This window comes from Miscanthus floridulus, chromosome 1, assembly GCF_019320115.1.
Source record: "Miscanthus floridulus cultivar M001 chromosome 1, ASM1932011v1, whole genome shotgun sequence".
Lineage (NCBI taxonomy): Eukaryota > Viridiplantae > Streptophyta > Magnoliopsida > Poales > Poaceae > Miscanthus > Miscanthus floridulus.
This window is the reverse complement of record NC_089580.1, coordinates 31595673-31731997: the sequence shown is the minus strand read 5'-3', so window position 1 is coordinate 31731997 and position 136325 is coordinate 31595673. Positions and strand designations below refer to the sequence as shown.

At 48.3% G+C, this 136325-nt stretch overlaps 15 protein-coding genes, 2 long non-coding RNA genes, 4 other non-coding genes and 4 pseudogenes across 37 annotated transcripts; 16 read left to right on the top strand and 9 right to left on the bottom strand.

Moving 5' to 3' along the window:
• Positions 1–35393: 35393 nt before the first annotated feature.
• On the bottom strand, positions 35394–40709 carry LOC136473962 (uncharacterized). 11 transcript variants are annotated; one of them, XR_010762845.1, is made up of 9 exons: positions 40296–40709; positions 40179–40204; positions 40024–40079; positions 39633–39688; positions 38929–38990; positions 38671–38842; positions 36215–38214; positions 35855–35897; positions 35394–35758 (listed from the first exon to the last, which is right to left on the bottom strand). It is a non-coding gene; the product is annotated as an uncharacterized lncRNA (long non-coding RNA). The 11 variants fall into 11 exon arrangements; XR_010762867.1 differs by having other exon boundaries at positions 36215–36377; positions 36721–38214; positions 40024–40709; XR_010762884.1 differs by having other exon boundaries at positions 36215–36380; positions 36835–38214; positions 40024–40709.
• Positions 40710–44750: 4041 nt separating this feature from the next.
• On the bottom strand, positions 44751–50081 carry LOC136454051 (protein PELPK1-like). Its single transcript, XM_066454605.1, has 2 exons — positions 49730–50081; positions 44751–45259 (listed from the first exon to the last, which is right to left on the bottom strand). Exons 1-2 carry the CDS (start codon positions 49993–49995, stop codon positions 44752–44754), a joined length of 774 nt encoding a protein of 257 aa, XP_066310702.1. The 5' UTR covers positions 49996–50081; the 3' UTR covers position 44751.
• On the top strand, positions 47583–47655 carry TRNAA-AGC (transfer RNA alanine (anticodon AGC)). Its single transcript has one exon. It is a non-coding gene; the product is annotated as a tRNA-Ala (tRNA).
• A 6936-nt stretch (positions 50082–57017) lies between the features above and the next one.
• LOC136477704 (reticulon-like protein B8) lies at positions 57018–59442 on the top strand. Of its 2 annotated transcripts, none has more exons than XM_066475951.1 (4): positions 57018–57334; positions 58507–58648; positions 58799–58868; positions 59020–59442. In XM_066475951.1, exons 1-4 carry the CDS (start codon positions 57027–57029, stop codon positions 59187–59189), a joined length of 690 nt encoding a protein of 229 aa, XP_066332048.1. In that variant the 5' UTR covers positions 57018–57026; the 3' UTR covers positions 59190–59442. The 2 variants fall into 2 exon arrangements, with proteins under 2 accessions (XP_066332048.1, XP_066332052.1); XM_066475955.1 differs by lacking the exon at positions 57018–57334 and adding an exon at positions 57397–58386.
• A 707-nt stretch (positions 59443–60149) lies between these two features.
• Positions 60150–60873, top strand: LOC136477696 (uncharacterized). The gene has a single exon (XM_066475941.1). It carries the CDS (start codon positions 60172–60174, stop codon positions 60793–60795), a length of 624 nt encoding a protein of 207 aa, XP_066332038.1. The 5' UTR covers positions 60150–60171; the 3' UTR covers positions 60796–60873.
• A 539-nt stretch (positions 60874–61412) lies between these two features.
• Positions 61413–62739, top strand: LOC136477690 (uncharacterized). Its single transcript, XR_010764081.1, has 2 exons — positions 61413–61580; positions 62458–62739. It is a non-coding gene; the product is annotated as an uncharacterized lncRNA (long non-coding RNA).
• Positions 61745–61832, top strand: LOC136512476 (small nucleolar RNA SNOR75). The gene has a single exon (XR_010773097.1). It is a non-coding gene; the product is annotated as a small nucleolar RNA SNOR75 (small nucleolar RNA).
• Positions 61926–61993, top strand: LOC136512072 (small nucleolar RNA Z105). The gene has a single exon (XR_010772974.1). It is a non-coding gene; the product is annotated as a small nucleolar RNA Z105 (small nucleolar RNA).
• On the top strand, positions 62251–62325 carry LOC136512569 (small nucleolar RNA SNORD18). Its single transcript, XR_010773138.1, has one exon. It is a non-coding gene; the product is annotated as a small nucleolar RNA SNORD18 (small nucleolar RNA).
• A 371-nt stretch (positions 62740–63110) lies between the features above and the next one.
• On the top strand, positions 63111–65246 carry LOC136473783 (probable ribose-5-phosphate isomerase 4, chloroplastic; annotated as a pseudogene).
• A 6888-nt stretch (positions 65247–72134) lies between these two features.
• Positions 72135–75005, bottom strand: LOC136454044 (uncharacterized). Its single transcript, XM_066454596.1, has one exon. It carries the CDS (start codon positions 75003–75005, stop codon positions 72135–72137), a length of 2871 nt encoding a protein of 956 aa, XP_066310693.1.
• A 43-nt stretch (positions 75006–75048) lies between these two features.
• On the top strand, positions 75049–76196 carry LOC136454037 (phospholipase D alpha 1-like; annotated as a pseudogene).
• Positions 76185–76712, top strand: LOC136454026 (phospholipase D alpha 1-like; annotated as a pseudogene).
• Positions 76713–80006: 3294 nt separating this feature from the next.
• Positions 80007–81188, top strand: LOC136473867 (uncharacterized). The gene is made up of 2 exons (XM_066471533.1): positions 80007–80574; positions 80724–81188. The coding sequence occupies exons 1-2, from the start codon at positions 80413–80415 to the stop codon at positions 80895–80897; spliced, it is 336 nt and encodes a 111-aa protein (XP_066327630.1). The 5' UTR covers positions 80007–80412; the 3' UTR covers positions 80898–81188.
• LOC136473680 (pentatricopeptide repeat-containing protein At4g21300-like) lies at positions 80787–90074 on the bottom strand (annotated as a pseudogene).
• A 310-nt stretch (positions 90075–90384) lies between these two features.
• Positions 90385–91402, bottom strand: LOC136454016 (protein ELC-like). Its single transcript, XM_066454571.1, has 2 exons — positions 91048–91402; positions 90385–90470 (listed from the first exon to the last, which is right to left on the bottom strand). Exons 1-2 carry the CDS (start codon positions 91400–91402, stop codon positions 90385–90387), a joined length of 441 nt encoding a protein of 146 aa, XP_066310668.1.
• A 526-nt stretch (positions 91403–91928) lies between these two features.
• Positions 91929–97014, bottom strand: LOC136477679 (probable transcription factor At4g00390). Its single transcript, XM_066475925.1, has 2 exons — positions 96188–97014; positions 91929–91998 (listed from the first exon to the last, which is right to left on the bottom strand). The coding sequence occupies exon 1, from the start codon at positions 96968–96970 to the stop codon at positions 96191–96193; it is 780 nt and encodes a 259-aa protein (XP_066332022.1). The 5' UTR covers positions 96971–97014; the 3' UTR covers positions 91929–91998; positions 96188–96190.
• Positions 97015–98930: 1916 nt separating this feature from the next.
• LOC136477672 (uncharacterized) lies at positions 98931–102218 on the top strand. The gene is made up of 11 exons (XM_066475914.1): positions 98931–99247; positions 99706–99894; positions 100023–100076; positions 100468–100578; positions 100688–100750; positions 100812–101066; positions 101203–101349; positions 101429–101456; positions 101543–101613; positions 101785–101844; positions 101949–102218. The coding sequence occupies exons 1-11, from the start codon at positions 98999–99001 to the stop codon at positions 102015–102017; spliced, it is 1296 nt and encodes a 431-aa protein (XP_066332011.1). The 5' UTR covers positions 98931–98998; the 3' UTR covers positions 102018–102218.
• Positions 102219–103727: 1509 nt separating this feature from the next.
• Positions 103728–106514, top strand: LOC136477663 (alpha N-terminal protein methyltransferase 1-like). The gene is made up of 8 exons (XM_066475903.1): positions 103728–104032; positions 104147–104285; positions 104523–104581; positions 104797–104916; positions 105010–105111; positions 105712–105766; positions 105935–106032; positions 106114–106514. The coding sequence occupies exons 1-8, from the start codon at positions 103811–103813 to the stop codon at positions 106240–106242; spliced, it is 924 nt and encodes a 307-aa protein (XP_066332000.1). The 5' UTR covers positions 103728–103810; the 3' UTR covers positions 106243–106514.
• Positions 106515–107429: 915 nt separating this feature from the next.
• Positions 107430–109991, bottom strand: LOC136473474 (dihydroceramide fatty acyl 2-hydroxylase FAH1-like). 3 transcript variants are annotated; one of them, XM_066471146.1, is made up of 7 exons: positions 109837–109991; positions 109030–109109; positions 108573–108665; positions 108306–108502; positions 108115–108220; positions 107831–107977; positions 107430–107729 (listed from the first exon to the last, which is right to left on the bottom strand). In XM_066471146.1, the coding sequence occupies exons 2-7, from the start codon at positions 109078–109080 to the stop codon at positions 107610–107612; spliced, it is 714 nt and encodes a 237-aa protein (XP_066327243.1). In that variant the 5' UTR covers positions 109081–109109; positions 109837–109991; the 3' UTR covers positions 107430–107609. The 3 variants fall into 3 exon arrangements, with proteins under 3 accessions (XP_066327243.1, XP_066327364.1, XP_066327302.1); XM_066471267.1 differs by lacking the exon at positions 109837–109991 and adding an exon at positions 109187–109774; XM_066471205.1 differs by lacking the exon at positions 109837–109991 and having other exon boundaries at positions 109030–109774.
• Positions 109992–110868: 877 nt separating this feature from the next.
• LOC136473383 (tubulin beta-7 chain-like) lies at positions 110869–113987 on the bottom strand. Its single transcript, XM_066471062.1, has 3 exons — positions 113460–113987; positions 111965–112234; positions 110869–111847 (listed from the first exon to the last, which is right to left on the bottom strand). The coding sequence occupies exons 1-3, from the start codon at positions 113851–113853 to the stop codon at positions 111174–111176; spliced, it is 1338 nt and encodes a 445-aa protein (XP_066327159.1). The 5' UTR covers positions 113854–113987; the 3' UTR covers positions 110869–111173.
• A 1632-nt stretch (positions 113988–115619) lies between these two features.
• On the bottom strand, positions 115620–120435 carry LOC136477655 (inosine-5'-monophosphate dehydrogenase-like). Its single transcript, XM_066475892.1, has 4 exons — positions 119169–120435; positions 118220–118399; positions 116444–116701; positions 115620–115993 (listed from the first exon to the last, which is right to left on the bottom strand). The coding sequence occupies exons 1-4, from the start codon at positions 120162–120164 to the stop codon at positions 115922–115924; spliced, it is 1506 nt and encodes a 501-aa protein (XP_066331989.1). The 5' UTR covers positions 120165–120435; the 3' UTR covers positions 115620–115921.
• Positions 120436–123188: 2753 nt separating this feature from the next.
• LOC136473222 (actin-depolymerizing factor 2) lies at positions 123189–126070 on the top strand. 2 transcript variants are annotated; one of them, XM_066470931.1, is made up of 3 exons: positions 123189–123405; positions 124648–124913; positions 125516–126070. In XM_066470931.1, the coding sequence occupies exons 1-3, from the start codon at positions 123385–123387 to the stop codon at positions 125664–125666; spliced, it is 438 nt and encodes a 145-aa protein (XP_066327028.1). In that variant the 5' UTR covers positions 123189–123384; the 3' UTR covers positions 125667–126070. The 2 variants fall into 2 exon arrangements, with proteins under 2 accessions (XP_066327028.1, XP_066327078.1); XM_066470981.1 differs by lacking the exon at positions 123189–123405 and adding an exon at positions 123512–124517.
• Positions 126071–126554: 484 nt separating this feature from the next.
• Positions 126555–127295, top strand: LOC136454009 (formin-like protein 20). Its single transcript, XM_066454561.1, has one exon. It carries the CDS (start codon positions 126555–126557, stop codon positions 127293–127295), a length of 741 nt encoding a protein of 246 aa, XP_066310658.1.
• Positions 127296–129942: 2647 nt separating this feature from the next.
• LOC136477643 (uncharacterized) lies at positions 129943–131715 on the top strand. Of its 3 annotated transcripts, none has more exons than XR_010764077.1 (3): positions 129943–131303; positions 131385–131486; positions 131595–131715. XR_010764077.1 is itself a non-coding variant. In XM_066475875.1 (3 exons), the coding sequence occupies exons 1-3, from the start codon at positions 130862–130864 to the stop codon at positions 131660–131662; spliced, it is 411 nt and encodes a 136-aa protein (XP_066331972.1). In that variant the 5' UTR covers positions 129943–130861; the 3' UTR covers positions 131663–131681. The 3 variants fall into 3 exon arrangements, 1 of the variants encoding a protein (XP_066331972.1); XR_010764078.1 differs by having other exon boundaries at positions 131598–131681; XM_066475875.1 differs by lacking the exon at positions 131385–131486 and having other exon boundaries at positions 129943–131110; positions 131210–131303; positions 131595–131681.
• Positions 131716–136325: the final 4610 nt, after the last annotated feature.

The following is a 136325-nucleotide window of genomic DNA, read 5'->3' as shown; positions in this document are numbered from 1 at the left end:
AGACTTAGGGGGAGCTTAGTTTACTTAGTCTATCTATTATATTTGGTTTTCATGTGTGATACACTATTATGCATTCATCGTGTGTTGACTTGTATGCATTAAACTATTTTTGTGACAGTGATATCTACGTGATCGTGATATATGACATGTGTGCTCTCTATTTTGAATTAGTTATATGTCATATCACTTGTGCCATGCTCATTTGCTTTGCTTCCATGTTTCACTCTGATGCAAATGAGTTTCATTACTTGTACTCATGCTTATTTCATATCTTTTGAGTACATCATGTTGGCTTGGGTCATATAAGCTTGCCTAACACTTTTGTTCTTATTGCCAAAAGCTTACATGAACCAAGCATGTTAAAAACCTTATCTCTTTCACATACTCGAGGTGGTATTGTCATCAATCACCAAAAAGGGGGAGATTGAAAGCATCTAGGCCCCTAGTTGGGTTTCGGTGATTAATGACAATATGTGATTACTGTGACTAACGTGTGTTTTGCAGAGGCAATTAAGTTAGGTCACGGTAATGGAGATTGATTGGGCACTCATGGTGGTCATGCCCCTACGATGGAAATCATTTCGGTTTTCAAAGGATGGACGATAAGGTTAAGGATTGACTAGTTCTAAGTGTCGTTTAGAGTTGAAGAGACACTTAGAGTAGTTTAGGATTTTGTTTTTCCTTTAGCCATACTATTAAGGGGGGTATGGAAGGGTAGCTTGACCTAGGTGAGTCTAGTGAGTTAGGTGTGGTGCACACTTGCTAAATCTAGCACTTGGTAGCTCCAAAATAGCCCTTAGATCCAATGGAGCAAACTTCATTCACGTATGATCGAGAGTTGGAAGTGAATGGAGGGTCAAATACTGACCAGACGCTGGCTCCGGTGTGATCGAACGCTGGCTCTGGGTCCGATCAGTTCATTTGACCGAGGTATTTTCATCTGGTGCGACCAGATGCTGAGAGGTCAAGTGACCGAACGCTGAGAGCCAACGTCCGGTCGACTCCAGTAAGGTTCTAGAGAGGGAAAATCATGACCGGACACGTCTGATCAGTGCTGACCGAACGCTGGCCAGCGTCCAGTCACACTGTAAACACTGGAGTTTGGGGTGAACTGACCGGCGCATCCAGTCAACTTGACCGGAGTGTCTGGTCACCCCGCAGAGGCACATAACGGTTTGTTTTTCAGCCCATGTTATAAATACTTCCTCCTTTCATGTGTGGAGATACTTTTGCTCATTCCAACAGCTGAAGAACACCTTTGAGAGTGCCAAGAAGAGCAAGGTCCTAGTGAGATGATTGAGATTTGAGAATCCCAAAGAGAGCCCTCATTAGTGAGATCAAGAGTAGCAAAGTGTACATCCACCCTTCTCATTAGGCTTGTCGTGGTCAAGTGAGAGTTTGTGCTTATTACTCTTGGTGATCGCCATCACCTAGATGGCTTGGTGGTGACTGGAGAGCTTGGTGATCATCCGGCGGAGCTTGTGGATGACCCAACTTAAGTTGTGAGCGGTTGTGGGTGATTCACCGCGATGGAGTGTCGAAAAATCAACCCGTAGAGAGCACTTGATCCTTGCACGGATCAAGGGGGAGCTACACCCTTGCGCGGGTGCTCCAACAAAGACTAGTGGGGAGTGGCGACTCTCTGATACCTTAGCAAAACATCGCCGCGTTCCTCCTTCTCTCTTTACTTTGAGCATTTACTTTGAGCAATTCAATTTTTGTCATTTACATTCTTAGAATTGCCATGCTAGAGTAGGATTAGAACTTAGGGTGCTAAACTTTTGTACGTTAGATCAATAGAAACACTTTCTAGGCACAAGGGGTTAATTGGGCTAACTGTAGAGTTTAATTATTGCAAAGAAATTTAGAATTAGCCCAATTCACCCCCCTCTTTTGGGCATCTTGATCCTTTCAAGCTCCTTAGATAGGGCTGTGAGGGTCTGGTGTGGCTGACGTAGCCGCCCGGTGCCAGCGCCGCCGTGCCGGTGCGCGCACGGGTGTCGGGGGACGTGGCTACGGCGAAGAAGGAAAAGAGGAGGGTGGTAGATGCAAACCATGTGACTCGGTGAAATAGTGCTCGAGTAGGTTTCGTGAATTGGGTAGAGAACAGGGGCTCTTTTGCAAAAGAGAGAGGCCGCGCGCGGCCTTCGCCGTGGGCCGCGTCGCGCGTCGCTGCGTGGGCCATGTCGGTTGCTGCGCATGCACGTGGGCGAAACACCGGGGTGGGCCGAGCCATCGCGAGTTGGGCCGCACGGTAGAATATGTTTTCTAATTTTCCAGTGAATTACAAATGTTTATTCAATATAGTTTTTAGCTACACTTTGATAAATTGTAGTAAATCTTGTAGATGTCCAAAAATAGTGAAACTAAGTTTGTTAGGTTCACAAAATACCATCTATCTGTTAGTGTAGTTAGATTACAATTAGTTGTCATAGTGATGGGCTCATAAATTCAAACTAGAGAGCTTAGGATAATGTAGATTAATATTTGTAGGAATTTTTGTGGTAAATTGGTGATAGCTATAACTATGAAAATTTTATAGTAAGCTCACTAGATTATTAGGTACTTGCTATAAATTTTGTAGCCCTAGAGTAAGTTGATAAATAGAGTAACTATTATCCTTGTTTTATCATATATAGATTAAATCGGTATTAGGAGTAAGAATACCTTTAGTTGCTGTGATAATGGATGTCATGCTTCGTGCTTGTTAGGGGTAACAGTAGGTAACTTAGTACTTTAGCCGGTAGCACTAGCTAGTAGTTAGACAAATGTATTTTTATTTTAAGAATTGTTGTTGCCATATTATTAAGTATTGCATCATCATTTAATGCATGTAGATCACGAGTTGGTAGAGTTCATGCCCGTGGATGAATAGGAGTATGAGGAAGTCATTAAGAAGTACGAGGAGGAGATCCTCATATAGGAGAGAGCCCCGGAGCCTTTTGGTGCTGACCTTGCTGACCCATCACCTGCCCAAGGTAAGCCCCGATGCATAACCCCTATTTTATGATCACTGAATATATATATATATATATATATATATATATATATATATATATATATATATATATATATGATGTGCATTTAAGTTACATGCATTTTATGGAGACTACATGCATAAATATATCTACCTATGAGTCCTACTAGTATAGGTCAAGTAGCTGCTATGCTTAGGATATCGGTAGCATGAGTAACCTGCCGTTACTCGCAGATAGGTGATAAATATGATCACTCATGATAAAATGGTGGAAAGGAAAATTGTGACCGGGTAGGAATATGGTTTGGGTACTGGTGGGTGTAAGGGGTTGTGTCCTACGGCCAACAGGGCATAGCTCGGTTACACTTTTTCCCTATCTGTGTCGGTTAAGGATCGATCGTTGCAATAGACGCTAGGCAAGTCACAGATCTATTATCCCAAGCACATACCTAGGTATAGGCGTGGGAAAGACTCGTTGCTCTCTTGTCGTGGATCTGGCTCTTTTTGGACCAACTGATTGGAGGCGGGGACGGCAAAGGTCCTTGCACCGCACTAAGTTCAGGACTCATGAGTGGGGGCTTGGAGTCCAAGTTTGGATGGGGACCTGGACACCTAGGATAGGAGGGTGATGGGTTAGTCCTGCTTCTGCCTAGGGTACAAGCGGGGTGTGTGTTTTCAGGGTACCTAGCTGGGAACATTGATTCGTGAATCGCCGCCGAGTCGATACGGCTTGTCTTAACTCTAGGATCGTAGTAAGAACTGAAAGATGGAAGGTGATAAAATGGAACTGATTGCTCATCTCTTGCTTGAAAGTAGAACAGGTGCTTACATAGAATGGATAGCTAATAAATTAATACGGTTATTAATAATATCATAAGTAAGGACTCACTAATAGCATTGTTTTCTGCCAAAAAGAAAACCAGCAAACCATAAAGCTTATCATATTCCTTGGAGTCGGGAAATTATTCCCACTAGTCGGATTAGTCTTGTGAGTACATTGTGTACTCAGGGTTTATTTACCCCTATTGTAGGTAATGCATGAGAAGTACCATTGTGTGGAGGATTCTTCTGGTGGGCACAGATGGATCCTCATCCCTTATCGCTAGATGTTTACTTTTAAATTCCGTTGTTTATTATTCTGCACTCTGACATTTGGTAATTTAATAATGTAATTTTTAAGAACTTTTGATGTATGAAATAGACAAGTATTGTAACTCGTTCTCATCATTGGATCCTTGGGAAAAATGTGGATCTTTCAGGTTCTCCCCTAGGGTGTGACCGATGGATAATGCCCGCTGTAGCTTGCTTTCAGGGTGCTTAGTGTCTGGTGGAAGATGAACACCACCGTAAGAGTGTTATTTCGGGCGGTTCTACCATAGCTTGCTTGCCGACAAGCTAGTCCTCGTTGTGGTGATTCACTCACTTGGAGGTTCACGCACTAATTGGCATCACATGCCAAACCCTCGATAGGGTGCTGCACAACTAACACAAGATGAGGATCACACAAGCCACGAGCAATCCGCTAGAGTACCTTTTGGCTCTCCACTGGGGAAAGGTCAAGAACCCCTCACAATCACCATGATCAGAGTCGGAGACAATCACCAATCTCCACTCGATGATCCTCGTTGCTCCAAGCCATCTAGGTGGCGGCAACCACCAAGAGTAACAAGCGAATCCCGCAGCAAAACACGAACACCAAGTGCCTCTAGATGCAAACCCTCAAGCAATGCACTTGGATTCACTCCTAATCTCACAAAGATGATGAATCAATGATGGAGATAAGTGGGAGGGCTTTGGCTAAGCTCACAAGGTTGCTATGTTAATGCAAATGGCCAAGAGAGTGAGCTTGACCTAGCCATGGGGCTTAAATAGAAGCCCCCACGAAATAGAGTTGTTGGCTCTCTCTTCACTGAAAAATCAAAGCAACCGAACGCGTCGGTCAGATCGACCGAATGCAGGACCCATAGATGGCCAATGGGCTAGCTTGGCCTAGCACAGCATGGGCCCATGAAAGCATGGCCCGATGGGGGTTGGGCTAGCACGGCATGACGTGCCTCCTAGGCCATGCCTCACAAGGCCACAGGCCTAGCCTCTAGCCTAGGCACGGCACTATGGGCCAATTTTCATGTCGGGCTGGCCCAAGAAGCATGGCCAATTTCACAGGCCATGCCAGCCCAAGGCCCACTGGCTGCCAACAGATAGAGAGAGGGGAAGGGCAACGCTGCTGAGGAGATCAACACCAGATCTAGAGGAGTCCAGCGCGCTTGCCACCGAGGAGCTCGATGCGGATCTGTAGGAGTAGGAGGTGTGGAGCAGTGGAGGAGGCCAATAGATAGAGAGGGGAAGCACGAAGGGGAGCCCGAGAGGTGTAGAGGGTCAATGCCGCTCGCCACCAAGGAGATCGATGCCAGATTCGGAGGAGGCCAGCGCGCTCGCCACCGAGGAGCTCAACACGGATCCACAGGAGCAGGAGGCATGGAGCAGTGGAGGAGGCTAACGCCCTCAAAGCTAGCTCCGAAGGAGCCACTCGAGGCCAGCCACCACGCTCAACGCTGGTGCGCTCGATGTCGCCGTGCTCGAAGTCACTAGGAGCCAGCTGATGGTGCGGGGGCGTGGAGGAGGCTGCCACCGGCCAGTGGTGCAGGGGGGCATGGAGGAGGTGGCTACCGGTCGGAGGAGAGGAGAGGTCGTGCGAGGAGCCGATGATGCTGAGGAGAGGGAGGAGGCATCCCATGTCTGTGCTCGCCTCGCCCGACATGAGGGAAGGGAGGGGGCATCCACGGCGCTGGCATAGAGGTGAGGAGGAGGAGGAGCGAGTGCGGCAGCAGCACTATGGCGTGGGGAGGGGCTACATGGGGTGGCATGGGAGGGGAAGGGATAGGGTTCGAGCATTCGGCAGTGGGGGCTCTTAGCAGGCAGGGGTGGGGGCTAGCTAGGTCGGCTGGGGCTGTTAGTAGGCCAGCTAGCTGGGCCGCCAGTGGGCCTCTAGTTGAGGAGCATGCCATGCCATGCCAACCCACATGCCTGGGGTAAGGCCCAGGCATGGCCTACTCCTCTAGGCCATGCCAGCCTAGGCCCATTCACCGTCGGGCCAGGCTGGGCTAAAAAATGGGCCTTGGGCTAGGCCGATGGGCTCGGGCTACATGGCCATATATAGCAGGACCCTAGCATTCGGTCGCATGATGCATGACACGTGGCCCCTGCTTCAAATGTTGATCGCTCGATCTCAACGGTCATCAGTGCACTTAAGTTATGACCCGACGCTCTATAGTGTAGGACCGGACACAGGACCTCAGCATCCGGTCACTTCTAGTAATATTTCAGTCGCGACTGGAAGCGTCAGTTCGATCATGATTAGACATAGGAGGGGCAGCATCCAGTCGAGTCTAGAGAGCTCCTAGAGCTGCTCAACTGTGATCGGACGAGTCCGGTAGGTCATGATCGGACGCAGCAACAGCGTCCGGTCCTTCTCCTCTTCTCTACGCTGCCACATCAATAGGACCAGAAGCACCCACTCCACATCTGGTCATGAAGTGACCCAGTGTCCGGTCGAAGACCGACGCCAGCATCTTCACTGCTTCCATAGACCGAACGCGCTGGTCCAGTTGAGGCCAGCGTCCGGTCCACTTTGTGAAACCCTATCTTTTCTAGATAAGGCGTCGGTGGCACCGTCGGACTATCCGCACTCCACCGGTGAAGTTTCAAACCCTTGCTCCCAAGTGCTAAACACAATGTGTATCACTTTTGTGCATGTGGTTAGCACATTTTCACAAATATTTTCAAGGGTGTTAGCACTCCACTAGATCCTAAATGCATATGCAATGAGTTAGAGCATCTAGTGGCACTTTGATAACCGTATTTTGATATGAGTTTCACCCCTCTTAATAGTATGGATATCAAACCTAAATGTGATTACACTCGCTAAGTGTCTTGATCACTGAAACAAAATGGCTCCTATCATTTATACCTTTGCCTTGAGCCTTTTGTTCTTCTCTTTCTTCTTTTCAAGTCCAAGCACTTGATCATCATCATGGCATCACCATCATCATGTCATGATCTTCATTTGCTCCACAAACTTGGAATATGCCACCTATCTCATAATCACTTTGACAAACTAGGTTAGCACTTAGGGTTTCATCAATTCACCAAAACTAAACTAGAGCTTTCAAAACCAGAAAGATCTCTCCCTAACAAGCAAATCATATCATCATGCCCCCAAGCAAAGGGGCATCGGCCGTGGCATTGGCTGATGAGTCTACATGAACAATCTCAACTTTGTTATCCACCCACTGAATGAGGAACTAGTGCAAGCTAGAAGGCACACATCGATTGCCATGAATCCATTCGCGCCCAAGAATCAAACTGTAGCTCCCTTGCACCTCTGCAACAAAGAAGACGATGGCCAACATTTTGATCCTAATAGTAAGCTTCATCAAGGCAAATCTCTTGGCCAAAATAAAATTTCCTCCAACACCTTTGATCGTCCTCTTCGTCTTAATTGGCTCCACATCAGATCCACCAAGCTTCTTATAAAGTGAATATGGCATTAGATTTACCATGGTTCCATTATCCACCAACATGTTGTTGACCAGTTTGCCATTAATGAAGTCCTTCACATATAGTGGCTTGAGGTGATTCATGTAGTCTGCTGGCTTCTAGAAAATAGCTTGAATTCTAGAAAGCTCATCAACACCAGCAGGGACTAGATCAACAACAGCGGGAACCAAATAAACTGGAGATACCCTGGAGGCACCCAGGCCTAAGAAAGTCGGCTCAGTCGATTCTAAAGTTGGCTTAGCCAACTAGGGGTCAGCTAGGCCAGCAAGTATAGGGGGAGTTAGCTCAGCCAATTGGGAAGGTAGTTCGGCCGACTTTGAGTAGGCAGCTGGTTCTTTCTTGCTTGATTGAGGGACAATTGGATCCTTATTGAATATTTGTTTCCCCGCCTTTGTTAACCCTTCTTCCTTGAACTTCTTGCAACGAGCACGCTAGAGTTTGCGCTTTTGCATTCTTGACAAACCCGAAGGGCACCATATCGGTTGAAAATTCTTGGGAGCCGATATGCTACTTTGGGCATCATGATCATTGGCAGTAGTGCCCCTTGATACTTTCTCCACATCAGATGGTTCTAGATTATCAATGACAATCGGTCCCTCACTTTCTTTTATGGGAGCATCCTTTTGTTGGACCTGATTAGCAAGTTTATCCAAAACTGGCTTAATCGGCCCTGCCTTGCTGGAGCTCGATTGGTCGTAGCTCAATCGGCTCCGAGGGACACACCGTTGCTCGTTGTGAGCTAAACCAGCACACATCCTCCATCGGTGAGGATTTTGATGTATTAATGGTTAAGGAATCAATACTCCATCTTTATATGTGTGCTGCATTTTTTGTTTGCAACTAACTTGACCGATTGGGGAAATCGGTCTTGCTGATTTTTCTGTCCACTAACATTAAAATCAATTTAGCTGACTTTTAAAGTCGGCCTAATTGACCCTTTTTGAACAATAGTGTTATTGGCTAATTTTTGCTTGTCCATGGGAGTTTGGGCTTGCCCCCCGAGCCCAGAAGTTTTGATAGTGATCTTGAGACTCTCCCGATTATCATTGGACTTTGTAGCACCACCTCATGATCTAAGACTTTCTTTCCCTTCTTAGATTCTTTGGGCTCGCCGATTATCACATTTTTCCAATGGTGGAATCGGCTTGCTCCGGCCGAATCAAGATGGACAGATTATTGATCTCCAGAGTTTTAGCCATGGAAAGTGTCTTTTTGCAGGGCAAAGGATGTGCATCTCTATCATGCGTAGCTTGCATGTCCAACTTTGCCTCTTTTGATTTCCAAAACCGATTAATATTTTTTTGTGAGTCGGTTTGGGAGGCATCACATGAAGCCTCAGGCATTGGAACCATGCATGATAACTTTGGAGAGTTAGACAACACCGTAATATGAGGCAATGGAGCATGTGGTACTGTTGTCTTATCATCGGTTTGAAAAGTACAAACCAAATTGGGTGTGTATGCAGCAATAGGAAGAATAGTGCTAACACCTCCTGAATTGGTCCTATCGGTTTCAGGTGCCGTAGAGACCAATTCGGGTTTCTTCCTAAAAATGAGTTTGCCATTTTGATCAATATAACAGTAAGACAGCCTATTACCAGGAGGTATAGTGCTAGCTCCTCCTGAATTGGTCCTATCAGTTTCAGGCGCCAAAGAGACCAATTCGGGTTTCTTCCTAAAAATAAGCTTGCTGTTTTGATCAATATAACAGTAAGATGGCCTCTTACTAGGATGTATAGTGTTAGCCCCTCTTAAATTGGTCTTATTGGCTTTAGGCGCCGAAGAGACCAATTTGGGTCGCTTCCTAAAAATAAGCTTGCTATATTGATCAATATAACAATAAGACAACCTCTTGCCAGGAGGTATAGTGCAAGCCCCTCCTAAATTGGTCCTATCATTTTCAGGTGTCGAAGAGACTAATTTGGATTGACTCTTTGAAATCAACATGTCATGCTGATCAAAATAACACGGCCTAGGAAGTTTAGTGCTAACCCCTCCTAAATTGGCCCTATCGGTTTCAGGTGCCGAAGAGGCCAATTAGGATTGATTATCATAAACAAACCTACCATGTTGATCAAGATAATAGTGAAACGGCCTCTCATATTGAGGTTGACTAAAAGTCGGGGCCGATTCACAAATATATGCAGCATGAGGTGAAGTAGCAATAGGAGCACCAAACTTTCTTTCCTCTAACTCATCTAATCTGGACATAAGCTTAACCATAGTATGAAAATGAGGATAATCTTCATCTATTTCAAGTGCTTTTACCACAGCTAATGTTGTAGACTTGACGATGCTCTCCTGACCCATTGGATCGGTGAACTCGCCGTTGCGACCGTTGATCCACATCTTGAAAAGAGATCTAGACCAGATGTTATTGGCCTTTTGGGCCAGATGCAACGGTGATGATAAACACAAAAAAGGATAGATTGGAACTAACAAATTGGCTAGGTCAGAAAGATCGGCTATAAGAGATAGCCGAACCAATCGTTCCCCAGCAGAGTCATCAAAACGTGTGTTGACGCTTAATTAGGTCACACACTCGATAAGGAGCTAGATCGCTCGATGTAGGGCCTAGCCGATTTTTAGATCGTCCGACGCTTAGGGGATGTCCATACCTGGACCTTATGCCTCTAGCGATGAGCGCGATATGCAAGACACGTCATCGGAGGAGCCTTGCTGGGAGCGCGATACGCAAGACACGCCGATGAGGTCTCTTGAGACCCGAAACCCCCACACGCCCAGGAGGGACCCCGTTGGAGCGTGCAGCGGCTATGGGCTGCTCTAGCTGGCCTGACCGCTCTAGAGCTACGCCATCATCTATCCACCGTCCATGCACCGCCGATGAAGAACAAGGAGAAGTAGAGAGGAAGATAGGGTAAAAGAAAGATAGTAGATTGTTTTTTCGGTACGATTGTGTGTGTTGGGCACCTCAATCGGCCATAGACCTTATATTTATAAGGTGGGGTGGCCTTATCCCTCAAGGAGTCGAAACCCCTTCCAAATCACGTCAAAATGTGCTTAGATCCTTTCTGGACCTGATAAAGTCGGCTAGGCCGACTTCCATGGGCCCGAGGTGTTGTTTTTTGGCTGAAAACAGGGAGAGTCGGCTTAGCCGACTAGAGGACTCGGCTAAGCCGACTTTGCCCTGGGAAATTCGGGTCAAAAGCTTCCAAAATTCATAATTAATTCATCTAGACTCCAAACGAGGCGAACCATATATGTTTTTCGATCAGCTCGACGAGAGGAACGCAATGGTGAAGTCCATTCTTCAATTTAAGAAAGTTGGTTAAGTCGGCTTAGCCGCTGACTGGCTGGATCGGGCCCCGAAAAAGTTGTTTCCTTCGCCTAGGCTCCAAATACGATGATCCAAGTAACCTTTCTGGCCATCTTGACGATAGAAACATGATGGAGAAGTCCATTATGCACTTTGGATACTTTTGGGTATCAACAAGTATCTAATCCAGGGGCTGACACATAAAAATCAGTTTATCATGTTCCCTGTGTTTCTCTGATTGTTTAGCTGCAGAAAGGTGTTTTTGTTCACGGGTTCTTTCTCAAGCTGTATAAGCACACTCTGTGATGGAGCGGCTTGATACATGCACAACATTTTTTTCCTTCTTTTAATATAGAGATCCACGACTCTACTATGCACATTTCAATTAAAAAAAATACTACTCCCTCCATTCTAAATTAAGTTTTTTTAGTTTTCTAGATACAGAGACTTCACTATGTATCTAGGTATAATAGAAACTATGTACCAAAAAAGACCAAAACAACTTACAAATTGAAACAGACAGAGTATCTATACCTTTCTGTGTTACGTTAGTAGTATTTGTTTATACTGGTTCATCAATGTGTGTTCCGAAACAAGCTTTAAATTGTGAGAACGTATAAGTATTACAAGTTTGTGGAGAATACTAAGATACACAGCTAATAGTTGTTTCTTTTTGCTCTCTTTGTTTATTGTCAAAAGTAATAGACATATAAATACTCTGTAATTTATATTCGATGTGATAAGCAATCACTACCTCCCTCCGTCCTCAAAATGATTGCATAATTACTAACTCTACTGCAATTCCCCATGTTCCGAAATGGTTAGGTCAGTCTCGATACGGATTTCAAAGAAGTTTTATTCTCATTTAATGTTGGCCCTGTTTGGTTTGCTGAAACTTGACTGAAACTAGCTGGAAAACACCGTTCTGGCTGAATTGTTGTGAAAGAAAAATACTGTTCCGGCTGAAAATACAAGCTGAATAGTGTGTATTATAAGGTAAGCCGAACGGGCCGTTGTGATACATCAGCAAATTTGCAGAGTTGGCAAGTTGATTATAAAAGGAGATAGAAAGAGTTTCACATAGTTTCATCCAAATGAAACTCATTGCCAGTCATCAACCCAAAAGTTAATTGTTATTTTTTTTTAAATTCCCCAAAAGCTAATTGTTAACTGTGTCATAGAACTCACTATTGAGACTTACCTCCGTCCTTGCCTGAAAAGAAATGGAAAACAGAGCGGGCAGCCTTCTGTTCCAAATAAATGCAGGTACTTTATTTAACCAAGCAGACCTGAGAAACGTAAATGTTTGGGAAGTCGGGCTATTGGCCAAAGTGACGGCCCAGTCGGGCCAGGCCAACTAACCTAGAGGCTTGGGCGAGATCGTGAGAGAGAGAGAGCGCGAGGTAAGGAATATCATGGCTGTGTTTCGAGAAATTTTGGTAATTTGGTTACTGTAGCATTTTCATTTTTATTTGTCAATTAGTGTTTAATCATGGACTAATTAGGCTTAAAATGTTCGTCTCGTAATTTTCAACCAAACTGTGCAATTAATTTTTTTCGTCTACATTTAATGCTCCATGCACGTATCGCAAGATTCGATGTGATGACTACTGTAGCACTTTTTAGGAACTAAACAAGCACCAGGTTGAAAATGACTCTTCTGGTTAGTAATAAAAACATATACCCACCCCACCCGAGTTTTTATTTTTCTAATAAAAATGATAATGCTCCCACGCAGGCCTTCGTCCATCCGTCCGTCCGGATATCGCACGCCCCACTCCGCCTCGCTGCTGTCGCCTGCCCCCGTCGTGCGCCCCATCCCGCACCGCTCGCTCCTTGCTCCCACTCGGCGCACGCCCCATCCGCGCCTCCCGTCCCTCACTCCCGCCCGCCACGCACCCAACTCGCGTCACTCGCTCTCGCGCCGTCGCACGCGCCGCCCACCTCCGATCTCCCCCGTTCTCATCCTCCCCACCTCTCGGTCTCTCTCGCGTCTGCTAGTAGTAGAGCTGTCGGTGTTTTGGGTCTGGCGGGTCCTCAACCGACTAGTGAAAGTGTACTGTGTGTTTCTAATCCCGGATGGTGAGGCAAAGAGACACAAGGTTTATACTGGTTCGGGTAATAGGTGCCCGACGTCCAGCCTGAGAGAGCGATATTGTATTCCTTGCACCGAGGTGCTTGTAGTAGGGGCTTACAAGCTGAGCGAGAGAGGGAGCTAGTCCCAGGTCTCTGCGAGGAGTGGCATTGATTGCTTGATATGTTGATCTCTTGCAGTGAGGAAGCGTGTGTGTTACAGAGCGTTGTGCGTTGCTTGCATGTGTGTCCTTTTCTATCCTTGCCTAGAAGCGGCCCCGGTCACTCCCTTTTATAGTCGAAGGGAGGCACGGGGGCGGTACATGGATTTGCTACGTGGCGTTTTGTGAGCAGAGGCGGCATATCCGAGCCCTGTAGCTCGTCACTGTGGCGGTATGGTCGGTAGAGCGGCCTTGTCCTCGGTGCACTGGAGCAACGCTCCGGTCACGCCTGATCCTGTGCGACGTAGGAGCTCCTGTGGTGGCATGCGCGCCTTCTTCTGTTGGAGGCGTGCTGGTCACTGTACGTTTGACCGGCGCGGAGAGCCGAGGCTGGGTAGAGGTGACGGCGCGGGTGTGCTGACTCCGAGGATACAGGAGCTTGGCCATGTGCACGACGTGGGAGCTCCTGCGGCTTGACGCAGGGTATGGTGCGTACTGCGGACGACGTGTCGGTCGCTGTATGTTGACAACGTAGAGAGCCGAGGCCCAGTCGGTGCAGAGGCTGAACCATTGTGGGGGGCTCAGCGGGCGCGAGTCCCAAGGCTACAGGGGCTCAGAAGTGGATAGCCGAGGCTCAGAGGGAGCGGTTGATCTTGTACGTCGATTCCGAGGCTACAGGGACCCGGACTTGACTCTCCACGCCGCGCTATCCTTGGAGCAGGGGTTAAGCAGCACAGTGCAGCATGGGTGTCAGTCGTGGGCGTAGTGCCGAGCACAGCGGCCGGTAACCCCTACCCCGTCCTGTCCCGGATGGCATGGCATCGATGTGACTCCCATCTCGTCGGCCACTCCGCTGTATCGAGCCGTCGTTCGGCTGACGTCGCGGGGAGTGGTTGGACGCGTTGGTTGGATGTGACGTCCTATCAAAGAAGTCGGCCAAGGCGGAGGTGACGGGGTTGATGCCGAGCCGGCCTCGAGCGAGTCGGAGAATCGGTACCTCGCCTGAGGCCTCGTGGCGTGGGGCCTCGGGCGAGGCGGAGAATCGGTACCTCGTCCGAGGCCTTACGGGCGGGGCCTTGGGCGAGTTGGAGAATCGGTACCTCGTCCAAGGCATTACGCGTGGGGCCTTAGGTGAGTCGAAGAATCGGTACCTCGTCTGAGGCCTTACGGGCGGGGCCTCGGGCGAGTTGGAGAATTGGTACCTCGTCCGATGCCTTACGCGTGGGGCTTCAGGCGAGTCAGAGAATCGGTACCTCATCCGAGGCCTTGCGCACGGGGCCTCAGGTGAGTTGGAGAATCGGTACCTCGTCCGAGGGATTACGTAAGGGGCCTCGGGCAAGTCGGAGAATCGGTACCTCGTCCAAGGCCTCGTGGTTTCATTCTGGGTCGAGCCCGCTTCGGGTGAGCCCGGATATTATTCGAGGTAGGCCGGGCATTCCAGCCGAGCCTCGGATAAGGTGGGGGTTTGTCGGTGGTTGTCTCTTGGCTTCGATTTTTATAAGGTCTAAGCAATTTTTCGGTTCTTGCTTAGGGGACCCCTTTTCATGGTACCGATAGTAGCCCCCGAGCCTCGGGGAGAGTGTGAGCGCTCTCTCTGAGGTTTTGATGAGACTTGGCTCGTGACAAGCTCTCGGCAGGATGGTGTTTCATACTCGAGGCTTCGGTGGGTGCGCGCGAGCGCACTCGCCGGGTGTAGCCCCCGAGGCCCTAGAGGAGTAGATTTATTCCTCAAGGGGCTTTTCTCATGTTGAGTGGGGGGTTTATCGCTTTTACCGAGCCCCCGAGTGCGAGTTCGGGTTGCTGGGTCTCGGCTTGGTTGCAGGAAGAGCCCCCGAGCCTCTGCTTGGAGCAAGAGTGTGATTAGGAGTTTCCCTGTCTTTTTTGTGTGGCCCTCGCACATCCTTTTCATTCAGAAGGAGGGGTTTAATCGCGTTTGCTGAGCCCCCGAGTGTGAGTTCGGGTCGCTGGGTCTCGGCTTGGTTACAGGAAGAGCCCCCGAGCCTCTGCTCAGAGCGAGAGGGCGATCAATTGTTTCCATGTCTTTTTTGTGTGGCCCTCGCGCATCCTTTTCGTTCAGAAGGAGGGGTAGAGTATGCCAGGCTACCCTCGATGGGCGCGAGCAGTGACACCTCTAGTGAGCTGTTACCGGGTAAGTCCAAGTGGAGGCCCGTGCCCCATTCGATAGGGGTCGGCTAGCGGTCCAGAGATGCACTCCAAAAGTACCAGAGGACTTCTCTAGTGGGTCCCAGGGCTGTTCAATTGGCCCTAGAGGCTCGGTGCCTCCCTACGGTGGGATCCCATTCAGAGACCTCCCTACCGGTCTCGGACACGACTTAGGGCATCCTAAGCAATTGCTTGCTTGGGCCTCGGCCATGTACGGGCTCGCCCATAGTCAACCTTGACTCTGTTTGTCCTAGGGCGGCTGTCGAGACCATCAGGGGCCTAGCCTTTGAACCCCTAGACCGTAATGGGCTTGGTGCCCAGTTCCTTAGTCTAAAAGGAATCGGGTGGGGGATATTCCCTTCCCATTGGCTGGCGATGGCGGGTGCACCTTTTAAGGTGGTTCCTTGGGGAGATGGAATGGCGCCTGCTGTTATTGCGGTCGAATGCGACGCGACATCTGCGGATGGGACATTACCGTGCGCGCGAATAATAAGGAAAAGGTGGACGCGTGGGCGGTTTGGTCGGATCCGGATTATCTACGCTAGATCTAAGGGAAACTTCCCTGGTTTCATTGCCCGTCCATTTCGCCCTCTTTCCTCCCTCATAAATACGTGATGAGCCACGCCCCGCCCCTCCTTACCTTGCCTGCCTGCGTTCACCCTTTCTGCCCTTGAGCGGTTGCTAAGAACAGAGGAAGAGAGCGCTGGGAAGAAGAAGGGAGAAGGGGAAGGAAAGAAGAGAGGGGGAGACAGGGATAGCGAGAGCATGCCTTACCGCCATAGCCACATTCTCCACCGCACCCATGGCCGGCGGCGCTCTTGTCATCCAGACGGATCCTTGGGGTCCGTCCGATGTGTCCGCGGCGACGCTGCAGTCGCTCGTTGACGACGGTCTCCTCCGCCCGATCACCGACCTTGATAGACCAGAGTGGATTGCTCCGAGGGGCAAGCCAGAGCTGAGGTCACGTGATGGTTACATCGTGAGCTTCGTGGCCTTCCACGAGCGTGGCCTCAGCCTACCGGTGGACTGGTTCATGCGGGCGCTCCCGTATTACTACGACGTGGAGCTCCACAACTTCAACCCCAACTCCATCGCGTAGGCGGCCATCTTCATCGCCGTCTGCGAGGGGTACCGAGGCATCGCTCCCCACTAGGAGTTGTGGCTCCACTTCTTTTGGGCGGGGCTCAACACCAAGCCGGCGGGCACGGTGGGCACGCGGAAGGCGTTGAGGGCCGACGGCTGCACTCTCCAAGTGCGCCAAGATAGGTAGCCGTTCTACATCCTGGCCCAGCTCGCGTCGTCCAACCACCGCTAGTACAACAGCTGGTTCTACCTCCATAACGACGATGGCGGGCTTCCCCCTATACCGGGTGGGTTGTGGAGAGCCAGCCAGAGAGGTGGAGGTACGGCGTCCCGCTGGCTGATTAGCCCAAGCTATAGCCACTCCTGAAGGCACTAGAGAGGCTGCGTAGCCATGGCCTTACGGCGGTCGTGGTCATGGTGGCCTTCCACTATCGGAGGGTGATGCCGCTGATGGCTCGGCGGCAACGCCGGTTCGAGATGACACCGGGTGAGCCGATCGACGGCATCCGATTGTCCGCCGTCGCCCTTTTCGACAAGGAGGTTCTGCGTCAGGTGAGAGAGATGGTGGAGGGGCGGTAGAGGAGCGGTGATCTAACCCTGTTCTCGATGCGCCCATCGTGGGGGTACATCTCTCTAGTGAGTCATGCGTCACTATGGCCCCCGAGGCCTCCTTGCTCCTTATGTTTTCAACTTGTTCCCTTATTTGCATTCACCATTCCTGCAGGGGATGAGGGATGTGTGAGCCTCCCCACCGCCCGTTCCCAAGGACGTAGGGCGGCGAGCGGAGAATAGGGCATACGCCGAGGCATACAAGGAGCGGAAGGACACCGAGGAGGCAAGGCGCAAGATGAAGAGCCTCGAGCGCGATGAGCTAGAGAAATGTCACCGGCAACAGAGGCACAATGGTCTCCCAGTGGAGACGTCTCCGTCATCATCGTCGGTGGATTCTTCGAGCGACGACAACGAGAGCGAGGTGGGGCGGGGTCCCCTGGACCATCTCCCTGACATCAGGGAGACGGCGCCTGGGGCATCAGTGAGCGACCTAGCATCTCCAGGAGGAGGAGGAGAGGATGCCTCGGGGCTAGCGATCGCCCGCCCTAGGGCCGAGGCCGACACGCCCGAGACACGGGCATTAGGGAAACGTGGCGTCAGCCCGATGGGCTCGACGGTGGAGGTGGAGCGGGTGATGACGGGGGTGGCCCAACCATCTTTGTAGAGGGCCGAGGAGGCGTTGGGGTCCGGCGAGGGCGGGCCGGTACCGACGGACACGGGGGCCATGCCACCGCCATCGTAGAGGACAAGGGACGCGGTGCAGAAGCTATTGTGTCCCCGTTCGAGGTAAGTGTTTTGTCCGTGGAGTTTGTAGCATCTTCCACTCATTCTTTGGTCGTATGCTGACCAAGTAAGTGTTTTGTCTTTAGCCGAAAGCGATAGGTGGAAGTGCCCGCCCTGGCGCCATGTAAGGCGCTCAAGGTGAGCACTAGCTCCACCGCTCGATGGGTGGTGGAGGCATAGGCCGCCATACAGCGTGGCGTGGCATCGGCCAAGGTCGACCGGAAGGAGCCAGTCACCTAAGGAGAGGCTACCAAGGTGGCCATGAAGCCGGTGGGGGAGGAGGTGCCTACGCCCCATGAGGCCAGGGCCCTCAGGTCAGGTGAAGTCGAGGTGCCTTCAATCGCTGAGGCCATCGAGGGTGAGGTCGAGGCCCCTAGGACCTCCGAGGCTGAGGTGGCAGAGGCCAAGGCTTCCAGGGCTTCTAAAGCCGAGGTGGCAGATGCTGGGGCTCTGAGGACCACTGAAGCGGAGGTGGCAGAGGTTGGAGTTCCCAGGACCACCGAGGCTGAGGTGGCGGAGGCTGGCTTGGGCGCGGCGGAGCCGGCGGCCTAGGATGCGGAGATGGAGGTGGGGCAAGCTTCAGTACTGCCCCCGGTCCAAGACCCGCCACCATCACAGGAGAGCGCCCAGTAGATGGAGGTCCATTCGATCTCCTTTGACGATACTTCCTGGGGGAAGGAGGTGGCGGACGCCGAGGCGGCTAGCCCCGCGGAGTAGCCAGCTCCGACCTTTGGCGAGGGGAGCTCGGCCCTCGTCCGGGTACAACCCGAGCCCCATGGGTGGGATAGCCCATGTGTCTTGTGGTGAAGCTGGGACAACCCTAAGGGGGAGCCTCTGTTCGCCCTCGAGGACACGGTCGAGGGGGGGCATTGGGGCTCTTTCGAGCGATTCCACCATCTGGCGGAGCGATCGCTGCAAACAGCGCTGTCCATCATGGCTGACGACCTACCCGGTGTTGCCCAGGCACGCGCCTTCTTTTCTTGTGTTGTGTTGTCTTTTCCTGAGTTTTCTCGTAGCGCTTGACATTTATTCTGCCTATCCAGGAGCTCGAGGTCTGATCCCTCGGGAAGTCGATGTTCCTCCGATGGAAGAGGGACGTCTGGGACTGGCTTCGGTAGCAAAAGGACTTGCTCGCCAATGCCAATGAGCTTCTATCGGCATGGAGCGTGGAGGTGGAGGACCTCCGCCTTCGCTGTGCTGATATGAAGGCCGAGGCGGCCACGGCTCAGGAGCAGGCCACCCCTTTGGCGGCGTGGATCAAGGAGCTAGAGGAGGAGCTAACCCGGGTGGCCGGCGAGCGGGACACCTTTAGGTCCTGGGCCGAACAAGTGGCAGCCTCTGCCAAGGTCATCGCCGGGTAGCTGGGGGCAGAGCAGGGCGCGCACCTACTGACGAAAGGTGCCTTGGTGGAGGCTATCAAGGAGGCTGAGGCCTCCCAGGTTGAGGCCTTAACCTAGAAGGAAAAGGCCGAGGGTGAGTCCTGTTGAGCCACGCCCCTTGTTTTATTTGTTTTTCTTGTGTTCGACCCCTAACTCCCCGATGTGATGCAGAGCTGGAGAGGGAGGCTTCTAGGGCAGCCTAGGCCTCTTGGGTTGAGGTCCAAAACTGGAGGGAGAAAGCCGAGGGTAATTCTCGTAGGCTTGCGCCCCTGTTCAGCTTGTTTTCTTTCGTGCATAACCCCATCCCGCCTGTCTTGGCGTAGGGTTAGAGAAGGAGGTCACCCGGGTAGCTGAGGCCTCCATCATAGTGCAGGCGGTGCTCGAGGCCGAGATCTGGGAGCACAACGCACTGTAGAGCACCGCCCGTACCGCCTGTGAGGCCCTGGAGGTCGGAGGGGTCGAGTCAGGCAGCTCCCTCAAGAGCCGCTTGATCGCGTTGAGCGGCCGAGTGCATGAGCGGCTCTGGGGGCGCTGCACATGGGCATCAAGCACGCCCTGGCCGTCGTCTCCTCGCACTACGCCGGCATCGACCTCGAGGCCATCAGCGATGGTTATGTTGTGGCTAATGATGATGAGAAGGCCGAGGAGGAGGTCATGAAGCTGGTGGATGCGGCTGAGGCCCCTAGCATGGCACTGGTCGGGTTGTTCAAAGAGGAGGTGGTTCCTCCCACGCCGACTGCCGATGCTGGCGACCCTGAGTTTTGACCTAAGCCAAAGGGGCCATGTAAATAGATTAGGACTTACCATAACGCTTGTGGCCGTCGAGGCCTTTTAAAGTACTTGTGTGTATACGCTTTTTAATCGTTTTTTATTGTATTTCTGAGCCTCTACCCTCTGTCTCGTCTTTGAACATATCTCTTGCAAAAAACTTCCTCGGAGCCTAAGCTGCCCTTCGGGCAAAAGGTGGTGAGGGAGTTGTCGTAGCCCAGAGGCGTAGGCCATCTCACGGCTCGGCCAACCTTTTGGCCCTAGAACAGACTTTCGGTCCTTAGGTTTTTACAACCGATTTGTCAGAGTACACGAGAGAGTTTGGCGTAGATTTTTTTTTGAAAAACGACTAAAAACAGTGTCTGGGACTAAGGGGGTCCCCCCTTCTAGCCCTCAAGGGAGGCTCGGTTGTGCAGAGGCAGAGCTGAGTCTTGTTTGAGCCCCATGGTGGGCACCTCAGCAAAGGCAGAGCCGATCTCCCTTATAGCATTATCGTAACGTCGATCCCCCATCGATGGGCTCGGAGGGTTTCTCGAAAAATAAGAACAACTAAAGAACGCTTCTTTATTGTATTTCGAGAAACAATGTATACAATGCTTGGAAATTTAAGGGTAGAAGCGACGTAGCTATTCTATGTTCCCAACGTTGGTGAGGATTTCACCCTTCTCGTTGGCTAGCTTGTAGGTCTCGGGCTTTAGCACTTGGGCGACGATGTACGGCCCTTCCCATGGTGGGGTCAGCTTGTGGCGGCCCTTATTGCTCTGCCTCAGTCTCAGCACCAGGTCACCCACCTTCAGGTCTCGGCTTCGAATGCGCCAGGCTTGATAGCGTCGTAGGGCTTGCTGGTACTTGGCCGAGTGTAGCAGCACAATGTCTCGGGCTTCCTCTAGTTGGTCGAGGGCGTCCTCATGGGTAGTGCGGTTGCTTTGCTCGTTGTAGGCCTGTAGCCTCGGGGAACCGTACTCTAAGTCAGTGGAGAAGATGGCCTTGGCTCCATAGACCAGGAAGAACGGTGTGAACCCTATGGCTCGGCTCGAAGTGGTCCTTAGGCTCCAGATGACCGACGGGAGTTCAGCAAGCCATTTCTTGCCAAATTTCTTCAACCAGTTGTATATTCTTGGCTTGAGGCCTTGTAGGATTATGCCATTGGCATGTTCTACTTGGTCATTTGTCCTAGGGTGTCCTACGACCGACCAGGCCACACATATGTGGTGGTCGTCGTAGAACGTCAGGAACTTGTGGCTGGTGAATTGTGTCCCATTGTCAGTGATGATGGTGTTTGGAACCCCGAACCTGTGGACGATATCAGTGAAGAACAGCACCGCTTGCTTGGATTTGATTTCAGTGATCGGACAAGCCACGATCCACTTAGAGAACTTGTCGATCGCTACCAGCAAATGGGTATAGCCCCCGGGGGCCTTCTGTAGAGGCCCAACCATATCCAACCCCCACACAACAAATGGCCATGTAATGGGGATGGTTTGGAGGGCTCGGGCCGGGAGGCGCGTCTATCGTGTATAGTACTGGCATCCCTCGTAGGAGCGTACTAGCTTGGTGGCGATAGCAACCGCCGTTGGCCAGTAGAACCCTTGGCGGAAGGCTTTTCCGACGAGCGTCCGAGGCACTGCATGGTGCCCACAGGCTCCTGCGTGCAAGTCCCAAAGTAGGGCTTGGCCTGCCTTGGTGGTGATGCACCGTTGGAGGACGCCAGATGGGCTTCACCTATACAACTCACCGTTGCTGAGGACGTAAGTTTTGGCTCACCACGCAAGCCATTGGGCTTCGGTCCTGTCTGTAGGAAGCTCTCCTCGAACGAGGCAATCAAGGAATAGGACTCGCCAGTCCATGCCCTGGTCGACCTTGGGAGGCTCCACGTTGATTTCCATGGCCTCTTGTTCGGCCGCAGGGGTCTCGATGACAGAGGGGGCCTCGGGCCCTGTGGTGGGCTTGACCGATGGGCCCTCTTCCGCTGCCGAGGCATAGTCGATGGAAGGCTTGTGGAGGTCTCTAGCGAAGCTGATCAGGGGGACCGAGGCCTATGCCAATGCCATCTTTGCCAGTTCGTTTGCGGCCTTGTTGAATTTTCATGAAATGTGATTGAGTTCGAGGTCGTCGAACTTGTCTTCTAGGCGACGTACCAACCTACAGTACGCCTCCATTTTGGGGTCATGGCAGTTTGACTCCTTCATCACTTGATCGACGACGAGCTGCGAATCGCCCCGTATGTCGAGACGTCGTACTCCAAGTTCGATGGTGATCTGCAAGCCATTGACGAGGGCTTCGTACTCGGCTGCGTTGTTGGAGGCGGCGAAGTGGAGCCGAATCATGTAGCGCATGTGCACTACAAGGGGTGAGATGAAGAGCAGGCCCGCGCCTGCCCCATTCTTCATTAGGGACCCATCAAAGTACATGGTCCAGCATTCTGCCTGGACTTGAGCAGGTGGCAGTTGGGTGTCGGTCCACTCAGCCACAAAATCGGCCAAGACCTGGGATTTAATTGCTTTCTAAGGCGCAAAAGACAGGGCTTCCCCCATGAGTTTGATGGCCCACGTGGCTATCCTACCCGAGGCCTCCCGGTTCTAGATTATCTCTCCCAGAGGGAAAGACGACACCACGGTCACCGGGTGGGACTCGAAGTAGTGACATAGCTTGCATCGAGCCAAGACTATGGCATAGATCAGCTTCTGGATGTGGGGGTAGCGTGTCTTAGTCTTGGAAAGCACCTCACTGATGAAGTAAACAGGTCATTGGACGGGTAAAGCATGCCCCTCTTCCTGCCTCTCGGCCACTACGGCCGCGCTGACCACTTGGGTCATTGCGGCGACATAGAGTAAGAGGGCCTCGCCCTTAGTCGGTGGCACCAGGACAGGAGGATTGGTGAGTAGTGCCTTGAGCTTGGCGAGGGCTTCTTTGGCCTCGGGGGTCCAAGAAAAGCGTTCGGATTTTCTCAAGAGGCGGTACAGAGGCAAGCCTTTTTCACCAAGGCGTGAGATGAAATGGCTCAGGGCCACAAGGCATCCCACAACCCTCTGCACTCCCTTAAGGTCTCGGATTGGTCCCATGTTGGTCACGGCCGAGACCTTCTCTGGGTTGGCCTCGATGTCGCGCTCCGAGACTATGAATCCCAAGAGCATGCCTCGGGGGACCTCGAAGACGCACTTCTCGGGGTTGAGCTTGATGCCCTTCTCTCTAAGGCATTTGAAGGCTATCTCCAAGTCATCGATGAGATTGCTGGCCTTTCTAGACTTGACCACGATGTCGTCCACGTAGGCCTCGACGGTTCACCCGATGTGCTCGCCGAAGACCTAGGTCATGCACCGCTGGTATGTGGCTCCTGCATTTCTGAGGCCGAATGGCATAGTCACATAGCAGTACATGCCGAATGGGGTGATGAAAGAAGTCACGAGCTGGTTGGATTCTTTCATCCTGATTTGATGGTAATCGGAATACGCATCAAGGAAAGATAGGGTTTCGCATCCCGTGGTGGAGTCAATGATTGGTCAATTCGAGGTAATGGGAATGGGACTTTTGGACATGCTTTATTCAAACCGGTGTAGTCTACACACATCCTCCACTTCCCATTTTTCTTCTTAACTAACACGGGATTAGCTAACCACTCTAGGTGGGACACTTCCTTGATGAATCCGGCGGCCAAAAGCTTCTGCACCTCCTCGCCGATGGCCCTGCGCTTTTCTTCGTCGAATCGGTGCAGGCTCTGCTTCACCAGTCTAGAGCCGGCCTGGATGTCCAAGGCATGCTTGGCGACCTCCCTCGATATGCCCGGCATGGCCGAGGGACTCTACGTGAATACATCGGCATTCGTGTGGAGAAAGTCGACGAGCACGGCTTCCTATTTACTGTCGAGGGTGGCACTGATCCTCAGCGCCCGGTCATTGGAGCAGGTGGGGTTGACCGGGACGAGTTTGACGGCCTCCGTGGGCTCGAAAGTCCTGACGCGACACTTGGAGTCGGGCGCCTCACTACCAAGTCGGTCAAGGTTGACGATGAGGGTCTCGGCCTCCATGAGAGCCTCGGTGTACTTGATGCATTCGACGTCGTAGTCATATGCATGTTCGTACATGGACTCGACAGTGATGATGTCGTTGGGGCCCGGCATCTTGAGCTTGAGGTAGGTGTAGTTGGGGATCACCATGAACTTGGCGTAGCACGGGCGCCCTAGGATGGCATGATAGGTACCTTTGAACCCAACCACCTCGAAGGTGACGACCTCCTTGCGGTAGTTGGAGAGAGTGCCAAAGCAGACGGGCAAATCGATGCGCCCGAGGGGTCGCGTGCGTTTCCCTGGCACGATGCCGTGGAAGGGCGCGGCATCGCCTCGGAGCCATGACCGGTCGAGCTCTAGGAGCTCTAGGGTGTTGGCGTAGATGATGTTGAGACCGCTGCCTCCGTCCATCAACACCTTGGTGAGCCGGGTGTTGCCGATGATTGGGTCGACGACAAGTGGGTACTGCCCGGGGTTTGGGACATAATCGGGGTGGTTATTCTGATCAAAGGTGATCGCCTCCTGAGACCAGTTGAGGTACCGGGGAGTGGCCACCTTAACCGAGAAGACCTCTCGGCGCTCCTTCTTTCGCTGGCGCACCGTGAGGCACGCTAAAGGCCCGCCAAAGATCATGAAGGCATTGTGCACCTCGAGGAACTCGTCGTCCTTGTCGTCATCCCTATTGTCGACGCCCTTCTTCTTGGCATTGTCATTAGGGAGCTCGAGCTTGGCATAGTAACATCAGAGCATGGTGCACTCTTCGAGGGTGTGCTTCACCGGGCCCTGGTGGTAAGGGCAGGGCTTCTTAAGCATGTTGTCAAAGAGCCCGGGGCCTCTGGCGGGGCCTTGGGGATTCTTGCGATCTGCGGCCACGACTAGATTGGCCTCGAGGACCGCCTGCTTTCCCTGGCGACCATTTTTTTCTTGGGAAGGTGGGGGCTGAGGCCCCGGGGGCCTCGTCCCTCCGCTTCCCCTTGGCATCGTCCGTGGGGAAGATGGCCCCGATAGCCTCTTCCCCCGAGGCGAAGTTGGTGGTGATGTCGAGGAGCGCAGCCGCTGTGGTCGGTATGTTCTAGCCTAACTCTCGGACTAGGTCTCGGCAAGAGGTGACGGAGAGGAATGCCAGGAGAATTTCTGAGTTGCCGACATAGGGCAACTCGGTGCATTACTTGGAGAAGCGTCGGATGAAGTCTCGAAGAGACTCGTCCGGCCTCTGGCGACAACTCTTGAGGTCCCAGGAATTCCCGGGGCACACGTATGTGCCCTAAAATTCCCAACGAAGACCTTTACCAAGTCGCGTCAGTTGTTGATCTGCGAGGGAGGGAGGTGTTTGAGCCAGATAGGAACAAGGGGAGGTTGCGGATGATGAGCAGGTTATCGTCTATGCCGCCTAGCTGACAAGCCAGGCGGTAATTGGCCAACCACAGCTCGGGGTTGGTCTCGCCGCTGTACTTTGCGAGGTTGGCCGGTTGCCAAAACCGGGTCGGGAAGTGGGCGCCGCGGATGGCCTTGCTGAAGACTTGAGGGCCAGGTGGCCCAGGAGAAGGACTATGGTCCTCCCCACTGTCGTAGCGACCACCTCGGTGTAGATGGTAGCCTTGGGCAGGCCCATCGTTGTCGTGGCACCGTCGCTTGCTGACCACATCATGATCGCCTTGTGCCTCGCGTCGGTCGCCGAGGCGGTCATGCACCGAGAGGGCCTTATTGGCTGTCGGTGCCCGAGCAGGCTCAGGATGAACCGAGGCCTCTCTATCCTGCCGAGGTGGTGCCGTGGGTAGTTCCAAAGCGCCCCCACGCCATTGAGAGGCGGAACTTTTGGCCTGCTATACCGCGGTGGTCTCAAGGAGGTCTTGGAGCTCACCATGGACACGTCGCCCCTCCGAGGTAGAGGGCTCGGGCATCGTTCGGAGTAGCATCGCCGCTGCCGCGACGTTCTGGCTAGCGCGATTGAAGATAGGGGGTTGCTCGCCCCCTTCGTCGTTGTTGATGCGGTGGTTGACATCGCGAGCCCTCCGTCGGGCTGCTCCGCCATCACCGTGACCCCGCTGCCCTTGCTCGAGAGTGTCTCGGAGCTACTGCAGAAGGAGTTGGTCTTGTTCGACCTTGGCCTGAAGCTCATGGAGCTGCTCCAGGTCTAGGCGTCAAAGTTCCTCGGGGGCAAGGTTCTTGTCCTGCGCTGCCCGAGGCTCGACGTGTGGAGGTGCGGCGTCGCCTACCCCCTCATGGGGCGGGGAGCGATTGCCTGCCCCTTCATCCTCATCGCTCGTGCTTGGCATCCTGAGCTCGACGTTGAAGCACTCTCGAGTGAGATCGTAAGTGCCTCCATCATCAGAGTCAAAGTAGCCGAAGCAGTAGTCGCTCATGGCCATGAAGCGGCGCATGGCTTTAGGGTCGCGAAGCTCGGAGAAGTCCACTCTGGCCCATGCCTTGTCCTCCTCTGAGGAGTCAGCATGGGTGTGGGTCGGGGTTGTGGCGATGAGGTCAAGGGCAAAATGTTGGTAGGCGGCGGCGGCATTGCCCAACCCGAAGGGGTACGGGGACGATGTCGTCGCCGGGCTCCGCTCCACCGGAGCTGACTCCTCAAGAGGTGGCAGGGCAGAGCTTGATGACGGGGCATCGCTGCGCGCCACCGGCGTCTTTCCCTTGCCCAGGCTTAAGCTAGATAGGTCCCCAGCCAGGGACTCTGTACCAACAGCCGGGCATGGGATACTAGTGGAGCGCGGTGCGTTGCCCTGAGCTCGTGCGGTGTCGAGGTGGTCCTGCCCGCGTCGTGCCTGGCGAGCGCGATGAGACCGGCGGCCTAGGCACCGCCTACGCCTAGGTTGCTGGTGCGTGATGTCATCGTCGATCGATGGGGCTCTGGGTGGGAGGAGTACCATATCGTACTCAGATCCTAGAGACATAAACTCTAGGCTTCCAAACCAGATCACCGTGCCATGATGCAGTGGTCGCACGGGGTCTGCCATCCGAAACTTGTTGGGATGACTAAGCTGACATGCAGTAGTCCCCTACCTGGCGCGCCAACTATCGGTGTTTTGGGTCCGGCAGGTCCTCAACCGACTAGTGAAAGTGTACTGCGTGTTCCTAATCCTAGATGATGATGCAAAGAGACACAAGGTTTATACTGGTTCGGGCAATAGGTGCCCTACGTCCAATTTGAGAGAGCGATCTTGTATTTCTTGCACCGAGGTGCTTGTAGTAGGGGCTTACAAGCTGAGCGAGAGAGGGAGCTAGTCCCAGGTCTCTGCGAGGAGTGGCGTGGATTGCTTCAGATGTTGATCTCTTGCAGTGAGGAAGTGTATGTGTTACAGAGCGTTGTGCGTTGCTTACATGTGTGTCCTTTTGTGTCCTTGCCTAGAAGCAGCCCCGGTCACTCTCTTTTATAGTCGAAGGGAGGCACGGGGGCGGTACATGGATTTGCTATGTGGTGTTTTGTGAGCAGAGGCGGCATGTCCGAGCCCTATAGCTCGTCACTGTGGCGGTATGGTCGGTGGAGCGGCCTTGTCCTCGGTGCACTGGAGCGACGCGCCGGTCACACCTGATCCTGTGCGACATGGGAGCTCCTATGGTGGCATGCGCGCCTTCTTCTGTTTGAGGCGTGCTGGTCACTGTACGTTTGACCAGCGCGGAGAGCCGAGGCTGGGTAGAGGCGACGACGCGGGTGTGCTGACTCCGAGGATACAGGAGCTTAGCCCTGTGCATGACGTGGGAGCTCCTGTGGCTTGACGCAGGGTATGGTGCGTACTGCGGACGACGTGCCGGTCGCTGTATGTTGACAACGTAGAGAGCCGAGGCCCAGTCGGTGCAGAGGCTAAACCATTGTGGGGGACTCGACGGGCACGAGTCTCGAGGCTACAGGGGCCCAAAAGCGGATAGCCAAGGCTCGGAGGGAGCAGTTGGTCTTGTACGTCAATTCCGAGGCTACAGGGACCCGGACTTCACTCTCCACGCCGTGCTGTCCTTGGAGCAGGGGTTAAGCAGCACAGTGCAGCACGGGTGTCAGTCGTGGGCACAGTGCCGAGCACAGCGGCTGGTAACCCCTGCCCCGTCCTGTCCCGGACGGCATGGCATCGATGTGACTCCCATCTCGTCGGCCACTCCGCTATATCGAGCCGTCGTTTGGCTGACATTGCGGGAGTGGTTGGACGCATTGGTTGGATGTGACGTCCTATCAGAGAAGTCGGTCAAGGCGGAGGTGACGGGGTTGATGCCGAGCCGGCCTTGAGCGAGTCGGAGAATCGGTACCTCGTCGAGGCCTCAGGTGAGGCGGAGAATCGGTACCTCGTCCGAGGCCTTACGGGCAGGGCCTCGGGCGAGTCGGAGAATCGGTACCTCATCCGAGGCCTTACGCGCGGGGCCTCGGACGAGTCGGAGAATCAGTACCTCGTCCGAGGCCTTGCGCGCGGGGCCTTCGGTGAGTCGGAGAATCGGTACCTCGTCCGAGGCCTTACATGCGAGGTCTCGGACGAGGCGGAGAATCGGTACCTCGTCCGAGGCCTTACGTGCGGGGCCTCAGGCGAGTTGGAGAATCGGTACCTCGTCCGAGGCCTCGGGGTTTCATTCTGGGCCGAGCCTGCTTCGGATGAGCCCGGATATTGTTCGAGGTGGGCCGGGTGGTCCAGACGAGCCTCGGATAAGGTGGGAGTTTGCCGGTGGTTGTCTCTTGGCTTCAATTTTTACAAGATTTAAGTAATTTTTCGGTTCTTACTCAGGGGACCCTTTTGAAGACGACAAGAGCGCCTCCCGGCCTCTTCCTCAACAGCCTGAATCTCACTATCTGAGCCGTAGTGCATGTCAGCATGTTCATTGCACTCCAACGCAAAGTGGTAGCAGTAGCCTCCACTGGTCACTGGAGTACAGCTGCAGCCAGAAACGAAACTTTCACAGATAATGTTGATAGAACCGCCAACACTCAGCAGCTACTAGTAGGCAAGTAGCAGATAGCGCCTGGCGACTCGCACCCCGCAGCTAGCCCTCTCGGCCTCTCGCCATCCATACCTGCAGGCAGTAGCCGTGCGCGCCATGCTTCGTTCGCCGCCGCCGCCGCCCCGTACGCGGTCGAGGACTTTCCTGTGATCCGATATCACTTGCAGGAGCTGGACAAGGCATTCCCGTCCCTCCACCCTAATGTGGCCCTCTTCACCCTCAACAACGGCGGCGCCGCTCCCCTCCTCCAGGCCGAGGGCAGAGGCAGGGGACATTGGAGCCCCCCCCCCCCCCCCCCCCCCCCCTCCCCTCCCGTCCCCTAAAATAGTGAATTTTTTTAATATCCTTATTAATAATACAATACAAAGCATATGTAGCCTATTTTAACTCATATTTTATCATAATGTTGTGATTTTTTTTGTTATGAACACTAACTACATATGTAGAAGCATAAAAAATATGAGTTGAAATGTATATTTATGTATATATTTATCACACATACGATGTGTCATTATGTTTGTTCGGCCCCCTAATCAAAGTAATTGATTTTGCCGCTGGCCGTGGGCACCATCCCGATCTTTTGATGAGAGGTCCGGCCTCTGCCTCTCCCTGCTTTACAGCCGGCCGACCGGCCGGAAGAAGAATGCAGGTGGTAGATGATTAGCTCAAGGCATAATAAAACTACTACTCCCTCTATCCCAAATTGTAAGTCATTCCAAGAATCTTGGAGAGTCAAACTTTTTCAAGTTTGACTAAAATTATAGAGAGAAACACAAAAATTGATGACATCAAATAGGTATAATATGAAAATATAACTGATGAAGAATCTAATGATACTTACTTGGTATAATAAATATTATTATTTTGTTATATAAATTTGGTCAAACTTGAAAAACTTTGACTCTCCAAGATTCTTGGAATGACTTACAATTTGGGATGGAGGGAGTACTTACTACAGTACGCACGTGAGGTGGTGCCGGCAATCCGGCTGTACAAATAAAAAGGCTAATGGTCCTGTTACCTGTGCTCCACACACGTCTTAGTACTACTGACGTCCTGCCGCCGTGGTTTAATTTGGAGTTGCTTGTGACTTCAAAAGCTCCATCGACGGTCCATGGATGGAAATATAGAGTAGATGTGGAAAACTGTACAGTATAAACTTGCATGCATTATTGTTTTCGTTAGTGAATGAAAGCAACTTACGGCCATTGCACGACGATTGTACACTACTTCTGAACCGGGCGTGTGAAGCATCCATTCTCGGCTCGTTTTTTGGCTGGCGAACAGTACGCGTACTTGCCATGGACTCTCAAAAGACCACAAGTGCGTACGAGCGCCGGGAGTGGACCACACTCTTCTTTTTTGGCTGCCGAACAGTAGATCGTCCACATCACATCCACAGGGAGGTACAGTACCGCGGAGTTGGTGCCTGCTAGGCAGCGATTTTGATTAAGGGGCCGAACAAATATGACACTTCTAAGTACGATAAATATACATATTAGTGTATGTTTTAAGAACTTTTTAAGTGTTTTTACATGTGCAGTTAGTATTCAAAACGAAAAATCATAATCTTGTGATGAAAAATAGATGAATTGATGATTGTGTGTGCTATAAATTGAATTTTTTTAAGGGTATTAAAAACTTTTCTACAGTGTCCCGGGGGGGGGGGGGGGGGGCGCTCCGCCAGTGCTACCAGGCCAGGATGGGATCAGTAGTATGACAGTGACGAAGCAAGCATTAGCAACTATGATTTTTTAACACTTTTTAAAACTAATTTTAAATCTAACACTGTTTTTTTTCAAAACTAACACTTTTGGTTGCGCCTATTGCCATGGCGTGGCGAAACGCCTATGCCGCGTCATGCATGGTGGCGCGGCAGGAGGCTGACGTGGCGAAGACCGGGGTCGCTGACCGGTGACGCGGCAGGGTCTGCCGCGCCACCGATTTTGGCGCGGCAGTGACGCGCCACGGCACATGGCACGGCAGGATCAGATAAATATCGCCCGCGAGCCGCCCCTGTCCCCGAGCCGCCCGACCTGCCTCCTGCCTGCCGCCCCTGCCCGAAGCGCCGCCGCCGCCACGCCCGTAGCGCATGCACGCCGACCACCGCGCCTGCCCCGCCGCCCGCATGCCGCGCAGAGCCCCGCCGGCAGCCCGCCCGCGCCGCACGCGCCCGCCGCGCCCGCCCACTCCGGCCACGCCACGAACGCCGACGCGTCACGGCCGCCGGCCGTCCGCTCATATCAAGGTAGGCTCTCTCGATTTCATGTTATTATGACTGTTATTTTAGTTAGGGTTAGTGATTTAGGATAGATAGGTTAGTGAATTTGTTAAGATTTGTTAGTGATTTAGAATTTGTTAGGATAGTGATTTAGAATTTGTTAGTGATTTAGGATAGTTAAGGTTTGGTTAGGTAGTTAGGGTTTAGGTTACTGTTAGTTAGGATTTTGGGTTTAGGGATTGATTTTGGGTTTAGGTTAGGTAGTTTTGGTTATGTAGTTAGGGTTTAGGTTACTGTTAGTTAGGATTTTAGGTTTAGGGATTGATTGTCGGTACTTAGTAGTGCGTGATACGGCGATTTGGATGACTTGATGAAGTTTCGTCAAATGCTTATTTTTTTAGTGAAGTTGTTTAATATGTCTGTTAATGTTACTTTGAATATATACATGTGCTTTCAATTGTGTTCGTATTGCATAACAAGTAGTTCAAATTTTGCAATGCTACATAATGCTAATTTGAATATTGTTAATTTGAATACTCTAACCCTTTGTTTATCAATTTATAACAGGATGGCCCTTCCCACGCAGCACCTGTTGTATCCCATTCTTGAGGTGGAGTACGACGACTAGCACCGAGTACACATCTTGAGTGACACCGACGCACATGTGGTCTTGCCTACTTTGAGGCCCCGCACGCACACCAGGGCGCACCAATGGGACGAGTGTTACGCGCGGTATATATGGTGTGCCGGCTTCCTCGAGCTTATCCGTGTTGTTAACTACGGTCTTCCGCCCCTTGACCCAGCACTACTTGTTGTAGCTGTAGACAGGTGTGAGTGCCTTCTTTGTACGTAAACATTCTTATAACAAATTTGAGTCAACTAACAATCATTCTATTCTTATAATAGATGGAGGCCTGAGACCCACACGTTCCACCTACCTTGCGGCGAGATGACCTTAACCATGTAGGACGTGAAGGCTATCTTTGGCCTTTGGTTGGGAGGACTTCTAGTGACGGGTATAGTTGACAACGATCACTAGAGGGAGCTGGTGGCTCAGTTCACTGGCTTTTTTCCACCGGACGACGAGGTTTCAAAGAAAAATAAGTGAGCAATTCAAGCCTATTTAATACTTGCATTACTTTCCTATAGCCATCGGGTCTCATTTTCTTTGGTGAATTTTAGAAAAAGTTCCGGAGTTTTATCGTCCTGGATCACAGAGCGCTTTGATTACTTGGACCCACAGGCTAAGGAGGCTCAGATCGACAGGTTCACTAGAGTGTGGCTCTAGCACTTCCTTAGTGCTTTCCTCTTCCTAGACGCCTCGGGCAACACCATTAGTTGGATCTTCCTTGACATACTACGTCAGCCATGGGAGAACATAGCGGCGTACAGCTAGGGCAACACAGTCCTGGCATGGACGTATCGATAGCTATGCGTTGCCTGCCGTCGCACCTCAGAGTATGCGAACCTTGGGGGTTGCTCCTACCTACTCTAGGTTTGGTGTTGGGAACGATGGCCCGTTGGGAGGCCCCTTAATACTGGTTTACCGGTAAGTACTTTGGTTCACTATATTCTTCGAGGCAGTTACATATGATGAGATTATTAATGGCTAATTCATTATCGTGTTCAATACAGCAATGGAACGGAATGGATACACTCCCTACAGCTCTGTATATCTGGATGGAAGCAGAGTTAGTTAGAGGGAATGCGAGGCACAAGTACAGGGAGTACACGAACGGTCTCGACGTCTTGACACAGCACCAGATTACGCTCTCTTTACTATCATACATGTGTCTTGTTCGATGTACACTATATCACAACCTAACTCAATTACGAAATGTTCAGGTGCATTGGTGTCCTTGGGATGCTCTGGAGCTCCAGTACTATCTTAGTCCTGTCACTAGGGATGAGTTAGACGAGTATCGCTGCAATGTCCCCCTCATTTTCTTCCACGTGGTCGAGATTCACTTGCCCTTCAGGGTCTGCAGACAGTTTGGAAGAATGATAGGCTGCCCACCACCGCTTTACTCCACCAACCAAGGATTGCACGGGTGCGTTATCGATTAATAACAAAGCTACAATTCAGAGGTGTGTGTGGTACAACTAACATCGTTTTGTTGCAGGTATGACCGTAGGAAGAGGTACAAGACCAAGGATTGGTGCGTGACACACAACGCGCACATCAGTGAGAGACCAGGGAACGGCAGCCGGTCCATGCGGATCCTCCACACGACCAGCACACCTTCGACGAGTACCTGCGGTGGCTTCATAGGTTTACGAGGACACATATCAAGCCCCCATACACTGAGGAGGCGATTGACGAGGACTCGGAGGAAGATGTGATCGAAGATGTGTACGACGTTGCCACTAGGGAGGACACACAGCTACAGAGAGCCCCACTTCAAAGATACGTGGTAAGATACTTGAATGGTATAATTTGTTATCCTTTTGGTATTAAGTATGTGTACTAAAACTGTCCAACCGTGTTTCTGTACCCAGACGGCACAATTGTCAAGGATGTCTAACGAAGCAGTGTTCTGGCTTTACGAGTCTAGAGGGCAGGGGCTAGGCGTTCTCGAGGCTTTTGTGGAGGTAAACATAAACTTGTCCGTTCCAAAAATATTTCTTTAGTGTATATGTGTTTGGAAAATGCACTAACTTTAACGTCTATTTATGCAGAAGGTGAAGAAGAGCTGCAGGAAGCTAGCTCAGAAGCTGAGCTGCATGGACACTCCTTATGTGGAACCGCCACTCCCGGCGCGGTTGGGTGGCACGTCTTTAGCCTCCTTGAGGACACCAGCCAGCTCTTCTCAGTCGGTAACAGGTGTCACTTCCGCAGTGCGTACACCACCACATCATAGCGCTGGGAAGGACCCTGCAACCAAGGACAACGATGACGACGACGACGACCCCCCGGGCTTCCGCAGACAGCACGACTAGTGGGACGATTAGCCACAGGACGAGATCGGCATGTTTCAGCTAGGTGGTGCCCCGCTTGGTACCCAAGGAGCCTCACAGGTACTAACAAAGGTAGTTTCTTTAAATACGTAGGCTTCATGAACTAACGATCATAAAGATTATAAGTAATCGTGCATATCATATACTTGTAGGGTACGAGCCATACGCACCGGCGACGCTACCACACCGACATTGGCTACACTCCCAATGTGTTGCCAACAAATCCGAAGAGACAGAAACGTCCGAGGGATCCTTATACTCCTGGGTCTTAGTTTATTAGGTCAAACGAATATTGGCGTCCGAAACTTGCAGGCTTAGTTGGTTATGTTATGTCGAACTTATGTCAAACCAATGAAAATTTTATGTGGCAACTTATCAACTTACGCACGGACTGCATTTATTTGCTTCATATTCGTTTCAATGCGTCGCGGGAGCACTGCCGACGAGATTAAGTAGCAACTAGTTCGGGAACCGACAGTCCTGGCGTATCTCGACGCCAGTGGCCGGCGTCTTGCGCAAGGGGCCGAGGAAGCCAGGGTCCATGGTCGCGTCACTGCCGATCCTACAATATGGGGCCAAAAAGCCAAAAAAATAAGTGATTCGTTTTTAGCCCTTATAAAAAGAAAACGGATTCTTAAACCTCTTTCACGCTCATATCACGTCGAGGTACTGCACAAACAAGAACCGCAAAATCCGATCCAATTTTTCGTAATCGATTAGTTAACATGGTGGTTAACCGTATTATGAAAGACGGAAAAAAATCATTGGCTTATCAAATTCTATATCGAGCCGTGAAAAAGATTCAACAAAAGACAGAAACAAATCCACTATTGGTTTTACGTCAAGCAATACGTAGAGTAACTTTCACTATCGACGCGGAAAGTTCCGATTAAACCGTACAGGTACTGCCACGCCATGCGCCGTGGCACATCACTGCCGCGTCAAGATCGGTGACGCGGCAGACCCTACCACGTCACCGGTCAACGACCCCGGTCTTTGCCACGTCAGTCTCCTGCCGTGCCACCATGCATGACGCGGCACCGATGTTTCGCCGCGTCATGGCAATAGGCGCGGCCAAAAGTGTTAGTTTTGAAGAAAAAAATAGTGTTAGATTTAAAATTAATTTACAAAAAGTGTTAAAAAAATTGCTACTGTTGACTGCGTACAAGCCATCGGTGCAACGAGTGGTGGTTCTCACAATCTAAAAAGACTTGCAGGTTGGACGGTGGTAGAGCGCGCACGAGCGGGCTTACGGCATGTACAATCCACAAATAGGTTGCCGTCTGCAAGTTCACATAGAGACGACTAAACACTTATACTATGGTTGTCTATTTAAGTGTCTGCAAAGTATTTAATGCATACATGCAGCCATGATTAAATGAGAATAGGATCCTTGTATACCATTTTGTTGTTTCTTAATACAAAATAGATGAAGAATAAATAAGATAAACATAATTGCAAGATTGATATCAAGAAAGATAACAGAAACCATGCTGATAAAATAGCTCACACACGCACGGTTCAAAACTCATCCATACTGATAGTCTGACATACATGCAGCCATCAATTTAGTTCCAATTCACTTGCAGGAAAAAGAAGGATCCAATTCCTTGGTTCAGCTAGCACTAACATACATGCATCCATGTTCTCTGTTTGCAGTCAATCAAGGAAAAGCATGCACAAAATAGCCAAAAGCTTTGGCTGTTGGATAACACAAATGACAAGAAGACAGATGAAATCGGACCCAAAAATCGTTCTTGGAAACTTTCTCAAGATTCTAACTGAAACAACACGCTTGTAGCTGCCAAACATGATTGAAAATGGTAGCTGCAGAACTAACAGGATCAGACCGAACCGATAAGATCACGTTCACAGTAGCTGCAAAAATTTCAAAAAAAAAAACTGAGATTACTAACTGAGAATGTGCCATGAGTAGAGTATGAACTGTAGTTTCTAGAGCAGCTATTGTATTACCTTCAACATATCAGTAGCAGTAGCATTACCTTCTCTTGCTTCCCTGAAACACAGTACAACGGATTTAAGTTACTGAACACTACATCAGAGTATACTAGTACAAGGCGCGCGCCCTCGCGCGCGTCCAGAATTAGTTGATAAATGTGTGGACGAAATATATGTGTTTGATTTTTGCAGGAGGCTTAAAAATCCAGTCACCAGCACAGCAGGTACAATGAAGCAACTAACTTCTTTCTTAGCTTATGATACACACAATATCGAGCACTTCGTTTCGCAAACCATGCAATAAATATTTTACTTGCACTCAGAAAGCCAGAATGACTACTAAATGGCAAGAGTGCAGACTAATCATGTACTTACTCAAATGGATCTACAGATATATGTAGCACAAAAAATGCTATATTTTAATACATCTCCATTGGATCCTTCATCAAGTGAACTGAGAAGACAATGAGGTCATACCACCAGGGTTTGCTTAGCTTTCAACTGCTTGTCATTCAGGAATACCTGCTCTCCGTCAGACCTGCTAATCATGTTGGTCAGGAGAAATGTTCAGCAAACCTTATATGAAAGCTACATGTGCTATATTAATGACGACACAATGGCGAATCGGTGAAAGGGCGTTAGATTGGCAAGACATTTATACCACTTCATGGTGTTAGCGATAGCATTGCATGTAGTCAGAATTTAGAGATCTATAAATGCAACAAAATAAGCACGAGGCAAATCTAGCATGTTACAATGTTCCATAAGCGCTGAGTCTAAGATTACCGGGGAATAACCATTACTTAGGTGGCAATGGGTAATTAACCAAAACAAATCTAGCATGCAGTGAGTAAATGTAACATGTTCCAATGAAACCGAACATTTTAAAGTCGCATTCATAAATCATTTGCAAGAGTAACTGTAGAGAACTATCTTCAAAGTAGAATGCCATTGGAAGTAACATAGTAGAGCAATGATTCAGGAAGTCAGCAAACCATTTATGGTTTCCATAACACTTTTCCACAACTGGGAAGCCTGCAACATCAAAAAGGTAGTTTAGTCGGTGGCAAAGGCCCAAAAAATTTATCTGAAAAAATTGTAAGGAAATGCAGAAAAATTGAGGCTAAGTTAACCTAGTAGATGAGCACAACATAGATCTCATGATATATTTTATTTTACTGAGAGATGAAGAAGCAAACATATCTATACAGTACACTTTAGGAATGATAAAGGACCTCGCTAGAGAAGAATTAACTTTTGTATAGCCATGGAATGATAAATAATGAGCATGACTAATAACACAAATATACAACTATGACATGCTTATCATCTAGCATTTGGTAACTTGAAATGTAGGAAAATCTGTAGCAGGACATCACTGAGGTAGGTGATGGTCACTATATTACAAAAAGAATAATTTCATCAGGTGTAGCACATTATCATCCAACAATATAGTGACTAAGTTTAAGTATCACATGCGACTGAATTTTCATTGCATATAGTGAACATGAAAAGGCAGCACTGACTGGAGCAGGGAAATTAAGAAAGCGAAACCAAATTGTTTGAAGCAAAATAGCAGATCTTATATTATACCAAAGAAGGAAAAAGCTGACAGAGACGAAGAAATACAAATTAGGAGGCCTGTATATTTTGAGCAATTATCACAGCAGCAACTAATATATGTTCACTATCACGCAGCAACTAATACAGGCCCATTAGCACGTAGCAACTAATACATGCCCAATTTTTTAGCAGACAGCTGGAAAAAGATATCTTTGACATAGAAATTTTATATAGCATACAACAATATTATGCCATCGTTAGTTAGAGGCAGAAATAGAAACCATGTAGAGAAAATAGTATGAAGTCTAACCATTTTTCATGCTACTACAACTGGCACATGTTCACTCTGTAATGCACTATTTTTTGCACATGGCAATTCAAGCTGATATCAAGTGCAGCGCCACAGTGCTAAAAAGCAAATTGATCTGTGTAATACAGAAAACATTGTGGGAACAATAACAATAAGCAGCGGCTAGGTGCCTAAGTATTTGGGTGACAAAATACTAAAAAGAAAAATTGCTTGAAATGGTTAAGAAGCTATGTTCTTTCCTGGGCAGAATATGCAATCAGTTGAACACATGGCATATTCAATCCTGGAGTATTTAATTATTGATGATAAGGGAAATGGAAAACCGATAACTAATCACGTTGTGTAGTGTGGCGCAGGAAACGTACGCTATATACTGTAATATAAAGCAACTGAATATGCAGACAAAAAATAAACGCAAAGGAGATAGTATGCAATCAAACCTTTTTTAGAATTAGCTCCAACAAATTAGGTCTTACCTCAAACCTCAACAAAGAGCACTTGCCTGTCAATTTGGAAAAAATTCATAACAAAATTATAGATATGTGTAAAGTAAAAGACTCAGACACAAATTTGAAGGAAAGAAAGAAAACCATGTCATCTGCTCTAAGCATTGACCTATCTAAAATATCTTAACTTATTGAAAACATCATAATCAAAAGTCAAAACCTGATATTGGGGAACATATTGGGGAACATATTTGAATAATGGTTCTAGCAGGACATGGTGCGAACTCGTAATGCCTCGCGTTGTATGGAGCATTTTTCAGTTAGACATGTTATGGACAACTATAAAAATTTGTCAAACCTACAGGAGGTTGGTTTCAGAATATCACTGTGATTACCAAATCTTTGAAACCAACAGGAATCTTCGTATGGCGTACATGTGTTTCAAACTACACTTGTGAATTTGAAAGAGATATTCAAGGGAGGACTGGAAAATAAAAGGGCTGTGAACTTACCAATTATTAAGGAACATGATCAATTTTTTTATCTGAACCACGAAACCCTCAAATGGAAATTTGTAGAAACAAATCTTGTCATAGACAGGTCTGTGCTGCTAGTTGCTGCAGCCGGTGAAGGCAGCTGGGCTACGGAGCGGCAACACGCTGACATAGCGCAGAGCTTCTGTCACTGATGAGAATGTTGGGAAAAAAATTAATAACAACACTGATGAGGTAGCTGGCGTCTTCTCGAAAAAAATAGCACAGATGGCATACCAAAGGGGCCACAAAGATGTTGAGCAGCTTACAAAAAATCCAACTACATGTCACCTGAGGGCCTGAAGAGGAAAAGATACTGAACTAAGAAAAATGGGACTTGACATGGTAAAATTTAGTTGCCAAGCATGGAACAGCGGAGTGGCAATTGGAAAGGAACCTTTTTTTTTGCCTTAACAACTTGCAGGAATGGCAAGAATAGGTAAATATCCCACCGCAGACCAAAAAGGAAAAGAAGAATTGAACTGAAGAACTTGAATCAAAGAGTCACACAAAGTGAGGAAAATAATCGAAGAATGAATGCTAAGGGAGAACAACAGCCTGGCGTCTCTTTGTTGGTTGCAAGGTAACCTGCTAAGGAAAAAAAGCAAGGAAAAAGAACAACAAAACTGTTGCAAGCATCGCCAAGGAAGAAGGAATTGGAACTTGATCCATCCACCGACCAAGGTGATCAGCAATTTTTTTCGATCCTCCCCCAGCCTACATCTGGTTTGTTGGAGCAAAAAGATGCAGCCATAGGTTTAAAGTGTCAAATCAGATTAGTACCCTCCCCCCTTCACTGAACGTAGGATATTTAGACATGTAGGTACCAATATAAAGCAATGAGAGGTATATAAAAGGATGTAGATACACCAAGCAGGAGGTATCACAAATGAGATTGTTGCCATAATCAATCGTTATCACACAAATAAGATACTACGTACCTCAATAGTTAAGCTTTTTGGCATAGGTAGTTTGCACCCAAAATGTTGTTGGTTTCCTACATGGAAGAAGTGAATAGTTTTTTTATCCTAAAAAGTGAGAACTAAAAAGAGATTGCAATCATGAAGACTAAAAAAAGACTGTAATCAATTAAAACCTAGGAACTTTGGAAAAGTTCTATAGAACCATATGCTGATTTTAACCGATGCAAGGTATTAACTGTCGTGTTGTATATATCCTTTGACTGGAATTATCTATCGTTTGTACTTAAGGAGGTGCATCCAAACTAAACAAAAAAATTATTGTAGCACGTTGTAAATAATAATTTAGAGGCAATACTTTTTTACATTTGTAACTTAAAACATCTGAGTCAAAAATAGCTAAAATCATTACCTGTCGAGGTCGCATCTCAGAACACCCGATTGCAGCTCGGAATACCTGGCGAAGACCTAGATCAGTGCCAAACCCAGATTAGTGCCAATCTAAAAAAGATATCAAAAAAAAGGGAAAATGCCCACAATGTCCGCTTCCCAAACATCCGCACACACCTGAACACGGCACCACACGTGTTCCCCTTGCAACAAAAGGAAGGGATGTATTGATATGTTCATCAGTGCAAAATAGATAGAGATGGGGACGGAGATTAGGACTTTAGGAGGAAGCACCTGTCTTCTTGTACGAATGAAATTAATTCCTCAAACTACAGCGCAGATCAGAAGAGAAGGAGCAGTTCGTGGTGCAGCGGCGGGCGTCAAGCACATGGAGTTAGGGTTTCGTGGAGCACACGCAGACCGGCGGGAGCAGCCAGCGCCGTGGGGCAGCCACGACGGCGGGCACCGACGGTGGTTGCTGGCACCGCGCCGTGGCGGGGGACGGCCGCCGCCGGGGCCCACGCGGGCCGCCGCGCACCAAACCGGCGGCGCCGTCGCCTAGGCAGCGCACCGCGTGGTGAGGTGGCGGCGCCGCGGCTCGGGAGGCACGTTGCGACGCCGGGAGAGAGAGAGGGAGAGGGAGGGAGGAAGGGGCGGCGGCGGCGGGAGCGGCGCTAAGAAGCCAACGAAAAGCGCGAACATGGTGATTACGTGTGAGAGGCGAGCAGTTTTCACTAATAACATGTTATATTTATAATGGCAGAGGTGGATAATTAAGATATAAGTTGAGGGGGTTACTTTAATATATTTTCGTAATGGTTAAGATGGGTAATCTTTTAGGGGAAAAAAATCTGATGGCTATAATATAAAATATTAGCGGAGATCAAACTGATGGCCAGATCTTTCTTATTATTGTGAAAATTCCTTTGATTTTTTTTTTCTAGCATATCTAATAAGAATTAACGTGTAGACTCCATTGGCGTTGGGACTCTAATAGTAGGATTCCTATATCGAAGAAACAAACGTGTTTTTTTTTCAGGGAGCTGAGTGCCAGTGCAGCGCCAGCCAGGTGCGGCTGCGCCAATGGAGCCCGGATTTGGATTACATATGGGTACAGGACGGGCCCGGCCATTCTCATCCTCAACCTCAAACAAGATTGCTGTGATCTGCATGCGCTCAACACCAAGAGCCTGCCGACTGCAACGCCGCTGGCTGCTACAGCCTACAGCTCCAGAGCTCCTTAGGGGGTGTTTGGTTGAGCTTCTGGCTTTGGCTTTTGGCCCCAAAAGCCAAAAGCTCAACCAAAGGGGCTGCTTTTGGATGTTGCTTTTTCAGAAGCAGCTGCTTTTTCGTAGTTCATTTTTAAAAGCTGGTTTGATCCTGCTTTTGGCTTTTGGCTTTCTGCTTTTCTAAATTGGTGGAATAAAAAACTCTTCCATAGTTGTTTCAAGAGAGATAAAGATAGAAAATATATTTTATACTTGTTTAACCAAACAGCTTTCAGCTTTTCTACAGCTCACAGCCCACAGTAGCTTTCTCACAGCTCACAGCCCACAGCAGCTTTTTCCCACAGCCATAGCTCAACCAAACACCCCCTTAGGCTGTGTCTCCACTCTCCCCTCTCTTCGCTGCCTTGTGCATTGCAAACCCGTCTCCCAAGTCCCAAACGACGATCCATGTATGTATGTAGCAGTATCTAATCCAGGGGCTGATACATCAAAAATTCAACATCAGTTTATCGTGTTCCCTGTGTCTCTCTGATTGTTCAGCTGGAGAAAGGTGTTTTGTTCACGGGTTGTTTCTCAAGCTGTATAAGCACACTCTGTGTTGGAGCTGCTTGATACATGCACTACATTTTTTCGTTCTTTTAATATAGAGATCCACGACTCTAACTCTACTCTGCATATTTCGATAAGAATAATACATTACTCTCTCTATTTTAAATTATAAGTTTTTTTTTTGTTTTTTAGATACTTGTTCATCAACGTGTGTTCCCAAACAAGCTTTAAATTGCGAGAACACATGAGCATTACAAGTTTGCGAAGCATATTAAGATCCACAGCTAATATTTGTTGTATTTTTGCTCTCTTTGTTTATTGTCAATAGTAATAGACATATAAATACTCTGTAATTTGTATTCGGTGTGATAAACAATCACTACCCCGACCTCAAAATGATTGCAAAATTACTAACTCTACCGCGATTCTCCATATTCCAAAATGGTTAGGCCAGTCTAAAAGGGGTTTCAAAGAAATTTTATTCTCATTTAATGATGTGACACATTAGCAAATTTGCTAAATTGGCAAGTTAATTATAAAGAGAGGAATAGAGTTTGCTGTCATAGTTTTTTAACGAGCAATTTTGCCCGTTTGCGAAAAAACTATGAACAATTTGGTAACTGTGTTTAGGTTTTAAGGCTTAGAGTAAATCTCTGTTGAGACTAGCCTTACCAATCAACACCTTCGTCCTCGCCTGAAAAGAAACGGAGGTGCCAGCGTCCGGACGGACGCACGTGTCCAGACGCCTGCGCAGCCTGCCCCGGCCCGTCCGTTGATTTTTCTCGCCCCGCACGCGCATCCCGCCCTGTCGTAACGCCGCGTGTCTGGAGGACTCGCCTTGCACTCACAGCACGCCCTATCCGCCTCGATTCGAGGCCGTTCGCCACACACCGCGCTCGTACCCCCGCCCCCATCGCGCCCCGTCTGCCGACCCCCAACTCGTACCTCCTCTGAAACACATGCAACATGTGCAACATCCACCGATCTACTTTTGCAACATCCAAATAAAACAACTGCAACATACCTATGAAACATTAGAAACACTTGAAACATACGCTTGCAACATGCGCTTTCATCGCAACATCTCCTTGCTGAGGTCGTGCATCGCGGCAGCCAAGGCATCGACAGCGGCACGCCCTATCTGGTGGGGAACGGTGGTGTCGGCGACACCTCGATAGCACCCTAGCAGAACCCGTCACGCGCAGGGGACGGGGCACGGTGCGCAGCAGCAGGGGAGTAGCGCGCAGCGAGTTGGAGCGGGCGCGGCGGGGGATGGAACGCGACGTGGCGATGGAGGGGGCGCGACGCAGGATGGAGCGCAACGCTGGATGGGGGAGCCGCGCGGTGCGAGATGGGGCGCGTGGCGGTAAAGACGGCAGCAGCGAGCGCACGCGCAAAGCAGCACACGATGGGCGAGAGCGATAAGGAGATATTTTTTGAGAAAAGAGATGAAAGATGCAGAAAGTAAGCTGGCCTATTGGATCGGTACGCGTAGGCCCTCCTAAGCATTATCGGAAAAGAAATGGAAAAACAGAGCCGACAGCCTTCTGTTCCAAATAAATATAGGTACTTTATTTATGCAAACAAGCCTGAAAAAACGTAAATTGCTCTATTTATTTGGCTGATAAGCCATGACTGAAAGCACTGTTGATTGATTTGTTATGAGAGAAAAATATTATTCATTAACTAAAAAAATACGACTTATAAGCCAAACGAATAGGACGAATGTTCGGGAGGTTGGGCTATAGGCTCAAGTGACGACTCGGTCGGGCTTGGGCGAGATCGTGAGAGAGAGGATGGTAAGGAATTTTATGTTGAAAAAAAATCATAATACCAACACACCCACCAGAGTTTTTATTTTTCTAACAAAAAAATGCAATACAAGCTCATATGATTGTTACACGTACACACATTTAAGCCCTATTTGGAACTCAGGAACTTCACATGCTTACAAAAACTAGTTGGTTTTCATAGAAAAACACATAAAATAAAGAAAATTCCTCCAATCCAAAAGAGGCCTTACATGCTCTATAAATCCATGTGGATACAATATATTCCTTTAAGCACACTCAAAATACTGAGCTAATCGATCTTGAGAATGATAAAAATCAAAATATGGATTAAATCCTTGCCGATCATAACCAAATAGAGCCTTAGTAAGAACCAAACCTACTGAGGCCATGTTTAGTTCCGGCCGGATTCGGCGCCGCCGGAAACCCAGGGAATTGTAGCGGTACTGTAGCATACTGTAGCATTTCGTTCATATTCGGTAATAATTGTCCAATCGTTGACTAATTAGGCTCAAAATGTTCGTCTCGCAAAGTACAACCAAACTGTGCAATTAGTTTTTGATTTCGTCAACATTTAGTACTCCATGCATGTACCGTAAGTTTGATGTGACGAGAAATCTTCTTTTTGCATAGTGCCAAATTCAAAAAATTTGAGGAACTAAACATGGCCTGAGCTCCTTAGCTCCAAGTTTATCTTATTTAATCATATTTTTCAGAAAATAAAAAATAAATTTTGACCAAATGAAAAAAGGTCGATTTACTTGTGACCGATATATAAAAACTGATACACATGAATTCGGTAGGGTGCGTATATTTATAAGTTTGCATACAAATTGTTTATTTTAGAAAACAAGTGGATCAACTTTTTGTAGGCAAATAAAAAGAAATGTATGTGAGGTGCAGATAAATTTTAGACTACGCCAATTTTTCAAATATATAGTGGTTGTTTCGAAGTTCAGATTCGAACAGAAGAAGAAGAAAGGAGACTGTTGACCAGACATATACGGCGTGAATAAATGCGGTAGAAAATACAAAGGATATACATAGATACGTACAATGGTACAACGCTACGCACGAAAAGAGAGCACGTGCACTACACACGGTACAACAGCACGCACGCACGCACAATGACATGGTGGCCGGACACGGCGAACGCAAAACTGTTGGAGGCTTGGAGCGCATCTACGCCGACGGAGGCGGCGCCGCGATCGCCGTGGGCACGTTGACGGCCGGGACCGACGGCATCGGCGGCAAGCCCACCTTGGGGACGACGGACGGAACGACGGCGGGTATCGGTGGCAGGGTCAGCTTGGGCAGCACGGACGGGACGGCGGGCATTGGCGGCAGCGCCACCTGCGGCGGCACGGTCACCTTGGGAGCCGCCGGCATGGGCGGCAGCGTCACCTGCGGCACGGTGACCGCGGGCACGGCCGGCATGGGCGGCAGCGCCGCCACCTGTGGCACGTCGGGCAGTGGCTGCACCGTTGGCAAGGTCGGCACGGCGGGGAGGCCAGGGACGGCACCAGCAGGGGCCGCGGCCGCGGTGGTCGTGTCGGCCAAGTGGCGCGCCCCGTGGCAGGTGTTGCTGGCCAGGAGGAGTGCGCACGCCACGACCGTGGCCAGGAAGCTCGCAGCGGAAGCCATACTGCTAGGAGTAGCTAGGCCTAGGCCTGTCTCTGGAGACCGCTCGCTGCACTCTGGTTATGCTGCTGCAGGAGCAGGAGGCAGGATCGTTTGTTGCTGTGTTGCGAAGAGCAGGGGTCAAATGCGTCGCGATTTATAGCCTGGTGATTAGGGATAGGGAGGGTGCGATTAGATTGGTTGGTGGCCGGATCGGTGTGGCAGCGTAAGTTGATGATTGGCCCAAGTTGGTGATCACAATGGCAGGACAGGACAGGACAGGACAGGAAAAGAAAGATTAGTTGCAGGGATCGATCGATCGAGGCGGATTCTTGGTAGCCGTGTGCCTAGAATTTCTGCGTTTAGGTGAGCTGGGGATCGTGCGCTGCAGCTCCAATGCAGTATCAAATTCAAATCACAGAAGAGGAAAAGGCTGGAAAATTTGTCCACCACCTGGCGTCCAGATCGACCAGAGCACTCCTGAGTTGCCCCACTGGAGCCTTGGTCCTCCGTCCTCAAGATGGTCGTCCCATTTCCTGGCCATCAGAACCCGGGCTCCATCTCCGGCAACCCCTCGTTTTTGAGCTGAAGCTCCATAGCCTCCCACCAGAACCCAGAGATCTCTCCTGAGGCTCTTCCACTCCACGGCTTTGCTTTGTTGCCATTATGCAGGCTCAATCCACACGGACACACACACACTGACGCTGCCGCGTCGACTGGAGCACACCGAGCTGAGCGCCAGCAGGCAGCAGGGGTTGGCGTGGCGGTCGCGCGGCGCGGGAAGCATGGGCAGCCACAGTTCGTTGCCTCGGCTGGCCGACGTCGAAGGGACGGACACCATTTACTCGCTTAGAGTTGAGACCCGATCATACCAGATGTTTGACACCGTATATAGAGTATTAAATATAGACTAAAAATAATTAATTGCACAGATTACGACTAATTTACGAGACGAATTTTTTAAGCTTAATTAGTCCATAATTTAACAATGCGGTGCTACAGTAAAGATGTGCTACTGACGTATTAGTTAGGCTTTAATAAATTCGTCTCGCAGATTACTAAGCACTTCTATAATTTATTTTATTATTACAATTCAAACACTTACATATGACACTCTTATATGACACCTCTAAGTTTTAGCTCTGATATGACACCTCTAAGTCTGCATTTAGAGCATTGAGCAGAGCACATTTACGTCATTGCATTGAATTGCATTGCATGACAGAAGCAGCTACGACCTACTGTACGAGGCCTGCTGCTGCCTGCAGGAGGACCAGACCATCTCCATCCGCCTGAGAGGCCGAGACGTTGGTCGGGATCTTCTGGCTGGACGCACGGAGACTGTTGGGTGGTCGTGGACTCAACTGTGATTGCGGCTCATCTTGTCGCTGGATTATGCGTCCTGCGGCTCCTACCGCGCGCGCACTCGGTGGTCCAACAGCTTACCCAAACGGCGACTTAAACCTAAAATGGGGTATACACAGTGTTTTTACGGTAGAAAAAATGACTCCAACGGAACACTCAAACAGAGCATGCATTTTGGGTACGAAGTCAGCTGGAACGCTTATTTGCATCGTCCTTCACCGAGACGCAAAGTCTCCAGGCGGGACCGCGGCGGGGCGGGGGCGGCTCGGCTAGGCGTGCTCGCCGTGGGAGCACCTCCGGAGCCGCCGGCCTTGGTTGCCTCGCCGGATCTAGGACCGCTCCCTCGCCGTGGGAGCACCTCCGGAGCGCGACGAGGCGGGCCCGACGACGACGACGACGGCGAGGCGAGGAGGGAGGCAGGCGGAGCTCGGCGGGGAGGGAGGCCAGGGCGCTCGACCGGCATGGATTCGGCCGCCTGCTCGTCGATCTGGCCGCCTGATCGTTGGATCTGCTCGCCGCGCGGAGCTTGAGGTAGAGAGGAGAGAGGGCGCGCTGGATCCGCCGGAGGGAGAGTGGAGGGAGCGCCGGCCGGCCTCCTAGGGTTGCCGCGCCGCCGGGAACGTCGAGCGCGCGGGCCTGGGCATGCAATCGCAGAAGAGGAGGAGGAGCTCCATAGCGCTGGCTACCCGCCGCCGATGCATCCTACCGCCTACGGGGGAAGCGAGGGGATCCGCCCGTCAGTGCCGGATGCAGGGGGCCCTCGTTGGCTCCAGTACCGGAAGGTGGGGTGGGGGCAGAGCCGCTGGCGGCGTTGCAGTCGGGGAAGTCCGTAGCGTGAAGAATAGGTGCGGCCCTCAGCTGTTGGAGAAGGCTAAGTTTTGGGTCCGCGAGTCTTTTACTGTACGTGACTCAAATCGTGAATAGATATCGCGTTTGGGTTCCCGTTGCTGGAGACCGTCTTAGTCGCCTCAAATTGTTTGCTCCAGAAATTTAGTCAAATATGTAACAACTCACAAAAAATCCATCGAGGGGATGTAGCTCAGATGGTAGAGCGCTCGCTTAGCATGCGAGAGGTACGGGGATCGATACCCCGCATCTCCAAATTCTTATCATTTTTGTTACTTTTTTTTTATTGCTGCCAAACTGACTCATTTGTTGCTTATTAGACACATGTGCATGTGCTCTGCTGACGACAGACAAGAAGAGAAGTCCTCACGATATTGCACAATGCCAAACTTATTATTTCCTCCTTGTTCCTGTTTACAGCGAGTGAATATTATCAATTTCTTATGAGTAAATATTGTTTCTTGCTTGTTTCTGCTGATGTAATTAAGAAAAATCACTATGATTGAATACTTTTTATTTGATGATCCAACTTATATAATCCAATTATAGCCACACCAAGACCATGACAAAAAGCTGGTTAAGTGGATAACCAAAGTTGTTTTTGATAAGTCGACGGAAGGGGAGAGAATCCCCCACCTGGCCATTTCCATTCATTCATTGGCCTCCCAAGGCCTGATAAATCAAGGTACATTTGGTTTTGCGCAGGGTGCTTACAGACCCGAACAGATGGTTAAGTGGATAACCAAAGTTCAGCCATACAACACATAATAACAATACAAATGAGAAGAAACTATAGAGTTTGGGTCACCGGCAAATCGGCACAGAATGAAGGACGATTACTACATTTGGAGAGGGAACAACGAGAGGTTTAGGGCACAGCCCAAAGACCTACAAGGTGACCCAAACCAAACACTCGTGATTCGTGAATAGAGGTCCAATTAATGGTGTGGTTGAATCAATTAGCTAGGGACACTCCATCTCCATTTTGTTTTCCTATGTTGGAGTGCTTTAGTGCTGCAATTTTCAAGATTAAGGCCCCGTTCGCTTGTCTTAAATTTGGCTTGTTCGGCTTGTTTTTTCAGCCGGAACAGTATTTTTCTCTCACAACAATTCAGCCGGAACAGTGTTTTTCAGTCAGTTTCAGCCAAAATTCAGACCAGCGAACGGGGCCTAAGAAGAATCCGTAGCACATAGAGCGCTTGTTTATTAGTTTCCCAGTCTAGTCTGTCCAAGCAAGCTTGTTTGGCATATGCAACCATCCTTGGCATTCAATTTCGGATACCTAGGGGAAATCAGTTTTTTTTTCCCTCAAGGGCACGTGTGCACATCCAAATGGTGCGCATTGGGAGAGCATGTGCCCTCAAGGGCAAAATTTACTTTCTCATACCTAGGGCTAGGATGCATGCCCGGAAGGATTCCAAAATTAAAAATCCGTAGAACCTATGGCCTGTTTTGGTTTCTCACCGGGCAACCTTGCCTGCACATGTAGCAAGCCATCCCAAGTGTATGATTTTGGACACCTAGCCACCTAGAAGGGATACGATATATGCGTGGGATATGGAACTATGGAAGCTGTGCCTATGAGGTTTTCAAGCAAACAACCACCTCGTACAGTACACAACTAACTTACACCATCTTCGCTTGGCTTATAAGCCGTACTTTTTCAGCCAACATACAGTATTTTTCTCTCACAATAAATCAGTCCATAGTACTTTCAGCCATGCTTATCAGCCAAGCGAACAGAGCAAACACAAATAAGATGGAATATAAAGATGTCGTCTGTGCCCAACTGTAGGCCAGCAGTATGCTTATTAGGTTGGTGGTTAGCTAGTCTGCTGAACCTGATTGTACGTTCTTACAACATGTATCAGATAATTTGTGTTTAATAAGCTGCCGCAATGAGCATATTTATTTTCCCTGCAGGAGAAAATACAATGGTATATATAGTACAATAGACAAATACTCATCACATTCATTAATATCAGTAAATAATACGCATGCAACACGTTAACATCATCACATCCACTGGCACAGACTAGTGGCATATACATATACACCTAGCAGTGTAACACCGTGTACAAATACGTACCCTACAACATATATATTCACGGGCCCTTTTTTTAGATAATGATATTTGCGTGACCAATACGCTGTGTATGGATATGAAGGAATGTTAAGGCCTCTCGACGAATATAATGAGACACACACAAACATAAACACAGGTACATGACAGGGCGTCGGCCGTCGGCTGCATTTGCACGACGGTGGACGCGCGGCGGTGCTCGTCCACGCCGGGAACGGGACAGCATCAACGGGAGCGCGCGGCAGCTACGGCACCGCGGCGGACGGCAGCGGCACGCCGGGCACGCCCGGCAGTTGAGGCAGGTTCGGCACTTGGGGCATCGGCAGCTCGGGCACCGGCGGCACTGGAAGCTTCGGCACTTGAGGCATCGGCAGCTTCGGCACACCTGGCACTTGAGGCAGCGGCGGCAGTTCGTCGAGGCGGCGGGCCGCGTGGCACGTGTTGGCGCCGCCGAGCAGCACGGCGGCCATGACGAGCGCCACGGCCAGGAAGCGGCTCGAGGTGGAGGCCATGCCGGAGAGCGAGCTCTGCTGGTGGCTGCTGCGCTGCTGTAACCACAACACTCTAGCTAGCTTGTCTCTTCACTGAAGGCAGGAGGCAGTGCGAAAGGAGGGAGCTGTGCATGGCAATTTATAGCAGCACGCCGTGCCCGTGTGACGCGCCACGCACCACCCAGCACTAGCGTTGGTTGCTAGCCACCCGACGCCGGCATGGGCCGGGTTTGTCGTTACGGGATCCATGGACTGGTGAACGATAGACAGCCGCATGTACATGTACGGCGAGCTTTGCAGCCACTGCTCACCTTTTGTTCTCGCACTTTGTCCGCCGCCCGACTTTTCGGCTACGGCCCAGAGCTCAGAGGATCGGAGTCGGAGGGTATAGCCCGCAGTACATCCATCTGGGAGGGACGGACCGCCGGACAGGGGACGATGGGGTTTATTTGTGGCGGCCAGTGCCCTCTGTGGCTCTCTCTGTGTCTGTGAGTCCGGGTGGTCGTGCCCGTGGATGGAGATCGAATGTCCATTGCCCATATTGCATTTTGGCCTTCACCCTTCAGCCTTGTCCTCTGTGGCCGGATAGCCTCCGTGAAGAACTGAAGATTTCGTTGGGCCACGCGTCACAATGTGTTGGGTTGGCGTTGCATGCTGGTCCAGCGGTGTGGGTAGTATGAGCGTGCCCTTAGCACCCATGTTCCGACAGGGTAACGGAAATGGAAACTTCGGATGTTATTTTATAATAACATGGGAACGTAAAAGTTCTCGAATCAGGGGCGTGGACGTCCCGAAACGAGGAATGTGATCATGTTTCAGGTTTCCGGCTGCCAGGGACTAGCCTTCTATCCATATTCTAGCAATACAATTTTGGTCTTTTTGGTTGTCTGTTCTTAGCCCGTGACTAGACCTCTCACTAATGCAATGACCACCTCTTGACCTGGCTTTTTGAAAACGCTAGGCGAGCTCATTCTCCGCAAGCCTGGCTTGCCTAGAGCATGGTAAGCATTCGTGTCACCTCCCGGTGCTCCACTTGGTAGGCCGACGCTTTGAAGGAAGTAGACGGGAGCTGGTGCTCCAGTGGCTTGTTGGCGACAGCCGAGATCCACTCCACTAGACCTGATGAACTGATCAGGCCACCCCCGGCCTGGCATGGTCCATGTCATCCTCCACCCTTGTTGTCTCTACGTCTTCTCTCACTCACCTCCTCATCACAATGCGAGGAATCGATCAGGCCACCGCCCGACCTGTGCAAATCCGATCAAAAACACATCATCGCATCTCTAGGGATCATGGTGTGGGGGAGGCGGGTGCTCAGCCCCCAGCACCTCGCTCCCCCTCCTCCCACGACGTACCGCCACCATGCCTGCCGAGCCGTTGCTGCACCCATGCTACATGGTGTTCATGCTCATATGCTTCCTCCAGCTTTGGCCCAGACGCCGGCGTGGCGGAGAGGTGCCTGCCGGAAGGAAGCAGAGGAGCATGCTGGATGTTCAACATAATGTCTCAGAGGTAAACGTAATAATAGTATAAAGATGAGGTGTTCCTATACCTAGGCAAAGCAGGTAACCAAGCACATCATTTCTAACATAGATTTTAAACAGTCAATACAATCAAACAAGTGCGTATTGCATTGGCAGCATTGCACACAAATCAGACTTTGGCTGCCCATGTTTAATTGGCGCTAGCTAGGTCGGATTCAAACACGAACTAAACACACCTATTCGGCGCTGCGAGTGCATCAACTCGTGCCAATCCTTTGGCTGCGCGGGCACCCGTGCAGTATTTGTACAATTTTAAGAAATGTATCAAATATGTACAAAAAGGAACAAACCGATATGTAGGGGATGTAGCTCAGATGGTAGAGCGCTCGCTTAGCATGCGAGAGGTACGGGGATCGGTACCCGGCATCTCCAGTTAGTTCAGCCATGTGCATTCAAGCGCGTTAGAGCACCTCCAAAAGTTTGCTATCTCAACTTGGCATCCATATAATTTTGGTAAAACAAGAAAAAATAGCCTTCAACAGTTTGGCAAAACAACTTGGCATCAATAGCAACTTGGCAAATCTTCCCTCCGCGCGCGCAAATATACGCGCGCGTATACGGCTTGGCATCCGGAGCTCTTCGTTCGCTTAGCGGGCCTCTTCGTTTTGTTAACGGGTTTTTTTATTTTACCAAATCAAAAATGCCAAACTCTTGGAGATGGATTGTTTTTTTACTTGGCATATAATTTTGGGAGTTGACAAATCACAAGATTTGCCAAGTAAAATTTGACAAACTCTCGGAGATGCTCTTAGTTTTTGCATTTTTAAAACTCATCTTAGGGACCGTTTGGATTGGTCTGGGCCTGTTTGGAATACGAGATTTTTTTTCTATTCCTGCGTTTTTCCTGTGAAATTGAACTGGTTCTTGTGAAATTCATGTGTGATTCCTGTAAAATTCTTGCGTTCCAAACAGGCCCGAAGTATTTTCATAGGAACTTTGAAGGAAACCCGTTCCTCTTTTTGGACGACGTCAGGCAATGTTTGGAACGGAGAAACGCTCATTTCAGTTCCAAAGGAAAGGTTCGGTTTCCTTCACAAAACATAGGAAAAAATGCATCCAGTCTGAGCTTTGGTTTCGCATAAGACCGAGGCAAAAAGAGTGCAGAGGAGATAAACATAGCACTAGCTCATTTCTCGATACTGCTGTTGTCCAAATGCATGGGATCATTTGTCTAACGCCTACAATGTTGATTATTATAACATAAAAAATATTGTTAAAGTGGTATTAATTGTCTAACTGAAACTTTTGGTTCCTCCATTCCAAACACTCATTCCCATAAAATTTCTATGTTTTTCAATCCTCAGTTTTCAACCTCTACTCATTTTCTATTCCTGTGTTTTTTTTCATTCCTATGTTTTTGATTCCTGTGTTCCAAACATGGCCTTATTTTATCTGGTAAGCAGTGCTAGCCCAGTGCATTCAAGCGCTGAATCTTTGTGTGTGTTTTTCATTCCTATGTTTTTGATTCCTGTGTTTCAAACATGGCCTTATTTTATCTGGTAAACAGTGCTAGCCCAGTGCATTCAAGCGCTGAATCTTTGTGTCTTTTTACGAGCATGGACGTCTGCAGCGCTGCCACTTTGTCTAGTTTTAATTCAAAAGGCAGGTAGGCGCCGCAGACGTCCATGCTCGTAAAAAGGCACCTCAATGTGTCTTTTTCTTCTTTGATCATACTCTCTTCATTCTGAATCACAAGAGGTTTTGTTTTTTTGGATACATAATTTTTTTTTGCTACGTATTTAGATGTACACTATGTCAAGATACATAGTATAAAAAGCCAAACTGCATTTTATTTTTCATTTTAGCGCAGCAAAGAGAGAATAAATAAAATGTATACTAGTAGTCCTTGAAACGGCAGGCCGGGGAGAAAGAAACGGAAAAGGAGATTTTTAATTATGTAATAAAATCTGACAAAAAGGGTGTGACTTAGCGATCGCGAGCTACTCCCTCCGTCCTATGAAAAAACGCAATTCACGAGTTTAAAATTTTTCCCACAAAAAACGATAAAGTAGCCTACCAGCCTACTACACCAGACCTAGGGTGGGGGACCCACACCAACAGCGCCAACCAGCCGCATGCCATGTGAGAGAGAAGTACCCAGACTGCTGTCAGCTCACGCACGAGACTTCTCATCATTAAATAAAAAATAGAAAAATCCATCTCAAGTTCCCAACACGCTTTCACTCTCCACTCGTTTCGGCAGGAGGCCACCAACAGCAGCCGCATGCCCGCATCCTCCACTACTGCACAAGCCCTGCATCCGAAAAAAAAGAAAGAAATCGACCGCACCTTTACTCATCCTCAATATAGTTGGTCATGTAGCCCGAGGCATGACGGTACGGCACGAAGCTCATTTTTTTAGCCCGACACGAGCACGGCCCCGCCCGGTGACATGCGGGCCCGGGCTGGCCCGGCCCGAGGGAGCAGGCCGTGCCTGGGCCGCTGCTCAGGCCCGTGGGCTGGCACGGCACGGCCCGGCCTTCAACAGACGGCCCGGCAACGGCCCGGCCGGCCGCCCCCTCCCTTCCCCTCCAGACCGCCCTCCTCAGTCCTCACTCCACTTCCCCTCCCCGCGGCACTCACGCACTCCCCCACGCCGCACCCGCACCTTCCCCAAACCCCTCCTCTCCGGCTCTCCCCCACGCCGCACCCGCACCGCACGGTCCGCACCCCTCCTCAGTCCTCTCCCCCACCGCCCCACGCCGTCGCGCACTCACGCACCCGCACCCGCACCCCTCCTCTCCCTCTCGGTCTCTGAGATGCGGCGCCCGACCCTCTCGCTCTCGGGCCCTCTCCCTCTTCGTCTCCGAGATGTGGCACCCAGCCTTCACCCTCCAGCGGCGCGGTGGTCCCAGGAGCACGGCGGCGCTAGCCCCAGCCGACCCATGCGCGCCCTCTCTCTGCCTCTCTCCCTTCGGCGGCGTGCGCCCTTTCTCCTCCCTACGGTGCCAGAAAGGCGCGGGGACGCCAGATCCGGCGACGTCGCTGCGCGGGGAGGCCGGATCCAGGCATCCAGCTATGGCGGGCACGGGGAGGTCTCCGGCGGCGCCCTCTCTCCTCTCCTCCATCCGGCGGCGCCCGCACGAGACGACGGTGGAGACTGGCCAGATCCGACGAGGTGGCAGCCGGATCTGGCGAGCAACTACCGGATCCAGCGAGCGGGCGACCTCCTCCAGTGAGCGGTCCGTGGGACGCCGACCCCGAGCTCCGCCCTGCTCCCTTCTCCGCTCACCCCGACGGATCCGGCGTCAAGCGCCCTGGCTGCCTCCCCTCCGCCCGCGTAGCCCCCTCCCCACCAGGGCGAGCGCGCCGGCGGCGGCCGCCGCTCCCCGTGGCTGCCCTTGCCTCCTGCTCTCCCCTTCCCTCTCTCTGTGGGCCTCGGGCCAGCCTGGCACGCTTGGCAGGCCGTGCCTTCTCGGCCCGGCCCGGCCCGAAAAATGGCCCAGCAGGCCGTGCCTGGGCCCTTGGTCAGGCACGACGCCTGGCTGGGCACGGCCCGGGAGGCCCGCGTGCCGTGCCGGCCCGACATCCTCCGGGCCGTGCCTGGCACGGGCTCGTGCCGTGCTGAGCCGGGCCGGCCCGATGGCCAAGTATAATCCTCAAGCATAGGCGCCCTCTCCTCTTCCTTCTCTCTTCTGTGATTTCCGAGACAAAGCCCCAGAGGGGCAGCACAAGGCACTGGCTGGCACGCAGCCTCTGCCGCCGCTTCCGCCCTCTGCGTCGTAGACGTCCATACTCTCAGCGCCAGAGTCCGTGGCGTCTGAGGTCGGCGCCACAGATTTTGACGTCGACCTCGGCGCCATGTCGAGGTTCCGACCACGTCAATGTCAACTAGGATTTCGGCCAGGCATCTCGGAGCCAAGATCTGTGGCGCCGAGACGTGTTACCTCGACGCCATGAGTCCTGGTGTCGACCCCCAGCGTACAAAGATGAGTTTACTTCTCCGAGGGGCTAAACATAAATTTTCTTCAAAAAAAGGGCTAAATTATAAAAAATTAGGGATGGCATGTTGTGCTAGGCCAGGCACCTCGGAGCCAAGATCTATGGCGTCGAAACGTGTTACCTCGGCGCCATGAGTCTTAGCGCCGACCTCAGGGTCCAAAGATGAGTTTAAATCTCCCAAGAGGCCGAACATAATTTATTTTAAAAAAGGGTTGAATTGAAAAAAAAATTAGGTAGAACGGGAGAGAGCATGAATTTCGAGTATGATTTTTGAAAAATGATAAGGCAGCTTTAAAACAAGTTCATAGTCGATGCTCCTCCGTATGAACTGTTTTACATGCAGTTTGCGAATCAAGCTTGACGCGCGCAAATAACTTTGCCGATCTGCAAATCACGAGACGCGCGCAAATAACTTGGCCGGTGGACCACGCTTCCCTCGTGCTTTTATACTACCAGCACTGCAGCACACTGTTCTGTTCTCTCCGGATGACGTAGATATTCCATTACCAGCGGGGCCCGCCACGATCATACTTCCCTGTGACCCACCCACAAGTGACTAGTACGCAACAACAAGTGGGTACGCATAGCAGGTCCCCTTGCCCAGGGACCCACAGTGGCAGTGGCACACGTACGGGCGGCGCAACGGCCACATCGGTGTTGGCCTGGTGGGATTGGGAACTAAGGTAGCGTTTGTTTGATAGATAAGGTGAGTGGGATGGTTCTATCTCTGGTTTGTGGGGCGAAACGAGTTTATTTTTTGTTTAGTTGAGAAAGGATGACATTAACCTGTTTTCTGTTTGTTTCATAGACATCAAAAGTACGATGAGCCACTGATATACAGGGCCCACATCCATCAGATTTTTTCTTCTTTTCTTTTTTCTTCTTCCTTATCCTTTCTTCGTTCTTCCGTCTCGGACCGCGAGTCGCGACCCGTGCTTGCTGCTCGGGCCTCCACCGGCGATCTCCATGTGCCTCCTCCGCCGTCCACTCAGGCCCCCGCTCTGGCTGGCCGGGCCTCCGTTCACCGGAGTCGGCCCGCTCGACCTTGCTCGCCCCTGTCCGCCAGCCCTGTAGTCACGAGTCGCCCGCCGAAGTTGCCCCGGTGCACGACGAGGACGGGCATAGCTCGCGCAGGGCTGGTGGTGGAACCCGCGCTAGCCATCCTCTCTCCTCTCCCTTCTCCCCTGCGTCGTGCGGCGGCCTGAGAGGCGACGTGCTCGTCCGCGCGGCGACCTGCGAGGCGGCGGCGCTCGCCCCAGTCGGGTTCCTCCGTCTTCAAGCTCCTACGAGCGTCGTCCTTCTTCCTCCCATCCTCTCTCGCACGCCGTCCGTGAGCGAGCGCACCTTCTCTCCTTCTTCCTCGCCACCAGCCCGCTCGTCCCATTTGGGCTGACCCTGTCCCCTCGATTTCGTGGGACGGGGGTGTCCCGAATCTGCCAACATATTCCTCGCAGGGACGGACTCGTCCCTGGCTACCTCTTATCCATACAACCCTCGTCCCAGGATCATCCCACTTCATCCGAGTTATCCCCTCAACCAAACAGACGGCAAGGGTCGGGTCGCAGGATGGGCCCGCATGCCAGTGACCCACCAGTCGAACCGCATTCACACGACCCGCCCGGGCCGCTCCGGCCCCGTCCTTCCTCCTCCCGGAGTTGTCGAGTTGAGAATCAATTGCTGCTACTTGCTAGTACGATTTCTTCTCTCCCCAAGCGGCCAAAGCCACCAACCAGTCAACCACAACCAGCGCCTTTTTCATTTCAACCACGCTGCTCGTGCTCGCCTGCTCGCTGCCTGCTTCTCGCGATCGTCTCGGGACTCCAGAGTGCTGGCCGGCTCTCTGCCTGTTCGTGTCGTCGCTGCTCCTTTGCCCGGTACAGTCTCTGCCTTGGTAGTTCAAGCGGCGATGTGGAATCTTAAGGGATTTTCTCTTTACCTGCTCCTTTTTCTAGTAAAAGAGATGGAGCTGGGGGCTTTACTGTAGGAAAAAAAAGGAGGCGCGCCTTTTAGATTATGGAGCCCTGAGTTTAAGTTAGTTTGCTTCTGTGGAATTTTTGCATCTCCTTGTTTTTTTTTTCTTTCGGGGGGCATTTTGGTGGTTTTGGGCACGGTGCGATGAATCTTGGGGTTTTATTTATGAAACAAAGAGATGGACAGCTCATCGAGGAGTTCTGGGCCTGATTCTCTCCTTCTCCTAGCTGGAGAAATATATTGTCTTGCCTGGTTTCTTTGGTGAGGAACCGCCAAATCGGCCAGTGTTGGTCTTTAAGTGCTTTGATGATTGAAGGACGCTGTTTCGGTTAATGCTTATCTGCTGGAAATGTTACTGTCGAAGATTCCCTTTTTCCCCCCTTGTTGGAGATTGGATTTGGAACTGTAACTGCCTAGTAGCATATTAAAATTTATATTGCACCAACTGAATTCAACAGAAAGTTTTGCTACATTATGTGCTTCACAGCTTCAGTAGATAATCCAGGTGTATTATGTCATTGTCAAGATTCAGGAAGGTGTACAACTATTTCAGTCAATCGATTTTAGGAACTGGTGCTACTAGTAGAAAATGTCTGAATATTTAGTTCCATTTAGTTCTTTCAGCCAAGTACATTGGTCTAGCATTTTCTTAAATTCATATTTTTGATCCTGTTCCACTGGCCTTTCTTCTCATGTGCCCCTAAGAAGCCCCTTATGGCTGTTTGTTCTCTCTCTTTTTCCAGTGCTTGCCCCCCCTTATTCCACTAATTGTAGCTGCTGATGTGCTGTTATGGAGGAACAAGAAAATATCATCGAGTGTTCTGGCTCTTGCAACAGCTATTTGGGTTTTCTTTGAGTGGCTTGACTACCATTTTCTGACAATTGTTTCGTTTGCACTTGTTCTTGGAATGGTTATCCAGTTTGTTTGGTCCAACTTCTCAAACATGCTAAGCGGGTATGGAATGTGTAAAGCATTTTTTTGCGATATGTAAAGAATTTTTTTGCAAATAATATGTAAAGCATTTGAGCAGTATCTCTGTTGACACAATAATCTGAAATCCTTTTCTACTTCTAGATCTCCTTCTCAGGTGCCCCGAGTTGAATTGCCTGATGAGTTATTTGTGAACATTGCCGTTGCAATCGGTGCCCAAGTAAACAAGTTCCTGTGCTTCCTTCAGGATGTGTCTTGTGAAAGAAACTTGAAGCATTTTGTAGTGGTAAGTGAGACTTTTCTGGGTTTATCTATCCAAATAGATGTGAATATATGATTGACACATTTATGATATTGTTGAATGCCATTTTATAACCATTCCTATTCTGTCTGTCTTAGACAGACATTTTAATTGTGGTGCTATGTTTTCTTTCAGGCGATCGCCGGATTGTGGGCTGCTGCAGTGATTGGAAGTTGGTGCAATTTCCTGACAGTCATATATATCGGTAAGAGGCCTGTAATATCCATTCTTGTCAGCCACAATTTTGCATTTTCGTCAATTGCCACTGAGAAACAATGCCCTGTTCCTATTTAATGAATGCACACATTTCAGCATGCGTGGTAGTACTGACAAAGATGTTGGATTACCTGGAACAGGGTTTGTTTGTGTTCACACACTTCCTGTGCTCTATGAGAAGTACGAAGACCAAGTGGATGATTTCCTCTACAGCCTTCTTGGTCTGCTGCGAGATCAGTATCAGAAGCTTGACCAGGGCGTCTTGAGCAAGATTCCCAAGGGGAACATGAAGGCTAAGAAGAACGAGTAGTTTAGCCGCTGGTTTTCTCATGAATGAATGGGTTGGTGAACTGATGTTGCGCCCTCTTGTGCATGGCAGACTTGCGTCAATTGTTACTTAAGCTGTGTGCCACTCTGAACATGGGTGCTAGTTCATTGCCCACCGGGTTTAAACCTATTAAGCTGCAATGCATGTTGCATCCACTGTTCAAGTTCTTCCACTCATTTAAGCTGCAATGCATGTGGTCCGCTATTCAAGTTCTTCCGCTCATTTAAATTTCTGAACATGGATGCTAGTTCACTGCTCAAGTAATGAAGTGTGCCCATAATTCATTTCTGAAAACTGGAAGTTGCCGATAGCCTCCTTTCCTCCTTCGTTTCTAAGATTGTGCCATTTCAAGCTCAATCTGCAAGCACAAGTTCTGGCATATGTATATGACTCTTTTTTTTTTTGGCCTGCTGGATGCTACTGAGGTGCTCTAACCACTAGAGCTAGAGACCCTTTCGCTATGTATATGACTCTTATATTCCTTGTTTCGCAATTCCATTAGCTCGGCAAAGTTTACACTTTGTTTTCACAAAGTTAAAATAAAACCTTGCTCCTGTGACCTTCAAGAACTACATATGACTGTACGTACTGAACTGCCATGGTGTCTGAAAAAGAGAAATACCTGACAGAGGAATCGTGAATTAAGATGCAATGGCAGGTTTGGTTGGCAGAAGACAATAAGCATGAGTGGATTTAATTAATCTCCGGAGAGTTGATCTGCATTTGATTATGAATTCTGAATGCTAAAACAAGTAGTTTAAACTTAGGTGCTATAGATGTTGCACGCGTCCGGCATGTAGTAGCAGTCAAAACGATTAGATCATTCAGAAAACCGGAATGCAGGTCACCACGATCCAACCAAACTGCTCTCCAGCCATGCTATAAAACTCGCATTGCTCGCTCATGCGTCTCATCACCAGCCATTTTCACCGGCGAAAGCAAAGAAAGCCATCAAGAAGCAGCCATGGAGCAGAAGCCGTCGTCGTCCCTCCTACTCGTCGGCCTCCTCGCCATCGCCCTGCTCTGCACCGGGCCCGGGCACGCCATGCGCCTTCTGAACGACGCCAACGGCGGCCTGGAGTTCTCCTTCGGCTCCAAGGCGGCGACGGCAGGCGCGGAGACCGAGCCGCTGGACCCGTCCCTGGGCGACGACTACGAGAGCGAGAACGAGATCAGCCACGTGGAGTTCGAGCCGGAGCTCGGCAGCGCGGCGCCGTACCCGTACGCCGCGGCCGCGGCGCCCGTCCCCTCCCCGACCACCGTCACCGTCGTCCGCGCCGCCGCGGGGCCGGCCACGGAGCCCGTGACTGTGAGGGCCTGGAACAACGCCGCCGGTTCCGCCGCCGGCAGCCGCAGCATGAAGTGGTGGCTGCCGCCGTCGACCATGCCGTCGTTCCCGCTGTTACCGAACCCCGGCGGCATGCCCGCCATCCCGGGGCTCCCGCTGCCCGGCATGCCGTTCCACCCCATCGGCGGCTGGGCCGCGCCCGCGCCGCCCGCGCCGTCGCAGCCGGCGCCTCCTGCCGCAGAGGCCGCGAGCACGAACGCCAACAACGACCCCAACGCGAGCGGAGGGGGCAACAACTGACCAAAGCTTGCTGTTTGTGTTTTCTGCGACGGTCACCATTCCTTTTTCGGTTTTTATTTTTATTACTACTACTCGTAATCGTGCCTCGCGTGCGATCCCCTCAAATGCTGGGTCTAGAGCGTGATTGATACCATGTGGTTGGAAGCATGAACTCTTAATCGGATGTGTTTGTTGCTCCAAGAGATGCGCCTGCCATGCTTTTACCGCTACAAATATAGGTTCTTTTTAGCATGAACAGATCATTACGGTGACGTTACAGTAAACATACATACACGGATCTTGTATGTTCCAAAACGGTACACAAGTTAATCACTGATCAACCAAGAATGGAAATTTGCGAAGCTCACAGTCTTAGCAGTGGATTTTTCTTTTGAAACTTCAGCTGTGGATTTTGTGGGAGAGAAACAATTCTAAAAAAAGAAAGAAAGAAAGGCAAACGGAACGTATTGCATCATATTGGGACCCGACTCTGATAAGGCCCATTTGGCCCGATACGCAATAACAAGCCACCTTCCACTCCGGCCTATTCTGATACGGAGCCCACGAACGAAGCCCAAATCCTCCGCTCCAAACTCCCCGCTCCGGCAGATCTCAGCCGTCAATGAGGGCATCACGGCTAGGGTTTTCGCTTCCACCCAAGACCCCTGTCTCTATAAATTAGAAGCGAGAGGAACCGCCGCCTCCATCCGATCCGTCCCCAACTCGACGTTCCCCTCGCCGCCGCAAGCAGAGACAGAGGGAGCTCGTTCGCGCGCTCCGCTCCCGCCGACGCGATGAGGGCCAAGGTTCGTCTTCCCTCACCTCCGTTGTGATGTTTGTTTCGGTGATGATGCGATGATTATGAAATTGTGTCCTACAGTACGTAGTTTTGCGGAGATAGTAATGTTCTAGGGTTTGGCTGTGGGCTGTGGAATTCGTGCTTGCTAGAGTGTTGGTGACACTATGATGTTCTCTATGATGACCAAACACAGATGACGAGTCCGATCGAATCCATTCCATTAAACCATGGGGACAATCGAGGCATTTGTCTGAGAGAACAGTAATCAGTTGAATTTTTTCGTTTCTGTTGCTGCTCTGTTACAAGTTTTAGATTTTAGATTATTTCTTATTTCTTATTATTTCTGCAAAAACTGGCATAATGAGGAAAAACTAGATTTTTCTGATCTAATTGATGAGAAATACCTCCTACTCATTCTGAATGCCAGTTCACTGCATGTTACAGCTATTCCTTTGCATAGTTCCAACTGTTTATTTGCTGGTTACACAATGAGTTGGTTGTACAAGACAAACTGACATTTCCTTGTTATTTTGTGCTGATTACGAACTATTTTAGTTGATTAGTTCTTGCAAATTCATTCGTTGTTCAAGAGGCATAGACTTAGTTCATGCGATGATTAACACTCTGTTGCTGGGTGATTGTTACTTGCAAGTTAACTGTTTGGTCTTTAAGATGTTGGGATGTGATGAAGAACCATTGGTCCGTGTTTCTGATCATCAGTGATGAGTATAACACTCCATATTTCTGATCCCTGACAAATTGCATAGTCTTTAGTTAGGTCTTGTTCAGTTTAATGTTTTTTCAGATGAGACTTCCTATTAGAATCTAAGCACTTGCTATTGAATGTGGGTGAACTGATTCATCGTGTTTCATTTGATGTGCAGTGGAAGAAGAAGAGAATGAGGAGGCTCAAGAGGAAGCGCCGAAAGATGCGGCAGAGGTCTAAGTAGGCGCATCTTGGGGCTCAGGAAGGGGAGCTTCACCTGCACTATGGCTGCTTTGCTGTAGATGTAGGCTATGTAAACCATCCTTGGTTTTGGTTAATTCTAGCTCATTAAGAGTCTGGACATGTTCTGAGACTGGGTTTATTGTATTGTGAGGATAATCATATGTTGCTTTGTGACTGATGTTAATGCAGTTAAATGAGATTCCTGGCACTCAAATAAGTCGTATGGGATTGATTGTTGATTCCCTTTTCCTCTTGTGCTTTTATTGAATAGTGTTGTAGTGTTTGGTAAAATTTCATTTGATTTATCTCAGTTTCTGTGTAATTAGTTCCGTCCATCAAACTTGCACCGCGCGCAATTGACCCTACCTCAATTCGCCAGTCCATTTTTTTGCGTTGTCAAGCATTTTTTTTTTTGCGTTGTTAGCATTTGTAATTTTTGAATTTGTGATTTGCGTCTTCGAGGTGATTGAAATTGCGTTGTCAGCATTTGTAATTTTTGAAATTGCTAGTTGCGTCTTTGAGGTGATTGAAATGGTTCAGTAGCGGTGGCTCCTGAATTCCTTCGGTGAACCAGTGGTGGGCCTTGCACCTGCACCACTCCCTTATCCCCGCTGGGGCCCTACCATGTCCGTCTTGTTCCTAGCCGTGCCGCCCTGGCCCTGCACTACTGAACTTCTCAATTCCTTAATCCATGGAGGCCATGGCCAGGCCAAGTGTAGCTCCGTCGTTGCAGCTCCGCCCGTGGCCGAGGCCGCAACGGAACAGCTGCCCGCCTTCCTCCATGCGACGGAGAGTTGCTTGCTCGGCTTCGGCGGCCGACGCCGACGTGGTCGACCTCTTCGACGCCGCTAAGCTCACTGTAAGTGACGCCCCACCGCCTGTTCTTAGCCGCTGTGCCTGTGAATATTATATGTTTCCTCACTCGCTCCAGGTGGACAATTTCGTGAGCAGCGGCATGGTGGTGGGGCTAGGCTCCGGCCCGGCGTCCGCCCTGGCGATCCAGTACCTCGGCACGCGCCTTCGCCGGGGATCTCTCACCGGCATCTCCGCAGTCACCTCGTGAGTCCTGGTTGCTTTGGCATAGAATCAGTGAGTGGCATCTATTCTAATCAGCATCCTGGGATTGACCAGCCAGGTCCGTGCTCAGTGCGAACGAGGCAGACATGGCAGGGATACGGGCTAGCAGCTATCAGGAAGGCACCCAGGTTAGTACAAACATCTTGTTAGTTCTTGCTACTCTGGAAGAACAGCCCTCTGAAACCGTGCTCACTGACCTATAGATTGATTTTGCTTTCACTGATGCTGAAGTGATCAAAGAGGGCTGCAGTCATTGGGCGGCGCAAGACCGAGAGTGGAGAGCCCTCTTTCATGGCGGAGAAGGTAAGCAGTGCAGATACCTTTGGTCTTTGGAGACAGACACAAGTCGGCACATGAGTAAATGTTAGGCTCTTAGCCAGCTGCCATGACTCGGGCAATTTCTTTCTCATTAACCATGATGCAATCCTATTTTCCTCGTCTATATATATACACACAGGCAATGGCTAAATCAGCTGACAAGTTTGCCTTCATCACTGGAAATGACAAATATGTGACGGTCGTCGAGGGTTCCATCCCGGTCCTGGTTAAATGTGTAAGCAGTCATCCGTTGCTTCAGCGCGTATCGTTTCATGCAATGTTCATAAAGAGAGGAACAGGTCATTTTAGGGAAACTGGATCGACACTGCCAAAGAGATCGACGATTTGTTTCTTGGAGATGCAGAGGTGTGCCCATCGAAGCTAATACTATACACCCTGTTGGAATTTCAGAACTGGAGAAGCTGCTGGGTTTCTGAACCTGAAGTATCAAGTATGCATCTGTTCTGATCACAAGTGCAATGTGTTTTTCTTATGAAGGTTTGGAGGAGGCCATCGTTTGGAACTGCCGGTCCACTAGGGGGTGAGCACCCATTGGTTACCAAGGAGGGCCATCACGTATTCGATGTTATCTTCACAACTCCAATCCCAGATCTTGGTATGCAGTATGCGGATGGAAGATCTTCCATCCTCGCAACTGCAGATCTAAACTCAGCTTCAATCCGTTAACCACGATTGCTCTGCCATCTTGCTTACAGGTCAGGTAGCAGAGAAGTTGGACAAAACTGATGGCGTTGTGGATCATGGGATCATTTGCAGCAACCAGTAAATCTCTGACTCTGAGCACACATAACCTCTAGGAAAAAAGTTTCAGTTGTTTTTACACTGCAACCTACTGCCCTGCAGATCATATGCCGTCATTGCATCGAAGGGGGAAGTGCAGGTCCTGGACGTGAAATCTTCCGTGATACAGTAGCGGCGAAACCTTTTGAGTTGCTCTGCAGATTGATGTGCTTTCCTCCATGCTTCGGAACAAGAGTCTACTACCAGTTGGCTGCAAAATGCCATGAGTTAATCATGTACAATTAGTATTTTTGTTCACCACCTGACAATTCTGTCGACAACAGTTGAAGTCCATATCTCGGCATAATCTTTTGTTCTAGTATTCAGTTCACCAGACTCGATGAATGTGAGGCAGAACTACAGCTACAACTGCTCTACTAGGGTTTCAGGAGTTCATCTCTTTGAGAACATATTACATACCAAGCCACTGGCTTAAATACATGGCACTGAAGGTATTTATGTTTTTCCTTTGGATTTACATTGTACTTTTGTGTCTAAATGTTTTCTTGACCTTACAAAATGACAAATTTTCTTTCTACTCTCTGCAACAATTTTTTTTATATTTATCTATTTTTGTATTATTGTCAGTGGCACGAGATACAACACCAATACATTTCTTTTCATATATTGCCAATTTATGTTTGGTTGCTTGGCCAAGAAACTGAACATAAACAATATGAGTTTCTAAACAAAAAGTGATGAGAACTATTTTGTTATTCATTATTTCCACAATTCTCACCTCAGTACATGTGCATAGTAAATGAATTTAGTGGTTATGCTTGTAGCCTGCTATAAGCAACTCTAAAAAAGCAGTAATCATCATAAGTCCAACTTCAAGCACAAAGCAAAATGTTTTTTATCAACTATTATTGGTACTGGATCTGGGGTCTAAGGAGATACAGTAGAAAGAATCAAGCAACTACGAAATATTGTCTTCTCAAGAAAATGAAGTGTACATAATCCACGAATCTGACTAACTGAGATACCTACAACAACCTTTTGTATCAGGCATTTCACCAGCTTGACCTGACATGAAGACTTGTCATTCGTAAAAGAACAGTAACTGCCTTGCTTTTTCACAAACTAACTATATGTAAAGGAAAACATCCATCATTTGATAGCAACAAACAAGTTGGTCCCCAATTTATAAGTGAAGCACGTTCATAGTTCTCCAGTATCATGTTGCTGAACACATACAATGCTACTTTTTCAGTTGTACACAATCTAGTTGTAGAAGTACCTAGCTCAACCACATCTTGATATAAGAAAACAATTGTATATGGCTAAGTAGTATCATACTGTCATTTCTTTTCTGGACGATCATGCTCGGCAACACTGCTAACAGTAGAATCTTGGGCAGAGCAGAGCTTGATTGTAAAAGCTAGATACTTGCATACAATTGATTTTTATTCCCAATTTGTGGTTGAGCTAGGTGCTTCTACTATTGGATTCTATACTACTAAAAATGTAGCATTGTCTATGCTCAACAGTATGATACTTGAGAACTTTGAAGGTGCTTCACTTGAAAATCGTGAACCAACTTATTTGTTGCTATACCTGGTAAAAACAACTTGTTTGTTGCTATGAGATCCAAACGATAAATGTTTTCCTTTAGATATAATTAGTTTGTACTATAACCTTATTAGGCAATTGGGATACCAAAAAAAAATGGAATGCTGGGTAGTTACAATTGTTTTCCCAATAATAAATCTTCCCAATGGCAGGTCAAGCTGGGAAATGTTTGGTGAAACATTGTTGTAGATATCTCCGTAGCTCAGATTGGTAAACTCTATGCACTTTGTTTTCTTGAGAAAATATTTCAAAATTGCTTGGTTCTTTATGTTGTCTTTCGTTAAACATCAGATCTCGTACTCGTAATAGTTAAGAACATGAAAGCATTACCTTTTATTCCTTCATTAAGGTTGAACGTACCAGGATTATTGACTTTTGGGGGTTGCTCATGGTAGGTTGTAGTGTTAAGCATTACCACTAAATTATTTACTATGCACATGTGACGTGGGAATTATGGAAATGAAGTATAGTAAAATAGTTCACATCGATTTTTGTTTAGAAACTCTTTTTGTTTATAGTCAATTCCTCAGCCAAACGACCAGACATAAATTGGCAATATATGACAAGAAATGTACTGGTATCGTAGAGCTAATAAGAAAAAACAATGCTAAGTATTGAATTGATAGTCGCTGCTAATGATATATCTAGGAGTTTCCATGAACAAAAGCAATGCCATTGTATCTCCTACCAATAAATTTGTCATTTTGTAAGGTCAAGAAAATAAATTTGTTATTTTGTAAGGTCAAGAAAATATTTATGCACAAAACTACAATGAAAATGTAGCCCACCCTAAATAAGAAATGATCCTGCCAGCGGAAAAAAAACATAAATACGTTTAACAAGTTCAACAAGGGGTAGCCCATTTCTTATGGCACCACAAACCTAGTACCAAATCAACAACAGCTACCACATTTTGAGTGCTATAATGCACATGGGTACCATCAATTGAACCCACACAGTCCTTCATGATGCACATATGATGAACATTAACATTTTATGGCCCATAGCATGCACACAAATCTATCTATTTGACTTAAGTACAGCTGATCTACACCTTAAAGTATGAATACCATCTAGATCTGGTATTGATTTTAAATGACGTCTCATTTGATGGTACTTTTACCATCTCCTGTCTAAGTTCACCAATAGCAAACAATACCTCCTTGAAGTATCTACTCATTGTCTCTATGGATCTCACAAAGGATTGGTTGATCACCCTAAACCACTAGGTATGCCCCACCACATGTAGAAACATATATTGCAAAATTATTGCCCCTCAACAAAGCTTGTATGCTACAAGTTCCCGCCCCTTAACAAATTGCATAGCTAAAAAAAGGGCTCTCATACGTAACATATTGACACACATTCTACATCATTGTAGTTGTAGATTTTGTCCATGTATGTTTGGCGTTCTACATCCCTGCCCACAGGGGCACAGGTGGTACAAGGACATTTGTTATTAACCAATCTAATTTTACTAAAGAAGATGCATACATAGCCACGATCATAGTGGTTGCATGCAAAGTAAGTGCACTCCTACTGTTTCCTGAAACCATCTAAACACATCAAGAAAAAAAATACATGAACTACTTAGAGACTAGATTATTAGCAAATATTTGGCAAAAGTATATGCTCAAACAATGTAATGACATTACAGGCAGTGGCATGAGCTCAGCTGTTACCATCACAGGCGGTGGAAAGTGCTCAACTATAAACGTAATGACATAAATAAAAGGCAGAGGTACTTGTCCAGTTATAATGAATAATAACATAATCATCAGCAGAGACACTTTGCAATCCACATAGAACTAACTATTGTGGATGAGAGCGTAAACCGTATTGTCAATCACCATACGAAGAAGAATCACACAAAGAAAAGACCAGACAAGAGGACCACATAACGAGGGGAGGTTATTTGGGGTTACCGTAGCAGCATAGCAATAAGCACGAAGAGGAACAACTAGAGGAGATCTTGGATGTAAGCCTAAAATGGAACAAGTAACTAATCCAAGTTATAAATTGGTACAACCACCATGGATCTGAAGACACTACACGAAAATGGACATCAAGGATTGGATTAGGGTTTACAAGGAGTGAATAGAAGGAAAGGGGAACAGTGGGAAATACTTGCCTTTTGCAAAACACAACACGAATCAAAGAACCCTACAAGGTGTGAACCAAACTCATTAGATTTACATCCCTATCTACCAAAACCAAAGAAAGGGATGAGGCATGAGAGGGATGCACCATGGATGAGAGTTGAGATGCTAGAGAAGGGAGAGGAGAGGCAAGAAGCACATAGGAGAGGGTTTGATTTTCCTCGGGGCAAGACGCGAGCGAATGAGACTAGGAGAGGGAGTAGTGGCGGCGGCGAGATAAATAGGAGGGAGGATAGCTTGTGAAGGGGTGGTAACCCTAGTGGTTTTTAGAGTGTGGATGTGGAGGGCCACAAGTAGATGGGTGGGGATGCTTTTGTATGACTAGAGCCTAGCCCAACCATTAGCCCAGCCAACCAAACACCCACAAGGTACATCCACGGAACTAAGTTAGGCCGGATACAAGGAACCAATCACACCCTAATTGAAGTTGCTATAGATCTAATGTCACTATGTTCTCCTTGCACATCCTCTTCATCTGTGGGCCCCTTCACCCCCACCTTTTCCCCTGTTGCTGCTCTATTGCATCCCTCAAACGGCCTGTTCGCTGGTTGGTTTCTGGACTGATAAGCCCGACTGATGTTGATTTGTTGTGAGAGAAAAACACTGACCCCGTTCGCGTGCCCTTAAACCCGGCTTGATCCGCTTCTTTTTTTTCATCGAAACAGTATTTTCCTCTCACAAATTCATCCAGAATTCCTCCAAACCATCCAAATTCCTCCAAAACCATACCATCCGAACTGGGCCACTATTGACCGACGGATAAGCCCTGGCTGAAAACAAAAAGGCTGAAAGCCCCAACTGTCCAGCCACCGTCCACTCAAATCATCATGCTTGATTCCATGAATCGCTCGGCTTCAGCCTGCCACTCATGGACTTGTTTTTTCTTTTTTTCTTTTTTCACTAACAAAAGTATACTTTCTTCATTGATGACATGAAGTTTAGAGATACAGTTAGTACTCCTTCGGAAGATACTTTGCTTCTCTCGGTTTTTTTTCTCCTATTTTTTATGCCATATTTGTTTCCTCTATTTTTGATTTGAGTAAAATACACCGGAGGTCCATTAACTTTTGGTGAAGTGTCATCTAGGTCCATCAACTTTGAAACTGTATTTTTGGGTCCATTAACTTTCGTTTTGTATCATCTAGGTCCATCAGCTGTGACTCTTGCATTTTTGATCCATGAACTTTTAAAATGATTCACTGTAGGTCCACGCATGCATGCACGCACATCGCCTTTTTGCGTCGGTGGAGCCATGCCTGCATTCGCCGCCGTCGCTCATCTGCCGGGCATACATGTGTGTTTTCCTGCTCGAATCTGTACGTACGTTTGCCATCATACATTGGCTCTGGTTGCGTATGTATGTGCAGGTGATCTGAAATCGACGAGAGGGATGGCGAGGATACTGCTCCATGGTGTTACGAACTTAGTGGATCTCAATACTCAGTATCGGTACAAGGTGTTTGGGTCGGTAGCCGGATGAGAGCAGAGGACGGCAGCAGAGCAGGAGGATGGGGTCAGAGGAAGTTGCAGATGGAAGCAATAGCTTGTACAATAATCTTTCATACCCTCATTCCTCTCGCTCTCGGTATGTATACCGCTTGCTTCATGCTTTGGCCCATTCGGCGCCCGTGACGCGCCGGTTAGCAACTCTGGGCCGACTGGATCGTCGTAGCTGCGGCCCATTCTTCTCCTGCGTCTTCAGCCCGTCCTCAGCGAGCAGCTCACGCCCATCTTCAGCATCCATTGCCGGACTCGTCATAGGAGCCGGTCCAGTCATAACACCCCCCCTTCCTTGCGCGCCGAGTCGGTCCCATACGGCGGCGCGAGGAAACTGCTGACGAAGGAACTCCAAGTCCTCCCAAGTAGCTAAAGACCTGGGCAAATTAGACCACAAAACGAAACCTTGTGTGATGGAGCGCGTACCCTTGTTGATGGATCGAGTTTGCAGAATGCGTTCTGGAACGCTCTAGAGAATCACGTCCGAAGGCGGGTGACTGGTGACAGAATGAGAATTCCCCACTGACTTCTTGAGCTGCGAAACGTGGAATACCGGATGCACCGAAGACGAAGCTGGAAGCTCAAGTCTGTAAGCCACTTGTCCCACCCGAGCCAGAATACGGTACGGCCCGAAGAATTTGAAGGCCAGTTTCTGATTGCTGCGATGTGCCAAAGAAGACTGCACATATGGTTGGAGTTTGACGAACACCAGATCACCCAGCTGAAACTGCCGTTCAGACCGATGCTCATCAGCTTGTTTCTTCATCCATTGCTTAGCACGGTTCAGATGCTGGCGAATCACCTCAGACATTAGAGCTCGGTCCGACAACCAAGTAGCCAAATCTATAATGGGCGTGTCTGGATGAGTGGAGACACCAAATTGGCGCGGTGCATAACCATACAAGACCTCAAAAGGGGATCGCCCCAGAGCGGAGTGCCAATTGGTGTTATACCAGAACTCGGCCTGATCCAACCACTGTTGCCACTGATGCGGACAAGCATGGACGAAGCAACGCAGGAAAGTCTTAAGGCATTGATTGACCCGTTCCGTTTGCCCATCCGTCTGCGGATGATAAGCAGTGCTCATTCTCAGTTCAATGCCAGCCAACTGAAATAGCTCGTGCCAGAAATGACTGGTAAAGATTTTGTCACGATCCGAGACAATGGCTTGCGGCATACCATGTAACTTATAGACTTGCGACAGAAAAGACTGAGCCACTGATCGAGCAGTAAAAGGATGCTTGAGAGGTAGGAAATGACCATACTTGGAAAAAAGGTCCACCACCACTAGTATGCAGTTATAACCATGCGAAGATGGCAAGCCTTCAATAAAATCCATTGATATCACCGACCAGGCATTGCCAGGAACCGGCAATGGTTGCAGCAAGCCAGGCAGTCTGGAGCGATCAGGTTTAGCTTGCTGACAAACAACACAAGCAGCGACGAAAGACTGAACTGCTGACTTCATGCCGTGCCATGCAAAGAGTTGCTTCAGTCGGCGATAGGTGACTGACATGCCTGAGTGTCCTCCCACAGCTGTAGAGTGCACTGCTGTAATCAAGCGAGTATGCAACTCCGGATCAGCACCCACCCAAATTCTGGACTTGTAGCGCAGCAAACCATCTCGAAGAATAAAGTTGGTCACAGAATTTGGAGCCACAGCCAACTGTGCAATCAAGTGTTGGGCTCGATCGTCATGAGAGTATGACTCAACCACTGCCTCCAGCCACTGAGCCTGACAAACTGACAGGGCGGCCAGCTGCGCAGAAGGATAACGGGAGAGAGCGTCAGCTGCGCCATTGTCCGCGCCCTTGCGGTATACAATCCGATACTGCAGGCCAATGAGTTTGGTGAAGACCTTTTGCTGCCATGGTGTGTGAAGCCGTTGATCCGTCAGTTGCACGAGACTGCGGTGATCGGTAATGATCTGAAACTCGGCATGCTGCAAGTAGCTGCGCCATTGCTCCAGGGCCAACAAAATAGCCATATATTCCTTCTCATATGTAGACAATCCTTGCAAGCGAGGTCCCAAAGCTTTACCGAGGAATGCCAAGGGATGACCCCCTTGCATAAGGACGGCACCAATCCCCGTGCCACTGGCATCAGTCTCTACAGCAAAGGGTCGACTGAAATCAGGCAAGGCCAACACCGGAGCAGTTGTCAGGGCATGCTTCAAAGCTGCGAAGGCCTAATCCTGGGTGGATGTCCAAACATAAACAACACCTTTGCGAAGAAGATCCGTCAAGGGTTTGGAAATGATGCCGAAGTGTTTCACAAAGCGCCTGTAGTAACCTGCCAGGCCCAAGAAGCTACGCAGTTCCTTAACAGACCGCGGAACAGGCCATTTCAGAACCGCCTGAACTTTGTCAGGATCCGTGGCCACGCCCGTCTCTGAGATGACGTGCCCCAAATAGCGAAGCTGCCGTTGTGCAAAGTGACATTTGGACATCTTCACCTGCCACTGATCTTGCTGCAGCAACTGTAATACCAACCGCAAATGCTCAACATGCTCTTCATAGGAACGACTGAAAATGAGAATGTCGTCGAAGAAAACAAGCACACATTTACGCAACAGGGGGTGGAGAGTAGTGTTCATAGCCTTGAGAAAGGTGGCTGGCGCTCCTGTGAGACCAAACGCCATGACACGGAACTCGTAATGGCCGGAGTGAGTTTGAAAGGCAGTCTTGAATTCCTCTCCATGCTGCAAACGAATCTGGTGATAACCTGCTGTCAGATCGAGGCAAGAAAGCCAAGATGCATGTGTGAGTTCATCAAGTAGCTCTTCAATGACTGGGACTGGGTACTTAGCCTTGACTGTGATGGCATTGAGTTGTCGGAAGTCCACACAAAAGCGATATGTCCCATCTTTCTTCTTGACCAACAAAACCGACGAAGAAAATGGACTAGAACTGGGTTGGATCAGTCCCGCTTGCAGCATTTCAGTCACCTGATGCTCAATTTCATCCTTAAGTAAGGGGGAGTAGCGATAGGGCCTTACTGAGAATGGACTGGCTCCAGGAAGTAACGGAATGGCATGGTCGCAATGGCGTGCCGGTGGATAGCTGGTCGGAGGAGCAAAGACAGACTGAAACTCTGTTAAAAGTGCTGCAATCTCCGGTGGAACAGGCTCCTGACGAGCTACAGCATCATCTGACCAAATAGTGGTAACCTGAATGACCGAACCGGTGGGCAGGCTCATCAGCTCACCTTGCAAGCAACTGTGGCCTTGACCATAGGGAATGAGCATCCACTTGTTGTGCCAATCTACCTGCATCGGGCTACGAGAAGCCAACCAGTCCATACCTACAATCAATTCATAAGATGACAGAGGCAACAGCTTGGCTGCGGAGACAAAATCACAATGCTGAACAGACCAAGACAACTGAGCAATTTGAGAGCAACAAGCCACTTGAGAACCATCAGCTATGGTGACTTGGAGAGCCGGGCTGAAAGTAGTTACCCCAGACAGCTGAGAAGCCAGAGCTTGACTGATAAAGGTGTGAGTGCTACCGGAGTCCACCAAAATCCGAGCCGGATGACCCTGGACAGTGCCCACAAACTGAATAGCACGCGCGAGTTGATTTCTGCCTGATGCTGCCATGGAGATAGCTGCACAATGGGGTTCTTCCTCATCCGGAACCGGTATAGAATCCGAGTAGCCCTCCGAATGGCAGATGTCCCAGAATTCCTGCAGGACCTGAAGTTGGATAGTCTCTGAACACTTGTGGCCGCGAACCCATTTGTCGCCACAATGGATGCAGAGGCCTCTAGCTCGGCGGTAGTCGCGCAGGGTGTTCAGCTTGGATTCAATGCCTCGTCCACGCTTGTCCTGCGGCTCAGCTCCTGGCACGGCCGGCTTGTCCTGGCGCTCAGTCCGAAGAGGTGGCGGGGGCAGAGGCAAGGGTCCCCGTGGCGCCACCTTGGCAAAAGTGAACGGCTCCGGCCGCCACACATCCCGCCGTCGTCCCAGCTCCACCAATTCTTCCTGCAACAAGGCGAGCATGCAGGCAGTATCCAGAGTAGTAGGACGTTGCAAATGCACAGCAGCGCGTATATCAGCGCGAAGGCCATCGACAAAGCGCATGGCATAGTACAGAGGATCGGTATTGCGACCATAGGCTATCAATTGCTCAACCAGCCCGGTGTATTTATCAATATATTCCTGCACGGGCCCCTCCTGGTATATGTGGAAGAGCTGGCGGATCAGAAAAGCATGCTGATCCTTGCCAAATCGCTCCATGACATCCTGACAAAATGATTCCCAGGTTCCCTGACGAACTTGCTCTTCCACGGACTGAAACCAGCGAGCCGCGGCTGCAGTCATGTGCATGGTGGCGACCTTAACCCAGCGATGGTGTGGTACCGTGTACATGTCGAAATAATCCAAACAGCGTCCTAGCCACAACTTTGGGTTCTCTCCATCAAATGGGGGAAAATTCATTTTGGGTATGTGTTCGTGAGATCTCTCTCTAACCCAATTGCCCCCAGGAACCCCTTCCCCATGCCAAGGACGACGCGAGAGGCCATCTCCCCCACCCGATCCACTAGGCACACCGGCTATGAGCGCTGACCTAGAGTAAGAACGAAGTAGCTTGGGTTTGGGATCAGGATTGGCAGGAGTGAGCGTACCCTTGATCGGGGATTGAGTTGGATACTCGAATCCCCGGTGGCTTGATTCCTCGCGGTGCCCTAACGGGCTGAATTTGGTCCAGCCGGCGGGAATCGTCGCCGCGGACACCTTTGGAGGCGACGACAGCACCCCGGTTGGCACGGCCGACGCAGCGTCGAGGACGGAGCGGCTCACGGTCTTGCGCAGCGCGGTCATCTCTTCCCGCAACGTCTCCACCTTCTCCTCCGTCTTCCGAATCGCGCCCACCTCCGCACGCAACTCGTCCACCGTCGCATCCACCTTCGGCCGCCAAATGTCGAACGCCTTAGCGGCATCCTCCAGGGAGCCGACGCGCTTGCCGACGGAGCTCTCCATCAAATCCATGCGGGCGGTGAGATTCGCCTGCACGGATCTGAGTTCGTCGAGGATGAGCTTGGTGTTGGAGTCCATATCGCCCAGCTGCTTGCGAAACCGGGTGAAGTGGTCGTGGATGATGTCGTGGGGCTCCAGCGGAACACCGGCGACGATCTCCGCACAGGGCAGCAAGCAGGCGATGAAATTTTGGATTCGAGGCTCTGAGTACCAATTTGTTACGAACTTAGTGGATCTCAATACTCAGTATCGGTACAAGGTGTTTGGGTCGGTAGCCGGATGAGAGCAGAGGACGGCAGCAGAGCAGGAGGATGGGGTCAGAGGAAGTTGCAGATGGAAGCAATAGCTTGTACAATAATCTTTCATACCCTCATTCCTCTCGCTCTCGGTATGTATACCGCTTGCTTCATGCTTTGGTCCATTCGGCGCCCGTGACGCGCCGGTTAGCAACTCTGGGCCGACTGGATCGTCGTAGCTGTGGCCCATTCTTCTCCTGCATCTTCAGCCCGTCCTCAGCGAGCAGCTCACGCCCATCTTCAGCATCCATTGCCGGACTCGTCACAGGAGCCGGTCCAGTCGTAACACATGGCTCGCTTCACGTCACCATCTTTGAGGCAGAGGAGCTGTCCAACTCCAGCGGGCCCAACAGCTAGGCTCCTGGGTTCCTCCGCAAGCTGGTTGAGACGGTCGAGGACACGGTGGGCGTGGGCAAGGGCACCAGCAAGATCTACACCACCATCGGGCTCGGCAAGGCCCGCGTCGGCCGCACCCGCACGCTCACCGACGAGACGGCCAGCCCGCGGTGGTACGAGTCCTTCCACGTCTACTGCGCGCACCTCCACCGTCGGCGTCGCCTACCTCCCCGTCCGCGACATCTTCGACGGCCACGAGGTGGACCGCTGGCTGCACCTCTGCGACGGCGGCGGCGACGGCAATGACCGCAAGCCGCTCGAGAGCGGCGGGAAGGTCCACGTCAAGCTCCAGTACTTCGACATCTCCAAGGACCGGAGCTGGGGCAGGGGCGTGAGCAGCGGCAAGTACCCCGGCGTGCCCTACATCTTCTTCTCGCAGCGACAGGGGTGCAGGGTCACGCTGTACCAGGACGCGCACGTCCTCGACGGCTTCGTCCCGCGGATCTCGCTCGACGGCGGCAGGTGCTAGTGTGCTACGTACGAGGCACACCGGTGCTGGGAGGACATCTTCGACGCCATCAGCGGCGCCAAGCACCTCATCTACATCACCGGGTGGTCGTCGTAGCGGCAGCGGAGGATCCTCAGCTTTGTGGGTGGGCTGGACCTCTGCGACGGCCGCTACGACACGCCGTCCCACTTGCTGTTCCGGACGCTAGACGGCGTGCACCACGACGACTTCCACCAGCCAAACTTCGCAACGGCCGCCATCGCCAAGGGCGGGCCGAGGGAGCCGTGGCACAACATCCACTGCCGCCTCGAGGGCCCCGTGGCGTGGGACGTGCTCTAAAACTTCGAGCAGCGGTGGCGCAAGCAGGGCGGCAAGGACCTGCTCATCCAGCTCTGGGACCTCACCGACGAGCTCATCCCGCCGTTGCCTGTCACGTTCCCGGACGACCCCGAGACGTGGAACGTGCAGCTGTTCCGCTCCATCGACGGCGGCGCCACGTTCGGGTTCCCCGACACCCCCGACGACGCCACCAGGGCCGGGCTCGTCAGCGGCAAGGACCAGAACTCAGGGGCTCTGCTCAATGCGTGGCCGGCGAGTCTGTGCCACCACCGTCCACTGCTGGACCTGCCACGCGCCATGTCGTAGAGCGTCCCCACGAGGTATGAGTAGCTTGGGATGAGAAGGTCGTCGACGGCCGCGTCGGGCAGCCGCGCGGCGATGCGCCCCTGTCATGATTCGAGCAGGAAAACACACATGCATGCCTGGCAGACGAGCGACGGCGGCGAGTGCAGGCATGGCTCCACCGACGCAAAAAGCCGACGTGCGTGCATGCATGCGTGGACCTGCAGTGAACCATTTTAAAAGTTCATGGACCAAAAATGTAAGAGTCAAAGCTGATGGACCTAGATGACACCAAACAAAAGTTAATAGACCCAAAAATGCAGTTTCAAAGTTGATGGATCTAGATGACACTTCACCGAAAGTTAATGGACCTCCGATGTATTTTACTCTTTTGATTTTTATTTTCAAAATAGGAAGTTTGAGACCCTCTATTCTAAAACGAGTAAGTCAAACCATTTATAATTTGAGCAATTTTTCACAAATAAACAATCACTAGCAAACTTGCCCGTGCGTTGCAATGGGTCCCAATACGTATTAGAATAGGAATGTAAACTATCATCGGACGCGAGCTATTGTAACTCTAGATCACATGCGGGACATGAAGAGTTGTTGTAAGTTGTAACTCAATTTTTTATATGGTGTTAGCCCACGAGGATTATACTGATACATGCATACTGCTTAAAGACATTTATTTAGATGGGACTTGATAACAAACTGTTCAAAACTTCATTTTATATTTAATTAGTTGGACCATCGGCTCAACTACAATATAATAAGTGAAAAGTGTTATTTGTAATCATAATTGCATACACAACTTAGCTGTAAAAATATTTCTTTTTTGATGAGGAGCTGTAACGCCCCAGCCCGAAAAAAACGGCTAAGATCCACTCTACCGAGGAATGTACCACGCCTGCTAATTAACTTCCTTGCGCTTTCGTCCTCGCTTCGCGCAAAAGGTTCAAACCGAAGTTCATTAGCTTTCCAGGGCTCGGGTTTTTAAGTTGGTTCGGCTCAGATTCAACTTCCGAGGTGGTACTACTTCCGGTGCTACAGTGTTCCGCGACGCTACAGTAACCATCAACCCAGTCTATCCTCACATCACCCTGCGCTACAGTGTCATCCATTCGGCCCAGCCCACGACCGGCCCAGTTAGGGGGTCTCACATACACCCACCCTTAAGAACTCGACGTCCTCGTCGAGGACCGAACCAACCTACAGGACAAATGTCCAGAATCGCTTCTCTCTTGGCCCACGTTTTATATTCACAGCTCCTCGGCCCAAGTACTACTTGTCCGAGCTCCCGAGCCATATATCTGTGAAACCGCGAGACTCTCGGGGCCCACGTCCATATTCCCAGCTCCCCGACCCAAGTGCCATGCTAGCCATGCGCTACCTGTCCGAGCTCCCGAGCCATACGTTCGTGAAACCGCGAGAGTTGGCTCTGATACCATTTGTAACGCCCCAGCCCGGGAAAAACGGCTAAGATCCACTCTACCGAGGAATGGACCACGCCTGCTAATTAACTTCCTTGCGCTTTCGTCCTCGCTTCGCGCAAAAGGTTCAAACCGAAGTTCATTAGCTTTCCAGGGCTCGAGTTTTTAAGTTGGTTCGGCTCAGATTCAACTTCCGAGGTGGTACTACTTCCTGTGCTACAGTGTTCCGTGACGCTACAGTAACCATCAACCCAGGCTATCCCCACATCACCCTGCGCTACAGTGTCATCCATTCGGCCCAGCCCACGACCGGCCCAGTTAGGGGGTCTCACATACACCCACCCTTAAGAACTCGACGTCCTCGTCGAGGACCGAACCAACCTACAGGACAAATGTCCAGAATCGCCTCTCTCTTGGCCCACGTTTTATATTCCCAGCTCCTCGGCCTAAGTACTACTTGTCCGAGCTCCCGAGCCATATATCTGTGAAACCGCGAGACTCTCGGGGCCCACGTCCATATTCCCAGCTCCCCGACCCAAGTGCCATGCTAGCCATGCACTACCGGTCCGAGCTCCCGAGCCATGCGTTCGTAAAACCGCGAGAGTTGGCTCTGATACCATTTGTAACGCCCCAGCCCGGAAAAAACGGCTAAGATCCACTCTACCAAGAAATGAACCACGCCTACTAATTAACTTTCTTGCGCTTTCGTCCTCGCTTCGTGCAAAAGATTCAAACCGAAGTTCATTAGCTTTTCAGGGCTCGGGTTTTTAAGTTGGTTCGGCTGAGATTCAACTTCCGAGGTGGTACTACTTACGGTGCTACAGTGTTCCGCGACGCTACAGTAACCATCAACCCAGGCCATGCTTCCTCACATCACCCTGCGCTACAGTGTTATCCATTCGGCCCAGCCCACGACCGGCCCAGTTAGGGGGTCTCACAGGAGCTCACTTTGAAAGTCCATAATATTATATTTATTATTTATTTATTTATTTATTAAATATCGATCTGAAAAATCGTTTCTCTAATCAACTTGATCTCCGCCATGAGTTTTGCCATCTATTCATGGCTACGGTCCGATTACTACTCGTGAATGTGCAAACTAATTAAATTCGTTATACATCAAATTTCATTAACAGTCCATACCTGTAGGCATGGGTTTTGTTGGGGCATGCGCATGTATGATTAACAGTCCACGTACCTGTAGACTTTGGTTTCGTTGGGACATGCGCACGTATGACATGTTGGTAGATGTTTCGCTGCAGCAGCACACGGATATATAAACACGAACTCATCTAATCAGGGTGTGATCGAATAGTGCAGTTAGCTACATATGTGACACGTGTAGCCGAGCATGCCTAGTACAGTCAAACGGCCGCAAAGGTCTAGAAGAAAGGATAGGACTCGAATGTGCCTGAAGCAGATTCAAACAGGTTCCAAAGACCTACGTAGGCGACTTATTAAATTTGGACGGACCCAGCCAGAACTGCTCTATTGTAGATGTGGGCCCACATGCAGAGGTGGACCAAGGATTAATAATGGTACAATAAAAAATAAAAACAAGGTTAAAAGAAACGCTCTATTGTAGATAACATAGACACGGACACTCTAGATTTACATCGCACGAAAAGACGGACAACGTATTGGGATCGAAAAATAGTAGACAATATATGTGAGCATGGCTTAGGAGTCCCAGTCACCCACACGATCTAATACGTTTTGAAATTGGACTCGTATCATATTAAACAAGAGCTATTCTAATTCGTATAAGCATAGGTTATATTATTATATATATAAGTTCGGACAGAAAAAACTCTCTGTTATCCGTAAGTTAGAGGAAGACGGACAAAAAAAAAAATGGACGAAAAAAAATAGTCGAAACTTTTATTAGTTATAGATACGGATCGCTAGCCACGAGTCGACCAAACGTCAGCGAGTCATTCCTCCACGCAAAGGAAAGGGACACGTACGTTGAGGCAGAAAAAAGAAACCTTCTAGAATACAAGTCTCTGTACGGTGCGTGCTGCGGTCTATTCAAACGTCAAAATTCAACTCTGTACGACGACCGAGGCCGGTCCAGTCCAATTGTCCAAACGGCCGAAAAACGGGAGACGAGGTCGCCGATGCTTCCCATGACCGACTCGGCTTCGTGCCGTCCGCGCCTACGCGATGCTTCGCGTACTCCCTCAGCATATCTGCTGCTGCTGCATACTTAGCGGAGGGGAAAGGTAGGCGAGGGAACCAACGCAACCTCTGAGCTGTGAGCTCTCACGACCTCTCTTCGGCAAACAAACATGGCAGCGCGCCTCTTGCTCGGGAGGATCCAGTCGGCCGGCCGTCTTTCCGGCGCCCACCGTGGCCCGCGGCTGCTCCGATGTCCTCTTCCACCGGCGGGGGATCGATCGGTCTGCAGCAACGCGTACGGACCGCAAATCAAGACGGACACCAGGATCACGGTTTGTTCCCTTTATTTCCTGCCGTTTCAAGTTCAGTTCCAGAACCATAGAGTTAAATACCTTTGAAGAATAAATGAGTCCAGATAATTCATGCTTGGTTTCTGCTAATGAAACTTCTCTGATGCCCACTGCTTGCAACGAACGTGCAGGAACATGAGCCGCATCTCGACAGGTTTTCAGATCCCCAGGTTGCCCATGAGCACCAACAGTTCGTTCAGTTCCTCGACAGGATGCTGGATGCGATTAGGAATCCTCAAAGTCTCGCACAGATGCAACGCCGGAGGCTTGCCAGTGGGCTGAAGGTTTTAGATGATGACATATGAGTCAAATTCTCACTGCGGAAATACAAAAGTTGAAGAAACTAATGAACAGTTTGTGGTGTATAAAGTGACCCTGCTATGTCTTGTACAGTAAATAACAATCTGCAACTTCAGTGAGACTGCTATTGTTCAGGTTCATTTAGATTATGGACCAGAACATCGGCTTAAATATTGGATATATAATATGTACTTGAATTAGTTTCATTTCCGTGTAGTGGGTTTGCGTACCAAAGCCGATCATCTAACACGGTATTACAGACTCCTTAATAAAACACATGCTTACCTTTGTTGCAACGTTACCAGCTCAACAGTTCACAGATTCACAGGAAAGGAATATCATCTGCCTTCATTCCTGTATCTTTGCAATTGCAACAAAGCAGCAATACCATCATTGCAGCCTCACAGGAAGGCATCTGATTATGCCAAGCTTCTCGAAACTACCAACAGCCTTTACACAGATTTTCCCTCAGTCTTCTGTCTTTCTCATGCTTGAGATGAGAATAGGCATATATCCCTACAGGGCGCAGTATATATGTTGCTTCATCAGATAACATAGAAACCTTGAGAGGATAGAGCAATAGAAAATGAAGCACTGCAGAAGTTCAAGACAAAAATGGGGCAGGCACAGCTTACACAGAAAGTTGTCACAATTGACTGCAGCCATAAATTGAAAGAGATTTCAGACTAGGATGAATTGGTTATCAGTGGAAAAGAAATGTAGGACAACACTGACCTGTCCTGTCTGCATGCCATGGAACCATTTAAATTTCTTTAGAAGATTTTAAACAGAAGAAAGAAAAAGAAAAAAAAATGGAAATTTTACTGCTCATAACTTCTAGTTATATCTTTGCCACAGATGAGAATGACCAAGTTCAGACACCATATATTAGCAACAAAAAGGAGACTTGAATGCCTTTATCCAGCCTGAGAGTACGAATAATATAACATACGAAGTTGCAAACAAGTTATACTTACCACCTTTTTTCTCAAGAAAATGTAGAACTGCAATACACATACAGCTTTTCAACAGGTAGTTGTCTGTATAACGTGTTCTTCCTTGACTTTCCATCAGAAGGGCATATCAGTGTCAATGGGACAAATCATATTGCCAGCACCTTCAACAAGATAATGATCCAAGGATTAAACTTGACGTCGCAATGGAGATGACAGCTGAGCTGCGGTTATACATAGATATGTCTTACAAATGTATCTAACCTAGTATATTCTAGAGTCTAGATTACACAAAAGCACAACAAAGTAGACTGATGCCTAATTAGATTAAAATGGCTTTGTTTTTCCAAGACAGAAAATGCATACTACAGGTTGAGATGCACCCTATCTACCAGAATGACACTCCCATTTAGCTAGTTTTTATACTACTTGTGGGGAAAACACTGCCACTCTGACATTTGCTATAACAAATTACTTGATGGACAATCATATGCTGTCATTTTGTTCATTTACTATAACAATTATCTACATCAGTGGCCCAATGGCTCGCACGATTCCTATGTCTGATTACATTTAAGTTTGTGCATGGATCAGCAGCAAGACAGGAATAGGATCTTTTAGATTTGCGTACCAAAGCTGATCATCTAACACAGTATTACAGATTCAATAATAATGTGCATGCTTGTAACTTTGCAACTGAAGCAGCAACACCATAACTGCAGCCTCACAAGAAGACATCTGACTATGTTAAGCTTCTCCGTAAAAATGCCAATATCTTTACACAGATTTTGCCTTGGTCTTCCGTGTGTTTCTAATGCTTGAGAATAGGCATATCCCTACAGGACGCAGTATACATGTTGCTTCATCAGATAACATAAAAGAGTTGGGGAAAATAGTGTGATAGAAAATGAAGTACTGCACAAGTCCAAGACAGAATGCAGGAACAGCTTACACAGAAAGCTATCACCATTGACTATGCCCATAAATCGAAAGAGCTTGCAGAGTTGTATGAAGGGCTATCAGTGCAAAAGAAATGTAGGACAGCACTGACCTGTCATGTGCACATGCCATGGAATCATTTCAATTTGTTTAGAAGAGTTTAAAAAGAAGAAAAAGAAAAATTGGAAATTTTATTGCTCATAACTTCCATTTATATCTTTGTTACAGATGAGAATGGCCAAGTTCAGTCGTCATATATTAGCACCAAAAAGGAGGCCTGGCATCCAGCCTGAGTATGAATAATCTAATATACGAAGTTGCACACAAGTTATACTCACTTCTTTTTTCTTACGTAAATGTCGAACTGCATACACAATTACACATACTGCTCTTCAACAGCCAGTGGTCTGTACAACAATGTGTTCTTCCTTGAATTTCCATCAGAAGGGCATATCGGTGCCACTGGGACAAATCATATTGCCAGAACCTTCAACAAGATAATGATACAAGGATCAAACTTAATGTCACAATGGAGACAACAGCTGCGGTTATACATGGATATGCCTTACAAATATATCTAACCTACAGAGTCTAGACTACACAAAAGCATAACAAAGTAGACTAATTAAAATGGCTTTGTTGTTCCACGATAGAAAACATATACTACAAGTGGAGACACACCATATCTACCAGAATGACACTCCCATTTAGCTAGTTTTTATACTACTTGAAGGGAAAACATAAGATGCTGCCACTATGACCATTTGCTATAACAAATTTCTTGAAGGGAAAACATATGCTGCCATTTTGTATATGTACTATAACAATTACCTACAGTTAGTGGCTCAATGGCATGTATGATTCTGATCTGATTAAATTTAAGTTTCTGCATGGATCAGCGGTAAACTCCGCCTATGGTGGGGCGCCTTTGATGTCCCAGCATAGCAGATTCCAAGCCCTGGTAAAGGAGGAGGGTTGTGATAGGCGCGGCGAGCCAATGTAAAAACTTAGCCACTTTAATAGAGATGAAACCCAAAAGAATCCCGTTAGGGCGTAACCCTCTTAGTGACGCGCCATGTTGGAACCCGGGTATGGTGTTAAATGAGCAAGGGCCGGGTCGTCACCCCCATGACGCCTCGTGTCGCGATCTGGACACGGTGTCAAGTGAGCAAGGATCGGGTCGTCGCATCCTTAGTGGCGCGCCACATCGGCGCCCAGGTGTGGTGCAAAATGAGCAAGGGTCTTGACACCTACCTCGGCGGGTGCGAAGGGTAAGGAAGCTAGTCGAGCCAACTAGGATCCGTTTAGGTAGCTGGAATGTAGGGTCCCTTACAGGTAAGTTAAGAGAGTTAGTGGACACAACGGTTAGGAGGCGTGTAAATATCTTATGCGTCCAAGAGACTAAATGGAAGGGGCAGAAGGCGAAGGAGGTGGACAATACCGGCTTCAAGCTCTGGTACACAGGGACAACTTCAAATAAAAATAGAGTAGGAGTTTTGATTGATAAGAGCCTCAAGGATGGTGTGGTGGAGGTGAGAAGGCAAAGGGATAGGATCATCTTAGTTAAACTTGTCATTAGTGATATGGTCTTAAACGCAATTAGTGCATATGCCCCCTAAGTAGGCCATAATGAGAGTGTTAAGCGGCTTTTCTGGGAAGACTTAGATCGCTTGGTTAGAGGTGTCCCTAGTAGCGAGAAGCTCTTTATATGAGGTGATCTTAATGGTCATATAGGTACATCAAGTGCAAGTTTCGAGACGGTTCATGAGGGTTTCGGATATGGTAATAGAAACCAGAAGGGAGAGGAAGTCTTAGACTTCTCCATAGCTTTTGATCTAATGACAGCTAACACTTTCTTCCATAAGAGATAGTCCCATTTAGTGACCTTTAGTAGTGGCTAGGACTCTAGTCAAATCGATTTTGTCCTTACAAGGAGGGATAAACGAACATGAGTGGACTGTAAGGTGATACCTGGAGAATGTGTGGTCGCTCAACACAAGCTGGTGGTGGCTGACTTCCGCTTTCTGGTGCAAGCTCGTGGGAACAAACAAGCTATGGTTGCTAGAACGAAGTGGTGGAAATTAGAAGGAGATGCATCAAAGGTCTTTAAGGAAAAGGTCATTGAAGAGGGCCCTTGGAATGATGAAGGCGATGCAAACAACATGTGGGAGAAGATGGCAACATGCGTTCGGAAGGTTGCTTCAGAGGTGCTTGGAGTGACCAAAGAGAGCGGATGTGACTCGAAAGACACTTGGTGGTTGAATGAAGATGTGCAAAAGGCTATTAAGGAAAAGAATGAGTGTTATAAGCGCTTGTATCATGACAGGTGTGCAAACAATATAGAGAAGTACAAGGTGACAAAGAAGACTGCAAAACGGACGGTGAGTAAGGCAAAGGGGAGGGTCTATGAGGACCTTTACCGACGTTTGAGTACGAAGAAAGAAGAGAAGGACATTTATAGGATGGCTAGGGCTCACGATAGGAAGACAAGGGACTTCAACCAAGTCAAGTGCATAAAGGATGAGAGAGAGCAACTCTTGGTGAAGGAGGATGAGATCAGACATAGATGACAAGAGTATTTTGATAAATTGTTCAATGGTGAGAACGAGAACAGCACCGTTCAGCTGGACGACTTGTTTGATGACACTAACAGGCGCTTTGTGCGGAGGATTCAAGAATCGGAGGTCAGAGAAGCCTTGAAAATGATGAAAGGGGGCAAAGCGATGGGCCCTGATGGTATTCCAATCAAGGTGTGGAGATGTCTTGGGGATATAGTTATAGTATGACTAACCAAGATGTTCAACAATATCTTTCGATCGAACAAGATGCCTGAGAAGTGGAGAAGAAGCATATTGGTACCAATCTACAAGAACAAGGGAGATATCCAAAGTTGTACTAATTATCGGGGAATTAAGTTGATGAGCCACACTATGAAGTTATAAGAGAGAGTTATCGAGCAGCGCATGTGAGGAACGATGCAAATATCAACAAACCAATTTGGTTTCATGCCCGGAAGGTCAACCACAGAAGCAATCTTCTTAATAAGACATGCTATGGAGCGGTTTAGAGAGCAGAAGAAAGACATCCACTTGGTTTTCATTGACTTGGAGAAGGCTTATGACAAGATACCAAGAAATATTATGTGGTGGTCTTTGGACAAACATAAAGTCCCATCAAAGTGCGTGACCCTCGTCAAGGGCATGTACAACAATGTTGTGACTAGTGTTCGAACAAACGATGGTAACACAGATTACTTCCCGATTAAAATTGAACTTCATCAAGGGTCAGTCTTAAGCCCGTATCTCTTTGCCTTGGTAATGGATGAGGTTACCAGGAACATACAAGGGGATATCCCTTGGTGTATGTTGTTCGCTGATGATGTAGTGTTAGTGGACGAAAGTCAGGCGGAAGTAAATAGGAAACTAGACTTATGACGACGGACCCTTGAGTGTAAAGGTTTTAGATTGAGCAGAACTAAAACCGAATACATGAGATGCGACTTTGGCGGAGCTGCACAGGAGGAGGGAGATGTGAGTTTGGAAGGTCAAGTAGTGCCTAAGAAGGATACCTTTCGATATCTGGGATCGATGCTACAGAGGGATGGAGATATTGATGCGGACGTTAGCCATAGAATCAAAGCAGGATGGATCAAGTGGCGACAAGCTTCTAGCATTCTCTGTGACAAGAGGGTACCATAAAAGCTAAAAGGCAAGTTTTATAGAACGACGATTAGACCGGCTATATTGTATGGAGCAGAATGTTGGCCTACAAAGATTCGACATGTTCAACAACTGAGTGTTGCAGAAATGCCTATGTTGCGATGGATTTGTGGTTACACAAGAATGGACCGAGTTCGTAACGATGATATACGTGATCGCCTAAGGCTATCATCAATTGAAGAAAAGCTTATCCAACATCGGTTGAGGTGGTTTGGTCATGTCCAAAGAAGACCTCCAGAGGCACCAGTGCATTGTGGAGTCCTAAGCCAAGCTAATAATATGAGGAGAGGTAGAGGAAGACCGAAATTGACATGGGGGAGACAATAAAAAGATATTTGAAAGCTTAGGATATACCTAGAGATCTATGTTTCAATAGGAGTACTTGGAGAGCAGCTATTGAAGTGCCTGAACCGTGACTTGGGGCTCTTGGTGGGTTTCAACTCTAGCCTACCCCAACTTGCTTGGGACTGAAAGGCTATGTTGTTGTTGTTGTTGTTGTTGTTCTATGGATCAGCAGCAAGGCAAGAACATGATCTTTTAGATTAGTAAATAGTAGCACTTTATTCAAGAAAGTTGCTATTCATTAGGTTCAAGAGATAATTAAGGTGCATAGAACATCAAACAATCTTTTGTTCTTTTTAAATCCCACCTGTGTGTTGTTATCTGGGTGCACGGGGTTACATAGATCTGGTCTGGGAACATAGCCTTCCTCTCTTAGTTCTCGAAGCAGGGCCTTCAAGGACGTGTAGATATCTTCAGACTCACGGTGGCTTTTATCTGATGCAGCAAATAAATGGCTGCTGTTATTAACATCTACCCAGCTGTACCCAGGTATCTTCAGGATCTTATTATCCTTCATCAATCTTCTAACTTTTGATACACCATCCCATCGCCCAGCAACTGCATTGATATTGGACATGAGGACATAATAACCAGAATTACCAGGGTCCAACTTGAACAGTTCTTGGGAAGCGATGTCCGCAAGTTCAACATTGTGATGCACACGGCAAGCATGGAGAAGGGCACGCCAAATGCCAGCATCTGGCTTGAAAGGCATATCAGCAATAAATTGTATAGCTTTATCTAACCTCCCAGAACGACTGTATAGGTCGACCATGCAAGCAAAATGCTCCATTCGTGGGACAATCAGATATTCCTTAGTCATGCATTCAAAAAGTTGGAGTCCTTCTTCAACCAGCCCAGCATGAGCACAAGCAGATATCAAAGCAAGGAATGTTACATGGTCTGGCTTGTATCCTTCCTACTGCATACGATGTAAGAAGCTCACTGACTCTTTAACAAGACCATGAGCCCCATAGGCAGAAAGTATACTATTCCATGATACTTCATGCTTATTAGGCATGAATTCAAAAACACAAAGAGCCAACTCCATGTTCCCACATTTCGCATACATGTCTATCAGAGCACTCTCAGCAAATATGTCAGCCTTTATAGGACCTTTTATGATAACACCATGAATCTCCTTCCCATAATATAGAGCTGGCAAACTTGCACATGCTGATAGGGCAGAAGATATGGTTACATTATTGTACTTTATTCCTTCCATACACATCTGACGGAAAAGGTCTAGAGCTTCTTGTGGTTCTCCATTCTGCGAAAAGCTTGAAATCATTGAGTTCCATGTCACCTCATCCTTCAGAGACATTTTGGAGAAGATATAATGGCTCAGGTCAAGTCTGCCACACTTTGCGTACATGTCCATCAGTGCACTCTCCACGTAACATTTTCCTTCATATGCATTTCTTAGAACATAACCATGGATCTCCTGACCAAGAGGCAAAGCAGCCATACTAGCACACGCTGGCAAGACGCTAGCTACAGTAACAGCATTTGGTTTGATGCACTGTTCTAACAAGTACCGGAACATTTGCAGTGCTTCTTCACTCATCCCAATATCCCATTAAGAACATAACCTGATATCATCGTACTGCCAATAACCACATCGATAGCCCTAGCCACATCATACACATTCTGTGCCATCCTCACATCCCTGCACTTGAAATAGATGTCCACCAAAGCACTCACCAAAAAGGCATCCATGTGCACACAATTCCTGATAATATAACCATGTACCTCCTTACCCTTCTTGAGACCATTCAAGTCGGTCAAAGCCGGTAACAAACTCACTAGCGTAACTGAATCTGATCAAGCACCACTCCTCTGCATATCGCAGAACAATCCCAATGCTTCATCAAGAAGCCCATTTTGAACACATCCTGAGATCATTCCGTTCCAGGTTACCAAGTCATCTTGTGGCGTCAGTTCAAACAACCTCCATGCATCATCCAAGCACCGGCATTTGGCATACATCGATAGCAATGTGTTAGCCACCGCCACCTCCGGCTCTAAACCACATTTCACTGCCAGAGAGTGAGAAGCTGCACCCCAGACAGCAGGTCAGCCTCAGCAGCACACACGGACAGAAAGCACGCCAGAGTCGCAAAATTGGGTTCGCAACCAGACACCCTCATGTTCCGGAATAAATGCACCGCCCCGCCCACGTCTCCAGCCTTTATGTACCCGTCCATCATCACGTTCCACAGGACGCAATCCCGCCACGGCATTCCGTCGAACGCGTCGCGGGCGTCCCTGAGGAAGCCAGCGTCAGAATACATCTTGATGAGCGCGCTCCCAACGTAGACATCGCTGGCGATCCCGATCGCCCGCGCTGTGCTGTGGACCAGGCGGCCGAGGGACACCGCTCCGAGCACGGCACAGGACTTGACGACGTAAGGGAGGGTGTGCGCGTCGGGGTGCGGCGCGGCGGGGTGGGTCCACATCTTGACGTAGAAGAGGACGGCGAGGCTGTGGTGCCCGGCCGCGGTGAACCCGCGGATGAGCCAGTTCCACGGCAGCGATGATCCGGCGGCGGCGCGCGGGAGCGCGGAGAACACCGCGACCGCGTCGTGGAACCGGCGCGAGAGGACGTACATGCCGAGGAGCCGGGTGTAGAGCGCCGTGTGGCTGGAGAGAGCGCCGGACACGACGGCGCGAGCGTGGATTCGGAGGCCCAGCGGGAGGTGCGGCTCGGAGACGCAGCCGCGCAGGAGCGCCAGCAAGCGGTCCGCGGAGGAGACATCCGTGACGGCCTCCGTAGCGGAGAAGGTGGTAGACCAACATGGCCGCAGCGGCAGCTTGAGGCCGGGGTGAGCGAGGCGCATGGCGAATTGGCGACCGACGGCGGCGAGGCCGTCGTCGTCGAGGAGGAGAGAAGCCGAGGCGGCCGACTGACTGCCCAAGCGGCCAAGCGTGGCTGCTGCGTGCGATGGTGGTCGGGGACGGGGATGGATTTTCCAGGACCTGAATGCGGAAGAAATCTCGTGGTCGTGGCCCATGGGGCTTGTCCAGGAGTTCACAGTTCATGTCAGCAAGCCTCTTGTTTTCCAGCCGGTTTCACTCCGAGCTTTTCCTCTCACAACAAATCAGTACCGGCCGCAGCCAGAAATCCAGCAGCGAACAGACCGCTTGGGTCTTGTGATCGTTTGTTTTGTGTCTTTTCTCAGGTAACTTGTTGAATTGTCTTGTGCACTTTACAACAACATTGGGTTTTAAACCGGTTCTAATGTCAGATTTGTGGTTTCTTTCTCCACAATAATCGTGAAAGAATACCTTAGCAGTCATGTTCCCATAGAAAAATGGGAACGTGGAACGGGAACTTAGAATGTTATTTTATAACGTGGGGACCTAAATACTCCCCTGAATCGGAGACGTGGACGTTCCCGGAATGTTCCCGGCCGCCAAGAAGAATACCTCAACCGCCAGTTCAGGATCCAAGACAAGGGCTGCAGGATCACCTCATCGCTTTGGGACGCTGTCTTTGGGACATTGCCATCTGTTCATATGTGCATTCAGTTCAAAGTTCATGCGGTATACTGATGTCTGTTGATCCTCAAAAAATCTCTCAAAATCAGACAGATATTTGCAGATGCAAAGATTCTATCTAAATCTGACAGCAAAGAGCATTACAATTTGAAGAATTGGTATACCTGATGCATATTCTGATTTTTTTTTTGAGTTTACATATTCCGGAGAGCGCCGCAAACTTTTTTGCGTTTCAGAAAGGTATGAGCAGCTTAAGCAACAGCTAAACGCCGTGTTCTGTTAACTCAATTAGATTCTACAAGTGTTTCAGCACTGTCACGTTAAGATCAAGTTCGAATGCCCATTAACTAGCACCTTTGCATTCAACCACTACTTTCTTTAGAATTTTTTTTTTAGAAAAAAGGTTTTCACTGCTTTTATAGAACGCCATAAAATGAGCTCAGAAAAAAGGGTTTGCACTGCTTTTATAGAAGGCTATAAAATGAGCTCTTAGAGCATCTCCGAGAGTTCCCTAAATCTCATTCTAATCCTTGGTTTTTAGAAAGATGAGAAAAAAAAAAACCTCTCCAACGACTTCTAATCCTTCCTCCTAAAATTTACTCCTAAAATTTACGCACTTGGTAAATCCCACCCTGTTACGCGTAACTTTGGGCGGCTCCTCCATCGCGCGTATCGCCGTCTCCTTCATCGCGGACGCATACCAGATAGATCGGTCCTCCATCGCTCGCCGTCCAGCGAAAGCGAAGCCGACGACGGCGCGGCGGGGAAGACGTAGGCGAGCGGCGGCAGGTACGGGTACTCCCGGGGAAGCCATAGCGTGAGGAGCACCGGCGGCAGGGCAGAGGAGACAGTGAGGAGGCCCCGCGCGTTGAGCAGCACGGTGGACGCGCCGCTGTCGCTGGTGTAGGTGTCGACGGACAGCGACAGGGTGGGGAAGTCCTCGAGGACGGGCAGGACATGCTTCCGGATCAGCCACCGGAGGTCAGGGTGCTCATACGGAGCCAGCGCCGCGTCTACCAGCACCACCGTGCCGGTGGCTGCTGCCGTCGTCGCCATGCATGCCCGTCGTCCTCGATCGCAAACGAATCAAACACTCGAGGAAAGATACGATGTGTTTTATTTTTTAGAGTGGGTTTTTAGAAACTGTTGGAGAAACACATCTTTAATGCTTTCAATATTTTTTTAGGATTTAGGAAACTCAGTAGTTTTAGAAAAAAAAATTTAAGATACTCTTGGAGATGCTCTTACAACTATATTGCTGGGATTCCAACTTAGGGCTTGTATGGATAAACTCAACCCCTCCCTATACACATGGATTAGTGTGGAAAATGAACTTATTTTCCACCCCCTTTCAATACGTATGGATTGAAGGGGATTGCTAGGTTTCCAAACAAGCCCTTAAAGGGAAGCACAACACGGGCAAGAAAGCTTGAGGCAAACATCCAAACAACAAAAGAAAGGAACAGCCACTAGCAGAACTCCAACTCTAAGAACTAATCCACGTGGACCTAAGCAACCAGAACATCAGAGCAAGTCCTCCATGTTACGTAGCTTCCTCTCCTTGACAAAAATGCTAAAGCCACTTTCACTTGGCACGTGTAATAATCCTCCAGACATCCATGATCAGCTTCCTTCAACAAAGTCCGCCACTTCTGCAAGCCAGAACGATTTTGTGCAGAACTTCAGTACAGAATTTGTGCTCAATAGACATTTTATTATGAGTTGTCCACAACATCCAGACTACAATTGCAAAGATAAAAGAGTTTGAAATCGTATAACTGCAACACTGGAGGTAACCAAGTTTCATAATTTTTTTTGAGTACTACAAGGGGACTCTAAACTTCGCCTATGTTGTCTCAACATAGCAGTTCCCAAGCCCTGGTAAAGGAGGAGTGTTGTGATAAGCGTGGCAAGCCAACGTTAAATCTAGCCATTCTAATGGAGATGAAACCCGAAAGAAAACCGTTGGGGCGTAACCCTCTTAGCGACGCGCCATATCGGAACCCGGGTATAGTGTTAAATGAGCAAGGCCCGAGTCGTCACCCCCGTGGCGCGCCGTGTCGCGATCTGGGCACGGTGTCAAGTGAGCAAGGATCGGGTCGTCGCATCCTTAGTGGCGCGCTACATCGGCGCCCGGGTGTAGTGAAAAATAAGCAAGGGTCTTCACATATGAGTCGACGGGTGCGAAGAGTAAGGAAGCTAGTCGAACCAACTAGGATCCGTTTAGGTAGTTGAAATGTAGGGTCGCTTACAGGTAAGTTAAGAGAATTAGTTGATACCACGACTAGGAGGCGTGTAAATATATTATGCGTTCAAGAGACTAAATGGAAGGGTCAGAAGGCGAAGGAGGTGGACAATACAGGTTTCAAGCTTCGGTACACAGGGACAATTGCGAATAGAAATGGAGTAGGAGTTTTGATTGATAAGAGCCTCAAGAATAAGAAGTCAAGGAGATATGATTATCTTAGTCAAGCTTGTCATTGATGATATGGTCTTGAACGTAATTAGTGTGTATGCCCCCAAGTAGGCTTCGACGAGAGTGCTAAGAGACAGTTCTGGGAAGACTTAGATGGCCTGATTAGAGTTGTACCTAGTAGTGATAAGCTTTTTATAGGAGGATATCTTAATGGGCATGTAGGTACTACAAGCGCATGTTTCGAGGCAGTTCATGGAGGTTTTGGGTATGGTAGTATGAATCAGGAGGGGGAGGAAGTTCTGGACTTCGCGGTAGCTTTTGACCTGATGATAGCAAACACTTTCTTTAGAAAGAGAGAATCTCATCTAGTGACCTTCAGTAGCGGACAACACTCTAGCCAGATTGACTTTGTCCTCACAAGAAGAAAGGACAAACGAGCATGCTTGAGTTGCAAGGTGATACTAGGAGAGTGTGTTGTTTCTCAACATAAGCTTTTGGTGGCATACTTTCATTTTCAGGTACGTGTCCGTAGGGATAAACAAGCTAAAATTGAAAGAACAAAGTGGTGGAAACTGAAAGGAGAGACGTCAGAGGTATTCAGAAAAAGGGTTATCAAAGAGGGCTCTTGGAAGGAAGAAGAGGACATAAACAACATGTGGGAGAAGATGGCAACCAACATTCGGAAGGTGGCCTCAGATGTGTGTGGAGTAACCAAAGGAAGTGGATGCGAGGCTAAAGATACTTAGTGGTGGAACGAGGAAGTCCAAAGAGCTATTAAGGAAAAGAAAGAGTGCTATAGACGCTTGTACCATGACAGGAGTGTAGACAACATAAAGAAGTACAAGGTGACAAAGAAGACTGTAAAGCGAGCTGTAAGTGTGGCAAATGGTAGAGCGTACGAGGATCTTTACCAACGTTTGAGTACGAAGGAAGGAGAGAAGGACATTTATAGGATGGCTAGGGTTCGTGAGAGAAAGACAAGGGACTTCAACCAAGTTAAGTGCATTAAGGATGAAAAGGGGCATCTCTTGGTGAAGGAGGATGAGATCCGGCATCGATGGCAAGAGTATTTTGACAAATTGTTCAATGGTGAGAATACGGACACAACCTTTCAGTTGGATGACTCTTTTGATGACACCAATAGGCGTTTTGTGCGGAGAATCCAAGAATCTGAGGTCAGAGAGGCGTTGAAAATGATAAAAGGAGGTAAGGCGATGGGACCAGATGGTATCTCAATCGAGGTGTGGAGATGCCCCGGGGACATATCTATTGTATGGCTAACCAAGTTGTTCAACCATATTTTTCGATCGAACAAGATGCCTGATGAGTGGAGAAGTATATTGGTGCCGATCTACAAGAATAAAGGGGATATTCAAAGTTGTACTAATTACCGGGGAATTAAGTTGATGAGCCATACTATGAAGCTATGGGAGAGAGTTATCGAGCATCGCTTGAGAGCAATAACGCGGGTCTCTATGAACCAATTTGGTTTCATGCCCGGAAGGTCAACCATGGAAGCTATTTTCTTAATAAGACAAGTTATGGAGCAGTATAGGGAGAAGAAAGACCTACACATGGTTTTTATTGACTTGGAGAAGGCCTATGATAAAATACCAAGGAATGTTATGTGGTGGGCCTTGGACAAACATAAAGTCCCAACGAAGTACGTCGAGCTCATTAAGGACATGTGCAACAATATTGTGACTAGAGTTCGAATAAGTGATGGAGACACGGATGACTTCCCGATTAGGATAGGACTACATCAAGGGTCAGCTTTGAGCCCTTATTTGTTTGCCTTAGTGATGGATGAGGTCACAAGGGACATACAAGGAGACATCCCTTGGTGTATGCTTTTCGTGGACGATGTAGTGCTAGTTGATGAAAGCCGGACATGAGTGAATCAGAAACTGGAGTTATAGCGGGAGACTTTGGAGTCTAAAGGTTTTAGACTCGGTAGAACTAAAACTGAGTATATGAGATGTGACTTCGACACTGCTACTCGGGAGGAGAAAGATATTAGTTTGGAAGGTCAAGTAGTGCCTAGGAAGGATACCTTTTGATATTTAGGATCAATGCTACAGAGAGACGGGGATATTGATGAAATGTTAGCCATAGAATCAATGCAGGGTGGATGAAGTGACGGCAAGCATCTGGTGTCCTATGTGACAAAAGGGTACCACAGAAGCTAAAAGGCAAGTTTTATAGGACGACGATTAGACCTGCTATATTGTATGTTGCAGAATGTTGGCCTACGAAAAGACGACATGTTCAAGAGATAAGTGTCGCGGAAATGTGTATGTTGCGTTGGATTTGCGGTCATACAAGAAGGGATCGAGTTCGGAACGATGATATACGTGATAGTAGCACCAATTGAAGAAAAGCTTGTCCAACACCGGTTGAGATGGTCTGGACATGTCCAACGGAGACCTCCAGAGGCACCGGTGCGTAGTGAAATCTTAAGCCAGGATAGTAACGTGAAAAGAGAGGAAGACCGAAGTTGACTTGGGTAGAGGCAATAAAAGAAGACTTGAAAGGATGGAATATACCCAAAGACTTAGCCTTAGATAGGAGCGCTTGGAAGACAGCTATTCACGTGCCTGAACCTTGATTGCTTCTGCTGGGTTTCAACTCTATCCTACCCAACTTGTCTGGGACTTGCTTTGTTGTTGTTGTAGTAGCAGTAGTTGTACTACAAGGGGACTCTACAATGAAACCTACTACTACTACACTACTGATCAAGCTACTTTGAGCTATACCTGTAATGACAATCAAAAGGGCGTGGGAAAAGAAAACACAGGAAGATCAGCATTCTGAATCATAAAGAATTCAGAGAATCACATAATCATAGTCACAATCACAGATTCTCGCAGGGAAGTGTTTGGAATGTGCTCCAAGCTCCAGCTGCTCTGTATGATAATCTGGGAGCAGAAACCCTTCCAAACACTGCCCTAACTTGATATGATGATCAAAATTGCCCATCGATGCAAAACACAACATTATGCCTGAAATATCATCACTCTTTGCATTTGCATTAGATGGGCTTCATGAAATATTTTGGCCATACGTTGTGTGTAATGCTGTAACTACCATTTGCGTTAGATAGTGCGTGCTAGCGGCTTCAAACCAACAAACCATAAGATGGTGTAGAGAATCAGTGTACTTCTGTACTTCGAGTTTTGTTGCTGAGGGGAAATTTATTTTCTTTCTGAAAACCGGTTCTTAGCTCAGACAATGGTAGTACAAAACAAACTCAATGCCAACCATTCACGGCATGACATTTCAGATTATTTGCAGTTGATGGTGCCCTCAAACTTGCCACAAAGAATCTGATAACATGTCAATCATGAAACCATGCCAAGGAGCCAATCTTACTGTGTCTTTCTACGGCAATCCATGTACGAACAGAAAGAAGATGAAGAAATCACCATTCACTTGATAAATCCCTGAAGCGCCTTGGCAACGTTCGTCCTCAGCTTATCAAGCTTTGCGCTCGCCCTGGCCTCCGCCACCCGCTGCCTCTTCAGCTTCGCCTCCAGCCGCGCCGCCGTGTCGTCACCGATGCGCCCGAACGCCCTCTTCAGCGACCCGTAGCCGCACCTCGCATCGATCGCCTCCGCCTCCGCAGAGAGGAAAGGGTACAGCTCGGTCAGCTCGTCAAACCCCCTTGGGTCCTCGCGCGCGTCGGGCGCACGGGTCTTCTTCTCCCTCTTCCCCGTGCGCGTGTCCGCCCAGATGAGCTTGGAGAGCTTGTAGATGGTGACGTCGCCGTCCTTCGGCGGGATTATGCCGCGTTTGAGGCGGATGGCGGCGTTGTCGTACCGGGAGCGGAGCGCGCGCAGCCGCTTGGCGACCTGCTCGGCGCTGAGGCGGTCCTCCGCGCGGAGGCGGCCCCGCAGCGCGGCGACGAGGTCGTCGGGCGACGGAAGCCGCCCGTGCTTCTGCCGGTGCGACGCGACGGCCTCGAGGAGCGCGATCTCGTCGGAGTCCGGCCACGAGCGCTGTGGCGGGCGGGGTTTTCTGGAAACGACGGGCTCGGGGTCGGGCCCTGAAGAGCCGTCCGAGAACAGCGAGGACGCGGCGGAGACATCGGATTCGGGAGCAGAGTCGAAGGTTGTGGAAGGTGATGACGGGGGACTCAGATGTTCGTCCGAGACGGTGGTGGTGGTGTCGTCCGAGGGTGCCGGCGAGGGGCGCTCCTCCGATCCCATCTGCGGCGGCGGCGGCGGCGAGGTTTTATGAAGTTGTGGTATCAGGTTTTGTTTGGGGTTTAACGGTGGATTTGCAACCAATCAGTTCTCCTCGCCGGGATATCTAGCTTTAGCCTTTTTAGGTAGGGTATGCCCTTCCTTTTTCTAGCAAATTATAACTTTTCTTTTTACTACGTATTTAGATATAGTACATATCTAATCATATAGTAAAAATTATGTATCTAAAAATTCAAGGTAGCTTTTAAAAATTTTACTAACATAGCGAGACATGTCATCGTGCCACCATCCCACGCCGTACCTCCGTTGCCCTTGCACGCATCGCCGCCACATCGTCGTCCCCGTGCCTCTACAGCTGCCTCAGCACCACGGGCGCTGTGGATGTCCGCACATGCCGACGAGCCCGCCTAAGCCGCTGCAGTCGACTACGTGCGTCGTATCGACCAGATGGCCCATATCGAGGACGACGGCCTCAAGCGCACTCGCGATGTCCCGCCAGGCTACTTCCATCCAAGGCCACGATAAGATCTATGCCTGTCATCACCATTGGCACCTTCCACCTCGCCACCGAAGCACACTATAGCCATCCACGTCGCATACCTCGCCATTGCGTCCAACTCGCTGTCGTGGCCCTCGTTTGCACCCACGCGGTGATGAGCTCGTGCCTTGCTACTGCAGTGGCTATGTCAGTGAGCTACCCCATCATAGCCACGCCCCCACATGCCACAAGTCTCGAAGGACGATATCACAGGGTGACTAGTGGCAACGACGGTACCTGGATCCACGACATTGAATAGACGTCATGGGTTAGCCTAGGCATGCCGTTAGAATAGATGCCATTGAGCCCCATTGTCATGGTGTCAAAACTTGCCCAAAATTGGTCCCGGCCTCGGCTCCTCAGGTTACGACAGTGGGCCGTTCTATGCCACCAATTGTGTACTTGCCTTTGCAAGTGCCACCAAGCAAATGATACTGAATCCCACCACATGTGCTTCGACGTTAAGTCTACTTCATCTCAAGTTAGCGTCACCAATAGCTATGTCACCTCTAGTTTGTTCATACCATGTTAGATTTGCCATAATTTGACTTCTGCTTGATGTGAAACAAATAAAGTAATTGAAAGCTTGAACATTGGAGAGGTGCCAATGCATTAGGCCAGAAAATAGAGGGATATTTTGGAGTTTGGCTTCTCCATCGGCATCCAGTGTCTCACCACATCGACAAAATTAGTAAAAAAAAGGAGTAAAAAGCTTTTCTCACTGGTGACATAAATGTAGATGTCATTCTTATACAATGGTTTTGATGACGCCACCAACGCATATTAACATAGAGTATTAGCTTCATGAAAGACGTTGATTCCATATAGACATAGACCGGTTCATAGGCCCTGTTCGGCTTACCCCATATTCGGCTTGTTCGGTTTGTTTTTTCAGCCGGAACAGTGTTTTTCTCTCACAACAATTCAGCCAGAACAGTATTTTTCAGCCAGTTTCAGCCAAGTTTCAGACCAACGAATAATGCAAGCCACATATGTACTTATACCTCAAGGTCTCCCCATTACCTTTCTCTCCTAAAACGTTACTTTCAGCTTTACAGTTTGGGAGGGTAGACGCAGGCAGCAACTATGGTCCCTAGGAACCAAACGTCATCGACGGTGTGTTTCCTCACCTCCCACGCACGCTTGGATTGCTGCTTTCACTTTTTTTTTTTTGTTAAATTAAACCACCGCTGCTTCTGTAAGACTCCCTGACAAACAATGAGTCTATCACTTACCTTGACATGAATACCCAGTACGCATGAAAATTAAAAGCATACCACCGTTGTTACATTGGGGAAGCCCTAAACGAGCATTCTTCCCAAGGGTGGGTAAAAAAGTTAAGAATCCTCTCCTCGCCAAATCGCACGTGCGTTTTGAAAGCCATCACGCGCCGCTCACGTGCCATTCATCTATCCATCTCTCAGCTCTCATCTCTGAACCGTACGCCCCCACCGTGTTCCCGCGCCGCCCACGAACTCCTCCCGGCGCTGCCCATGACGACGGTGTCGCGCGCGCTCGGCTCTGCGTTCGCGGGCTTCACGCGGGCACCCGCGGCGGCGCAGACCGCGACGACCCTGCCCTCCCCGTGCGGCTCGTCGGCGCTACTCCAGCACTGGCGCTGGAGCCGGGCCAGCCGCGCCCGGCGGTTCTCGTCCGGCCGCTCGGCACGGATAAGCATGAGCCTCCGCGCCGGCATCGTAGGGCTTCCCAATGTCGGCAAGTCCACCCTCTTCAACGCCATTGTGAGTACTAAGCTTGCTTGTTTCGTTGCTTCCTGTTCCTGGGAGGAATTCGTGTTGTCAAAACTCGTAATAACCGGGGAGTCTAGATGGGAGAGAAATGTGTAGGTTCTTTTCTTCTCTATATATATTCTTCTGGATTCGTTCATTAGCTCGGTATAGGGTGGAATTGCAGCGTGTATGTTGGGTGGATGTCGGTGGACGCCAACTGTTCGACGTTTTGCCACATAGACATTCTTGCGGAACGGCTGACACTGTAGATTTGTATAATTTGTAAGAGACTAAGAGTCAATAAAGTTCACAAAATATCATGTTCTTTTGTGTTGTTCCGCTGCTGCACAAGTTGCCCTCTGTACTTGTTGCAGTAAAATGTTTCGAGTGGAGAAATGTATGTGATATACATAGGACAGGTTCTTCCCAGGAATAATTTAATGTTAATCTGTTTTCATTTTTTTTTTCAGGTTGAAAACGGGAAGGCACAAGCTGCAAACTTTCCCTTTTGCACCATCAACCCAAATGTTGGTGTGGTGGCTATCCCTGATCCTCGTTTGCAGGTGCTCTCAAAATTAAGCAAGTCGCAGCAGACGGTCCCAACATCTATCGAGCTTGTGGACATTGCAGGTCTCGTCAAAGGAGCAAGCAAAGGAGAGGTACACGTTTTGTCATTGTCTTCAATTTACCTGCAGGATAGCTCCAACTCTGCTGAGCAAAGTTTATATGGTTTCAGATTAGTTTATACATAGTGGTATTCAGTATTATTGTTGACAATTGACAACAGGGACTAGGAAATCAATTCCTTTCAAACATCCGTGAAGTGGATTCTATACTTCAGGTTGGTATCTTGTACTTGTATGCTTAAGCTCTGATATATTTGCCCAATGTTCTAGTGGCTGTCAATTACTGTGCGCCATCCTGCTTGCATCTTTATACTTTACAGGCTATAATAATACAATTCTCTATTTCTCCATCAGATATCCCTTGTTTCTCCAATTTTACTGATATGTGATATGTGAAGTAAAATTGGAGCCACTCTGTTATCCTTATCCAGCACTGCAACTCACTGCTGGTGCATCATTATCATTTCTTTCTTTGTTTTTTTGCGAAAGATCATTTCTTATTTGTTGGAGATAGCAAAATATTATTGGATGAGCCTCTTATAAGATATTAGCTGTGTCGAGGCTGTAGGAGTAACTATTATCTGTTCTTTTTTACTGGATTCTCAGGTTGTGCGATGCTTTGAGGATGACGATATTGTTCATGTCAATGGCAAGGTTGATCCCAGATCAGACATCGATGTCATTAACCTAGAGCTGATATTTTCGGATCTTGAACAGGTAATTTGGTGAAGGAATTTCCATTCGTCTTGTTATCACGCATTCAAAAGAAACTTCTATTACTATCTATGATCCTCTCCAACTGCTGACAGTTGTGTACTAACTGTAGATAGAGAAGAGGCTAGATAAGCTTAACAAGAGCAAAACTAAAGATGTGCAAGTAAAAGTGAAGGTAAGATTCTTTCATTCTGATGGCCTTTATGTTTTATGTTCTAACTGTTGTAACTACTTAGGAACAAGCAGAGAAATCAGGATTGGAAAAAATTCAGCAGGCGCTTATGGAAGGAAAGCCTGCAAGATCGGTCGATTTAGCTGAGCATGAGAAAGAAGCTATACAACATCTTTGTCTGCTAACTATGAAACCTGTCATTTATGTTGCTAATGTAACAGAATCTGATCTTGCTGAACCTGATAGCAATCCTCATGTCAAAGAGGTGGCTAAAGCAGCATCAGACTTGCAGTCTGGTATGGTTACAATATCAGCTCAGGTTTGTTGTATGCATCTAAACTACAAGAAGCTTTTGAAGAAATTTCTGTGAAATAATTTTATATTTTTGCCTGAGTGGTGTTGCCTACCCAGATGTGTTCTACCTATGCTAACAAAATCATGGAATGCATAAACAGGTTGAAGCTGAACTCGCTGAGCTACCTTTGGAAGAGAGAGTAGAATATTTAAAATCTCTTGGCGTTGCTGAAAGTGGACTAGGAAATTTGGTAAAAGCAACATATAATCTATTGGGATTAAGAACCTATTTCACAACCGGAGAAAAGGTGCATCTTTTGTGCTGTTAAAGGTTTTTTTTTCCAGCAGTAAACACAAACTGACAGACCTTTAACTGTGTCCTTTTAGGAAACAAAAGCTTGGACTATTCTTTCAGGTTTCTTTCTTCCTCACAATTTTTTTTATTGTAATATTTGAAGAAGTTTTTGTAATCACTATAACTGCATGTAATTCTACTTGTAGGCATGACTGCGCCACAAGCAGCTGGAGTTATTCATAGTGATTTTCAGAAAGGATTCATCAGAGCTGAAACTGTAAGCTGTGTACAAACTGATGGGAATTTAATGACAAATTTCAGTTTACATGTTATGATATATCACTACAAATGCCAATACTTCAACTCTATGGAATTTGGATATATTGTTGCCTGTTTTTTTTTTTGTTTGATATTTACTAATTGTACAATGATTACTACCACACCTCAGGTATCCTATGATGATTTTGTTGCAGCTGGTTCTCTTGGAGTAGCAAGGGAGAAAGGGCTGGTAAAGATATTTGCGCTGCTAAACCTTACATTCAGTGATTTGAAACATGTAGTTAAAAATATGCTTTCTTTGCTTGTTTATTTAATCTGTTACTTTGACTGCAGTTGAGGTTGGAAGGAAAGGATTATGTTGTGCAGGAAGGAGATGTCATGCTTTTCAGATTCAACGTGTGACAATAATAGTAGCAAAAAGCTTAAAAACACCGGAATTTGTACTAGGCAGAATATAGTTTGCCCAGACTGACATTTTTTTGGCCTCTTGACCACCGACTATAGATCTACCAGCATTGTTTCTTTTCTTATGAGGAAAAATACAATGGTTCACTCTGTACGAGTATCATATGTTAAAGAAAGGCACCCTGCAATAGTTATTCAGTGTAGGTTTCCTTCTAACACCAGTGGTGGCCTTATGGGTCACTCGAGATACGTTGCCAAATCTGCTTGAAGTTTTGCGATGACTTTATAATGTTACATTACAAGAGACTACTTAGGGCTAATATGTTTGTGGAGATGAAATGTTAATCTCCAATGTATCTCTATGTTCTCGTATTTCTTTCAAAAAAAGCAAAGTCGAAAAAAACCACCCCATATGTCACTATGGTTTTGCAACGAAAAGAACGTTGTACTCATTCTTCCGAAGACATTGTTGCAAAGGCCCCCACATGTTTTATTGCAAAAATCACCCCTCCCCTCACCCAGCCTGCCACCACCAGTCCACCAAAAAGTGGCGCTGCAAAGTTGGATGTACTTAGGGCTCCTGCAAATTTAGGACAAGGCCAACGCTGTTAGCTTCACCTAAAAATAGTACTCTACATAGACTAAGATGATCTAGTGTTACTGTTCTCTCAATGTAGGCTATTGTTCCTCGTCCCACGAGTCTCTACAGAACGGTAGCTACTTTTCACGCTCTTGAGTCTTGAATGGACGTTGGAGGAGGTGACATGACAATAGAGTGTCTCTTCACCACAACGCGTGCTCTAGTGAGTGCCTTAGCCTTTTGTCAGATGAGATACGGTTAGGGGAAGGTAACATCACAATAGAGCGTCTCTTCACTGTTCACCACAATGTGCGCTCCAGTTAGTAAATCATGTTCCTAGGGGATCCCCCATGCCACTTGCCTTTGTGTTGATTGGATCTCCTCCTTTACATGCATGCATGCAACCGTTAACATGAAACAAAAACATGCAAGTTGGCCCCTTCCGTGACTACACAACATGCTAGTTCCTTAGGTCACTACGTGCAACGGTGTCATATTTATTGTTGCTGGAAGCCTGGAACTTGATGTGACTTGCGTCTTGTTAGAGCCGCAACACCTTCAAAAATCAAAACTTGCCTAAATGAAAAATTGGAGAATGTCTAAAAAGCTATCCGAAGAGAGTATTTTCTGAAGGTGTAGACATTAATATAGTTTAGATCTTCGACTAAAAGGATCATCGACGATGGCCATGGTGGTTTTTGGTATTTGCACAATTTCTTTTTTGCAACATCATGAATAAGCATAATCCAAGCAATGGGACCCATCTAGCATGGTGTCTAATAGCTCTACGTTGGTGAAAACGGGTGGAATCAGTCAAACACCTTGTATCGGGGTGCTTTGTCAACTATTATATAAGTGAACTATCTCAAAATTCAACTCAGAGATGTTTGTTGCAATTTATTAAAAATACAAAAGAATACTATCTCAAAATCAAAATGACGCATGAGAATTTTCTAAAAAAGAAAAGAATTTCTTCACTTTTGGTCGCTGCGACAATGTGATAATGTCATATGTCCATTTTGTCTATAAGAACCTCGTGGATAGATGATTTCGCGAAAAGTTGACACCAACGTTATGGCAGCGCGAGTTCACATATGCTAAATGGCCCCTGTAAAAGCTGGAACAGCACATTTGAGCCCCTCTCCCCTTCTCCAGGACGCGCGCAAGCAGAAGCAGCCATCACTCAACCGCCACCGCCGCCGCCGGAGTGATGGATTCCCGCGGATTCGATTCCGCCGGCCGCATATTCTCCAACGCCACCGAGATGTGGGAGGAAGAGCTCGGCTCCACCGCCACGGCTTCCACCGCAGGGGAAGTCGAAGCCGCCCCGGCCCCCGCCACTGCCACCGAAGGGAGCGGTGGCGCCAGCGAGGAAGGGGCCGGGGACGGGAAGCGCAAGGAGTGGTACTCCAAGGCTATCGCCTACTGGCAAGTAAAGCACCCGCTCTTCCTCCTCTTCGAGGCCTCCCTGAACCCTAAACCCCAATCCAAATACTTATTCATGCTTACAAATTTAGCTTAGAATTTGGTCTAATTGGTGCCGTAGGGCGTGGAGGCGTCGACTGAGGGGGTCCTGGGAGGCTATGGGTGTGTGAACGATGTGGATGTCAAGGGCAGCGACGCCTTCCTCCGCCCTCTCCTCGCAGACCGGTTCGGCACCGCGAAGCGTCATCTGGTTGCGCTTGGTGAGTTTATTTATTACTGCAAGGAAGCTTTAGCTAGTGCAAGTAGAGCTTGTTTCTGTGTGAGTTTTGTTCCAGTAATTTCGCTCTGTGAAAGTTACTGTAAATTAGGCTTTGTTGTTGTTGTTGTTGTTGTTGTTGTTGAAAGTTACTGTAAATTACTGTGTAATGTTCATTTTGTGGAATCCTTGTGTGCAATCTGCCATGTTCTTATGTGTCATTTTTTTCAAAATGTGTCAGATTGTGGCTCGGGTATTGGGCGCGTCACAAAGAATTTTCTTCTCAGGCATTTCAACGAGGTATGCTCCTTTAATCCTGAAGATAAATGCATACTCAGAAACTGCAGCATCTTGTACGTGTATGCGAACAGCATACCATACCATGATACTAGCAGCAAACGACCTATTTCCATTCTTCTGATGTATACATAATTAAATTGTTATTTATGTTTGATCTGTGGTATTTTTGTTGTGTCTTCTTTTGTTTTGATCCTTTTTGAAAATTTGGAATTCAGGTAGATCTTGTGGAGCCAGTATCTCATTTTCTTAAAGCAGCACAGGAAAATCTTACTGGATTTATGGACCAAGGAGAAGACTCACACAAGGCTGCCAACTTTTACTGTGTGCCTCTGCAGGTGGTACCTGTAGATCATTATCTCTCTGTAGATATTCTTTGAAAAATTATTCTCCCCTTCTCTGTATATAATCTAGTTTACTTCTTGCTTCAGGACTTCACTCCTGAGGAAGGAAGATATGATGTGATTTGGATTCAGTGGTGCATAGGGCAACTTCCTGATGATGATTTCATTTCATTTTTTAATCGTACAAAGGTGACTTGACTATGACTTCATTAATTTATTTTAAATCGTACACTGTTTTTTTTGTTGGATTGTATTGAAACATTTGGTTGTACTTAAAGTGCAAATTTGACACTTGTATTGGCAAATAAGTGCTATACTACAATTTTAGGTTTTATGGAATTCTTTACCATGGAAATAATGGCTTGCAGATGAACATCTTGGTCCACTGGTAGAAAGATTTCCTGAATATATGTTTCAGATATTACTTGGACAAATGTTGTATTTCTGGTTGTATATCAATCTTTTGTTCTAAGAAAATGCCAATTCACCTATATAAGCCACACTCAGCCTGTTCGTTTGGCTGGGCTTGTTCGTTGCTGGATCGTAAAGAAGTACTGCTGGCTGATTTGGTGTGAGAGAAAAATACTGTTCCGGCTGGAAATTTACGATCGTTTACGAGGGAATAATCCTAGCCGAACAGGCTGACTATTTGTAATCATACTACTTTTTCCTTAGATATGCAATTAAACGAACCCTTCCAAATGGTCTTGTTTGTGCGCCTATTATTAGCGCCATAGTATCAAATTCTAATGCATTCTAATCAGGCATATACTTTAATTTTCTTTCAAGGTTGGGCTCAAACCTGATGGTTTTTTTGTTCTGAAAGAGAACATTACAAGAAATGGTGAGTTTGCTGTACCATATGTTTTGTCTATCTACCACAACATATTTTCTTGCGAAAAGTGGTGTTGTACTCAATTGGAAATTGTTACAATGCATTGTTTCTAATGTTATACTTCAACAAGATCATATGCTTGATGTTGCTCTGAGAACACAATGTATGTTTTTTCAGGTTTTGTGTTAGACAAGGTGGATAACAGTGTCACTAGATCGGATCCATACTTTAGGGAGCTATTTAAAAGGTGTGGATTATATATCCTCAGTGTTAAGGTAAACATTCAAAAGTGCTGATGTTATTTAGTTTATTCTTCATCTTTCTCATCACCCCATCTAATCCTGCAAATGAAACAGGACCAAAAGGAGCTCCCGGAGGAACTATTTGCTGTCAAAATGTATGCACTGGTGACCAGTCAACCAAAAATCCAGAAAAGTGGAAAGAGAAGGCGGCCTAAAAATTCACCTCGTGTGATCCGCTCTTGAGGAATGCGGGTACTAGGTGGCCAGTGAGCTGCTGGGCCTGTCTGGCCATGTATTGCCACTGGCTTGTGCTAAAGTTTCTAGGACATCAGTTTTTGGGGTGTTTGTTTTGTTTCTATACATTTTATTTCTTTACAAGCTCAAATTTCTTTGAGATCAACTTCATTCTCAATCTCAACTGATGTTGTATCACCTGGTTACTGTCGAAATATTCAAATATATGATCTCTGTGGAGTGTGCACGATCACATTATTCTGAGAATATGCTGAAGTTCTGAATCAGCAGCTTGTTCAGTTGGCTGGTTCGTATCGTTGTTGGTTCGTGAAGAAGTACTGCTGGCTGGTTTGTGTAAGAGAAAAATATTGTTCCGGTTGGAAATTTACGATCGTTTACGACAAGCCACAGCCAAACGAACAGGCTGTAGAATGATTGACATGTGCTTTCCCGTCGCATCCCAGAACGTGTCTACATGTAATGAAATATCGCAGAACCGGTGCGAAATAAACACCCAGTTGGTAGATAGGCCTCTATGATTTTACTGGGTTTCCAGTGCCATCTGCAACTGCAATAAGTGTCTTCTCCAGCCATAACAAATTCTAATGGTCTGAATTCTTTACTTCAGAATGCTGCTCTTCTTGCCTTCCTTTTCATTCATATTTCCTTATAATTATCATGACAAGTAGCAAGTGAGCATAACTAAACTAGTTGGAGTGAAAAGTGTGGTCATGTATCTAACCACCCAGATTTAATTCCTCCCTAACCTTGAATTTAGATGACTATTTTCTTAATGAAAAACAGCCTAGTTCTTCCTAGGTTGGTCACCTTTCTTTATTATCATTACAGATTGAGTTAGCATAAACATGACATTTGGTACACAGCAATGATTGTTTTCTTGTGTGGTCTTAGCTGTTGCCTAAGCTGCTCATACCTTTCTCAAACGCACAAAATTTGCGGCACTCTCCAGAATCTGTAAACTCAAGCACAGAATATCCATCAGATATACCCAGTCTTCCAACTGTGATGCTCCATGCTGTCACACTGAGACAACTCATGATGGGGACCCAGAAGAGGAAACAAACGAGTGAGAGAGAATCTTGCATTTGCAAGTGTCTGATGCCCTGATTTTGAGAACTAGACGGAAAGAGTTAACATGCGATTTTCAATACAGCTGGCAATGCACACAATGCTGAGGCAGCGAAATACTATCTTCACATTCAGAATAGATCAACAGACATCAGTACACCACATGAACTTTGAACTGAATGGACATGTCAACCCATCGCACGAAGACAGATCCAGGATTGTCCCTGGCTTGAATATATATTACAGATCCCCTAGAATTTCTCATGCCAAGAATTGTGCTATGTGCGTCAGTTCTTCTTCCCAGGTGTCATGGATGGAGGCAATGTCCCAAAGACAGCGTCCCAAAGCGATGAGGTAATGCCAAAGCCCATGTCTTGGATTCTGAAGTGATGGCTGAGGTGATACCTCTGCATATCAGGCAAAGTTTCAAGGAATCAAAACCTTGTGGACATTTCCATGGAGCAGGTGACTAATTCATGACTTTTTATAAGAGGCATTAGGTCCTCACCTTGAGATGTTTTGCTGGGTCTGTGGATGGTTGTCCATGGTGCAGGTAGTAGTGAGTGCAATCATACATCACATATCCCAACAGACCACCTCCAAATAATGCAGGTGTGGTAGATGGAGTTGCGAAGAATGCGACCAGGTTCCAGAACTGAAAACAAAATATTGGAGGGTTCAGTTGAATCGGCCATATTTCTTCTGAATGGCCAAAAGTTCCAGTTCAGCAAATCCAGTTTGAAGCATAGTGTTAGTACTTTTGTTGCAAGTATAACAGTTTCAGGGATATACCGGGAAACACAAAATTGCTGTTGCAGTAGGAGGAAAAACAAGCCTGAGCGAGTCCATAGGGTGCTTATGGTGGCATCCGTGAAGAAGGTAATGTGCGGTGTTCCACCTGCAACATTGCATCGACAACAATTTGAAGAGCAGAAGGAAGACGTAATGAGACATTGTTAACATGATGGTTGAAGCATTCTTACCAGTAGGTTTTGGTCTCAATGTGGAATAGGAAGCGGTGCAAAGTATATTCAATCAGCGTCCAAATAAATATTCCAATTAGAGCCATCAGAACTACGTCCTGAATGGTATTACCCATCAAAATAGATTTCACGAACATGAAGCAAACAACAGGCAGCCATATAGTTGGCACAGCCCACCACTTTGTGCGAGTCAAGAACTGGACATCCAAAAAGTTTGTTAGTATGTACCAAAACGCCATGAGATATCAATACGATGGAATGCGTTACCTCCAAGACATCATTTCCGAAAAAGCGTGGACCCTCCTTGCTCACGATAGGCTGGTGAACCCATTCCTGGTAACGTTCCTCAAGATGGCCAACCTTCATCCACAAAATTAATAGGCAACCAGAAGACGGTTATGTGTTTTTTTTAAAAAAAAAGAAGTCCGTTATGTCAACTGTGAAGCAGCTGGACATCGATTCAGAGATTCAGAAACTCAGAATTTCACAATCACATGAGATTCCTCTTTCATAATATACATCAGCAGCATGTCTGCCGCAATTATTGAAGAGGAAAAGGCACAGTCTACAACATTAGACCAGGTTTTGAAAAACCCAAAGTTGCACTAAACAAGCTCAAAGGCAATGAGAACTGTAAAGTGCGAAAGACAATCCCATAAGCTACTTCAAAAAGGCTAAGATTCACAACAATCATCGCAAAGAAGCAACTAGGAGTGAACCATACCTGGAAAACAAGGGGCTTGTTGAGATCAACTGTTAACTCCTGGACAACCATCTTCCCCAGTCAGTGCTACACCTGCACGGCTGCACCACAGAATCTCACATAACAAATACCACGTACAACAGTGAGGAAGCAAAGATAGATTCATAGAGCTACAGACTCCAACAGCGCAGGGGGGCAACTCGTAGCTGGTGATGAGCAGAACCAACTGCGAACGACAATGGAGAGGAGAGCCACGCCGAAGTAGATAGCAAGAGTGACGCCTTGACACACACCAGTGAGGGTATCATGATTACCACCTTTTCCCCGGTGCCCACGATAGCGTTTCCCTGACCGGGCAATCATCGGCATGTGGCGCTCCGTCACACAACAGGCAAATCTTTATCCCTTTGCTCAATCGCCCACAGCGGATGCTAGCACGAATTTGGCAACCAGTACTCGAGTGTCACAACTCAAGAGTGTGCGGTGTGCCTCTATTGTCTGTCTACACGTTTTTTTTTTTTTTGAGTCGTAATGTTTTGCAGTCAAATGTTCGCACGAATCTGAACAGACTTGGTACGAGACCGTGGCAACAAATGCGGGCAGAGCAATCTCGGCCTAGATCCAAGGCATTGGGATCCTCAAACCGCCGCCGCCGCCGCCGCCCAAGCAGCGAAAAAAAAAATCTCCGACGTCGTATACATCTACGAAACTAGACTGCGCGAGCGTCATTGTGCAATGCGGACGGCCACGGGGTCTAGCCTAGCGGACTAGCACGATGCAATCGAGAGAGGGGAGGAAGTGGGATCAGAGGGGGACAGGGCAACTCACCAGCGGCAGTAATGGCGGGCTCTTCCCCGGGAGCGGCGGACGGAGCCCTCCTTCTCCCCCGGGCGGCGAGACAGAGAGAGAGAGAGAGAGAGAGGAGGGGCGAACGGAGAAGAGCAGCGGATGGCAAGAGCGGGCGCGGGCCGAATAGGAGAGCAAACGCGAGGGGCTATCTGCCAAAAAAAATGACTCCTCCGCCTCCGTGCTGAGCTGCGTGCTCGCGTTTGCAAATAGCGGGATTTTGCAAGGGCCGCTCTGTAAATGTTGATCCGCCAAGGGTTCTCGCTCTCTCCAAATAGCGGCAGGGGGTGGGCGGGGGTGGGGCCCGCCCGCCAGCTTGGCATTGGGCTGTGCCCTGCTGTGCGTGAACTCGCGATGGGGACAACTGCATGCTGAGCTACACGTCGGTTTAACCAATTTGTTTTGGCAAGGCTGGTGCACAGCAAGCAAAGCTCACTTGCTACCAAAACTGATTTACTGACCTTAACCATTTACTATGACTTGTGATTATGAGCACGTTTGGAGCTAGGGAAAGATGGTTTCCGTGAAATCTTTTATAGCCAGGGGGGTTCCTGTGAAATTCATGCGTGGTAACTACGGTAGAATGGTAGACAGCAGCTTCAGCTTGAGATCTTGGCAGCTGTGGGATCTTTCGGAGCCACTTTTTGCCACCGATGAGGAGGGGCATGTGCGGCACATGTGGGCGCAGCACGTGAACCGTTCAGAGACGGACAGATCAAGCAAATGCACATCCTCTCTCGGAAACGGTTCCATCGCGCCCAAATCTGCTGGCCGTCGTCACTCGCCAGCTACCCAACGCCTCAGGCATGGCTGTTTGCTGCTGGGTCCGCCCACCGCATCCGCATGTGCGCTCGCTCGACCGCCGGATGGTTACTGACTGGTTCAGAGAGATCAGGAGACCCGATCAGGTCTCGACCATCGTAACAGCCTGACCGACCCAGCTCCTGATGGAGCTTTAATCAAGCCTTCAATAACTGAATGATCTGCTTCACACAGGAACATGGCTGATGCAGATTGACACAGGCTTTCACAAAAAGATGAAAAATCACTCACTACCAATACTCGTCAGGAATGACAGGTGACCAGCTCAAGGAGAGCAAAGCCGTAAGCTACTTGACCCAAAGGATGCGAAACACAAACGGACGGCGACCTATTACAGTGGCCGCAGCCGAAGCACAGACGCAGCCTCAACGGTAAAAACCGAAGCATAACCAGTTACCAATCAATCATGCAAGCCACAACAAGCACAGAAAAGAAAAAACAAACTCATTCACAGAGACACAGCCTGTCGGTGCGGCAGCCGGCACAGGAGTTCATCGCTATTCGGCCACGGCATCCTCTTCCTCCTCGTCCTCATACTCCTCGTCGGCGGTGGCGTCCTGGTACTGCTGGTACTCGGCGACCAGGTCGTTCATGTTGCTCTCGGCCTCGGTGAACTCCATCTCGTCCATGCCTTCCCCCGTGTACCAGTGCAGGAAGGCCTTGCGCCTGAACATGGCGGTGAACTGCTCGCTCACCCGGCGGAACATCTCCTGGATGGAGGTGGAGTTCCCCACGAAGGTGCCCGCCATCTTGAGGCCCTTGGGCGGGATGTCGCACACGCTCGACTTGACGTTGTTGGGGATCCACTCCACGAAGTAGGACGAGTTCTTGTTCTGCACGTTCAGCATCTGCTCGTCCACCTCCTTGGTGCTCATCTTCCCGCGGAACATGGCCGAGGCCGTCAGGTACCGGCCGTGGCGGGGGTCGGCCGCGCACATCATGTTCTTGGCGTCCCACATCTGCTGGGTCAGCTCGGGGACCGTGAGGGCGCGGTACTGCTGCGATCCGCGAGAGGTCAGCGGGGCGAAGCCGACCATGAAGAAGTGGAGACGAGGGAACGGGATCAGGTTCACGGCAAGCTTGCGCAGATCAGAGTTGAGCTGACCAGGGAACCTCAGACAGCATGTGACCCCACTCATGGTAGCAGAGATAAGATGGTTCAGGTCACCAACTGCATCGTTGGAACCCACAATCAGTACCAACCTTTTCAATAGACTACAGAATACAGGATATCAAATTTCTAAAGTATCATAGATAGCAAGTAAAGAATTAGTGAGGATTAACTTACATGTAGGGGTGGTGAGCTTTAGTGTGCGGAAGCATATGTCATACAGAGCCTCGTTGTCAAGCACCATGCATTCATCCGCATTCTCAACGAGTTGGTGAACAGAAAGTGTAGCATTGTAAGGCTCCACAACAGTATCAGAAACCTTTGGGGATGGGAATACAGAAAAGGTCAACATCATTCTGTCAGGATACTCCTCCCTGATCTTGGAAATAAGAAGGGTGCCCATGCCAGATCCAGTGCCTCCTCCCAAGGAATGGCAAACTTGAAAACCTGTAAGGTAAGTAAAACGAGTCATTCAATTATCCACAAACACAAACAGTATTCCTAGCATGAAAAATGTAATCGGGCTACATGGGTTGGAAAGATACAGCAACACTTGAAGGTCTCAAGATATCAGAACGTGATGCATTCTATGTGACTAAAGTTTGTTAACAATAATCAATCATGTATTCATGTTACCACGGTTAAGTGATGTTTTGAATTCAGTCAATTTCACAACATACTACCACCATGCTCTGGTAGCCCATGAACTGATCTTGACATGCTACCAAATACTTCACTTGGGCACACCATAGTTTATATTAACACACAACAACCATATAGGAATTAAATTTCAAGAGACATAAAGTTTCATCACTGCAATACTCACCAAGACATGTAATTCATTTTGTCTGGTGTTGGCCAAATAATTCAGTCCAGCTACGACGCAATATTTAATAAGACTTTTTAATGGGAGTTGGTCATTAGAAGTTGTAGGCTGCCAGAGTGGAATTCCAAGCTAACACACCCAACACTCATGTTACACTAATAAAATATCCATCCTACCGACAGTTGATGTCGGTCCAGCTACTTAGCCCAGAGAAAAGGTACAGGAGTTCAACATGAATCAACAAGAGTATACATGAAGAGTTGAAGACACAAATTGACTAGAGAACCTCAACAGAGTTCCATTGACTAGCAAACCTCTAGAGAGTTCCATCATGAAAGCGCCAATATAATATAACCACAAAAAAATAGACCAAACACGATAGTTACTACAGCTATGATGTTTTCTGTTCAAATCATCCGACGCAGACTATACGAATGCTTACCCAATAACGGAAATTACCAATCATCACTACATCATGCTAGGTAGAAAAAATAGCTGAATCCACAGCTACAAGCAATACTTTCAATGCATGCAGTGCCATAACAATTAACAACCAACCTACCTAGAGGCATAGCCGCATAGGCTAATGCTTAACAATAACACGGGCCACTTGGCGGATTCATCAGCACACAAGACAAATTACTAGTAAATGCGACCGTCGATGAAAAAAACACCTCGCTGAAATGCCAATTGGAGGTCATTTTAATGTCATTCACATCCCCACGGACTCAGATCTGGCCCCCAACCCAACCGGATGTAACCATAACAATTAATCGGAAAAGCTACGGCAAATCGGAGCGCGCGAGACATGTGGGATTGGGCGGAGTAATAAATAATAATAAATACCCTGGAGGCAGTCGCAGTTCTCGGCCTCCTTGCGGACGACGTCGAGGACGGAGTCGATGAGCTCGGCGCCCTCGGTGTAGTGTCCCTTGGCCCAGTTGTTGCCGGCGCCGGACTGGCCGAAGACGAAGTTGTCGGGGCGGAAGATCTGGCCGAAGGGCCCCGAGCGCACGGAGTCCATGGTCCCTGGCTCGAGGTCCATGAGGACGGCGCGCGGGACGAAGCGGCCGCCGCTGGCCTCGTTGTAGTAGACGTTGATGCGCTCGAGCTGGAGGTCCGAGTCCCCCGCGTAGCGGCCCGTGGCGTCGATCCCGTGCTCGTCGCAGATCACCTCCCAGAACTTGGCCCCGATCTGGTTCCCGCACTGCCCGCCCTGGATATGCAGGATCTCCCTCATGGCTGACGCCTGCCTGCTGGCTGCTGCTGCTGCCTCGCCGGTGCCGGGGTCGGACGCGCGCGGGGAAAAGGAAGGAGAGGCGGGGAGCGGCCGCACGGGTCTCGGCTCGCGGGTGCTGTCAGCTGTGGGCTTGCGGTCTGGTCTCTGGGCTAGGTGAGGACGGATTTGAAATGCTGCTTTATGCTGTTGCCGTGGGGCTTCCACCGAACCTTGGAGCCGGAGTGGGTTGTGGTCTTGTGGACCTTGTGCTGTGTCGAGACTCGAGAGGCCCGGCCGCCGCGGTGGGGGCCCAGTGGCAGACGAGTGGTGGCGGTGGGGCTGGTCCATCTCTACCGTCTGTTTGTTGATCGGACGGCTACAGGGCCCGCTTCCTGTATTTTTTTGAAGGGAGTTTCTGGACGTCGTTACAGTAGACCCGATTTGGCCCTTGTTTAGTTCGCAAAATTTGGATTTTGGGGCTACTGTAGCGCCTTCGTTTTTATTTGGTAAATAGTGTCCAAACATTGACTAATTAGGCTTAAAACGTTCGTCTCGCAATTTCCCACCAAACTGTGCAATTAGTTTTTCTTTTCGTCTACATTTAATGCTCCATGCACGGGCCGCAAACATTCGATGTGACAGGTACTGTAGCAACTTTTTGGAAGTTGGGCACCAACTAAACACGGCGTTGGTTGGGCTCTTTGTGTTGGTGTTGGCGTTGGCGACTTTGGGTCCAGGCTGGGCGTGGGCCCACGTGGCAGGCTGTCGTAACCGCACCGCGGGCCCAAAAAGACAAGCTTTACCCGAGCTGTACACTGTATAGCCTGTGGTGCGGTGTCTCTTCTCGTCTTGAGCAGCAGCAATGCTTACGAGACAGGCAATGATTAGATGTGTGATTATGGCGGCTATTTAGACAGCGGATAGCGACGCTTGGGCGGTAATGCAAGCAACGCCTGGACCCTGCGTGTCACAGACGTAGCTGTTGCTTAGTCAGAGGAATGACAAGGCCCTATTCGCTTGACCATTGGCTGATTTTGTTGCGAGAGAAAAATACTGTTCCTTCGTTGAAAAGTACGATCTTATAAGACAAGCGAACAGGTGCCAATGACCAATTACCAGCATGTGCTGATTAGCTCATGTTCAGGTAGGGAACACCGAGAGGGTGGCAGTGGCACCAACTAATGCATGGCTGGGGACGAACTAACTGAAAGTACAAGTTAAACACGAACTAAAACTTTATCATGACGAGAGAAAAAGAAAGAACCGCTATTATCTGCTTGCCACGGCAATACGATACCTAGGTTCAACGGGGGAGCTAGGAAAGCTAAGGACGTAGTACCCGTTTAGATAGCCAAGTGATCCCAACAGACCTAGCGATACATCGATCCAATCATGGTTAACAAAACAGCGGGGTCTTATTTATATTATTAACTGCTTCGATGCTACATCATTGTTATCACGCCTATATATATAGGTACACTAGCTTTCCCCTACCTTCGAATTGAAGATTGCTGCCAGGTAGGATGGTCAACAGCAAATGCCATGTTCGTTTGGCTGATAAGTCATGACTGAAAGTACGGTTGACTGATTTATTGTGAGAGAAAAATACAGGATGGTCAACAGAAAATCACGTTTAGAACAGATTAAAAATTTTTGCTCAAAAGCTTGAACAGGTCCAGACGTCCAGTTGCAAGTGCAGCTTATAATTTGGCTGCTCAAATTTGTTGAAGCAGTGTAAGTGGAACACTAGCCATGACAGCATTCTTCGAACACAGGGAGTACAACAAGATTATAGGCTGAACGTGGCAGGACAAAGTACATCTATCACCAGATCCAAATCATTGTTGAATATTTAAATAGCAGTGTTACTCTCAGCAAAACTGGGGACAAAGTTTCGATGACAAGCCGTGAGCTTATCCGGCAATTCCGATGCCGGAGATTTATTATTATTACGCCTACATAGATGGTACAACTGCTGCCCAATTCTACAAGCTGCTGAGCTTTTGCCAGGTAGGATAGTGAGCATTGTCCCTTCCACATCATGCAGCTAACCACTCTTGTTCCAATTCTTCCCTGTTTGGTTATGGAACTAGAATGATTTCTTCTCGTATGAAACCAGCCCATGGATTCCACCTTCAACCTGGGCAGCGCCGGTTCTCACCTGGTAAGGACGACCAACAAAGATCAAATCTGTCGGTATGCTTTCTGGAACAGATGTTCAGCTTTTGGCTAGTAATATATGTTCTCAGAAAAATAAAGATGGATACAGAATTTCCAAAACAAGCATTTTTTGGGGGTTGGGGTTGGGTGGGTGGGTGGGGGGTTTACAAAACTCTTGGTCCATATCCAACCGAATCTCCAAATTGGTACAACACATTTTGACCTTTCTATGATTCACATATGGATTAACATAAGACTATTAAATAATCTACTGAACTTTGGAGCTGGTTCCAAAAATAAACCTACTTGTAAGTAGTAACAGAGGTTAACTTTAATTGTTTAAACAATCTTTCTGTAAATGAGCAAGATGAATTTCTCCAATCTTAGACAATTGATATTAATTAAAATCTAAAACATGTTGGAAGATAACTTGTGTGCAGCCTGAAAATACCTCTAATCTGAGAGTTTCTGATCGCAAAAGATCATGAGCTGACTGGAGAGAATCTGCGCCAAGATCTTGGAATCCTTGCTTAACTGCTTGCATTGTGTACGGAATGAACCTCAGTACAGAACCTTTGTCAGCTACTGCTCCAACAACGCCCTGCGCGACTTTGAGCTTGAGTGTATCACCAAGGTACCTTGCATCACTCCCTTTTGTCATGGCTTCAAGAGAGCCCATGCCTCTGTATTTTTTGACTCGACGGCCGTCCTAAAAAGTAGCATGTCAAGTGTTATAACTCAAACATTTTCATGAAAGAGCGGATGAAAGTTTCATGTGTCAGACATAGAATGGCACAAAATAATATAGAAGCCAAACAACACGAGTTAACAATTTAAGAAACAACTTATGTGATAAATAAAGTACTAGAATTGACACACAAAATGCAGATGGGCTCTCACATATGCTAATTCTAATTATTTTTGAGGGAGTTCATGGTCCTAGCAACCACATGCATCACATTGCAAAACTCAGGTAAAATAGGCATAGCCAGAGGAAGACAACTTTTTAGCCTTTTTTACAATTGTTATTTTTCAACATTCCTGGTTCAAGCCACACTAACAAACTTCCAATAGTGGAGTGAGTCATAAAGTGTGGCTTCATCCAGTAACATTTTCGAGACTGAATGCAGTTATATAATTGTGTAGCTTATATATAATATATAGATCTAGGAAGCTAGCCACTGGTGCAAAAGGTCCAAATACAAAAATGTTGAGCTATAAGGCGTATATGCACTTGATATGCTCCCTCAAACAAAATCGCATAGATAGTTGGCTATGGCTACTTTGTAAGCAGTCAGCACAAAGTATAACTGGCAAAATGACATGAAACAACCATACATACGCATATACTGACAACATCCCAAAATAAATCAACTTCTAGAGTTATCCTAAATCAAACTATTTTAGGTTCGACCAACTTTATGTAGAAGGTTCGACCAACTTTATGTAGAAGGGTATCTATGACACCAAATAAGTGCATTATTTGAAAATATATTTTATGATGTATCTAATGATACAATTTTCGTGCTCTTTTTCATTAAATTTGGTCAAGCCTAAGAAAGTTTCAATTAGAACAACTCTAGAAGTTGATTTATTTTGGGACCAAGGGGGGTAATTTCAGCCTGAAATATCTTATATTCTGGCCAGCACGGTTACCCATCCACAATGCAAATATAGAAGAAATACATCCAAGTGTCATTCAGTCATCATAAAAACCATCACTTTTATACATAAAGGAATTTTTCATTGCAGTGGCCACATGGGCTTGACATCTGCATGTGCATGGCATGTGTGATCTTCAGTATGAATTGAGTCTCACGCTCTACATGGCTGTAGGGACTTTGACAGTCATTACCCAAGTCCAAAAGACCAAAAGGCATTCGAACATTCTGTTTACGGTAATCATATTAAATGAAAAAGTAAAAGCAGAACTTTAACCCAGGACTTGTTTAGATTGCAAATTTTTGCAATCTGGACACTGTAGCACGTTTCGTTTGTATTTGACAAACTTTGTCCGATCATGGACTAACTAGGCTCAAAAGATTCGTCTCGTGATTTACAACCAAACTGTGCAATTAGTTATTTTTTTTTACCTACATTTAATGCTCCATGCATACGTCCAAAAATTGATGTGATGGAGAGAGAGTGAAAAAACTTGGAATTTGGAAGTGATCTAAACAAGGCCCCATTTCAGAACAGAAAAAACATCAACATACATATGGTATACCTTGTACTCATAAGTACCAGGAGCTTCATGACTGCCAGCTAAAAAGCTGCCCATCATAACAGTGGATGCTCCCAGAGACAGAGCTTTCACGATATGTCCAGAGTTTGAAATTCCACCATCAGCAATAACTGGTACATTGTGATCCTTGGCATAAGATGAAACCTTATACACTGCTGTTGCCTGTTCCACCAACACAAAAAGAACATTAAATACAAGCAGTAGTATTGAAATTATTTTGCCTCTACAATGTATCGTTGGCAGAAAAACCCTGGGAACCATTCGTATCCACTATCCACCACAAGATAACAAAAAATTTGACTACCAAGAATCCATGAGGAAACAAGGAACAACATTTCCATATATGTCAGACTGTACTTCAGGTGGAGATGCACTGTAGCGCATGGGGGATGCACTGTAGCGCATGGGGACAAATCTAAGACCGCGATATCATAAAGAAACATGGTACTCAACCTGCAAGAATATGAATGGACGGTGACAGCACCTAATAAAAATGCCCAATGATTTTCAATGTCCTAATTACTTCATAAAAGCTCAAAATTAGACTAAGTACCCATCAGTGTCTTCTAAGCATATGAAACAAAGACTACATATCCTCTGACTAGCTGAGAAAGGCAAAGTCAGTAGATGCTCTGATTTCATCAAATCAGAATTGGATGCTTGCACTGAATATAGCAAAGATTTCAGGATGTTTAGCAAAAGAAGGGACAAAATATGTTTCCACCTTGGTCATGGCCATCTAAGATAACTTCAGATCATAAGACAGCTCAGAGAGCAACAAAAAGAGCGTGTGTGTGCTGATCCTATCCTACGCAATGGTAGAGGATTCAGGGTAGCCAACAAATTTGACAGCAAGCTAAATGAAGTAAGCTGATGGTGATGCATTAGAATACTGAGAAAAACAAGAGTTCATGCGGATTTTAGCATTTACCTGTCCTCTTCCAACAGCACAAACCTCTTGGGTGGTACAAATTGAGCCAGAACCCATTCCAACACGCAGTCCATCTGCACCAGCTTGAATCAAATTCTGGGCCTGCGCAATTGTCACCACATTACCCCCGATCAAATCCACCTCCGGGTACATCTTCTTGGCAAACTTTATCATATCAAGCTGGTAAATGGAGTTCCCCTGTGAACTATCAATCACGATAGCATTTGCCCCCGCCTTAACTAGCTGCTCCAGCCTTCCCTTGTCATCCTCACGGGTCCCAATGGAGGCCGCAACTACAAACTTCCCGTCCGCTCCAAGAGACGGCTTGCCTAGCTTCGGATAGCTCCGGATGCGCTCCACATCCCTGGCGGTGATGAGATCGACAACCTCACCATCGTCGGATACGAGAGGGGCGTAATCCAGACCCTCGTCGGCAAGGAAGGCGGCCGCTTTCTCGAAGTCGAAGGAGGCGGAGGCCGAGCGCGGTGTCGGCCGCATGTACTCCGAGACAGCGACAGGAACCTCGCGGGAGGCAGCATCGGCTGCGACAGCGACGCCGACGAGCCTGGAGAGCGAATCTCCGCCCTCGGTGACGATTGCATACTCGTTGCCAGCGAAGTCGTTGAGCGTCGGCGCAGAGGACGGGGAGAAGAAGGGCACGGAGGATACGAAGGGGAGGCGGCGGGACTTGGCGGCGCGGACGATGGCGGCCTGGGCGTGGGGCTCGGTGTTGCAGTGCACGACGGCGGCGGCGCCGAGCGAGGCCATGGCCGCGGCCATGGCGGCCTCGGAGACGGTGTCCATCGGGGACGCGACGCAGGGGACGGAGAGCGGCACGCGGCGGGAGAGGCGCGTGGAGAGGTCGACGGCGTCGGCGGGGAAGCCGATGTACCCCGGCAGGAAGATGACGTCGTCGTAGGTGTAGGAGACGCCCTGCGAGAAGAGGCGCGGCGCCGCGAAGCCGTCGTCGGCGAGGTCGGCGCTGCTCGCCGCCATTGGTGGACTGGGGGGTTTAGGGTTTTTGGCTGCGGCGGCGGCGGAGGTGGCGGCGGGGAGAGACGGGAATGAAGTGAGTCGTGAAGAGAGCGTGGCGTGCGCGCTGCTTGTGCTCGTGCTCTGTCAGTCGATAGGGATTTGTTTGGCGGGTAGCAACGCGCGTGATGATTCGATGACAGGTGTGCCCGACTGTCCCGGCGGCGAGCCGAAACGGCGATCTGGGCCGGGAGCCCGGGACGACGACGACAGAGGCACAGAGCCCACCAATCTGAGAATGTCCCACCAATATATATATATATATATATATATATATATATATATATATATATATATATATATATATATATATATATATATATATATATATATATATAACTTTGCACCATGGTATCTAGCACCTTATTTGGCCACGTGTCCAGAACTCGATCGGCCACGTCAACAATCCATCCATCGTCTTGAAAGTCTGCGAAGCTTCGCGGGGCGTCAGCCCGTCATACGCCCTCGTCCTACTCGGTATAACGCAGGGGAGAGAGAAACCACAGTGGGGCGGCATACCCACCGCCTCAACTAGCTCGGATAAGTTTTCAGGTTCTGTTGTTGTCATGGGGCTAGCAACATCATGGAACAAACGGTTTCAGGTTCCAACTTGCAAGTCCGTATATTAGGGATGCATATAAGACAAATAGTAGTTAAACACATACAGTGCTGTGTGTTTTTGCTTATCTTAGTATGCACAACACCGTTTAACACATACCATACTGCATGTATTTGTTTTTCTTAGTATGCAGAATACAGTTGCAGATGATACAAAAGATCTGCAATGCAAGGTAGGTCCATGCTTTATATGTGGTAGAGAGAACATATATTAAGAAAGAGGAAATAAATCATTGTTTAGATGATCAAGATTTAGGAAACAAAATGCCAAGCTGTCCAGTTTGAGGGTTTCCCTTTATTGGCTGGGAAGATGTGAATTTGTAGCTCTGTTCTGTTCAGCAGCTCAGTGCTATTTTTTTTTGGCATGATTCAGTGTCATCTATTTTGTGTCCTTTTGGTTTAGTGCTACTTTTCTTAACAAATGGTTTGATGTCATCTATCAGGCACGCATATCCTCCTTTTCAGAATGCCTGTTGGAAAAAAAATTGATCTTGCATTGGACGCAATTACAACTTGGCAGGTATGTTATGTCTTTGGCACTTTCCTTCGTTGTGGTCCATAGCAGAGTGATCATTGAGATGGATGCTGTGGCATTTAGGTGGCCCTTCTGACATGGTTCTTTCCTGCACAAATCAAATTGATCAATGCTTCTCAAGTGACCTTATTGCAGCCTTCTCTGTTCTATAACGTGAATTATAGGATTACTTATGGATGCATTGGTTTCATCTGTGTATCCTGTCTTCAGATACTGCAATCCAGTTGTGTTTACCTGTACAGTTTAGTGCCTTTTGTTGCATGTATGGACATGGATCCATGTGTATTTTTTTCTCTCATTTAATACCACACTTGTTTGCTTGCTAGCATGATCAATTTTCTCCGGCCTTGTCCCTTTATTTTCGATTGATCTGGGCTAATCATCTACAATATCTGATCACAAGGACAAGTTGCTGGAGGAGGAGGCAGCCGACACTGGAGACGACGCATCCTTTTTTTTTCCAGAGCTAGACTTCGTTGCTAGGGCCAGTGGCTAAGCGCCGTGGCATATTTAGAATTTAGGGTGTTGAGATATAGGAGAACTGCTAAGGGAGAATATTTAGCGTAGGTTTATATTTAGGATAGCGAGGGTCTCAAATTTACGGATGCTCTTGGAGATGCTCAAATAGCAGACTAACACAATGTCTAACCTTTTTTATGAGAGTTTGTAGTTACGGCCAAACTTAGCAAGTTTTTCTTTTGGACATATATTCCTCCTTTTGGTCATGTGTATTCATCGCCCTCCATCTGAAAAAAATTTCTTCCATTCCGGTCATGTGTATTTATCATCCTGTCTGAACTGATATCTATTTTGCCTGCTCCAAGTGATGCTCAGCAATTATCTACGGTTCTTATTCAGTAAAGTTTAGGTAAACCAGAGATGAAAGAAGACATGCTAGATAGAGAGTATATTTGCTTAGTTTTTGATTGATTTGGATACAGTGCCCGTTCTCACTTTTCTGCATTACAATGGATCAGGAAGAAATAAAGCGAAGTTTCAAGCCTTACAGTTCTTGCTCCTAATCTCCTGCTGTACTATGCCTGTACGCGGCGTCCCTCCTCTTATAGATCATTTTAGTGTTATTCTAAGTTAATTTTTTTCATTACTTTGTCCAAGTTTTTAAAAAGTAGCTCATAGATCCCTATTTTTTTTGAAAAAAAATCCAAGTCAACTTTTGTTCTCTTACTTTGTCCAAGTTGTAAACAAAGTTTACATCTATGAGTTAAAAAATACACTATCAAAACATATTTCATACATAATTTAATTAAACTAATTTGATATTATATTACATAGACATATACTTGGCCAAAAATTACAACAGTTTTGACTTATCCAAAATTTAAAATTATACTTTTCTTAACGGAGGGAGTACGTACTCGAGGATAATGACGAGAATGGCCATTTCGTCCACGCGTGAAACGCTGACTCTACAAGTTCAAACTTGCATCTGTCGCACAGTCGAATTTGCCCTCTTTTTATTCCCCTTCCTCTCAAATCAAAAGAGGCCGAGATCATCACGGCTCCAATAGAGGGGCCACCATCCCAGTCAGAGCCAGCGGGCCGGACGCACCCCCGCCCCTTGCACCATGTCCCCACCCGCGGCCTAGGCCCGCCGTCCACTGGCCCCACACCCCCACCGGGGCCCACATGAAAGCGATCGTCTCACCGACATTCCGACCCCGCACGTCACGTGCCCCACATGTCACCCTCTCCATCGACCCCCGAGCCGTGTACGCCACACACGCCCCCCACACACGCACACCCACACGAACTCACGAAGCGGCGCGTCCGCGAATATGAACGCGCACCTCTCCGGAGAATTTCGCCCCACCACCCAAAACCCGCAGCAGCCCGCATATATAAAACTGAAAAAAAGAAAAAAGAAAAAGAAAACCCCCGCAGCCAACAACAGAAGAGGAGGAGGGGGTCTCTTCTCCAGTTCTCCTTGCTTGCGCCTCCCGTCTGCGTGCGTGCGTGCGTGCGTGAGATCGACGCAGAGGCGCGCGCGGGCGCTGGCACCACCCCGATCCGATGGCCTTCATGCGCTCCCACGTGAGTACCCCGCTCCTTCCTTCCTCTCGTCGATCCGCTCACGCTCCGTGGCGATTCGCGCGCGCTGTGGTGAGATCCGTGTGGCGTGTGCGAACTGGGTCGGTTCCGCGCTCCTTAGATCTGGGTGCGGTACTTCGTGGAGGGCGGCTGCCCCGGGTTAGATCTCCTTGCGGAGGGATTGATTTGACCTCACCGACTGTTCATCCGGATGTTCATTTGTTCTGACTGCAATTATGTGTATAGCTTCGTCGCCTATATGTACATGTTTATTTGTAAAATCAAGTAGTAGATATGTAAGTCGCTAGTAGGTATTCAGAACCTGAGTTTGAGAATCCGTGCTGGAAAATGGCTTTAGCTGTGAAACTGGGGGATGGTGTGAAATTGGAGTCGACCTGTAGAAGCGGGAGTGAGTACATAGTCAAGACTCCACAGTATTATTTTAGTTATGAGTTGGGAATGTTCTTAGTTCATTCCTGTAAGGCAAGAAAACTTAGTTCGTCCCCGGATGAAATACTGCCAGTCTTGATAGTTCTCTGGTTAACATCTGCTGTAATTGACACAGTTTTTCTTTTCAAATCAGCCGAATCAATATGTGGCTACTTTGTAATAAGTTCTTTTTTTTAAAAAGAATGTGTTATGCTTGCTTGCATAAAGAGTTTTCATTCCCCGGAGGGATGGACATGGTAGGTATAGTCATATTCCTGCTTCCACTAAGTGGAGATATTTGGAGTATGCCTCTTACACTGGACAATTTCTTTGATATCCTAGTCCTAGGTGCCTTATTTTACGTTATTGTGGGGACGGTGAACTGCTTCTCACACAGTTGGACATCTAGATTGGATGCAATTGATTGAGGTTCTGTTAGGTGCTGGGTCTAATCCTGTCCATTCTTGTGCAATCACTGAACTGTTCATTTGTCCAAGTGATTTTACATGTTATGAAGCGTGGTTCCAATTTTCAATCCTGGATAGGGAGTATCTGGAGGGATTTTCTGTATGTCCGTGTAATTTTGATTAGGCAGGCTTGCTGGATAAAAATGTAGTATGGTTTCCAGTATGTGGAAGGTTGTGACTTTTAAGGAATCGTGGCTACATAACTACAGTTGATACATCGTAAGATTGGAACGTTGTTAATCTTCTAGTTACTACTTAACCATTATGCCTGTTTGCAATCAAACAGTTCATCTTGTATTTCAGTTTTTTAGCCTTGATTTTCTTCTAACGTCTGCACAATTCTCTGCAGTCAAATGCATCTTCCGGCATGGGAGTTGCTCCTAACATTAGGGAGACATTTGTCGAGCTCCAAATGAAGAAGGCATTCCGATATGTCATCTTCAAAATCGAAGAGAAGCAAAAGCAGGTGGTTGTGGAGAAGACAGGGGCCACTACTGAAAGCTATGATGATTTTTTGGCCTCTCTCCCAGAGAATGACTGCCGATACGCTCTCTATGATTTTGATTTTGTTACTGGGGAGAACGTGCAGAAAAGCAAGATTTTCTTCATTGCCTGGTGAGATTCAAAATCATTTATGCATATATCTTTATTTTGTTTCATTCATGTTTAGCAGTTGCATTAAGCTGTAGTGCCAATGCCAATGAAACTAAACTAGATCCCATAGTAATAGCTAAAGAGGTAAACTGTTGATGAGTTAGTGATTTTAGGATTCTATGTACTTACAAAAAAAAGTACATGGATGCTTAAAATACACCAAGCACAGTAAACTTAACATGCTAATTATTTAAGCACTTCCTTATTCCTTTTGAACATTATTAACTCAGTATTGAACTATAAAGTTGGATTGGATCTTGTGATGTGATCTTGCTATGATAGCTCTCACCATCTCTAGTTTAATACTGTTTGCCTGGCAACCCATACTAGTTAGCAATTTAGTAGCTCTGGCCAAAAGGAATGACAATGCATGTGGTGCAATAGTTAGGAATATTCTTGGCATTAATTGTTCATTCTTTTATGTAGATTCTGAGGTTGACTTTTTGGACTGTACTATATGTATCCTTATGATGTCTTCTATTCTTTCATGTTCAACTTAGCCACTCTGGCCTTCCTGCTGATTTCCTTCACCAAACCTTTTACCTAACCCGCTATTATTCCAGGTCCCCATCGACATCCCGCATCCGTGCTAAGATGCTGTACTCCACCTCGAAGGACCGCATCAAGCACGAGCTCGACGGGTTCCACTACGAGATCCAGGCGACCGACCCATCAGAGGTGGACATTGAGGTTCTGCGGGAGCGGGCTCACTGAAGCTGGTTCGCCTTTGAAGGGACCTGTGGAGGGCCGTGAAACTTCGGTCAGATGCAAATTCTATTATCAAATGATGAAGCTCCCGCCGTGGTATTTGTTAATAAGTTCCTGTAAGCATATCATTTAGTCGCGATGCATGACTCTAGCTGGTGAAGCGTTATAAAGCTGTATCGGTATGAGGTTTGGTTGTCTGAGCCTGTAAACGAAGCAAGATTTGCAAACTTGTTATATTGTGGTATTGATGATACTGGATTACTGGCTGTGGCCCGTGGGTGGTTCGGGAATAGCGGTTTATGGTTGGTCTGGGTCTGGTGTCTGGACGTGGTTGTGGGTTGTTCGGGATTGACTCGGTTGGTCTGCTGTCTGGCTCCCGGTTTACTTAATGAAACCTGGTTCCAAGTTTACTTGTTTCTGACCGTAATTTACCCGTTGCTGGCGAATGCTATTGTGTTGCTGGAGATTGGAGTTAAAACTGGAGAAAATTCCTTCGTTGCCACTTAAAACTATAACCATCCCTTCATTACCATCCAAAAATATATTATCCCTTGATTGCCATCCATTTAGAATTTTTCTTCCCTTGTTGCCATTCCCGTCCACTCATACGTAACGACGTCAACTACTCAGCCAATCGGCTGTAGGCACCACCGTTAGTCCCCGACCCCTCACGAATCGGAGCCGACGGCTGGGAAATCTGCGCCCGCGGCATCACGTTCGGTGCCGCGCGGAGGCTCCTGACAACGAGGGCGGCAAAGGGCTCGCCGGACTCCCGCACACACATCGGGATCTGCCCACAGCTGCAGCAAGCCAGCATGGCAATGCGCTAGAAAAGCCCCTTGGCCGCAGTAAGTCCGCCTAGGCTGCTCCGAGCCACCACAGTCACCGCCGGCGATGTCGCGGCCGCCGCCGCCCGTGTCCTCACCCGTGTCCGACGCCCCGCGGTTGCAGGGGCCTTGGCCGCCGCCGTCGACGCCGCGGCCACCACCGTCTGCGTCCTCATCGTGGGTCCGTAGACGCTCGCTCGTGGGAAGATGCATGCCGCCTCGCCGTCGACCACAGGAGCTCCCAGCGCCGCCTCTGCTGGCCGCGAGCACCACGCAGCCACCCCTCGTGCCGTCCCGGCCGAGCCCGCCGTCGCCCTTCTGCAGCTTGTACCTCCCCTCGGGCGTCGCCTCCGCGCGTCTTTGCGTGCCGCCGCGCTGGCCATCGTGGCCCGTCGCCTCCGCGCCAGCCTGCGCGATCTTGTGTCTGTACGCGCGATCCGGCGACTGCAGCCCGCGTCCGCGCGGCCAACTCCCGCTGTCCCCGCACGCCCTGCTGCAGCCACCCGCGCCGAAGAATCGTGCGCCGCCGCCGCAGCCCCGGGCTTCGCGCGCCTCCGCGTCTCCACGCGAGCCGCCGCACCGGCCGCCGCGGCCCCACCGGCTCCGTGCCCTTCTGCGCGGCCCCGCGGCCTCGCGCCTCGCGCCGCTCTGCGCCGGCCACTTGCCTGACTCCCACCGGCGGTGGCGGCTCCCTGGTGTTGGGCGTGGGGGAGAAGAGGAGTCGGCGAGGCGGATCCGCGGCCGCGCCTCGCCGTCGACCACAGGAGCTCCCAGCGCCGCCGGTGCCGCCCGGCCTTCACCCGCGTAGATCACGCTCTAGGCTGCGGCTGGCCGGCTAGGCCATCCCTGCCCTCGCCGGTGAACGCGGCAGGGAGTGCAGCACGAGCTCCACTCCGATCGCTTTGAGCCGCCACGGCCGCGCGCCGGGGCGAGCTCAGCCTCCGCTGCGGCGGGCACATAGCCACCACACAAGGAGGGGAAGGTGAGAAGATTGTGGGAGGAAGGGGATGATCGTGTGGGCCCGCATGTCATTGAGTGGGGGAGAGGGAATTTGACACCGTGATCCAGAAATTTGACAGAATGGCAACCAGGGGAAATAGGAACGTAAACGAATGGCAATGAAGGAAAGAGGTATTTTTGGATGGCAATTAAAGGATTGCTATATGTTACTTTGGCAACCAAGGAATTTTCTCAAAACAAACTGGGGGCGTTGAAAAGGATGAAAGGAGGTAAGGCGATGGGACCGGATGGTATCCCAATCGAGGTGTGGAGATGCCTCGGGGACATAGCTGTAGTATGATTAACCAAGCTGTTCTACCATATTTTTCGATCGAACAAGATGCCTGATGAGTGGAGGAGAAGTATATTGGTACCGATTGTCGATGTTTTACCACCGATAGCCTGCCACGGGGGTACCCGGGGCAGTATGTTCGGGCTTCGGCGTATGCCGAACTCGATGGTTAACGCAAGAGACAGCCGATTTATCCTGGTTCAGGCCCTCGATCGTAGATCGAGTAACAACCTTACGTCCAGTCGGCCTTAGCCTTTGCGTTGGATTGATTGTCAAGTGTTGTGTCGTACAATTGTTCTCTCTTTGCCTCAGGAGCCCTGCCCTCCTTTATATAGTCAGGAGGCCAGAGTCCTAGTCGGTTTACAATGAGGTTTCCTGGTAGGATTACTTAATAGTTCTACTACTAAGATTACATGGGAAGAATCCTAGTTGGACTAGATCTTCTTTCTCCCTTGCGGGGTATCCTGTGGGTCCCGCATCGACAAGCCCCCGAGCACTTCATGGTTGAGCTCTGAAAGTCTCGCTTTGCTCTTTCAAGTCTTGTTGAGTAGGAACAAAATGTCATCCGAGTGCTTTCTGGAGTGAAACCTTGTAGCGCTTCTTGGGATCTTCGAGTGGTGAGTGCTTTTTTGAAAAAAGTACATCCATCTGGTTGTAGCCCCCGAGCCTCTTGCTAATTGGAACAAGGAGCTGGAGGATCTTGTCTTGAAGTTGCTCTGATTGTTCGTTGAAGTTTTATGAAAAAGAACTCGAATATGGCTCGTTCCGGGTTCTTTTTATCGTAATGTCTTGAAGTGGTCTGCGTTGAGTAAGTCTTTTGGTGACGTGCGCTTTTTCGAAGAAAAAGTGCACTCACTGAGTGTAGCCCCCGAGCCTCTTGCTATTTGGAACAAAAAGTTGGAGGGTCTTGATCCTTTATGTTGCTTTAAAATTTGTGTTCTGAAGTAGTTTCCGAGACTTGGATTATTTCATCATCCGAGTAGTTACGCGGCATGCAGCCTCCGAGCTTATGTCCATGTTGTTTTGTTCAGGAAGAACTCGGATGCGAGGTCTTAGCGTATTCTTTTGATAGTCTGCTGTTGTCAGATGTAGTTGTGTGGTGGTGGTTGAGTGTAAATGCCTTTTGTTCACGGGTTGTACTGTGCTGGTATATTCTTTCGAATATGCCCGTCTTCGAGTACTGTTTCTTCTCGCCTGAGCCATCCATTATTGAGTCCTGTCTTTTCGTTGTGTCCTTTGTTAGGCTTATTTCGTTGGTACTTCTGGTCCATGTGCGCCGATCCTTTGGCCTATAAATACTGTCTCGGGGTGCTTGTTTTCATCCATTGGACATTCTGTTGAAACCTTCGTGGTTGTGAATATGGTAGTTTGTGAAGTAGAGCAGCCCCCGGGCGTATTTTGTAGTTCCTGTGTGTCTTGTCGTAGCTGGAGGAAGTCTTGTGATAGGGATTAGAGGTAGGCTAGTCCCGCGACAGCATTGTGCCAGGATGTACGTGGTGGTAGTTGGAGGAAGTCTTGTGATGTGGGCTTCGTTCCTTCATCCGGCAGTTTTGGGTTGATCCTCGTCGCCTGTCTTGAGACCGTCCGGCGCAGATCAACACCATATCCAGCATCACATCGGTCTTGGGTAGACAGATGCCCGCCGGCCTTCTCTGCTCCATGTTGCCCTGCCGTGCTGCCGATTTCCGCCTTGGATGCACTACGTCCGTCCTTTGAAGAAAACAGTGTAGCTGATGGCGGTCTGTCCTTCCGAGTAGCAATTTGGGACACGTAGTCGTTCCAGAGCTTAGTCGTGTCCGTGTTCCTCTTTGCTACTTTGCTTTTCGTGGTGCCGAGTTCGTTGGGTCTTATAAGATTTGTAATCTTCTATTTTTGAAGTCGCTTGTAATGTAACGAATCTTGTCTTCTTAGTTGTCTTTGTCTTTTCTGGTGTGATCCCTGTCGTTCATGAGACTACCGAGTTCTTTCTTACATAACCGGGTTCTTTTGTTCCTCATGAGGTAGCCCTTTCTTTCTTCTTGGTTCAACGAGTTGTTCTTGTAGTTATCTGATAACCCTGCTGTGGTGCTGTGCGGATAAGTCTAAAATCTGCCCATTGGTTTGTATCGTTGTGTGGATTCGTGCCCTCCGTCGTTTTAGCTGCATCGGTAAATGGACTGTTGCGTTTCCACGCTGTGCTTTAACGGGCCTTATGGGCCGTTTGTATCACTGAGAAATCTATTTAAAGACCTTTTATCTTCCTTTCCCTTGTCGCCCAGCTCTTGCCTTTAAACCCTAGTTCTCAGAAACCCGCCGCCGTCATTGTCGCCATTGCCCGAGCGCCATCATTCTAGCTTCGTCCTCCTTAGCGCCTTTTTTGCTCCCGCCAGTTCATGGGAAAGAAGAAGACCGCAAGCAAGTCTTAGGCAACCTTCGTGGACGAGGAGTCATCCCTGTCTTTGATTGAAAACCAGGAGTTCGTGGCCATGAGGGCAGCTCAGAAGGTTTGGCCTGCTCCAACAACCAGCGAAGACCAGCTGCGCGAGCTCGTTAGTGATGGCTTGATCCAAAGCAAAGTCATCGCTGAATGGAGAGTTCCGGGCGAGCATCGGGTTCCGGCCCCGGGTCCTGGTGAGATTGTCCTTTTTGTTTCTTTTGTCCGCGCTGGACTTTGTCTTCCTGCTTCCGCCTTCCTTCATCAGTTTCTTGGTTATTTCGGGGTTAGTCTGAACCATCTAACCCCCAATGCCGTTCTCCATCTTTCTATTTTTGTTCATCTTTGTGAAGCCTTCCTTGGGATCCCTCCTTCTCTCTCTCTTTTTCGCTTTTTCTTTCGCCTGAAACCTCAACCCCGCCGTGAGGAAACCAGTGCCCTCGGCGGTTGCGGGATTTAGTTTCGCCAGGGTCTCAAAATCAAGTTTTTTGATTACGACCTGGTCGATTCTGTCAAAGATTGGCGTGCCGAGTGGTTTTACGCTGCCAATTTGATCCCTTCTCTTGTCGTTCACTCCGGATCCGGTCCTGTGGTGAATGACCGATGGGACAAGAAGCTTGAGTCACCTGCTGAGATTCAAGCGATCCAGCCACTCCTTGATAGGATTAGCATGCTGAAACAGCAGGGTTTGACCGGCTTTGGTATTGTTTCAAGTTTCCTTCGTCGCCGGGTTCAGCCCCTGAAAGAGCGGGAACATCTCGGCTTTGAGTATTCTGGGGCCGAGGATCCTTCGCGCATGGTCCCAGCTCTTGAGCTGACCGGTGAGGAGGTACTCGAGCGCCTTCAGAAGATGCTGAAAGGAGTGAGCGTCATTCCTCCTGCCATCTCTGAGTTCTCGGCCATCAACCCGCCCCCAGCTGTGAGTTGTCTATCTTTTTGTTTGAGTTCTTTATGTATTCTTGCTGCACCCGCTCTTGCTTAGCTTTTCCTTGTCTCGGTGTTTTATCTTTTTTCGCAGGAGCTTGGGCGGAACTTTGTCGATCCGATCCCCCTTGATGTTCTCCCTGCCGTGGCGGAGACTGGGGATCGCCTAGCTGGTACTTCTGCAATTAGTAAGTCTTGAACCTTTACAGCCCTTCCTGGGGTTTCTTCCGGATTTGTTGATGTATATGAAGAATATGTTCCTCGTCTAGTCCCTCGCGGTCCTCGTAGTGTCCCGAAGAGGGGGCGAATGGACGGGTCTTCATCTGGCTTGCCTGTCTCCAAGAAGCCTCGCAAACCAAGTACTCCCTCAGGTACTCCAATTGTTGCTAGCATGCTCTTAGGTGAGCACATTTAATACTCTTTGTTCTTTTATTTTCCTGTTTCTCTCTTGAACCGAGTACTTTTCATCTCCTTTTCAGCAGGTGCTCTGGTTTCGTTGGCTGAGGAAGAAGAGGATGATGAAGTCCCCCTCATCATGCGGCGGTGAGTTGTTTTTCATGTTCTTGTTGCACTGAATTTCTCCTCTTTGTTTTGAATTTTAGTTTTGAACTTTTTGAAGTAATCGGAGGTCGGGTGTGAGTTCTTCTGAGGCTCCCGCGCCGACTTCTTCTGAAGCGCCGGTGTCGAGTTCTTTGGTTGCCTCTGTCCCGAGTTCTACCGCTCCTCCGGTGCGGAGTTCTTCTACGGCTCCAGTCCCGGCTTCTTCCGCGGCCCCGTTGTCGGCTATCCCGCTCCCGTCGCTAGGTGGCGGGGACGTCTTCGCCGTCGTGGTTCCCCCTGCGAGGCCTTCTCTTGGCTTCGCGAAGAAGAAAGTGGTTGGGTGAGTAGATTCTAGCTTTATCTTTTTGGCTTTTATCTTCCTTCCGCTGGTTCTTAATGGTGCTTCCTTTTATCATCTTTCAGTGTTTCGTCTTCTCTCATTTCTTCATCAACTTCTTCTCTGCCTCCTGCCGTACCCACGAGTTCCGAGCCTTGGGACTCACAACATTCTGTTGATGAAGTCGCCGCGGGGGCTTCAGAGCTACCTGGCGGAGTTGCGAACTTGGCCGTTCCGGAGGTGACTGTGGCCGTCGCGCCGAGTCCTTCTGAGGATTTGGCTCCGGCTTCTCTGGAGGTTGCCTTGGTCACTCCTTCTTCGCCCCAGCCGGCCTCTCCTTCCCCTTCTCTTGCTTCCGGCGGCCCCTCGATTTCCGGTGCCGTGGTGCAACAGTTCGATGCCACTCATCGGTTATCGAAGCTGGCCGCAGCCTGGGGGAGCTTGTTGACCCTTGCGTCTTCTTTTGGTGAAAAGCTCCAGGTAGGTTTTATTGCTACTTCTTTTTTGCATGCTTGTTTCTCTTCTATCCTTACGTCTTGTTTCTCTTTGCCTCTTTTTGCTCAGTCTTTCTCTCGCGATCATTCTGGCTTCTTCTTCTCATCTGAGAATGAGAGGAAGTTGTCTTCGGAGGTGGACGCTCTGAAAGCCGATCTTGACCTCCTCCGGGCTGAGTTGGAGACGGAGCGTCAAATGCACCAGAAGGAGGAGAAGACCCTTCGCGCCCGGGTAGTGGAGACGGAGAAGCAGAGGGATGCTGCGGTGGAGTCTGCGAAGAATGAATGCAAAGGTGCCGCGGGTTCTGCCTGTTTCTTCTTGTATTTTGACTTGTTTTCCCGCTGACTTGTTCTTGGGTGTCCTGTCTAGCTCTCCGAGTTGAGAAGCAGAAGCTCTCGGAGAGTATCGATGAAATGAAGGCTCTTGTCCGTTCTAGTCATAATAAAGCTGAGGAGGTAATTACTCATGCTGAGGAAGAACTCGCCCTTGCTAAGCTGATTAGGCGCGGAGCTGACAGAGATCTTGTGCAGGCCCAAAAAACTATTGAAAGCTTGTCCGGGAAGCTGGCGACGGCTACTGAGAATTGGAATGCTTTGTGGAAATCTTTTCGTTCAGTAGCCGATGTCCTTCGGACTTCGGCGGATGACGGGCAATCTTGGGCGCAGTTCATTCCCCGGATTCCGACTCGTTTCCAAGAGTTCGCGAAGAGGTGTGCCCAAGTATGTACCAAGAATGTGCTGGCCCAGGTCCGGGTCCTTGCTCTAGAGGCGCCTCTCTCCAAGATAGCGGAAGAAGCTGATAGCCAAGAATATCTTGACGCCGTTGAAAGGATGGAGCCTGAGGTCGAAGATCTAGCCAGTAGGGTTGTAGATAGTCTAAGTATTGATATTTCCCTTTCTGATGATAATGCCTGACTCAATTGAGCATCCTCTTGTAATATTACACTCCTTTTTAAATGAAGATTCTTTATTTTTGTTGATGTATTCTTTGCCTGGGTGCGGTTGAAGTTATTTGACTTGCTGAGTACCTTGTCCTGTTCCCGTCTCTGCTTCGTAAAACAACTCTGTGCGTTATTCTGACGAGGCCCCTTGATTTGTCGAGTACTTTTCTTTTCTTTCTCCCTTGTGATCCGTCGAGTGCTTTGTCCATGCTATGACTTGTTAGATGTAGATCTTTGCGTTAACAACCTTTCGCCTGCGCTATGTGAAACGACTCGGTATAGAATGTTGCCTTGACAAACTTCGGCATCCGAGTGCTTTCTTGAGTGGCGCTCGTGCTTTTCTGAAGAAAAAAGTATTCCTATTCCTATTTGGATGTAGCCCCCGAGCCTCTTGCTTTTCGGAACGAAGTGCTGGAGGGTCTTTTGAAGTTAAATTTCGGTCGACTTGTTTCGGGTGTTAGCTTTTAGCTACCCTCATCGGCAGACTCAAGCATCTTTTCAGCTATTTTGCTCTCGGCCGGGATGCTCAGGCATGTTTTCAGCCGTTTTGCTTTTTGTTTCGGGTGTTAGCTTTCAGCTACCCTCATCGGCGGGCTCAAGCATCTTTTCAGCTATTTTGCTCTCGGCCGGGACGCTCAGGCATGTTTTCAGCCATTTTGCTTTTTGTTTCGAGTGTTAGCTTTTAGCTACCCTCATCGGCGGGCTCAAGCGTTTTTTCAGCTATTTTGCTCTCGGCCGGGATGCTCAGGCATGTTTTCAGCCATTTTGCTTTTTGTTTCGGGTGTTAGCTTTTAGCTACCCTCATCGGCGGGCTCAAGCATCTTTTCAGCTATTTTGCTCTCGGCCGGGACGCTCAGGCATGTTTTCAGCCATTTTGCTTTTTGTTTCGTGAAAACAACTCGTTGAAAGTTATGACAAGACATGCTGTGGACGAATGTCATCTTTATTGATCATGAGTATAAACTACTACATATGTTGCTGAAGAGTATTGCTTTTCGTCGATTGTGAACGTTGGTCCCTTGTGGCTTGCATATCTGTTTTTTCTTGAGTTGTTTTTACGTGTAGAATCTTCTTAGCTGGCTGATGTGCCATGTATTGCTGACTTCTTTTCCATCTTCGGTTATTAACTTGTATGTGCCTGGTCCGGTGACTTTTGTGACAATGAAAGGACCTTCCCATGGACTGAGTAGCTTATGTCGTCCGTCAGTCTTCTGTATCCTTCTTAGTACCAAGTCTCCGACTTGTAGTGATCGAGGTTGGGTACTCTTGTTGTAATGCCGTCTTAAACCTTGTAGGTATCTGGCTGATTGGAGGGTAGCGTTTACTCTGACTTCTTCTGAGCTGTCGAGTTCTAATCTTCTTGTGTGTTCTGCTTCTCCTTCATCGTATTGTTCTATTTTTGGGGATGTCCAGATCAAGTCGGCGGGTAGTACGGCCTCTGACCCGTAAACTAGGAAGAAGGGTGAGTGGCCTGTTGCTCTACTTATTTGAGTTCGTAGCCCCCATACTACTTTCGGTAATTCTTCAATCCATTTGGACCCATAGTCCACTAGTTCTTCGTATAACCTTGGTTTTAATCCGGCTAGTATGAGTCCATTAGCCCTTTCTACTTGTCCGTTGGCTTCTGGATGTGCAACAGACGCATAGTCTATACTGAAACCACAGTCTTGTGCCTAGCTCCTGAACTCTGTAGCTGTGAAGGGGGAGCCTAAATCTGTGATGATTCGATTGGGCATGCCGAAGCGGTGCATAATGTCTTGGATGAACTCGACTGCTTTGGTTGCGCTGTATTTCGCGAGTGGTTTGTATTCAATCCACTTGGTGAACTTGTCGATTGCCACATAGATGTACTCGAAGCCGCCTTTTGCTTTTTTTAGGGGTCCTACTTGATCTAGCCCCCAGCAGGAAAAAGGCCAAGCGGGTGGGATGCAGATAAGATTGTGAGCTGGTACATGGGCTTGTCTTGCAAACATTTGGCAACCTTTGCATTTTCTGACAAGTTCTTCTACGTCTTTCAAAGCGGTTGGCCAGTAGAATCTGGTGCAAAATGCTTTGCCAACCAGTGTCCTTGAGGCGACATGATTTCCACAGCAACCTGAGTGTATTTTGTCTAGGATCTCTTTACCTTCTTCAAATGAGACACATTTTAGGAGTACTCCTGATGATGCTGCTCTTCTGTAAAGTTTATCTCCTACTAGAACGTAGTTTTTGCTTCTACGAACAACTTGGGTGGCTTCTGCCTTATCTGCTGGTAATTTGTTTTCTTTGATATAGTCAATGAAAACTTGGGTCCATGAAGTGTTGATTATCAGGATCTGAACGCCTTTAGCCTGGATTTCTTGTGTTGTTTCACCGGGTTGTTTGATAGAGGGAACTGATAGCTCTTCTATGAATACGCCGAGTGGAACCTTTGCTCTGTCTGATCCGAGCTTGGCAAGGACATCTGCTGCAATGTTAGAATCACGTAGTACGTGTAAAATTTCTAATCCTTGGAAGTGTTTTTCGAGTTTCCGTATTTCAGCACAATAAGCACCCATGTTTTCTTTGGTGCAGTCCCAATCTTTGTTGACTTGGTTGATGACCACTACTGAATCGCCGTATATGAGTAATCTTTTTATTCCGAGGGTAATCGCGACTCGTAGCCCGTGGATGAGGGCTTCATATTCTGCTTCGTTATTTGTAGCTTGCCATAATATCTGAAGGACGTACTTGAGTTGTTTTCCTTCTGGAGAAATGAGGAGAACACCTGCACCAGCCCCGCCTAGTTTGAGTGAACCATCAAAGTACATCTTCCAGTGGTCAAGGATTGTATCTGATAAAGGCTGTTGAATCTCTGTCCATTCGGCCACGAAATCGGTGAGGGCTTGAGATTTTATTGCTTTCCGTGGGGTGAAATTG

Bases quoted from the DNA above. Each gene is read 5' to 3' on its own strand.
- LOC136477643 (XM_066475875.1), top strand. From the start codon at position 130,862: ATGCTGAAACAGCAGGGTTTGACCGGCTTTGGTATTGTTTCAAGTTTC. The intron at 131,111-131,209 runs GTGAGTTGTCTA...CTTTTTTCGCAG, and splicing joins CCATCAACCCGCCCCCAGCT to GAGCTTGGGCGGAACTTTGT. The intron at 131,304-131,594 runs GTAAGTCTTGAA...TCTCCTTTTCAG, and splicing joins AGCTGGTACTTCTGCAATTA to CAGGTGCTCTGGTTTCGTTG.
- LOC136477696 (XM_066475941.1), top strand. From the start codon at position 60,172: ATGGAGCAGAAGCCGTCGTCGTCCCTCCTACTCGTCGGCCTCCTCGCC.
- LOC136473867 (XM_066471533.1), top strand. From the start codon at position 80,413: ATGGCAGCGCGCCTCTTGCTCGGGAGGATCCAGTCGGCCGGCCGTCTT. The intron at 80,575-80,723 runs GTTTGTTCCCTT...ACGAACGTGCAG, and splicing joins AGACGGACACCAGGATCACG to GAACATGAGCCGCATCTCGA.
- LOC136473383 (XM_066471062.1), bottom strand. From the start codon at position 113,853: ATGAGGGAGATCCTGCATATCCAGGGCGGGCAGTGCGGGAACCAGATC. The intron at 112,235-113,459 runs GTATTTATTATT...CTTACCTTACAG, and splicing joins GAACTGCGACTGCCTCCAGG to GTTTTCAAGTTTGCCATTCC. The intron at 111,848-111,964 runs GTAAGTTAATCC...CCAACGATGCAG, and splicing joins AAAGCTCACCACCCCTACAT to TTGGTGACCTGAACCATCTT.
- LOC136477663 (XM_066475903.1), top strand. From the start codon at position 103,811: ATGGATTCCCGCGGATTCGATTCCGCCGGCCGCATATTCTCCAACGCC. The intron at 104,286-104,522 runs GTGAGTTTATTT...AAAATGTGTCAG, and splicing joins GCGTCATCTGGTTGCGCTTG to ATTGTGGCTCGGGTATTGGG. The intron at 105,767-105,934 runs GTGAGTTTGCTG...ATGTTTTTTCAG, and splicing joins AGAGAACATTACAAGAAATG to GTTTTGTGTTAGACAAGGTG.
- LOC136473222 (XM_066470931.1), top strand. From the start codon at position 123,385: ATGGCCTTCATGCGCTCCCAC. The intron at 123,406-124,647 runs GTGAGTACCCCG...AATTCTCTGCAG, and splicing joins TGGCCTTCATGCGCTCCCAC to TCAAATGCATCTTCCGGCAT. The intron at 124,914-125,515 runs GTGAGATTCAAA...CTATTATTCCAG, and splicing joins AAGATTTTCTTCATTGCCTG to GTCCCCATCGACATCCCGCA.
- LOC136477672 (XM_066475914.1), top strand. From the start codon at position 98,999: ATGACGACGGTGTCGCGCGCGCTCGGCTCTGCGTTCGCGGGCTTCACG. The intron at 101,457-101,542 runs GTTTCTTTCTTC...TTCTACTTGTAG, and splicing joins AGCTTGGACTATTCTTTCAG to GCATGACTGCGCCACAAGCA. The intron at 101,845-101,948 runs GTAAAGATATTT...CTTTGACTGCAG, and splicing joins TAGCAAGGGAGAAAGGGCTG to TTGAGGTTGGAAGGAAAGGA.
- LOC136454051 (XM_066454605.1), bottom strand. From the start codon at position 49,995: ATGGCCTCCACCTCGAGCCGCTTCCTGGCCGTGGCGCTCGTCATGGCC. The intron at 45,260-49,729 runs GCTGCCGCGCGC...ACCAGAGTGCAG, and splicing joins CCGTCCGCCGCGGTGCCGTA to CGAGCGGTCTCCAGAGACAG.
- LOC136454009 (XM_066454561.1), top strand. From the start codon at position 126,555: ATGTCGCGGCCGCCGCCGCCCGTGTCCTCACCCGTGTCCGACGCCCCG.
- LOC136477655 (XM_066475892.1), bottom strand. From the start codon at position 120,164: ATGGCGGCGAGCAGCGCCGACCTCGCCGACGACGGCTTCGCGGCGCCG. The intron at 118,400-119,168 runs GTAAATGCTAAA...TTGGTGGAACAG, and splicing joins GTGCTGTTGGAAGAGGACAG to GCAACAGCAGTGTATAAGGT. The intron at 115,994-116,443 runs GTATTTTCAGGC...CGTCCTTACCAG, and splicing joins CAGAAACTCTCAGATTAGAG to GTGAGAACCGGCGCTGCCCA.
- LOC136454044 (XM_066454596.1), bottom strand. From the start codon at position 75,005: ATGGACTCCAACACCAAGCTCATCCTCGACGAACTCAGATCCGTGCAG.
- LOC136473474 (XM_066471146.1), bottom strand. From the start codon at position 109,080: ATGGTTGTCCAGGAGTTAACAGTTGATCTCAACAAGCCCCTTGTTTTC. The intron at 108,666-109,029 runs GTATGGTTCACT...TTGTGGATGAAG, and splicing joins ACAAGCCCCTTGTTTTCCAG to GTTGGCCATCTTGAGGAACG. The intron at 108,221-108,305 runs GTAAGAATGCTT...GCAATGTTGCAG, and splicing joins ATTGAGACCAAAACCTACTG to GTGGAACACCGCACATTACC.
- LOC136454016 (XM_066454571.1), bottom strand. From the start codon at position 91,402: ATGGCGACGACGGCAGCAGCCACCGGCACGGTGGTGCTGGTAGACGCG. The intron at 90,471-91,047 runs GTATGCGTCCGC...CTTTGCTGTCAG, and splicing joins ATGGAGGACCGATCTATCTG to ATTTAGATAGAATCTTTGCA.
- LOC136477679 (XM_066475925.1), bottom strand. From the start codon at position 96,970: ATGGGATCGGAGGAGCGCCCCTCGCCGGCACCCTCGGACGACACCACC.
- LOC136477704 (XM_066475951.1), top strand. From the start codon at position 57,027: ATGGGCCCGCATGCCAGTGACCCACCAGTCGAACCGCATTCACACGAC. The intron at 57,335-58,506 runs GTACAGTCTCTG...TTCTACTTCTAG, and splicing joins CGTCGCTGCTCCTTTGCCCG to ATCTCCTTCTCAGGTGCCCC. The intron at 58,649-58,798 runs GTAAGTGAGACT...GTTTTCTTTCAG, and splicing joins ACTTGAAGCATTTTGTAGTG to GCGATCGCCGGATTGTGGGC.